This window comes from Mugil cephalus, chromosome 21 (genome assembly GCF_022458985.1).
Source record: "Mugil cephalus isolate CIBA_MC_2020 chromosome 21, CIBA_Mcephalus_1.1, whole genome shotgun sequence".
NCBI classification, from domain to species: domain Eukaryota; kingdom Metazoa; phylum Chordata; class Actinopteri; order Mugiliformes; family Mugilidae; genus Mugil; species Mugil cephalus.
In genome coordinates, this window is record NC_061790.1 from 5,360,549 (window position 1) to 5,482,444 (window position 121,896).

The following is a 121,896-nucleotide window of genomic DNA, read 5'->3' on the forward strand; positions in this document are numbered from 1 at the left end:
TTAAAGATCCCATGTCATACATTTGTTCAACAATTTCATATAGGTGCCAGAGGTCCAACATCATTGTTTTCAAAGTGTATTACCCCAAATTCAGCCTTGGTTCTGAATTTCAGCTAGTCAGAAAGAAAATCTCGTGAGCTCTACTGAGAACAGGCTGTTTCTGTGCCTGTACCTTTAAATGCTAATGAGCTGTGTCTGTCCACGCCTACTCCACACCCCTCTCAGGGAGAGGATGTGGCTTTCGCTAGCGTTACCGCTAATGCGCTAATGTTTACGGTGGATTTATGACTGTGGCTGGTAGAGACGCTGCAGTTCAACCAGTTTGAACCAGAATCTGACCCAGAAGGAGAGGTTCCTGAAGAAGTTCAGACTCTGCGGCTGCAGCAGGGCGTTTCTGAATGGTTTGTTATAAATACTGTGTGCCTGAATATGTTGCTTAGTTTGTTCATTACAGTTACTAACATGTAGCTACGGCTGTCTTCTGCTAACTGTTAGAGTTCGTTGATGCAGCCAACAATACAGAAAACGGACGTGCTTTGCTCGTACCTTTGCCATGTGTCTTTGTGAGGATTTGCGAGGAGAAAAAATGGCCCCCCGCTCGGTAATGGCGGAGGGCGGGCTCATCTATCCGGCCCTTTATGAAGGGCATTTGGCATAATATGGGACCTTTAAGTGTTTTAATGTTTTAACTGTAGAGTTTCTGAAGTTTTGTGAGTCATATGCTACCTTCAAAAGTTTTGCTATATCCACATTGTCGTATTCATGACGTCATAATGTTTTTGGCAGCTGACCAGTGACATGTTTTCTTTCTAATTGAAAACTAAATGATACTCCTCACAGGCTCATCTTTCAAAGATGCCTTTGCATCTTCTACATTAAGTTACCTGGTCGTTAGCTTACAAAAGTGTTAGCCTTGGTGGCGGTAACACTTGCTAGCAGTGGTGCTCTCACGACTTATGGCTTATGTTACCTCTTCAACGTTGGGCATTTTTCACTTTCCATGCTGTAATTAACAAGCTCACAGCTTCCCTTTGAAGGCAGAAATATTCTTGCAAATGTTTTGCTGCCCTGCACCAGTCTGTGGACTGGTAATAGGTACACAAGCTTTTAGAATATTAGCTGTGAATGTGTTTGCAAACTTTGTGCAGAGTCCAAGATATATGGCATAAGACAGAATAAAATAAAGTTTCTTGCCATGCCTCATTTGCATTTAAAAATGAAATGTTGTTTTTCCCCCCCACACTGATTGATGAATATGTAACATCTCCTAGCCTCAATTTCCAGCACAATATGGAGTCAAAGGAACATTTTATCAGCTGTTGTATGCACTGAATCCATCAACTCCCCAAAGCCGTCTCTCTCTCGAAAAAAAAAGGATTTCATTGTGCTCTAATCCATTATTTAGCACAGCGATGTCAACTGAGCTGCAAATGACTCAAAACACAGCTGCTGGGGGAATGGCGGTCTAGGAGCCAAATTCAAGTCAAGCAAAATGGAAAAGAAGGTGGGGTCGAGAAGCTGTTAAAACTATCTGACAGATTCGATACGCTCTTGCAATGTGGAACAGTATTATTAATTTGGGAACTGGGCCTGTTAAATCTATCATTCCATTATTCTAAGAGGAATCCAAAGGACATTTGCAGGATCCAGTTCAGCAGCCAGTGAGCCGGCGACCTGTTGCCTTAACCGTTATAAGTGTGTTTGTCTTCCGTTTTAAAGCTGAAGGAAATGCGTGCAGGGCCACCTCATGGATGCTGGGTACATTCTCAGCTTGGATGTTGTTGCACAGATGAAGATTTATAAGCATCATTATCTTACCGGTGACAGTGCATCAGAGTCACCCATTATTATAATAAAATTATAAATACTTTATTACAGGGGTTTTCAACGTTTTTCAGGACAAGGACCCCCAAACTGATATAGATAATAAGTAGGGACCTCCTACCTACTATATGTGTTCTTTATTAAACTCCTAGTGCTATTTATAAATATACATTATTACTATCACTTTGCATTCAATATTAAGATATTCAAATAATACACAGGCTCAAATATTCATGTGGGGAAAAAAACAAAAAATTATTTAAAAAAAAAATGTCAAATCTAATCAAAGATTTTGTGACCACTATGCAGTACATCTCCGGACCCACCACAGACCTGTGCTCTATTTTTTAAACGGGTGTTTTAACTGTGACAGATGCACAGCTAGATTGAGCCACGTACGGAAGTGAGAGGTAAATGTGCTTTTATATTTGAGCTTTAAGTGCATTTACTTTCATTTAATTTTCCTCCGTGGTATTTTCATCTGGCTGTGAACCTGCCGCTGTTAAACCACTTGTTTGAAGAATAGACCCGACAGTAGAGGATGATGTTGACTTCATCTCTGTGACTTTTTCCAAGTTCCATGACTCAGTAGATTAGACGTATATGAGGTTTAAAGAGAATAGATCCCTTCGCAGCTTGTAAACAATGTTACGTATTTTGAGGGGCGGGGCTTAGCTGGAGGCAAACAATCTCAAACAGTGTAGCTTGTAAAGGCCAGTTAATATATTTCAATAGATTGTTTTGGCTCTAATGGATGAGGAAAACACATATTTTAGAGAAAATATTAATATATTCACTCCCTGAGACCATGAGTGTTATTTTAAAAAGTTGACTGATGAGACTATGTTCACTGACCCCTACACAGATGGATGATTTAACTAAAGGAGGACACAGAAGTGATGAAGTCTGGTCTGTATTTAACAAGTGAAGCCTCTCCAACAAAGATATTACAAGAAGTAAGTGGAACCACTGTGGAGGGTAACGTAGCAAATGCAACTTCTGCTTGGACACCCTGAAAGCCTGAAACCTAGCAGTTAGCATTAGCATGTACCTGTAACAAGAATCTCCCAAATAATGATTAACTTAGCATAATTTCAGTTGCAATTTAGTCTAACCCGTAACATTATCTAGGTTAAAACAGTCAATGCATTACATATGAGTATTAAACGATAGTGTGCGTTGCAAGTGTTGTTGATGATCGTCTCACTCCAACCCTTTCACTCCAAAAGTCGTCTATGACCAGCAGTGGCTGGTATCAGATAAAACTTAAAGTTAGTGTTTTTTCTTTTTTGGTTTTGACCCCCCCAAAAAACAGTAAGACAACATTTTGTCTGTCGGTTCACAGTGACAGTGTCCTCCTCAAGCTTCCCTGTTTTGCCTCCAGCTAACATTGTGACATCACAATGACCTCGGCCATGAAGCGGTCTGTACTTGTTTTTGTGTTTACTTTCCACATTCGCCATGTTCAAGTCCCTAGGACATACTGTAGCCACGACTTACTCGTATAGAAAAAAAGATTCTATGGAATATTTCAACCCATGTCTTAAAAGTCTTTGCCAACACATTTGTTAACTTTTATTTATTGTATTTAATTTTTAATTTTTTATTTTTTTTTTAAATCCTGGCATTTAGGCCCCTTTTTTTTGTGGGTAGGAGTATTGGGTATGACATCCCTGGAAGTTTTATGCTTTTCATCGTAACCACTAAATCTGCGGACCGCTCCTTTGCCAACAACATTTAATAACATCTGAGAATGAGCAGACAATTTTATTCCATGCAGATAGAAACGGTAATAAATCTCAGAAGAGGGTGTCTGTAAAACTCTTTAAAAAACCGATGTTGGAGACAGCACAGCCCCTGCCAGCCTAAGCTCCCGTAGCTAAAGTCTTCCAGGCAGCGTTGGCTCTTGATGGTGTTCACCTTCAGTCTAGACTTTAAAAAAAAAAAAAAAAAAAAGAGCCCGGTGTGTCTTGCTCCGTGTGTTGTGGTTGAGACCCAGAAGTTGTGGGGTCTCGCAGCAGTGCCAGCGGGAACTGCAGGGGGCACAGAAGCCTTGGAGGTCCCGGTTTTACTGCGCAGCAGTTCACAGCGTACACACCGGCCCCCGCTCTGCTGCAACTGGAGTTTGTCACTTGGAGATTTATATTCCTCTCTATTAAAGCTCCTTTACAAGCCCACCGAGGATCCTGGAGATGGAGAGAGGGAAACACATGAGGAGAGCCATGAAATGAAAGAATAATGCACGTGAGGAACAAATACTTTAATGGCTCTGAGAGTGGGGAGGGAAAGTGCGTGTCACTGCTCGTTCAACATAACGTCCAGCCTGATCCTTACAGATCCACTCAGTGGCAGTCCTATTAGTGTGGAACTAAATCATGCATGCTCAAAAAAAAAAAAGAATATAATACTGTGGAGGTGAAGGACACAACGAGACGAATATATGACTTCAGGAGGACGAGTCTGGATCTTTGAATCACTAAATAACAGGAATAAGATTATAAAGCTGAGACGCTGTCACATTTAAGCAGTTGTAACACAAAAACTGGACAAAGAAGCTGCTACTGCACAGTTTTTCAAATTGTGTACCTGTCTTTTGTGGTTAGAGAACCTTTTACATTTAAATATCCTTAAACAAAAATACATTATCGAACGGAAAAAAGCTTCAAATCCCCAAAATTCACATATGATAAGCAGGAGATGTTACATGTTGCATCTGTAAAACAAAAATGTGCCCATGTGCATGCTAAGACAAGAAAAATAATAAATGAAAAAAAAATAATAAACTGCACTAGTGGATGAAAAACAGAATTATTAACGGACTTTTTTTTTTTTTTTTTCAAGTTTTTTCAAGTAAAAAGTTTCATGTTCCTTGCAGACACTTTTTCAAAAACGTCTTCCTTGGGACACTTCTATCGTTACGCATGTTGTCTCTTTAATGCACCAAATCAGAGTCATTTAGGATCCAGAGGCTCAGCCACCATCTGCAGTGCCTGAGGACATTCAGTATTCAAGTTTCAGCCCCTAAACTCTCCTCTTACAGTTTCACAGGAGTCCTCTCCTCTCTGGACGTGTTGAACGTCCGTGTGCTCCGACGCACAAATGAAGTTTAATTTATGTTGTCTTCTGTGGTAGCAGAAAGCCAGAAGTATCCACATCCTCATAAAATCACCATGGGAGCTTTCAAAATCCTGTTTTCCATCCTGTCCAGTTATTTCTCAGAGGCCTCGTACGTCTCTGTCATTGGAGACCGAAGAGGAGCGAAGGAGAGAGAACCGAAGCTCAGATTTACGGAGAAACATTAACAGTTTTTTTTTTTTTTTTTTTTTTGCTTTCGGAAAAAACAAAATAAATAAATAAATACTTGTATATTTTCCAGATACGATATAGAGAAATATAATGAGATATTATGAGAGAACACCAGATGACATCAGAATGTGAGACACTGTGATTCTAACTGGCAACGATGTTCAAATCTAGGCAACAAATTACCAAGATGATGGGGGGGGGGAGTGAAATGATGTTGATGCATATACACAGATAGAGAGCTCCAACCCAGCATTTTATTCTGACAAAGCAACTTTAACAACTCTCTCGGTCCCATTCATCCCCACTGAAGATGTAAATCTTTAAGAAAAAAAAAATATTCACGTCTCTAAAAAGCTAAATAACTGTAGTGTATGCTCAACAAACTGGGAAATATGTTGCATTTGCTACAACTAGGAGCAGAAAAAATTTAGAGCAACGGGAAGAAGTAAGTACACCGATCCGCCACAACATTAAAACCACTGAGAGGAGAAGTAAATAACATCTTGTGACAACACAATTCTGCTGGGAAACTTTTGGACCTGGTCAAACCGGCACACCTTAACCCCCCCTGTTAGCGATGACACTCCTTGATAGCAGCAGCCATCCCCAGCACGATGCAACCTGACACAGACACACACACACACACAAAAAGTTTAGGAACAACTCAAAAAAACACAAAGAACAGCAGAAGATATTGACCTGGCCTGATCCCAAACTGATCAAGTATCCAAAGAGGCCCCTCCCCTCAATCCGTAAGGCTCCCTCTAGCCTTCTAGACACCACAGGACACTCTCAGTAGGCCCATGTCCATTCTCGGATGAATCCCACTTGATTTGCAGGCATAAGGGAGATGTGCGCAGTCTTAGGAATGTGGTCATAATGTTGTGACCGATTTTGCCAAGGTGTGCAATACTTCCTTCGTGCACCAGAGGGCGTTGTGTCCCTTTCTAAACTAACCGTTGGCCTTTTGTTGCCTTCAGGAGATTAATGAGAGGCGTATAAATTCACAATGCATCACTGCTGCCTATCTGAAGGGACAGACATGAGCTGCATGCATATGGACACGAGGCCTATTGAGCAAATCGAGGGGAGGCGTCTCCCCACCTCTTCCTCGTGCACACTCTTTGCTCCCCCTGTCCTTTCCTTTTCTTGAAGCCAGCCACCTGCATTATGACAAAAATCCGCAACTCGCGTCCAAAGGGCCAGGCGAGCTGCGGCTCCGGGGAGACGGACCTCTGTCAGCGGCGTTACGCAAAGACGAGCGGGTTTCACAAAGCTCCCGCCGTCGCCTGTGTCACATCAGGCACATTTCCCCAAATTCCTGCAGACTCTCAGCCTCCATCCTGTCGCGGCGTGAGCCTGCGCGCTGAATCACCGCGTCTAAAGATAGTCCCTCATTTGCAGCAACAGCATGGGTCAAGCGGTTCGAGAGAAAGGTGAATCACGAGTCACGGCGGCGGAGTCAGAAAGTTCAACGGTCTGTTTTTTACGAAAGCGAAGCAGGCACAAGGCGGCCTTGTGCTCGCGGGCCTCAGCCCTCCTGAAAAATGGTGTTTGTCAGAGTAATAAAGCTGTCCCATAACCCCATAACCCCTGCAATATTCATGATCCAAAGTTTGTGTCTCGCCAGACAGCTTGATAAGTGTTAGAGCCGAGTGTGTTCCCAAGCTCAACCATAACAAGCACACTGTCTACCTGGGTTACCATGGGCCGAGCTAGTCCAGACTCCCGGCAACCCACGACGGCTTGTTAAAAACACACTCCTCATTGGTTCGGCCCGGGCGCTCCGAGAGAGCTGTCCCGCTCTGTTTACTGATGTCACGGGCTGGACGCAGCCCATAATAGGCGATGGCTCATCTCAACATTACGACCTGTTTATGAACCAGGTGAAAAATGACACTTTTATTGCCCAGTGCAGCATCCCTCTGTCCCGCCGTGCCCCGGCCTGCTCTGCCTTGTCCTGTCATGTCGGTGGAGCACTTGTGGGAGAAAATAAGTCAACAAGGAGACAGAGAGAGGAACATATACACACATGAGAGAGGGGAGAGAAGTGTGTGTGGAGGGGGGAGGAGGGGGGTGTATCTGGGCAATGGCAGCTTTAATGCAGTATCTCGTAAACATGCATTAATCAGAGCGGGGGGCTGGTGGACGGTGTGGCATGCAAATCAAGATGTAGGGACGGAGAAACGATGATTCACCCTCTGTGCTCTGGTCAAGTTGCATCTCCACAGACACGGCCGGCGTGTGTTTGACAACCGCACACACACACACACACGCACACGCACGCATACATAACAGCAACACAATGAACATCACCATGACAGTCATTCAAACAACTTCTGAGAATATACTCTTTAAAAATATCACCGTCGAAAGGGGAAGGGAGTGCTGCACAGGCCTTCTGGTCATGTTGCGCTTCCTCAGCCAGCGTGGTTTTGACAGCCACCGCGACCACACGCGCTACAGACACGAGAACGAGCGTCATCATCAACGTCAACCAAACACTTTCTAAGAAAAATTACATGCTATAAGAGAAATGACCCCTGACTTAAAATATGGCCCTAGCATGAAAACTGAAACATTTAAACCTTTATTTATCCCGGAGGACGTCTTTTATGGGTTTTCTCTATCAGTAATAAATGGAAATCAGAGAGAGAGACTACTCAGTCTTCATACTTAGAATACACTCACTTGCCACTTCATTAGGTACACCTGTTCAATTGCTTGTTAACACAAATAGCTAATCAGCCAATCACATGGCTGCAATTCAACGCATTTAATCATGTAGTGGTGATCAAGACAACTTGCTGAAGTTCAAACCGAGCATCAGAATGGGGAAGAAAGGAGATTTAAAGGACTTTGAACGTGGTATGGTTGTTGGACCAAGTATTTCAGAAACTGCGGACCTACTGGGATTTTCACGCACAACCATCTCTAAGGTTTTACAGAGAATGGTCCAAAAAAGCGAAAATATCCAGTGAGCGGCAGTTGTGTGGACGATAATGCCTTGTTGATGTCAGAGGTCAGAGGAGAATGGGTAGATTGGTTGGATATGATAGAAAGGCAACAGTAACTCAAATAACCACTAGTTACAACCAAGGAATACCATCTCTGAACACACAACGGACTACAGCAGCAGAAGACCACACCGGGTGCCACTCCTGTCAGCTAAGAACCAGAAACTGAGACCTCAGACAAAATTGAACAACATAAGATTGGACAAACATTGCCTGGTCTCAATTCGAGGCTCGATTTCAGCTGAGACATTCGGATGTCAGGGTTAGAATTTGGCATAAGCATGGATCCATCCTGCCTTGTATCAATGGTTCAGGCTGGTGGTGGTGGTGTAATGGTGTGGGGGATATTTTCTTGGCACACTTTGGGCCCCCTAGTACAAACTGAGCGTGGTTTAAATGCCACAGTCTACCTGAGTATTGTTGCTGACCATGTCCATCCCTTTATGACCACAGTGGACCATCTTCTGACGGCTACTTCCAGCAGGATAATGCACCATGTCACAAAGCTCATATCATCTCAAACTGGTTTCTGGAACGAGACAATGAGTTCACTGTACTCCAATGGCCTCCACACCAGATCTTAGTCAAATAGATAGAGCACCTTTGGAATGTGGTGGAACGGGAGATTGTCATGATAAATGTGCAACCAACAAATCTGATGCAACTGTGTGATGCTATCACGTCAATATGGATCAAAATCTCTGAGGAATGTTTCCAAAATGGGGTCCAACCTTTTACTAAAAAGGTGTACAAAATAAAGTGGCCGGTGAGTGTACATAGATAGAAAATACTAGAAGAGCAAGAAAAATTGGTCAAAATTTAGCTTTGGACGTTACGTTAAGAAGACACTAAACACAAAGACACGTAGACACCACAAATGCACCATCTCCACTGTGAAGCATGGTGGTGGCTGCATCATGCTGCTGCCCTGGAATATAAAGACAACTTGGAGGACAATCTGATACAGCGTGCGAGAGAACCACAACATACGGGATCTATTTTCTATTTTGCAATAAGGCGATGACCTGTGGCGTAACGTGAATTCGACACAGACACGGTTTAAAGACAACAAGGTGAATGGTGCTGAGAGCTTCTGAGTCAAAGCCCAGATTTCGGTCCAAGAGAGAATTTGCTGCTGGGTGTGAAAAGTGCCGTTCACGCCCGACCTCTGTGCAAACAAGACACTTTTGCAAAGAAGAATGGAGTGAAGTGTGCAGGCTGTGAGACCTATCCACGCAGGCTCAACGTTGAGATCACGGCCAAAGGTGAATCTACTAAAAACATACTTAAAGGAAGTGAAAGTTTATTCGTTTACGAAACCAATGAAAAGGGGAAACATCGTAAAGAGGTCAATACTTTCTATATCCACTGTACAGTACTGTAACTGGAACTGCACCGGTGACTCACTCTTTGTCCTCAAGTTAAGTTGTGTTTTCTTTGCAGTCAGGCAACGTGGTTTGGAAACTACATACAAAACAGCAGCAACAACAACAAGCTGCGTCAGCAACAACGTCAATCAGACAAATCTGATTAAACTGTCTTTCATTGATTGTATGGCTACAAAGGAGACAGAGCTTCATTAATCCCAGAAGTGGAAGTGTTTCTGGCAATCTCTGTATTTACCGTAAATGAGCGTGTTCACCTATTTATGACCACCTTGCTAATATTGTGCAGGTTTAACACAGATGATCAGTTCTGGATCTACTGAATTTGGAGGAAGAGGAAGAAGCGGCTTCACGGGTGTTCTGCCCAAGTTGTGTTTTCTCCAAAGTCAGCCAGCGTGGTTTTCACAGCCAATTCAACCACACAGATAAAAACAGCCGCAGCAAGCGTCACCATCAACGCCGATCAAGCATTTTCTGAGATGAATGACCAACTCCAAAGAAATCTTTCTGTTTCCACTTTCCTCCTCCCTGCGATTTCCAGCGACTGTGGCTCAATTTCTCCAAACTCTAAGCACAAACTAAAAAAACGCGAAACCTTGTTCTCTTTTCTGGAAACGTCCCCCCCACCAAAACAATACACACATCTGTTTTTATTTGCAGAGCGTCAAATAAACAATTACACACCACCGAGAAATATTTTTATTGTTTTCACCGAACCACATATAGTGTACACTCGCTTTCCAGTATGTTAGTGAAAGCAAATGTATTTTAATCAAACAGTCCCAGAGCTGCACTGAATCTTGTCTTTATGAAGGTTGTGGTATTTAACTGTGTTTTCATTTATGAGGGTGTAGTACTGTTGGATTGTTTTGTGCTGTGCTTTCATGCGTTTTTATTATTTTGACTTTTTTATTATTTAGTCAGTGGGCTAGGCTAAATAACATAAACACTTTAGCTTTACAAACTACCTCCTTTCAAATGACCATGCAGCTCAATTATGACATCTCTGGCATTGTTTTAATAAAAACTGAACATTACATAAAGATACAGAAAGTGCATTTAGCACAAGACTGTTTAAACACATTTGTTTCCACTGGTGTACCTAATTTTTTGGGAAGTGAGTCTAATCCCAGACTGTGCGTACTAAAGGTTGCACATGAATTAGTTATTTTCACATAATTCTGTACATTTACACTCCACTTCACGCTAAACCTAAAACTAAAAAGGTTATCAAACGAACCAGGAAGTAAATCTTCAGAGGAATCTGCGCTCCCACGGAACAACCGACTGAGCTTGTCATACTACCAGGGAATGATGATGAGTCAGATCACGGCGCTTAAACTGGAATTTCTAGATCAGATCAGGGAATGTGACCCTGAAACTTTCTATCCCGTCCTCATGAGGAAACGACTGAACTCTTCTGTCCTTCCTCTGTCCAGCAGAGGGCAGCAGCGTCCTCCCACGTGTCTCCACGGTCTGAGCGTCTGCAGGGAGCTTCAGCAACCCTGCTGAGAAGCTCTGTTGTGTTATCACGGCCTGTGCTATTTATAAAAGTCCTGATTCAGCTCCACTGATGTTTCCATTGTGAAAAAAGAAAAAAGAAAAAGGAACAAAGGCAGCTGGATGAGAGAGTAGGTACCACTTAAAGATTAGCTAATGCAGACTTCATGCTATTTAGATGGGGGGAGTTCTGTCACTGCAGTGGCAGTCATGACATGAGCAATATGCAGTTTATGTGCCTTGGTGCTGTTTGAGTTTCAGCTGTGCAGGAGTCACAGGGAGGTGAAAATGGTTCTGGGTCATGAAGCGAAATGCCCTCTGTTGTTCATTTTGTTATTTTGCTGCTGCTGCCCCTTCCAGTTTTTCTTTCTTATCCCATTTTGTTCCTGAAGATCAAGCTTTTTTTTTTTTCAACACTGTGTGCTTACATCACTTAATGTTCAACGCCAGACAAATCTGGATCAGGGCGGTATTGCGTTGTAGTTACATGTCAGTGGCACCGTGCCTCCTTTACCCTATAATTACAACTATCTAGACAAGTAACCAACATCAGATGGCTACCAATCGCTCCACGTCACACCTGTATCCGAAGCAAAAAGTTGCACTTGAACACACCGCAAAGATTAGAGCCAACTCGCCAGCTGACACACACGCTGACCTCGGTTAGTTTGTCTACAGTTAATTTCATGCTGTTCCGAAAATAGCTGCGTATTTAAATGTTCAGATTAGATGAACGTGTAAACAGTGTGAACTCTCTTCCACTTGTCGATGTCAGACACAGGGATGCTAGTAGCATTGCTAGCACCAGCAAACTGGAATCAAATGCCATGTGTGAGACCTCTCCCTACATGTTTGATATACAATAATCAGGCAAAACATTATGACCACCTTCCTAATGTTTGCGTAGGTCCCATCTCCCAGTAGAACGTCGTATTGCCACATGTTGGTCAATGTCATTCACTTCTCCCGTCGGTGGTCATAATGTTGAGGCCGATCGGTGTACATACTTCTTCCTGCTGCACTAAATGTTTTCTGCTCCAGCATTATTTGTAGCAAACGCAACACGTTTCCCCGGCTCGCTGAGCATAAACCACAGTTATTTAGCTTCTTAGAGACGTGAAAGTATGTATTTTTCAAGATTTACACCCTCATTGGGGATGAATGGGCTTGGGAGCGGGAGCTGTTAGGGTTGTTAAAGTTAGAAGGAGCTGCTTTGTCAGAATAAAATGTTGGGTCGGAGCTCACTACCCATGTAGTATTTATCGCAGCCACCTTCACTAAGGGTGCGGTTTTTACCAAAGAGCCTCGAAGGAGGAGAAGAAGAAATGAAAAAAATGTGTGACATGATCATCACTTCTTAATGCTCATTTGACAGTGACAGGATATTAAAGAATACTAAATATTTTATCAAAGAAGTAAGGAAGGAAGGATGGAATCTCAGTCCTTCATGTTTTAGTAGACAGAAACCTTTCAGAATAAAAGCATGTGATGCTGTATATAATAGAACTGTGTATGTTTAGATACACTTGATTAGTTTTCTACTGAATGTTTCATTTATTTTTTATTTCTATGTGGTTCCACTAAATCTAGAAGATTATATTATGTTCAGATTTATTACAGCTTGACATATTTATTTGGTTATGGAAACTGATCAAACTAGACCTGTCCAACACTTTTAAATGAGTACTTTTTTTTATGACAGGCCCATTACTTTTAGCCTTTTTGGGGAATTTCTTGAAATATCTTCTTTGATCCTGTTGCTACTCTCACTTTTCTTTTCATAGAATCGCTACTGGCTCTATTTTTTCTTAAAGAGGCCACAGTGTTTTAAGCTGAAGACGAACCTCACCTCTCCAAAATCAACATACATGACACTTTCATACAGTGGCTGAACAGGTGTGGCGCACGTAAGGATGAATTTCTTGTCGGAGCGTTTCTTTTCCATGAAATTAATTAATTTTGTGTGGTAAAAAAAATCCTTCAGAACGTCTGGCCCCCTGCTTTCAGCTGATCGTATCTGTATTTCTGTGTGGTTGTTGGTTTTGTCGTGTACAGTGTTATTATAGTGCAGTGACAGGTTTGTCAGGTTGATCGCGGAGGCAGGAAACTTGGCAGACTTGATGTCTCCCACGCTGTCGATGGGGCCGGCCCGTTTCATTTTGTGTGACATGATCTGATATTGTGCAATGTGGTCATGGTCACTTTCCTTTCATATGCTTGTACACGTTTCTTTATATATTTAATGGACTCTGGACTCACCATGTGCAATAATTTCCTGCTGTACGATGCCCCTATATTCAGTGTTATTATACACTGGGAACACATGTTCACTTATATATTATATAAATATATTATATGTTTTATATTTTTCTCCTTATTCTTACTTATTGCCTACATTTTTCTGATTTCCGTTGGATTTCTTGAATGTATTTGCAGTTTCTTCTTGCTATTCTCACTTTTATTTCCATTAAATTGTTGTACTTTTTAAAGAGGCCTCAGCTTTTTAGCTGAACATAAACCTCATCTTTCCAAAGCTGCCGCTCTGTCTTACCAAAATCAACATTTGTACCACTTTTATTCAAGGACTGGTGAACAGGTGTGTGGTTTAAGGAAGCTCTAATTTCTTGTTCAGGCTCTTCCAAGTCATTTTCTAGAGTTATATCAATGAAACTACATCTTGTGTTCCTGATTTCTCTGGGATGGTTTTAACATCATCCCAATTATGGATAATTATGGATCTACTCTTTAAATAAACATACATCTTTAAGGTTAAATAGGTTCAGAGGGTGCAGTAGATGTAAGTCTAAATCCAATCTACTATATCCCTGTCTTCTAAGTTTAGATGTACAGTATGTCTGGAGGTGTTTCTTATCTCCTCGTCATCATGCACCATCCTCACCTCCCTCTTTTGCGTCCATGTGTTCACATGCTGGAATATATTCAGTCGTATTTTTATCATTAAGTCACTATTTAACTAGATCTCTGCTGTCTTAATGCTGTGAAATCAACTGTTCTGCTGTTTCTCTTTTTCTTTTAATCTTTTCTTATACAGCCTTTTTTTTTTTTATCTGCGCAGATACAAAAAAAATAAAAAATAAAAAAATAAAAATAAAGAGCACAGCGGGCACACGTGTGTGTGTGTGAAGCAGTGACTCAAATTCAATCTAAAAGAAGAGACTCGCTCTCATATCTATTCAAGGACAGTGGTTTGAATGAGGTTCCTGTTACCATGGAAAAAATGTACCTCTGTCCCACAACCAAAAATGAAGCCTGCGGCAACTTAATACGGCGCCGTGTCACGCAAAAGCAGCATGACATTTTTTTTTTTTTTTTTGAAAACCGACGAAACGCATCCAAATGAATGAATTATGAATTTCTCCGCGTGTGCTGAAAACGTTTGACGTCCCGGACGGGCGGGCGGACGGACGGACGGAGATAAAAAATGAAGCGGTGACAACGAGAGAAGCCTGCTTCCATCATCCCCGCCGGTTTTCAGGCTTCTTGATATTTTAGCCCGTGTGATTGAATTGCACGGCCGGTTTATTAAACTCTGCAGCTGTTGTTTGTGAAGGCACCTAGGAAACAGAGGTAATTGATGGACTTATTGAGTTACACCCGCCGCACATGAAACCTCCGCGGCTGAGAAAGTCAAGGGTACTAATACGAGCTCCACTCTGCGGCTCACTGTCTACAAACAGATTCAGCTGAGTTACTACGAGTTGTCATGAGTTATTGAGTGTGCGTATGCGTGTGAGCTGCGGGTGTGCACGCCCGCCTGAAAGGTCACACTCTATTAATACTCTTGAACTTAGTGTTTTCAGTTGCTCCACGAACGCTGGGCTCTGAGCATGCTTTTACTCCCACATGGGAAAATTGTGATGAACTGTTATTTAACTGTTGAACACCAAAAGGCTGTGCTGATTTGTTTTTTATAATTTTTTTTATATTTTTTTTTTGAAAAATCACACCTGATCGTGTTAAAATGGAAGCCAAAGGTCACGCACATTCATTTTAAAGGTCTTTCATTAGCATTTCTACCCACTCAGAAGTCATTTTTGAAAATCTTGCCTAATAGTATGCAGTTTGTGGTGCAGACCTATCCACCACTACGTTCATATTAATCTTTATCAAAGAAATGTCACTATGCTGTCTCATTTTTCATTAACCTCAGAAGTCTGGAATGATATCAAACCTGAGTCGACCGTCGTCAGCGCTGCCTTCACATGAAACTAATGAGCGTTGTTACATACATACATGGTTAGAGGGTCGTAACAGCGTGTTGTTATGTCGTGGGAAGACATGCAATCAAAATGCTTGACATTTGAGTGGTAACATCAGATTAAAGTTGTGAAAACACGGCTGTTAGGCAGCTATCGGAATCTGGAAGCTACTGAAGCTATCAGCTAGCAAGCTAACATCTTAGTGTAGGAAATATAAAGACTCAGTTATAAGAGGATGAGGCTGCTGGAAATATCAACACTTTCTTCAGACATATATATAACTAATAGTTCATAATCTGTAGGCAGGGGATGTAGTTCAGATTTCGTTTTCGTTGAATGTATTAAACCATGAGAAGACGGCGAGTTGGAAAACCAAGTTATCCGGAAAACATTTCTTCTCTTCTTTCTTCTTTTAATCGTAACAGCTGTTTTACAGAGAGCTCAATGAAAACATTTCTTAAAGCAACGGCTTGATTCGGAAAGTTTGTGTTTTGCTATTGTCTCATCTCATCTTCTTCTACCACTTATCCTCACTAGGGTCGTGGGGGTCGCTGGAGCTTATCCCAGCTGTGAGGGCGAGAGGCGGGGTACTCCCTGGACAGGTCACCAATCTACCACAGGGCTAGCGCAGAAACAAACAACCATTCACACTTAGTCACAATTAGGCTAGGAATTAGGCTAATTCACACCCAATTAGCCTAACGAGCTCGTCTTTGGAGGTGGGAGGAAACATGAGTACCCATGGATCAGTGCCAACCACCATCAGTCGCTGTTTGCTATTGTGTTAGCCTTATAGTAGCAGGTCTTCAAGCTTTTCCAGCAGTTCTTCATGCTTCCGTCTATCCTGGCTTCAATAAATGTTTGATGGACCTTTTTAAACAGTTTGATATTTCTATTTTTTTCTGCCGTCTAAGCGTGCGATAATGTCGAGTTCTTTCGGAGTTGTTATTTGAAGCAAGCTCTCTGCGTCACTCGAACGTCCCTGCGCATTTGCGTCAAGAAAGAGTGTACGCTAAACCCGAATTCATTCAGATTCGCCGTTTACGTGACTTTCAATTGGTTTGAGAAAAGGAATGAAATTTCATTTGGTTTGGGCTTCTAAACCCAGCAAGCGTGTCGCTACAGCTTTCATTACCACTGATACACAAAGCAGCCATCTTAGACTTTGAGGGGTTGGTGAGATTTTGTTTGATTTTTCAGTTTTGGTCCAGTTGAAATTTAAAACCTTTATAAAGTTAGCTTAGCATCCTATGTTCGCTGATGTTCTTGTGGACTTGTGAATTGTCATCACTTGCTGCCCTGACCTAGTACGATCCAAATGGCCATGAGGAGTTCTAGCCACACACGTTTTTATCTCTGGACACCTCAGGATGTAAATCGCGTGGACTTGGTACAGCCAGATATCACAGAATCCATTTTTGTGGGTGTCACCAAGAATGGCGTCATCCCAAGTTAAATAAGCCTCCAGAGTTTGTACTTTAGAGTCAAACTTGTCAAACCAAGTGCATGCGAGTCCAAAGATTACTTACTTGGTATTGATAAATGCTCATGGAGGAATGACTAGCTATCCCTAACCCCAGCTGAACCTGCGCAAAGTCAAAATAGAGGCTGTAAAAGTCTTTTAATGTCCATGGTGAATAAGTTGGGATCATCCCCATGTTCCCCGCTTTGTGTGTGACCGGGGAACATAGGACCCTTTTTTTAAGAAAGGGTTAGGGACCCAGGGAACATAAAGGTCTAGATTTCAAAAAAGATTTGACTCTATCTCAAGAAAAATTGTGACGTATTCTTATGTATCTTTCACACTAAAAGGTTGTGTTACACTATAACTCACCCGACCTCTCAACACATTCATTCTCTTGACAACTGTTTAAGCACTTTTGTGTAAAAATCTCTTTCAGTAGCAGAAGTCAAATACGAGACCGGGTCATCCATCACAATTCGTCAACATCGCAGCAGTGTGTGGCTGCGTCTTCTTGTGCGAGCACTTAGCAGATAAGTGCTCCAGTAAAATGAGGTCCAAATTACTGTTTTGGCTCGCCGGGCCCCCCCACGGTGCAACATAATAGGTGGGTTGAATGTGTTATGAAGACTGTGGCAGGGGGGTTTCCCAGGGTTAAGAAAAGTAGATGGAAAGATGAGGAGGAAGGAGGAAGGGGGGCTGCTCGCTGGCTCACTTCTGTGGTGGGGGGGGCAGACGGCTTTCATCACAACTACAGTACAGACTTCCACCGGGTTGGGTTACAGCAGCACAGGAAGTTACCTGAGCCCACTGGATCCTGACATCAGGGTTTAAGAATTTATATTTACATGTAGGAATATTTGTGTAAAATACGCGTTTTTTTTTTAGATTTGTCGGAAGCTGGCGTGGAAGTGTACACATTTGGGTGAATCTGGCAAAACAAGGCCAGCAATTAAAATATCTGGTGCAGACAAGCTCAGCTACAAACATCTCCCAGAGTCACTGGTGTGTGTGGCTTCACACTTCGGGTGACGTTCTGCTTTTTTGCTGCAGCAACCTTGATATTATCAACGCATTATTTCAAACACAAACACAACTCTCGCCTTTGAGCTCGCGTTACAAAAGACGTCAAAACAAGCCACAGCTGCGCAGAGCTGCAGCCGTGACGTACCGTAGCATGAGATCATGTCCTTTGTCCTAACGTGGGGGAATTGTGATCCTTTAACGATCAATAGATTCACAGTTGCAGTCGTGATAGATAAGGGAAATTTTAAAAAAAAAAACAACGAAATGTTCTGTTTCAAACTCTGCGCTCCAGTTTCATTTTCGCCACAGCAGACATTTCAACTTGTCACGGTACAGAAAACACAGATGTATTAATGATGCCTGCATTCCTCTGAGGGGTGGTGGTCCAGCTTTTTGCTCTCACTGTTTCACTATGATGCTTCACTGCAACACTTAATTTCACTTCCTCGCTTTCACTGCTGTGACAAATCAAATTGCCACCCGTGGAAAAAGGTCTGCACAAAAAAGGGATGCGTACAGATTGTGTATTTAAAACTGACAAATTTAAGCTTGAAACCGTCTACAGTGGTCTAATAGTTATTTATAGATGACTGTTGGTGTGACCGTGTACTTGAAAATAGGAATATTGTGGATGCCACAAACCAGACATAGGTTCCAAGCATTTAAGCGACATGTAGCCTGTATGTAATTGACATTTAGAGCATTGGAGATGGATCAGAGGAGCTGTGACATGTAATCCGTTTCAAGCATATATCATATTAATCATGATAACTTCATGTTTCTATCAGGTTTGTGTTGCTTACTGTTCGTCTGCTGCGCTCTGCCATCAACAACAAATCACATACCAACTTCTCCATCCAACAGCTAGAAGTTTCCAAGTCTGAACCTAAATTTTCTGATTATTCCCACATCACATGAACTTACAACACAGGGTGTCCGTGGATATCTAAAATCTAATAATTTGAATTTAAGGCCTTAAAATGCCTAAAATTCTCGTAAAATCTCCTAAAATGTCTTAAATACGGTTTTGAAAGGTCTTAAAAATGTAGTGACGTTACTTTTATTTAAAACAAATGTATAAACTTCAGTCTCGCGTTTAAATGTTTCGATTTTTGAGGACATAGCTACAAAACGGACCTAAAATACCTGTGCAGCTCGGTCTGAATTTATCGAGCACAACCAGCTAGCTAGTAGCTAGCATGCTGTGCGCATACCGCAGCATGTTAGAGTCTGAACATAGCAGTGGAGAAAAGTTGACGAAACCCCACAGCATCACTTGAGTTTTGTTTCGCCAAGTTGTGCTAATACAACACTTACTAACGAGTAAGTTACTAACGAGCAAACAGGCTAATATTATCCTCAACATTATAAGCTGTTGCGTACAGTAACGCTAGTTATACCTTTAAAGCCGTGGTTGCTAGCTGCGCCGTGACTGAGCAGCACCTAATCAGTTAACGCTGAGTTCTGAACAAATATTAGTTCACAATAGAGAGGTTTCTTTTGTTTTTAAGTTAGGTTAAGCATTTTGTATTCCAATGTGAAAGAACGGTGAATAAATTCATATATTTGGCAAGTAATTCTGGACCCCTTTTTGCCAGTATGGATGTGATATAGGTCTTAAATTGCAAGAACTGCTGAAGAGTGATGTTTTTTGAGGGGCGGGGCTTAGCTGGAGGCAAAAGATCTCAATCACTTTAGCCTGTTAACGGCAGTTAACATATTTACCTCATACTTCATATTATTTTTTAGCATGTTTCGGCAAGAATGGATGAGGGAAACGCATATTTTAGAAAATATACTGATAGACTCACTCCCAGAGACCGTGAGTGTCATTTTAAAACGTTGACTGATGAGACTATATTCACTGACCGCTACACACTCACTCATTGGATAGAGAATTTAAAGGAGGACACAGAGGGAAAGAAGTCTGGTCTGTCTCTATCAAGTGAAGCCTCTCCAACAAAGATATTACACGAAGTAAGTGGAACCACTGTGGAGGGTAACGTAGTAAATGCAACTTCTGCTTGGACACCCCTGAAACACACAACCAACGTTGCGTTACCTTGTGGTTATTAATCTTATCTGATATCAAATGCGTCTCACTCAAATCTTTTCTTTTAATCACATTCAACCAAAGTCATCTACGACTGGCAGTGGTTGATTTGTGGTAAAATTTCAAGTTTTTGCTTTTTGGTTATGGCCCCCAAAAATACAACAAGACAACATTTTCCAGGTTGACAGTGACAGTGTTCGCCTCAAGCTACTGCCGTGACGTCGCTGTGACCTAGGCCATGAAAGGGTCTACACATCCAAGAAAAGCCGCTGTTTATGAAGTCATTACCTACAAGGGACCAACGCTCTGTCCGTTTAAACACTAACTAGTGAAACTATCACGTGTGATTAGTTGTAACTGCTTTGTCAAAAAAAGATGAAGACAGTTCATCTCGCCAGACACTTTGACTCATAGACCACTGCGCTTTACTGTAAATGTCGATGTGTCAATGTGTCAGTTTGACACTTCATATCAGTGGTTTCTATTGAAAGAATAGTTGCTTCATGAATAGTTGCCCTCTTATTGGTTGTTCCTGGTCTGCAGTGGTCCAAGTAAGGAAAAGCAGTGAACCAGCAACAACCAGGTTGTTGATGTGTGAAGGGAGTGAAGGCTGGCCCTGTGTGGTCTGTCCCAGCAGAAAAACAGAAAACTCCTGAAAAGGTTAATGTTGGTTCTGATAGAAAGGTCTCCGATGACCCGACCACCCTTTTAAGTTTCCATGTGCTTGATCTGCAGGAATGTTCAGGTGGTGGTACATATCAAAGTATCATCCACATACAAATACCAGAAGAACATTACATCCTAATGAGATCAACAATATTATTCATCTCACCTGGTTGTAATGCTGTGGCTGATTGATGCACAGCATGTAAGATGGGAAAAGAAGAACATGACTGAAGCCTGTTAGGTCATCAGTCTGATAAAAAAATGTCTCATCACAGTCACTTGTATTAGTCATATTTGAATACATCTGACCTGTAATTTTTTTTTTTTGTCCCGTGACAAATCCATATGGTCAAGGCTTACAGTACAGTGTGATCTGCTGCCTTCAGCGTCAGAGAGCACATGGCAGCACCACTGCACATGAGTCACGAGACAAATAAGAGCTGATACAGCGCCGTGAATAAACATGATGCGTCACTACTATATGATAAAGTGTCAGTGGAAAGGAACCCCCCGGCCTCCAAAATAAGAGACAGTACAACATATGGTTTGGTTTGGAGTCAGCACACCTTGTTCGGTGGTGAGTGTGCGGCTAATACGTAACAACACACCTCAAGAGTACAACATGTACCACAGGCGAACTTGAGGACTCAGCAGCTCCATTCTTTATTTATTTTTTTATCTCTTTATCTGCATGGAGCCGCTGTTTCTTATCATTTTAATCTTGCAGATTAACGTTTTTTTTTTTTTTTCTTGGTTTGTGTTCTCCCTCCGAGCTCCTTGTCCTCTCCCGTCCCCGGCTCCACAGCAGGTGGCAAATTTGCATCCGTTTATATTCAGAGACGTCACAGAGGCACCTGCGTCTTGCCAGGTGACCTCCTCTAATCTCCTTGGGGCGTTGCGTGGAATGGGCCGCAACCTCATCTACTCTTTTCTTTCTCCCTGTGTTTCACTCACAGCTCTGATTGGTTCCCCACCTCCCGTCTCTGTCAGTGATGCAGGAGGATAAATAACCCGCTAAGAGCTGACTGCAGAGAATCACAGGCCAGAAGTCGTTTGCAGTGAGTGGGACGTCTCATCCAGTCTGATCTGCATCATAGGTACACAATGTTTGGCCAAAAGTATTCAGACAACTGAACATCACACCGTCCCTTATGAACCTGGTCTGACTGATGATGTCGACACACAGTTTCTAAAATGTTTGCCTTCACTTTATTCGTCGGGGAAAGTGTATATCATCTTAGGCACAGCAAGAGAAAAGAAATACTAAGAAAAATGTTAACAGGCCTTAGAAGGGGACGTTTTTTGGGGGGAAATTTATCTGAAAAGCTTGATCCTTCGCTCACGTCTGGAAGATAAATATGAAGCTGCAGGTAGCCAACTTAGCTTAGCATCAGCAGTATAAATGATGTGACTTTGTTCAAAGATTAAAAAAAATAATAATAATTGGGAAGCATTGGAAGTGGTTTGAAAGTATTGTGCAGCACATTCAACAAGTATGTTTGACTATAGATGATAGAAAAGGTAACGGATTAATGTTGCCTTTTTGAACATTAAATCAATCACACGACTTCAGACGGCACAAATTGAATGTGTCAGACTTTTACCCCGAACCAGCAAAAGGGATCATATCAGTCTGGTTTTGACAGGTCTCCACTGGATCCCAGTATCATTTTTTAAAGGTTGTTTTTAAAGGTTTTACTGGCCGTGCCCCCTGGATAGATCGCTGACCTTATAGCACCACACAGGCAACTACCTTTAGATCCTTGGACCGAGGGGCCTGACTAAAAAAAACACTCAGAGCCTGAGGAAAAACACGTCAGCTGTGATCATCTTTAAATCTCTACCGGATTTTAATAGTTTATATTACATGTGCTTGTTTTAAAAATGCGGATTTTTATGTCTTTGTTGAGCACTTAGTAATCTTGATCTCTACAAATATAGATTATTATTGTTCCTGTGTAATGTATATATATATGGTTAGGTCACATGCTTTCACGCACTGTACGATCGGGGCTTTTTCTGTTCGGCATGTGAAACTTCCATCATACTGTTCTCATGATGGCAGGTGTTAAAATGAGGTCAAAATCAAGAATGTCTTCCAGACAAAAGCGAGTGTTCAGCCACACTTTGAATATTGTCGATAGCGCAAACCATTGTGAGTCACGACAATTCAAAAAGCATCTGCTTTAACAGATCGCCAGTAATACTTTTGGTTTCAAAGGGTTAAGGCCGATTTAGGGACACAGGCGGCGTAACCTGTGTAAAAACACCACCCAAACACTAGTCGGCGCTGTGTCTTTTGTGCCAGTCGGGTTAATTTCTGCTTCACTTTCAACAATGGCAATGGACGAGTCAAACAAATGTTTGTATCTCCAAACTTCCTCAGTCAAAATTTCCTCGACACGTCCCACCTGCATCGAGCCAAAACAATCAATTAAAAAAAAATTTGTGGAGAAGCAGATGGAAATACTAAAGCGGAAACATTCTTGCACTCTGCGTCACCGTGGCGCGTAGTTACATTTTTTCGGAGGCGCATGTCAGGCCACGACGTCAGGGTCCGCTCTGTCAAAGTGACGCCGAAGCCTAAACCGTCCGTCAGTTATATGTTGTGTAACAGTAGTTGTGAGTTATCGTGAGCAACTGAGCCAAGAATTTACTTTCTTGTCCTTTCAGTCATTTTCCTCGGTGGTGCTCACTGGAGATTTAGAGTCGCTGACCTAGAAAACGTACCGCTAGCAAATCTTATGCTAACACGTTACGAGAGGATCAGCATAGAGAACATAGAGTGAAATCAACACATCAATTAGTGCGATCAATCATCCTCAAGAGCCTTCTGTCATGTTCTTATTTGTGTACCCTTTCGTCTCGGCAGCCAAAATACAAGTTGTACTTCTAGCACAGTTTGTTATCGCGTTAGCTAAACACGGGAGCCATTATTTTACTCATGTGTTGTGCAGTAAGTGCTGCTGTATGTGCATTAAGTTGTGTTGGGATGTCGTGCAAGTGACTCCTGCAGTGACAAAGGGAAGAGACTTGATGGTAACCAGTGCAGCCGACCTCAGGCTCAGAGATCCTCTCTGCTTTATTTCACCGCCTCCTCTGACTGGGAAGCTTGCGCACACTTAATTATATGTGAGAGTGTGTGAGTGTGAGAGTGTGTGCGCACCTGTTTGTGTTTGTGTGTAGGAAAGGTAGGTCCTCCTCTCAGGCCCTCTTTACCTAATACGTCCATGCGGGGCTCGCTGGAGAGCGGCGTGCAGCAGCACAAAGATCAGGGCTATTCTGGTGCTGCCAGGCTGCCCAGTGCTGATAGGAAAGGATTAATGAGGCGGGGCGCTCATCGCTCGTAATTAGAAACAACGCTTAAAACTATTTTTGTGTTTGTTCCTATGGAGTGATCTTGACCCTCAGGCCACCCACCCATCCCCCCCTCCCCTCCCCTCCCCTCCCCAACAAACACCCATTCCCCGTTAGCCGTGAGGCAGTAGACGCCTGCAAAGTCAGAGTAAATATAGGCTCATAACTCCTGTAGCTATGTGACACATGGTTCAATGAAGGGGAGCGCAGATAATTCACAACTCTCGCTGTGTGCTCCTCTGCGAGATCAAAAATCGAGAGGCTGGCGCTTTCTCTTGAAGTACGTACAACTGAAGGGCCCCTCAGTCTGCCTTTATCCTTTAAATATCAGAATATTTTCACAGGTTTGCTTAAGGAATACGAGACTCTGATAAAGATTTTTGAATCAGTGAGTATGTGTATCTTTGGTCACTTGCTTTATTTCTTTTGCACTTTTGCCCATGTACTTTAGCCACCATTATATTTCAATGACAAAATAAGGGAGAGGTCACTCAGCAATGACAATAAATCAGAATATTTGGCCACTTGGGTGCAGTTAAAATGAGCTGCAAACGCAAGACTGAAAACATCTAGCAATCACTTTGTGTTTATAAAGTTGTTCTCCTTTAAGATCTTTCTTATTTACTCCTGACATTGTTGGTTATTTGGCACTGGGTTGGTACAGTACAGTGCCTGATGTGGATGCAAATACCACTGAGGATAGAAAGCATAAACCAGAACACCAAAACAATGAGCTGAAAGTCACTAAAATGCAATAAAGTTCTTGTTCTTCTGGATTGATCTTTTCTTGAAGAAATATATTAATAATTGCTGTTTTAAATGTTTGAATGTGACATGAAACATCGGCCAGAGTGTGAGGGCAGTGGAGCTATTTCTATTTCTCTTTATAAAAGTAAAAAACCTCCAGGACGGCAAACAAAACTTTGAAGCCTCCCTGTTTATTTCAAAGCTCACAAGTAGGGATTTACAAAATTACAGTGCTTCAATTGCAACAGTAGTAGAAGAAGAGTCGGAGAGATGACAGACCAGTAGAGGAATTTTGAGCAAGTCATGCAAAAAAAGGTGTGGGAGAAGGCCTCCGTTATAATAGCACCCTTTTGTGGAAAAAAAATAAATCCATCTGTCCGTAGGTCAGTGCAAAAATAGTAATGAATATATATATATATATGCATACAAAGAAAATAGATATATATTTTTATACTGTATATACTTGACCGTTGACTACAGACACAAAGAAAGATACTTGTAGAGCGACGTCCGCCGGAGCCTCCGAGCCCAAAGCAGAGACTCTCCAACAAGTCTAGTCGTAAAGAGTGCTCGTCACACGCGTCACAATGTTCCGAGTCCAAATGACGGGGGAACGAGCCCAGGTGTCTTTTTGCAGCTGTCAGTCAGGCTATGACCTCTACACGAGGAGCAGTGTGGCAAAAAACAGACAGACAGACAGACAGACAGCACCATAATGTCTGCGAGAGCCCCTCACGGGAGCCAGGAGCACACAGCATGCTTCGTTTCCAACCAGAGACTAACGTACAGTACGACGGTTACATTATTCAGTCAGATAGATCGGTACATACAAAAGCCATGTGCTGCTGTGGTTGTAGGTAGGAACCAGCAGGTGGGATGAAAAGGTGCATTTTTTCTAATATAACCTTGGCTCAGATGATAAGCTCCCTCCATTTTTTCTTTTTTTTTGTTTTGCAAAATGTTAACCACTGAATATAAGCTACAAACGTGGGCTAAATGGTTATTAAACGCCTTCTGTGTCAAACGTGTCTCAAAGCACCAGGTAGACACCATTTCTTTTAACCTGTCTCTCTCTGTAAATCTCTGCAAACTTCTCATTCATGCTTGGCAGAGAGCTCTTTCCCCCGACAGCCTGGAACGCGACCTGTAACGGTTTCATTTTGCATAGCATGAATTTTTTTCACATGAGGGATTCTTCAAGCTCATTGTCGTGAGTGTGTCGTAAAGCCGTACCGAGTCAGAGACAGAGGCAGATGATCAATTTTTCGAACATATTGGGTTCAGTCTTAAAGATTTAACGGTTTGTATTTTTTACTTCTTTCTTTCTTTATTTTTTTTTGGTGCTTTGGCAATGATATTGTTAGCCCTGTGCTTCATTTTCTGCCTTTTATTTTCATGCAGACGATGAACAGAAACCAGAAGAACATTACGAACATAAACAGGACTGGGATCATAATTTACTTAGCTGACTTACTTGGAGTAAGCCAACTATAAAATACTGGGTTTAAACTCCGCGTGTGTTTATGCTCGTTTATGTGTTGGAAAAACATCGTCGGCCCTTGGATTTATCAAATCAAAGCCAATCGGATCATGAGACGCGTGATTTGGCTGCTTTTAAATGAGTTTTTTTTATAATCCGTACACTAACGACTGAAAAAGGAATAAGAGAAGTTAAAAAAAAAAGCATATATTTGTTGAAAAATGCTTCACATGTGAGCATATTTAAACACACCTGCTGTGTTCATATACTCGCCACTACAGTACTGTTAGATTGACTTACAATTCACGGTGGTTTCGTCTTTCGCAAAAACTAAATCCCATGACATTTTATTTTTACCTCTTATTTGAATGCAGTTTTCCCAGTATCTGCATACTGATCAGGAACGGCAGAATTTTACATGTTACAGGAAGAGGAGTGGGTCGACTTCCGTCCGCAAGCTAGAAAGTTCAGCCTTGGCGTGTTCTGCATTCACATGACACATGAATTAAGGCATTGATAGAGGCACTAGAGCAGCACGTGACGGCGGCGCTTGCCTATTCAGGGGAGGAGAGCTCACTTAGCTGTAGCTTCAGAGTCAGCGGCCGGGGGAGTTGGTTAAGATTAGACGAGGGGGTCACGCTGCTCTGCTGTGCAACCACAGGAAGTGCGTGGTTGTTTGAGGCCTGCACCTCAACTCTGCTACTTCAGGAAGGGTTAAACCATAGCTCACAATGTAGGGCATGGACAGGAGCATAAGATGTAGCTACATTACAACAGGGCTGGATGAACCAAAGCTAAAAAAAAAAAAAAAATAAACAAACAGAGGAGACAGAAGCAGGCAGTGAAATTCACCAGTAGCCCTGTTTTACAATATTCACTGATTATTCTTTCCTCTGCCAGCAGCCATGCATCAAAAAAAAAAAAAAAGCTCTTATGGCTGTCTGGTAATATGTGTATTGCTAAAATATATGCATATGTGGATGCAGGAATGCTGAAACGAAGAAGCAAGGACAAAAAAAAAAAGATTTTGTGGTTCAACTGACAAAAAAAACAAAAAACGATATAGTAAAGCCCCATTTTTTTCCTTTCTCTTAAACACGTTTGCGCCTAAATTTTACAGCCTATCTGTATGCACCATAGAAATGAACAACAGCAGTTATATTAACATTAAAATGGTTCATCAGCAAAGAGCTGGAAATGTTTCGTAATCATCACCGATATATACACATAAGATCGAAGGTTGCATTCCACTCTGAAATTATTGCACAGTAAGCCGCTATGGGCTCGTCATGGTCACCCCCGTAAATCCCTGTATAAAAATAGAACAACAACATTAACACACCAAACAAGTCGTCATCTTTTTTTTGTTGTTTTTTTTTCTTTTTTGTTTTTATTGACAGGCACTGCCGTGGCCAACACCGCCTGAGTCTGCAAACATAAACTTGAGCTTCAAGAGTTTCTGTTGACAGTAACTGCCCCTAAAGCACAAAAGAATATCTTTTCCATACCGATTCTCTTCTACCCTCGTGTGCACTCCTCTGCAGTCACAAAAGGAAAGCTTCCCACTGACCTCTTCCTCTATCTCTCACTCTCTAACGCATCTTTTCCTCCGGGACTTCGGCCAGGTCCAAACAGTAGGGATTTTTGGCATTTCTCTTCACCACTGACCCAGAGCTTTGGCACTCTAGAGAGTCCAAGATGAGCATGAGGAGATTCATAAAAGAATACAGCGTCTCTGTCACGCGCTCCACGGCGGGCTCGACGAGCAACCAGTCTCTCCTGAAGCGAGTACGAGCGTCGAGGGTCGAGGGGTCTGCTTAGACGACGGTTTCCACGCCAATCAGCTTTGGCGTGAGGATTCGTGGCGTTATTCCGTTGTTGAGGTCCTCCTCGAACTCCAGCAGCTGGCCCATGAAGTTGAGGTTCGGGGAGATGATGGGCCTCCTGGTTTTGACGAACTTGTAGGCGTCGGTCATGGTCATCCAGGTGTGCTTCATCAGGTAGGCGATCACGATGGTGGCTGATCGAGACACGCCGGCCTGGCAGTGGATCAGTAGGCCCATACCAGCTTGTTGTGCTTCCTCTGCAGAAAGGAAGATAAGATGAGATAAGATAAGATAAGATATGATTCGGTATGGTACGATAAGATAAGAAATGATACGATAAGCTAAGAAAATGATACGATACGGTACGATACGGTGCGATACGGTGCGATACGATACGGTACGATAAAATAAGAAACGATACGATACGCTAAGAAATGATATGATACGATCGTTATGATACGATTGCGATACAGTATGGTACGGTATGATAAGATAAGAAATTATTCGATACGATATGGTACAGTACGATAAGATAAGAAATGATACGATACAATACGATAATCTTTGTCCCCCCATGAAGAAGTTCAGTCATGATAAAATATTAAAGCTTCCTGTGTCATCAGGCATCTACGTAGACAAGCATGAATCTGGAAACTGTTATGAAAAGACCCAAATACCTGCTCGATTCGATACCTACATGAAGTATCCAAGCACTTCTATATAATTTGAAAGTTTTACATCAACTAAAGACACCTTGACAAACTAAGGGTGAGGAGTTAAGGCCGGGACACAACAATACGATGTCAAAGAGATACCGCCAATGAAAGCTGATTGTGGCCTCATGTCACTGGTGTCTGCACCAGAAAAGTAGCACTCAAGCAAGTGGCTAGTTGGCGTGTACTTTCTCCCCTTGCCTGAAAGGAAATGAGCAGTACTAATAAGCAATAGCAGTACTCAGTATTTGTCATTTAAAAACTGAAAACCTCAACATGTGCTATTAACTTGAATGCTAGCAAGCTAGGAAGACGTACAAACCATCGTACAGAGCTGGTCTCCTCTGATTCATTCGTGCTGTTTGGTTTGTCTAAAGTTCACTCATTCTAGAGGATCGGGTCAATGTGAAAATATCTCTGTCACAAAATCTCTGAAGAAAAGGGTCCAACCAAAAGAGACAGTGTTGGACACAACACAAAAGATTGCTGCCACACACCCTAACCCTGGACCGATACCTGCAGTCTCCCAACCGTCAGCTCTGTGCGTCACTGAGGGCTGGTAATAGTGATAATTCAGCCGTTAGTCTGCTTTAAAAACACTTTTCTTAACACTGATATAAAAGAATCTGAATTGGGCGAGTAACAGGTGGATCTGTGTGTGTCCAAACCTCTGTCCTCTAAATTTGCCTCACAAATTAAGAAATAATCTCAATCTCCAAATTTGTCACTAATGTAAATCAACTGTTTAGAGAATATGTAAAGCGTGAGCTACTCTGAACGCTAATTATTTAATCGTTACAGAGATCATTCTTGCTTCTCTGTAACCTTTCTTTTTAACCTTGTGCTTCCTGAACAAGACAAAAAAACAAGCATGACTCACAAGATGGCGAACAGAAGGAAATTATTGCATTTCTGTGTATTCTAGTTCACAGAATTACTTTTGCTTGCATTTTGCTTTTAGCCCTATGAAATGATGGATGCTTTTACCTCATCTGCTCTTAAACAAATTGTCACACCAAAACAATCTGAATAAGTGATAGTCTTTTTACAGCCCTGTGCAGCCTGCAGTGAGACACTTCACATACACATTGCCTCGTCTTAAAGGTCACAAGACAGAAAGTTGTCTCAGCTGAGTGGAGGTTTTCATACCGATGAATTCAAACGCCTCCTCAAAGTACTGGCGCAGGTTCTGCTTGTTGCTGTCAGTGGCGGGCAGGCGCTTGTAGACGAAGAGACCCGTGTCGTAGTGGTAGAGCGGCAGGTGGGTGGTCACGTTCAGGATGTAGCCGATGTTCAAGCGCTGCAGCAGGTTGGCGTCCTGAGCGTCCTGCTCGTTCCCCAGGTAAAGGAAGGGCAGGATTGGCGTCAGCTCTGCATTCTCTATGTCCGGGGTGGAGGGCAGGGAGTGAGGTAGAGCCCCCGTCAGGCCGGCGGCTGCGCCCGTGTCCAAGCCCTCGTGAAGGTGCAGCGAGTGCTCACACAGGTTTTCGTGGCTCTGCCTGAAGCAGCTAAGGCCTCCTGTGAATCAGAGAAAGACGCCGACGTGAGCTCAAAGTAGATACAGTGATTCACTTGTGTTGGGTCAGCAAACTATTTAATGTATTTTCACTTTTCCACCTTCATAATATTGTGTAGGTCTTCATTGTGTCTCCAGACCAGATGTGACTCATCAGAGAATGGACCGTTGGTCTTCTCGATGTTGTTAGTGGGGGGACCTTTGGATCCTATGGGTTGAGGGGAGGTGCCTCACAGATACTTAACCTCCTGAGACCCTGCGTCCTCATATGGGGACAGGTTTTAGGTTTGTGGTAGCTTCTTATTGTGCTTCATTTGGACCTGTTGTCCTCATAAGTGGACGCCTTTATCTGCCTTTATCTGGTAGCAAAGGATCAATACACTAGCCGGTGTAAAAACATGATAGCATGCTAGCGGGCATTTCAGCAAAACCTTTTATTTTTATGGTTGAAACTTGTCTATTTATGCTTCTGCAGTTTAATATGACACGCAAATGTAACAAATTCTATCAGTAGTAAAAAGCTGCAGCGAGTACCCGTTTGAGGACGTTGGGATTACACATCCTGCTAAAAGATGATGTTTAGTTTTTATACTTATTAGCTCCTTGGAGGAATCAACAGCTCATAACAAAGCTCGGAGATCTAATGCACAAATTTGTGCTTTACTTGAGTTGTTCCTTGAGTGTTTTTGTTCCTGCTGCCATCAAAGAGTGTCATTGCTATAGGGTGGGGCCTGGTCTGGTTGAGTAGGTGGGTGCTAAATGTCTGAGTAACATCCACATGAATGCCAAGTCCAAAAGTTTCCCAGCAGAACACTGTATTGTCACAAGACGGTGGTTTTAATACAAATGGGACCTCTTTGGTTTCAGTGGCTTGAGTGTGGGTTAAAGGTTCAGTTCCCACTAGAGACCTCTGTGCTAAAAATACATGTACTCATGCCTCTGACCACCACATGGCACATGTTACGACAACTAAGGGACAGCTAAGCGCACACATCCTATACAAGCAACAACAACGGGCTACAAAGTTGCACAAAATAAATTTGGTTCTGATTTGAATGACGAACGATTACAGAGGGATGTTCTAATCAATCCGTTGTGAGAAGCAGCCAAAGCAGCTCACGTGACAGTTTCCACTCGCTCACGTACGCACTGTTTACCTGTTAATCTACAGGCAAACAGTCTCAGCGAGCGTTAAACACACTTCTCGCTGGACAACTGCACTTCTCCAAATAACCAGTTTGCACCTGTTCATGGTGCCACTGGCCAAAGTTTCCCTCGAGCACTGGAGCCGCCAGGGAGGGGTCCAAGTATCAGTTCATGTATTGTTCACAATGCAAGAGCTGACATCATACCATGTGAGCTCATCCCACACCCTCACAACTTCCCCTCGGTGGGAAGCAGGTGGGAATGTCCTGTCAACCGTCGGACAGTGTTTTCATCACGAAACGGCTCGTTTGGTAACCATAAACCTAAACGCAGGATTGTGACAGTGGTCACGCACTCGCTTTAATGTCATTATGGTAATTATTACACAAAAGAAAGGGAACTTCTTTTGTTTTGTTTTGTTTTTTTTACAGGGGCTGTTCTATCAGACTTTAAAAGGCACTAGGGGGGATTTCCACTTTATTATCTTTCTTTCATTTCCACATTTTGAGCCGTATTTTAATATATTTCCTGAAACAAATTAGAAAAACAACGGCAGCCACGGTGTGTTTTTATAATCCAATATGTCATAACGCATATACTTTTATGAGGATGTACGACTGTCCTATAATTTATTGCCCTTGGAAGCAACAGAAACGAGCTGTACACACAATGCTAACATCAACTTGTAGAGTAGTAGTTCAGTTGCTGAATAGTTGTTAATTTACTAAAGTTGTGTTTATGGAAACTCTGTCGAAAATTTAACGACTGGTGGAGACCAAAAAGAGATCAAAAATATGATTCACTGAATTTGTACTTGTGATGCACTGTTAACACTGTTGATATGCCACTTTAGTCATTGTAGCTTAAAAATGTAAAAACTGAGAAATCATTGCGCGTCATGCAACTCCACGAAGCATTTTAGTATCTTCTGGTCTTAGTTTGAGGTTTTCCAGTTATATCAACCTTGTTCCCAGCTATTTAAAAACTCACATAAACGGTACACGGTACCTGTGCTACATGTCCACATCGCAGGACGACAAAAGTCAGCAGCTAGCTTCTAAAACAGTGGAGTGTTAAGCAGTTAAAGACAAAGATCATCCACCAGGAGTTGGTGGAGACCAAAAAAGAGCTACAAGGAAAGAACTTTTACACATGTTAATCACAAAATGTTTGCAAACATGTAACAACTTCATAAGATAACAATATCATATAACATTTTGTTTTAAGGCCTTGGACCCCAAACTGATGGAGAGATTAAGTAGCGACCCCCTACCAACTATATGTGTTCTATATTAAAACGAAACTTAAAAAAATCAGCCTAGTGCTATTTATAAATATACATTATTATTATCATTTTGCATTCAATCTTAAGCTATTCCTTATCCTTCTCCTAAAAAATTATGGACTCGTGTTAATGTGTATTTAAAGATTTGTGGGGGAAATTAAAAAAAAATATCTGTATATATAAAAATGTCTAATCAACCAAAGATTTTGGACCCCCCCATCCTCCCCTGCAGCACCTCTGTGGACCCCCTAGGGTTCGCAGACCCCCTGTTGAAGACCTATGTCTTAGAGTTGTGTTTACAGCTTTGAACCAAAAAAGAACCTATTGATGTAGATTTTAAAAATACATTTTGAGTAATACACTTGTATGTCTTGAGCAGGTCTGTTGAACAGTAAACCTCGTGTCTCTATGGAGACACTGTTGTTGTATCTTCGTCTCGCTCTATCTCTCTGTGTTCTGGAAATCCTTGTTATAAACCAACGTATGCTGATAATAACACACTGTCACTTAGTTAATAGCTTTCTACTTTATATTTAGAACCGAGCATCATTTGTTTAGGACACGGAAACAGTGTCAGGTCGAAGCAAGCCAGCGCTGTATAAACATATTTTGTCCCAAACTGCACGAGGATCTTTTTTATTCTGGTCAAACTCGGCCGATAAACAACCATTTTCATAGCAAACTGAGAACAACAGAATCTCCCGGAGCAGCTCAGAGCTGCGAGATGAAACCTGTCGAGCGTGACCGTCTGTCATGATCTCTGACTGAACTCGCGAAGGCAAACACGAGAAGTGCCTCTGTCACTTTCACAAAGCCACTGGCTCAGTTCCTGTTCAGAAACTACCGCTCCTGCCTCGCGAGGCCTCTGGGCGCTCGCCCCTAAACTTTCCGATGCCGGTGACATGTTGTTTATGGCAATTCTGACGGATTAAACGTAACCCAGTACTGCAGAGACGGAAGAATTTGTGTTTTCCAGCGGAGTAGAGTATCAACACCACGGTTATATTTACAATAAATCATGACTAAGGCATGATAGTAACTGAGAAGTTACAGTGAAGTATGACTAAATTATTCACGTTCTATTATCTCACTATTACTTCTGCTTGTGTAAAATAATAAATGAAACTGAAAGCTCTCGAAGAGTTTAAAGAATGAATTTAAAAAGAGGATTAAAAGAATTAATAAGTGAGATCAAGGCCCTTCTAGCACTAAATGTTCATTTGCTCATCAATATTGGGTGGAATGTAATCAAAGTAGTAAATGTCGGAGGGGATATCTCGCATTTTGTAAGAATTAAACCGTTGGTGGAGGTGGTGCCTGTTCCTCCCACCGTGTTACGCTTCAGACAGAAACCAACGCGGGACGACAGACTGGAGAGAAGTCCATCAAAGCGCACGGGAGCACCGGAGGAAGGAGACAACAGACGAGGACGGATCAAGGTGCTGTGATCTTACGGCTAGACGGCGGCTGGGAGGCATTCAGAAACCCCCCTCCCCTCCTGTCCTCTACACTCCCCTCCCCTCCCCTCCCCTCCTCTCCATCCCCCAACGCAGCCACGACAAGCTGCTCCAGCTTCAAACACACAAACCAAAGATAGAAAACGTGGCAGCGACCCAGGGACCGCTATCTCAACAGGCTGCCTTATTTACTAACAGCTGCCTCTCACTCCCTGCAGAGAACGTGTGTCATATAGAAAGCCGCTAAAGAGGGCGTGCATATGTTTATGCGTGAGGAGGGATGCACGGCTTTGATTATAGGTGTTGGGTTTCACATAATAACGCCCGTAGAGCCCCTCTGCACGGACCTCACAAGATGATAAAAATACGAGCGCGCTTGACCAGAACAGTAAAAAGATCAAAGTTTAACAGGCTTTACGCACGCGCTATACACACTATTATTCCGCAGCACTAGTTTCATATTATATCGCCACTAAGCTTCTGCCACGGCCAAATCGCACATTGCTTTCAGATGTCTGAAGTGATTTAGTCCCTCCGGAGTCAAACTAAAGCCTGTGAAATTGCGGTTTCTGCCCTGTTTTTTTATAAAAGGGATGCCCGCTTAAGTGGTACCTTTGAGGACGATGGGGTCCTTGCCCTCCCTCCGCAGCGATTCCAGGACCACGTGTAGAGGCTGGGAGGACGTCAGCCGGTTGGGGTCCGCCGTGCTCTCGTCGTAAACCACAATCTCTTTGGAGAAGATGCCCTTAAAGGAGTCCTTGCCCTCGCGGCAGGAGATGAGGTCCAGCACGGTGATCTTGCCCTGCTGCAGCCGCCGCCTACTGATCTTGTCGGAGCAGTTGATGTGCACCGCCCCCCGGATGTGGCTCTTGTTGTACTCCATGAAGGGCCGGCAGTCGATGATGACCGGCACGGGCCCTATGGGGTGGCCCATGGGGCAGCAGGTCATCCTCTTGGCCAGCTCATTGGGGTGGATGACCCTCAGGGTGGACAGGGCCTTCGGCGTGCCCGGGGCGAGGCTGGGGGCGCTCAGTGCTTCATGGTTGCTGACCATAGGCGTGGGCGGCGCAGCATAGCTGAGGTTGGGGCTGCTGGCGCTCACCTGGCTGTGGCTGAGGCTCTGGCTGTCCTTCTCATAGGTAGTCACAGAGCAACAGCTGGCACTGCTGCATCCACACGACAACGAGCGCGTGGAGCCCTTGGATGAGGGCATATACGTTACAAGATTGGCCGTCGCCCGGATCTTCACCACGGTGGTGCTGATGACGGTCTTGCTGCTGCTGCTGGTGCTGATGGAGTCCAGGTAGCTGGTGTCCAGGCGCAGTTGGAGTTCCTGAGGTCGGATAGGCCTTGGCAGCGCCACCACAATTCTGTCGTCGAGAGGAGATGGAGGCATGGGGAGGCCGAGGGCTGGACGTCTACGGAGAACTCAACAAGCCGCTCTGTAGGGGACAGTCCACATGAGAACATGAAGATACTCGATACAATTCTGCTTCCACTTCTCACTCAGATCGAGGCTGAGCAGCGCGCACGGAGCCTGACCTCCCGTCTGTTAGATCAACACAAACTAGAAAACGGCTGCTCAAGCCAAATATTAGTAGTGTCAACACCTGCAGGGCAACACCCAACTTAGTGGGAAAAAAAAAATAGGTGTGACAAGACCAGCCACTAATAATAAACGATGAAATCATCAGAGAGCGTCTTGCAACTGAATCACCGAGGGAGTAATTGATATGAATCATGCTCCAGATACTGTACATGTGTGTGATGTTAAATGTTTCATCCCAACTCTGCATGGTGTGTCTGAGAGATGGAGGAAAAGAGATAAAACACTGCACCAACGCTGCAGTTTTGTCTCTGCTGAAAAGTAGGGGCACAAAAAAAGAGGGGTGGCAATTCATCTTTTTTTTTTTTTTTTTTTTCTTTCTACAAAAGCATGTCATCTTGGCATGTTATGTAAAGGCGCCCGCTGAGCTCTGCCTATCCCGGCCATTGTCGTCCTTTCAGCGCGGTGCAGGTTCAGCAAAAGCAGAAATCATTCATGGCCAAATTCATTGAAGAAACCGGCATGAGAACGTGCCGTGAATGTGATATGGCTTTCAGGAGGAGACGGAGTGATCAGATGAGCTGCAGACTGAAGGAAATCCAATTTCACACCAGCATGGATTACAAAAATTCAAATAAATAAATGCGGCTTTTTAAACGCGAGGGTTGTAACTTTACCGCAATGACTGGGATGATATAACCCGGTAATATACATTGGGAAAAAAATATATATATATAAAAAAATAAAGAAATAATAAAACACTCAAAATGGTTGCAGCAATTTGCTATTCCTCTTCATTAATTATAGAATCGCGTGAAATCTCTATGACTGGGCATTTCAACAATAACTTGTGCCACAAATTCACACAAACTTGCCTCGTATTTCTTCTTACCGGTGAGTGTCGCGGTTGACTCTAGACGGATTTATTAACTCCGCTCCCCGGCAGCGTTGCCTCCATTCAGTCCGTCCCGGTGTTGTGGATCGGCAACATTTTTTGGTACTTTTACCCTGCTCCCCCAGAAATAATATTGAAGGAAGTGTGCCAGCCTACAGAAGTCGCGCTGCGGGATTGACGCGCGTCTGAGCCAATGCGCGCACTCATTAATATTAAACGGGAACCTTCCGCGCACACTGAGGTCCGGCCCTGCGAGGGGAGGGCCGTTTTAAGGCCGGGGCCGCCTCCCTCCCTCCCGTGTGTGCCTAGATGGGAGGGAAGGGGAGGAGGTCGCCTTCATGTTCACGTATGAGGCCTGGATGATGTCACTGGCAGCCAATCAGAAGTCTCTCCAGGAGGCTTGAGGAAGAAGACGCGGTGCCTTCAGGGGCAGCTCGTAAAACGCGCTCACCGCTTTAATAGGCGCACTAATCACTTATTAGGTGGGCTAAATCTAATCTTAATGAAGGTTATAGTGTTCAGCATTTATTTAGAATAACTGAGGGAGCTTTTAGAGGCTGTGGTTGGTACTACTACTGAGTACATAGACACGTTTTAGTGTTTAATTCAATACAGTTTAAAAGCAAAACAACAAATTACATCCTCCATAATGATATTAACAGTTGAATTAATACTTTTCTGACACCGTTTCAACAGAAACTCAAAATTAGAACAGTCATGAAGGAGGAATTAGTTCATGACACTCATTTTCACTAGTGTACTTAATGAATTGACAAGTGTCGACATGACAGAAGAAAGACAGAAGAAAGGAAAGTGAAACCCACTAAAATAATGGCCCGCCCATCATTTATACATAAATATGACACTATAAACAATAGAAGGCTTGTATTGTTGTACCAGTATTCTTTATTAAAGACACTGACTTCAGTCTTCACTGTGTTGATACGCAGGTTACATTACACATGGATAGTATTTCTCAACCTCAAGTGAAATAACTTTGTGAATAAATAAATAAATAACTTTATTGACATTAGTGTTCATTGGAAGAAGACGACCCAAGACAAACCCACATTTTTAGCCGTTCTGTCCACACAGATTCCACCTCATTGGTTTTCCACCTGTGTTTTTTTTTTTTTTTTTTTTTTTTTTTTTGTTTTGTTTTTTACTCTGTTCCACTTGAAATGTTGTCCCATCACACAATGTTTACCACGTGCAGGCCAAACACGTGCACGAAGAATGTATTTGTTATGGTTATCAGGGAACAAGATCTTCCCAGTGGGCAGATCGTCAAAGGTTTACGCCATCTCTTCCTTCTCACCACACGATTATTCGCATTATTACAGTTATTTATAAAAATGATTATTACTACTGTTTATGTAGTAAGTCTTCTTCTTTAGATCAGATATCTTCAGAAACCTCCTCCCTCAACACATTTCCAATGTCTGTTGAGCTTTTCCGTTTCCACTGTTTTGTTTATCTTTCCAAAACGAACAAATTGACTGTGGGCGTGATCATTTTTATTTTCCATTCTGAACTTTTTCTTTCCTACGCACAATGTACTAAATATATTTTGTTTAAATTCCATTTTCCTGGAAGACGTGGTGATACTCTAAGGAATCCATTTTCCCTTCAATGCAGAAAATAAGCTCAAAGCAGCATGATGCTGCCTCCACCGTGCTTCACCTCTGGAGTCATGATTTATACCAATTGTAGTCCTATGAGTTCTCCCCAAACAATTCTACCTTGCTCAAAACATTTTCCCAGTAGTGTAAAGGCACTCTTTGGTAAAACTCGGACATACGTTGATGTTTTTTCTTTTTAGACGCATTGACTCTTGAGCGGAGACGTTAGCCATCTCCAGTGACTGTGTTCTTTCTTTCACCATAGCTGTGAACCTATGTACCTATGAACTGATCAATAGCTAAAGTCAAGGGTTTGTGTGGGACCTTATCCACCTTTATTCATGTGGTACCTCTTCCAAAATCTCTTTTTAAATATCTGACCTTATGTTTCATTGATTTGACTCAAGGTTTGCCTCTGGGTTTACTATACCATGAATGTTTGAATGACATCTTTAATGTGAACAACACAAATCATCACTTAAATGAAGATTTAAGTTTTTAATTTAAGACCTTTCCTTCAATACGCCTGGAAAAAGACGTGCGTCCTTACACTGACGTACTTCCATGTTTTTTATCTTTTTTTTTGTCTTCGTCATCTTGGCTAACATTTTCTCTCAAAGACGGCTTGTTGGTCAGCTTTTTCCCCACATGAATCACCTAAAGACCCGCTGACGTGATGTTCTCGTCTCCCTGCATGAGTTCATAGATCAGAGGTCTTTCCACAATATTTTCCATAGCACCTGGAGGAAGAATCGGTAACTTAAACGTCCTTCAAACCAGTCTGACAAAACCGCGAAACAGAAACTGTTAAAGGGCACCAGACCTGTGAGGCAGCTGTGTTATTTTAGCTGAATATGTCCTTTTATTCTGGTTGGTGAATGTCCTACTTTTGTATTTTCTGGTCTGAGTCACTCTTCTTCTTCTCTTTGTGGTCTAACAGACCACAAAAGTTAGTCGCTCCATTTCCTACATTACTCATTTATCAGTGTATAAATATCAAGTGACCTTTTTTTCGGAGTAAAGTGACTTTAGCATTAGATGTGACAGAATAAGCATCTTGCTTTGTGTAAGACGACCCGTGTGACCTGCATGCGGGGCGGCGAGGTGACAGTGCTGGTGGTAATAAGTGGGTGTCTTTGGCAGGAGTCCCGCGGAGCGAGTGCCAAGTTGGCCGGCCCCATATGACGGGACCCGTGTCGTAGCGGTTGAGAGGGTCTCGCTGGCTTCAAACCCCAAATATAATCTGAGCTCTCTATTTATCCTCACTGGCAACCTGACACAATGCAGGGCATGTATTATTGTGGCTATTATTAGCCCCTGTGCTGTTATTTTTAAATGGACACAGCTGATCAAAGATGATTGCACCGCGTGTTAAAGGGTAAGTGAACACGGCACCGCATGCCATCGCGAGAATCTCAGGAGTCAGTTTTATTTATGCTACGGTTTTAATATTGTGTTATTATGAGGCCTCGGTTTATCAGCAGGGGGCTGTTTGCAAGATGACGTCTTCTGCCTCATGTTAATGTGTATTTAAAGAAATTTAAATATGTGGGGGAAAATTTTAAAAAAATGTATATAAAAAAACATAATCAACCAAAGATTTTGCGACCCCTCTTGCAGTACCTCTGCGGACCCTCTAGGGATTGCGTGCGTGGACATTAATCCATCCATAAGTGGACCCACAGAGGACAAAAATAATAATAATAATAATAATAAAGGAGAATATCACAATAGCTTTGATTAGTCCTTGAAATGTGCCTAATAAATCTGCTTTAAATTGCATTATACTGGTTTATAAACCATATTAAAGTCATATTTATGAATGCTAAATAGGGGACGAATGAAGTGAGTGCTGTTTTATCTAAGCTGCTTTATAATAATATATAAATGTTGGTTTGTTTGTGTCCTGTTAGCAAGAGCAGACACACAAAGTGAATAAAGAATCCAACATTTTCTGAAGTAAAAATAAGCTAAAAATAAATGCAAACGGATATTTAGGAGAATACAAATGAGCTCATTGTGTCTGCCAGGTGAAAAACCTAATGCTTCTGAAGTAAATAGTACTAAATGTAAATATATGCCCTCATTTTCTGGAATCGGACTGGAGCCTATCCCAGCTGTCATTGGGTGAGAGGCGGGGTACACCCTGGACATCCACCGCAGGGCTAAAGCTAATTTATTTTTATTTTTGGATTAGAGAAAATGCACTATTCCCAAAAAGAAAACAGAGCAGGACTAGGTAATTGTGTAAAACGTAGGGAACTTAAACTGCAATAGTGTCTGGAATTAGAAGAGCGACATAAAATGTAAATGCTTTTAGGTAACTGGTTTTATTTCTTTTCCTTCATTTTACAAAGAAGCCCTCATGCTATAGCAGATCTAACAGATATGTGGGGGAATATAAAGATCAGATGTTGTCACACAGGTGGAAACAGGAACTTGGAGCAACATTTAAAGCCAGATCTGCTGGGAATTCAAACACTGCGTGACCCGAGCAGTTATGTAAATTCAACCAGTTCTGCCTGTGTGTCAGGTTTCATGAAGCCAAATGTTTGTCGAGCTGACACCATAATGTTGGCTCTGACGCTGATGTCACAGAGGTTTTTAATGACAAGTAATACAGGGCTTCATTTTCTTCTTTCTTTCTTTTTTTTTTTTTTTTTTTTCCAGACTAAGATGGAGGAGTTAACTTACCGAGAACCAAGAGTACACCATTAAAAACAAATGAGTTGTTGAGAGACCGAGTGACCGGGAGCTTTTCATGATGACATGTTTGTGATGCTGAGGCAGATTTCAAGTTGTGTGGAAAGCTGGTTCCTAGAAGCACTCGATGATTATTCAGCGGTAGATGAAAGATTTCTGAACCAAGGCAGCCTTTTGTTAACTTCTGTTTACTCTCCACTAATTTGATTTTTGAGAAGCAAAACATTACTTTGTGTCATTGGTAAAGTGCATTTGGACACAGTTGATCTGAGTAAGCAAAGCTTATGGGAATGTCTTTAGTTTTGAAAGTGTAGATCATTTTAATCTGTTACATTATCAAATGGGTTCACCCTCTATAGCCAGCCAGATTGTCTACGCAGTTTTATTACTGTAAGCACACGTATGAGGCTGCAGATTACTGAATATGTACACTGATCATGCATAACATTATGACCACCTCCCTAATATTGTGTAGGTCTCCCTTGTGCCTCCAAATCAGTTGTGACTCATCAGAGAATGGACATCGGTCTTGTGAGGGTGTCCTGTGGTGTCTGGAAACACAATAGTGGGGGTTCTTTAGGTGCTATTGGTGGAGGGGAGGGTCCTCTGTGGACTAGATCAGTTTGGGATCTAATGAATTTGGAGGCCACTTCAACACTTTGTGTTGTTTTTTGACTGAGGCGTTTTGATGTGTGTCGGGCTGGAGATGTGTCATTGCTATGGGGTGGGGGGTGTCTGGTCTGGTCTAGCTGGGTGCTACATGTCTAAGTAACATCCACATGAATGCTAAAAGTTTCCCAGCAGAACATTGAATTGTCACAAGATGGTCAATTATTTCTCCTGTCGGTGGTCATAATGTTGTGGCCGATTTGAGTATATAAACACAACTTATCTTAAAACATATGGCAAGTTGTCATCTTCATTACCAAAATGAAATTAACATCAGTAGTCGCTCAGGGCAGCAGGTGGATGCTACAGTCAGTTTTTCATCCCTTCGGCGAGGTCTTGAAGTGCATCGAGGACGAGCGCCTCCCTTTTATAAATGTCACACCATGGAAAACATGACACGAGTGTGGTTTAGTGTATCTGTTATAAGATAATGTCAACCTTTGATGTAGAACACAGCCAAGTTTTTTTTTCTTTCTTTCTTTTTTTTATGTTGCACGGAAAATGTGACTGATGGCGCTGCGGTATTTCGATGGCCCAGATGAAAGACGCAAACCACTTCCTGTCTTCACGCAAGGTGCAGACTCAGTGTCACAGCTAAAGCGGCACAGGAAGATCTCAACCTTGTGTAACCTTGGAAACCGGTCGTCATACATACATTCATTTGGCGAGGCCCAGGAGAGAGCGCTTGAATCGCAAATTAGCCCATTTGCTAATTGCTGTTTTGAGTCTTTAATATTCAAGCGACTGCCCTCTCCCTCTTATTTTCGTCCCATCTGGCTCTTAACTTCATTCCTCTTTCAACATTGAGGATTTAATAAATTGGAGGGAGGGAGGAAAAAAAAAATGTTGCTGCTGATGGTTTCTGAGAGGGAATGGCACAGATGGGCGTACTGCAGACTCAACAGCTTGAAAAGCAACATGTCCAGCGATGGCGAGGGAGGGACGCTGCCAAAGATTCAACAGCCCGTCAACCTTTGTCTCCTCACTCTGAGCGTGTTTATCAGCTTCTACTCTCGTTAATCCGTGACACAGAAACAACTTCAAACACGTCTAACCTCTTCGAACTCGACGAGCTGGTTGCCGCCCTCGTTGTCATTTCAGATCTATTCCATTAGTTTCATTATAGGTGGTTTGATTGATTGAGAGAGATAAGACACGACGTTCATTAGAGCTGTGTGACGGACTATCGACGGACCAACGGTCTGAGTTTTGAGAGCCGGAGAAAAAGATATAAATAAAAAAAGAGAAAACTGTCAGCCCAGTCTGTCGATGCATTATGGTGCCTCCCTCTGAAATACTGTCACACCACGACTGCCTTTGTTTATTTTCTGATTCTCTGGATGGAAACTTGGCTTCCTGTCCAAACTTTCGGACGAACTGACAGCATGTGTCAAACATGAGTCTCTCAGGGTTTGAAAAAAGCGAAACCACACGCTGAGGAAACCCTAAAATACCCAGTCAATATCTACTAAGGTCAACGACCCAATATAGCACCTGGCTTTAGATTTAACCTCAAAGCAGTAAAGTCTTTATCAGTCATCATTACACCAGCATCTATAGTAACATCAAGTCTTAAAAAAGTTGTAATGTGTCATAAATTCATACATGAACTGAAATAAATAAACCAGCATGAGTCATTTTATATGGCGGAATTCTGTAGTACAGTACTAATGAACGATTTCAGAGTTATTTGACAGTAGAAAAGGAATTTAGAAATAAAATTAAGCCTTTATTTGACAAGAAAAGCCTTATTAGTATGAAATATTTAATTTGGGGCAAAGATAGACGCCAAAATGTGAGTTAAAACAAACCAAAGGCTCATTTGTGGACATAGACGCCGTAACCTACACATGTAGCCAATGCCATATAACCCTATATTAGATCAAGAGAATCTGGCCAACTAGGGAATGGACCGTCTTAATTATCCCGATATTGCTGATTGGTTCTGAGCTGGTCACGTGTTTCATGGGTGCCATGTTGGATACATCGAACCAATATTCATCCATAGAAAAATGGCAATAATGTAGAACATATTAATATAGAATGAAGTTGGATTAAAAGTTAAAATATGCCACTGTGTTCTGTCTACGGGTGTAGCACAGGATCAGGAAAACATGGGGGAAACTCCACCGTTTCCTCAGTGAACGAAAACGGAGACAGGATTAAAAAGAAGAACTGGATTTCAACTGATTCCCCCCTGTTATGTGAGGTAAATTTCTGTCTTTGACGTTTAAGATTTTATACAGGAAAAATAAAGTCATACCATCATTCGTGTGAACCTTGATCTCAGAAACGCCGCTTTACAAATGAACGACGTTTGAAGTTAACCTAGCCTTAAGCTAGCCTTATGCTAGCTAGTTATCTAGGCTAAAGGCTTAGAAAAAATAGCAGCCACTGTCATGTACACTGTGAAACCCATGTGTGCATGTAATTTATGTCCATGTAGATAGACAAATTTAATTGGCATGCAACTTTGCCTCAGTTACTACTAAGTTCTTATGGCTAGCATGCTAATGCTATAATGATAATACTAATGATAACACTAGTTTAATTTTCACTATTTCTGAGTATTTATAATTTTTCTGAGTAATTTCAAACTTTTAACAGTGATGGATGACTACGGGAGACTGATGACTATTCATGACTGATGAGGCTATTGGGCTACAGAGCATTTTACAAGCTCATTTAAGATATTTAAAGTAAGTAGACGCTGGGATATTTAAGTGAGGGTCTTCTACACATTGACAGATGTCGGCAATAACATATATATGCCCGTTAATGGCGAAAATAAGATATTTATTTCAATATAGCACATCCGCCCCATTGTGTAACACTTTAGAATCTTCCTTTCGAGGTATCAAACATGGCGCCCATGATTTGAGTTGGCCAGACTGTCTCTGATATACGGCTCTGGCCAAAGCGAGTGTGAGTCATTTATGCTTGTGTCTTGTCAGTCTGGCTCTCTCTCTGTAAAAACATCTGACTTCAGTTCTGTCCTCAGTTCTGTCAGTATTTCAAGTACTTTAAACTAAATGTATCAAGCTGTCTTCTCAACAAACTTCTGTCTTATGTGAATTCATGAACTTGTGACCGAGCTTCACTTCCACACTTTATATTCCTGGTCAAATGCCACGTGTAGTACCTCCACGTTCCCCCTAAAGGTCGTGGACCCCCTGTTGAAGACCTATGTCTTAGATCATAGTCGTAAAATCTTATACATTCTTAGACATTTTATATATATATATATATATATGAATCCAACATATTTTAGCAAAGGGATAGCTTAATATTGAATGCAAAATGGTAATAATAGTGTATATTTATAAACAGCACTAGGCTGAGTTTAGTATAGAACACATATTGTAAGTAGGGTGTCCCTTCTTAATCTCTCCATCAGTTTGGGGTCCTTGACCTTAAAAACACTGACGACCCCTGTCTTGGATAGTTGGTCTTAACTGTATAATGATGATACTGATGTTTACATTCCACACTGATGGTTTTATTTCCAAACTATCTTTCAGAAGACATCTGTAAATACAGTCTGACTTATTAAGATTTATCCAACACCCAGGCCATGACATCTGTTTATCTTTATCTTTGGGTTCAATGTCAGACTGCTGGATGGATTTGGGACTGATCACATTATGCTACATGATGAACAAATATCTAATCACCTCAAACGTTGACATTAGACACGTATGACATTAGAAGACTGTCTCCTTGTGTTGAAGGTGGAAAGTTTAACAGATCTGACGTAAAACATTGCAGATAAAAGTTAACTAGTCAGTCCCCTCAGCCCATGAGAACGATTACACAAAACACTGTTGACACGTAGGTATGACGCATGCCTAAAATCTACCATCACTTCTCTTTTTCAGCAATCTCCAAATGAGAAGAACTTTTTTTTTTCCAGACTGTAATGCTTCCCCTGAATGGAGAGTTTCTATGTTTATCTACAGCTTCATGAACTTCCTTTGGGCACTCCCTAGATCTGCAGAGGTCAGAATTCATAGAACCTTGGTTACATTTATATCCTTGTTTTTTTCTTGTCCTCCTGGTCCTGGAAATTGTGGACAACTCTGTCTCTGTTGCTACTGCTGCTTCTGTCCCTTCAGCTTTAGAAAACAGTCATCGCTGATTAGAATGACACAAATCTCTACCGTCGCCGTGGACATCAGATCTAAAAGCATTAAATTAACTTGAAGTTCGGCTGATACTCCAACTTCATTTATTTCACTAAAAACGACTTCCTGGGGAAAATACCTCATTTTAGTGTGATCTAGATAATGTGTATAACATCACACGCCTAAATATCACCATAATACCACCAACAATAACAACATAAAAACAGTTCAGTTCAATTCCTGAATTTCAGCTGATATTTCAACGTCATTTACTCACTCCACACAAGCCATTTTCCTCCTTATTGTCAGTTTCGCTTCTCAAATACAGAGTTTAAACTATTTTAAATACTTACTAACAATAGCACTTTGGTAAAACACCTCTTTAAGAAAAACCCTTTGACCCAAGAGCTGAGTAAAATCATAAAAATATATTATCATGTCAGTATGTTAGAAAGGATCCATTATTATTAGAACTGCATTTATAACCCATTTCATAAGTCATCTTGTGATCACCCACCTCCTCTTAAACTGTCTCTCAGCCTTGAGGGGAGTTCCAGCTGAAGGCTGAGAGCTGCTGAAACGAGCTGCCAGGTGCAGGCCGTGAAAATAAAATCTCCCCTTTAAGTGCCGCGGCTGTGCAAGGAGGCCTCCGCTACTGTGACAGAGTACCGGGAGAGGTGTAGTTTACCCCTAACAATAACAGCTCCATCACCGAACTCATAACAACGTTATTTTCTCTGAGTCGGGCCAGTCTGCTCAGTATTATTCATTCAAGTCGGCATGTCCCTTGGCCTGAGGAGGGGTGACTCATCCTCACGGTCACTTAGCAACTACCAAATATTGTTTCATTTACGGTCAAAAAATTTAAACATTCGCTTTCACGTTTATAATGCGTAAGGTCTTGATGTTCTGCTGCGCTGCTCGCTTCGTGGCGCGCAGTTCCGGTTTGATGAAATGTGACATAATGAGCTCACGGAGAGCAAAATATTCTCATTGTGCCTGCAGTGAGGGTCCCAACGTGACCCCAACCCAGACTGGGAACGTATCACACACATGGATGGATTTGCACTACTTGGGGTATTAGATGATGTCCCCTGATATTTATACCCATCACCCACAGCGAGTGTCTGTTTATTAAATGTCTTCTCAGCGGTTATAATCCAAACTTCTCAGCCTTGACCCTTGAGTGGAGCAACTTATCAGATGTGTTCGCTCCGCTTAGCCGCTGAAACTAACAAAAGGATAACGCTATATAAATAACAATGACTCTCTCCGCACCCGCTCGCTGCTGATCATGTCTAAATAGCAACTGTTTCCAGGACAGGGGGGGTCACCTGCTGCATGGCTGCATGGAAGCCAGGCCCTTTTAGCTCCAAATGGTCGTCCCATAAGGGGACGAGCTTTAGCCTGTGTTGGCAGCTGTCTCCCCGCTCTGGAAGAGAACTACTCTGGGATATTGCTGCAATTATAAAAAAAATAATGAAACACAACATACAGCGAGGCAGAGATTACGGGGCTAATGCGGAAGTGTGTTTGCTGAAGTTACGTGATGGATGTTTTTTATTGTTATTTACAGCCTCGCTTGTTAATGCTTCTCATGCTAACTCCTCCCTATAGCTGCCTTTCTCTATATTGCGCTACACAAGCTGGTGGGGCTGTCAGAAATGTAAAACGCTTCACTTCCTGTGTGACAGTGGATGATTTTGCAGGGAAAAAGTTATCAGACACCAGGTGGACAGAATAGCAAATGTAAAACCTTTCATGAGTAGGCTATTGAGTAGCAGATGGTGAGTAGAGAACGAACATCCAGCTACTCCAAACACTCAAAAAACATATTTTGGACCTGATTCATTCTCTTAGATCAGACGTTTTTTCAGTCCTAGGACTCTAAACTGATGGAGAGTTTAAGTAGGGACCCCCTACATATTGTGTATACAGTGGAGGAAATAATTATTTGATCCCTTGCTGATTTTGTAATTTCGCCCACTGACAAAGAAACAGTCTATAATTTTAATGGTAGGTTTATTCAAATGGTAAGAGATAGAATATCAAAAAGAAAATCCAGGAAATCACTTTAAATAAAAGACATAAACAAACTTGCATTTTATCGAGTGAAATAAGTATTTGATCCCCTGGCAAAACATGGCTTAGTACTTGGTGGCAAACCCCTTGTTGGCAAGCACAGAGGTCAGACGCTTCTTGTAGTTAATTACCAGTTTTGTGCACATATCAGGAGGAATCTTGGTCCACTCCTCTTTGCAAATCATCTCCAAATCCTTAAGGCTTCGACGCTGCCGCTTCGCAACTCGAAGCTTCAGCTCCCTCCACAGATTTTCTATGGGATTAAGGTCCAGAGACTGACTTGGCCACTCCATGACCTTAATGTGCTTCTCTTTGAGCCACTCCTTTGTTGTCTTGGTTGTATGTTTTGGGTCATTGTCATGCTGGAAGACTCACCCACGACCCATTTTCAGTGCCCTGGCGGAGGGAAGAAGGTTGTCACTCAGGATTTTCCAGTACATGACCATCTTTCCACCAATGGGTCATAGTCAGTATTTTTCTTCCTCCAAACATGGCGAGTCAAGTTGATGCCAAAGAGCTCAATTTTGGTTTCATCTGACCACAGCACTTTCTCCCAAGACTCTTCTGAATCATTCAGGTGATCATTGGCAAACTTAAGACGGGCCTGTACATATGCCTTCTGTGTGCGGGCACTACATGATTATAATCCATTGCGCGAAGTGTGTTACCAATGGTTTTCTTGGTGACTGTGGCCCCAGCCGCCTTGAGATCATTGGCAAACTCCTCCCGTGTAGTTCTTGGCTGATTTCTTACCTTCCTCATCATCAGTGATACCCCACGAGGTGTGATCTTGTGTGGAGCCCCATAACGATTGTCATCGATGATGGTCATTTTGTGTTTCCTCCATTTTCGAATGATGGCACCAACAGTTGTCTCTTTCTCACCCAGCTTCTTGCCTATGGTCTTGTAGCCCAATCCAGCCTTGTGCAGGTCTACAATCTTGTCCCTGATGTCCTTAGATAGCTCTTTGGTCTTGCCCATGGTGGAGAGGTTGGAGTCTGATTGATTGCATGGACAGGTGTCTTTGCTGCAGGTGACATGTTTTTTTTCAGTGTGTCTAAGGAGTAGGAGTATTTACCCGGTCTGTGGGAGCCAGAATTGTTAATGGTTGGCAGGGGATCAAATACTTATTTCACTTAATGAAATGCAAATCAATTTATATCTTTTATATAATGTGGTTTTGTGAATTTTCTTTTTGATATTCTGTCTCTCATTGTTAAAAGGAACCTACCTTTAAAATTACAGACTGTTCGCTTCTATGTCAGTGGGCGAACTTACAAAATCAGCGAGGGATCAAATAATTATTTCCTCCACTATGTGTTCTATATTAAACTCAGCCTGGTGCTATTTATAAATATACATTATTATTATCATTTATCTAACTCCACACCCAGGCCATGACATCTGTTTATCTTAATTTAAGTTAATTTAAGTTATCTAATCACCTTAAACTTCAAAAACTGTCCACTGGGAGTATGACATTAGAAGATTGTCTGCTTGTGTTGAAGGTGGAAAGTTTAACAGATCTGACGTAAAACTTAACAGATAAAAGTTAACTAGTCAGTCCCCTCAGCCCATGAGAACGATTACACAAAACACTGTTGACACGTAAGTATGACGCATGCCTAAAATCTACCATCACTTCTCTTTTTCAGCAATCTCCAAATGAGAAGAACTTTTTTTTTCCAGACTGTAATGCTTCCTCTGAATGGAGAGTTTCTATGTTTATCTACAGCTTCATGAACTTCCTTTGGGCACTCCCTAGATCTGCAGAGGTCAGAATTCATAGAACCTTGGTTACATTTATAACCTTGTTTTTTTCTTCTCCTCCTGCTCCTGGACGTTGTGGACAACTCTGTCTCCATTGCTACTGCTACTTCCGTCCCTTCAGCTTTAGAAAACAGTCATCGCTGGTTAGAATGAAACGAATCTCTACCGTCACCGTGGACATCAGATCTAAAAGCATTAAATTAACTTGAAGTTCGGCTGATACTCCAACTTCATTTATTTCACTAAAAACGACTTCCTGGGGAAAATACCTCATTTTAGTGTGATCTAGATAATGTGTATAACATCACACGCCTAAATATCACCATAATACCACCAACAATAACAACATAAAAACAGTTCAGGAAATTCAGTTTAGGAATTTCTAAAGAGGTAACTGAACCAAAACACAGATTTGTTAAGAATGGGCCATTAAAAGTTTGATTAACTGAATGTTTACGAGTTGTAAAACTGCACCAACTATATCTGGATCGCATCCCAATGCTTTGGTTCATGTAACACTCCTCTACTGAAAGGAGATGTCCTCCTTTATCAACACCTTGTGGAACAGCCCATCAGTCTCATACCATTACAGCTGCTTTGCACATACACCGAGCGGTGCCACAAATAAGTCCTCTGGTAAAGATGCATGGAAAGAATGAACTTATTTACATACGTTAAATTCTGGTGTCGGGTAAGAGGAAGCAAAGATCTGGAAAGATATAAAACTGCTCCAGTTACGGTGTCAGTGTTACAGGGCAAAGCAAATTTACATAATTCATCAATCCTTCTTATATCAATGTCCTTATTGTCCAGTGATGGTGGTGCTGAAATCAATCTATTTTTCCTACTATTCTTCAAATTCTATTTCCCGTAGTCTTAATTTGTGCGTGAGTTCTTCCAGTACAAATATTTCTTCAACTATTTTATACCACAATCTGGTAATTTTACTTTTTTTAGCAGCAGTATCTTAACCAAGTTTCCCAAATACAACGTCTTATGTGTTTTGGTTATAGAATATCCCATTTAGTTTTTGCAAACTCTGCCATATTTGATCCTGATACCCTTATCTTTGGACCGTTATGGTTTGTTTTTGTTGGTATATCGGCTGAGTTGGTAAAAAAAAAAGATGTTTACAACCAGCTGACGATCAAAGTACCGCAGTCAGAACATGTGGCGACTGCTTATCAAACGCTTTCCACTGATAAAGACGCCGCTGTTGAATACGATTCTTTGTTGTTTACTTCAAAGATTTTTTTTTTGGTTTGTGCTTCATTTATCACAAAAATAGGAAACATTTCCCAGGTCATAACAGAAGTTGCAGCGTGAGACTCTCTGCCAACTACTTGTAAAAAGATCCCCCTGAAATGTCAGCCATCTTTTTCTTTTTTTTTTTCTTTTTCCTCCCTTTTGTCTGCGTCTCCCTGGGAAACTAATGACGCTCCTCTCCTCCTTGCTCGCGGCCTGACGAAGTGGAAGCCGACAACGCAGGAAAGCTGTCGAGTATGCAAATTTGCCCTGAGAGACAAAGGGAGAAGAAATAAAAGCAGTAGGGAGACAGTAGTAGTAGAGAGTGATATGTGTCATTTGGTGATGTCATGCAGCCGAGCGTCCAGGGTGACAGCGGCGGCGGTAACGGCCTGAGTCAGAGGGGTGACATCAACGCTACAAGCTGTCAGACAGGTTGTGAAAGGGCTTTAGTCCCACGCTCCCATTGTCCCCCGGTTAATGCTGTTATTCAGGCTGCCACCGGCCTTACCATTTGTTAATCTGACCTAACACACAGTTAAACACAGGACAAAGACACACAAACAAGCAAATTTAAAGGCCAGCAGAGAATTGTCAGCCTGAAGTACAGCATCACGGCTTTTTTTTTTTTTGTGTGTGTGTGTGAGGTCAGGCAATGAAAATCTAGGAGTGGACAGAATCGAACACATAATTGATTACCTCGCTGTTTGATTTTTATGTGTGTGTCAACAAACACGGGGCAAAAGACCAAATCCAGCATTGTCCAACAACTGTACAGCACAGAGTTCCACCGTTGTCCAGAACAATGATTAAAATCCTCATTAATCAGCCACACTGGGGCACGTTCACTTAGCTTAACTCCTTACTTTACCCTGAATCTAAACCACACACACTGCTCTAGTTTCTTAAATGCATTTGTAAAATATTTCAGGAACTAGATACATTTGTAAATACAGTCAAGCTATTTTTTTTTTTTTAGCTGTCTCCAGATTAAAATTCAGGCTCTCAGTTTTAATTTGAGGGTATTTACATCCAAATTGGGGGAAATATGTTGGAATTATACCTGATTCCAGAGGCTCAGAAGTGATTACATATTCACTGGTCTAATATTGTGTGTGTCCCCTTGTTGGATCAGACCTCATGGGTCAGACTTCTCTCCCTATATGCATCAGTGAGCCTTGGCCAGCCAGGATCTTGGTCCTTCCTCGGACCAAGTTTTTTTGGTTTATGCTGCTCTTTTTAAATGCTTTGTCTTTATGTTAAGCACATTGAGTTGCCTCTTTGTATGAAATGCACTATATAAATAAAAATTGCCTTGCCTTGCCTAGACGAGGACACATTTGCTGCAGATGTTGAAAGACCGCAGTCTCCTTAGGAAGTACAACATACTTTGTGTCTTCCTGTACACAAAGTGGTTGTTGTGTGTTGTCCAGAGAGACCAGGAATAACCAATTTTCTCATTTTTCCTGCTTCCTAACATCAACTTTGAGGAAAATACTGACTTTGTGCCTAACACACCGCTCAAAATTGGATCTCAATGGGATTTTTAATTCTGTTGAAGTGTCTATTCTGATGTGGACTGGGTAACATGTTAGGAATGAGTGGATGTCACATCGTTTGACGGAAATGAAAAATGATGAACCCACAGAGGGTTGAATTCAAAGACACCTAAAACGGGGGCATCACTGAGCTCCTGGACAGTCTGAGGTGCAACCTGGAGGTGTTCTGTTGGATTTAGACCATGTTTTAGGGCTCTGGCAGTGCTCAACCTCAACCTGTTCCTCCTTGCACAAAGAAGCACATACCTGGTCCTGCTGATGGCTTGAGGACCTTCTAACTGCCTGTCTTCAGACAGCCAGAAAAGAAGAGGAGGGGAAAAATGTCAGCAGCCGCCACCTATCAATCCATAAATCACCTCATTTCATTGACACCAAAGCAGATGACCAGATCAATGTCCCAAAGGTTTAACTGATTTGATGCTTCATATTGTTATGGCTGATCGGTGTATATTTATGAATATATTTGTTGCTATGTGTTTTGGTTATATGGTATATATGGTATATGTACACTGTATGTCACCAGAGTGAGGCTAATGCGGTGTCGGCCATCTTTATTTTCTCATTTTTCTAAGAAAGACCTGTCCACGTTTAATCACCACTGTTTGCTGACAAAACAGTAGAAGGGTTCCTCCCTGATGATTTTAAAAACGCTGTAAATATCTGAATTACACATTTGAACTGGTCGCGTTAGCTCTGTGAACAGCCACCCAGACGTACGGGGAGTGAGAGGAAGTGCTGACTGAGATAAGGATGAGTAAAGACGGAAGTGTAGAGGCAGACAGACAGACAGACAGACAGACAGATGGGGAGGGAGGAAGGCCTCGCTCTGTAGCTCTCACATTCATTCAAAATGCACCGGCCTTTGTTGTATTTTCCAACCACACAATCCCCCTCTATGACAGACAAACCCGGCTTTCTTTGGGTCAGGTTGTGCTTCGTCGTTCGTTGTACCTACTCAGAAATACAGATGAGACTCTGTGAATCAGTGGGCACACAGGCTCTTACCTACGTGACTCAGTAGTGTGACGAGCGCAGCTAACAGGCTGGTTTCAGTAGCGTAATTTCAAAGAATTCTTTTGAACCACCTCGTATTCGGCTTGTAGAGCTTGGTAGGATTGTGCTGAGTGTGAAACCAGCCTCATTTGCTGAGCGTAAGCCCGATAAATGAGCGTGTGGGTGGATGATATCACCTTGATGATATCACCTCCAGATTATAGCATAAATATCCATTATGTTTTCTTCACAGTTGAGAAGAAGAAAAACAGAATGAGAAGCGTTTACTGAAAAACAGAGTTATTATCCTTCTCAGTATTGTCACAACACTCGTCAGTGGGACAAAAAAAAAGGCCTCAAATTAAAAGATTACATCATGTGAATCCTCACAAAGAGGCCCACGTGTTGAATAAAAGTTTATCTGATCTTCCAGATCCAATCAACGCATATTCAGACTCCTCAATGAAGACTGCTTCAAGTGAAAACAGTTTAAGCCAAAGAAAAAGTTTAAAAGGACATTATTTGTGTATATATACACACATCAGATTGGAATCTAGTGAATTTGGAGGCTAGGTCAACACCTTGTGCAGTTTTTCATGTTTTCTTTAGTTGTCGCTAAACTGTTTTTGTGTGTGTGTGTCTGCACGATGACTACTGTCATCAAGTAGCATCATTGCTATGGGGTTGGGGTGCCTGGTCGGGTCTAGGTGGGTGCTACGTGTCTAAGTAACGTCCACATGAATGAATGCCAGGTCCAAAAGTTCCTCAGTAGAACACTGAATTGTCACAAGATGGTCAATGTTAGATACTTCTCCTGTCAGTGGTTTTAATGTTGTGGCTGATCGGTGTAAGTAAGACATGCAGTGTGTTGAAGGTAGCTGGAGTGCCCCCTGCAGGGTAGAGCTATAGTGACTCAAAAAAGAAGTCTTTATTTAAAATACAGAGGACTTAAATGAATAATAAATAGGTCACAGTTGTGACAATGAAAACAGCATAAAAATAATTACGATGTCTTTATTTGCATTAACAGCATTAAAAGTGTCCCAGTAAACCATGCACGATACCTGTGAAATAAACCATATGTGCACACACACATATCAATTGTTATTGATACACTTGCAAATAGTGCAGGATTGTAGTCAGGTGTATGATCAACCAATTATACCAAACAAGTGTCAACGTTCATCAGTGTCACATGTAGGTTGCAACACAGACGTGAACTGAAGCAGAAACAGCCGTGTAGGACGCTTAAAACTGGCTGAGGAACAGCAACGCCGCTACCAAGGTGATGTTGTGGAAGACATGTCACAGGTAAATACAGTATGGCAAGACCCAGCACAGCAACAAGACACAAAGTAGTTGTGCTGCATCAGCAAGGCCTCTGCCAGACTACAGCAGACCGGTGTTCAAACTCCTTTTGAAAAAGCACAAAAAAACGGGCAGCGTTGGTGGTTTGCAGACGCGGCGGTCGGCCAAGGAAACTCCAGCTCAGAACTGGGGTGCAGAAAAATGGCAGCAGGTGCTCTGGACTGATGAGTCCAAATTTGAAATATTTGAAATATTCGTCTGTAGCAGAAGGCAGTTTGTTAACCGAAGGGCTGGAGAGCGCTACACTAATGAGTGTCTGCAGGCAACAGCGAAGCATGGTGGAGGCTCCTCGTAAGTTTGGGGCCTCATGTCTGCAAATGGAGTCGGGGACTTGGTCAGGATTAATGGTTTCCTCAATGCTGAGAGTACAATACAGGCAGATACTTATCCATCAGGCAGGAGTATGATTTATTTCTATTTAAATCTCTATCTATCTTCAGCATTATGAAGAACAATAAGTCCTGATGGCAAGGCCTCCCTTCGAAAACTGTGTTCAGGTAGCAGAACCGGAGGCAAAGGGTGGTCACACCAAATATTGATTTGATGTAAATTTTTCTTCTGTTCATTCAGTGCATTTTGTTAACTGATGAAAATAAATGTGTGTTTTTTGTTTCTCTAATATGTCCAAGTACTGCTGTCTTGAGAAAAATTCATATTGTGACAAGGTAAAGTTCAGATTCCTATAATAGTTATCTTTCTTGGCTCAGAGGAGACCTTCCTTTATTTTTAAAAACACCTTACCCTTTGTACCGACTTCCTATGTTACTGTTGCCAGGTTGGACAAACAACAGCAATGCAGGGGCTCAGTCCTTTAGAAAAATGTTGAAAAACCGTAATAATTGCGTCTAGCTAGAGGTAACATTATACATGAGCAATCATGCTAACATTGGCACACACTGGAAAAAATAACTATCCTTTCCACCAGTTTTTTTGTTTGGTTATTTCATCCGCTGTAGCCACACTGGCAACCGAAAACTTTTAATGCTTTCAAATAGATACACGTTCCAGTGCTAACTGTGTCTACGTGTGATTTATCTGTATTTTTTGTCCCACCTAGCAACAGTAACATAGTAGGTGAGCCCTCTGGTTGGTTGTCAGCAGACGAGTCAACAAAATCGTTTTCATCTCGATCCTTTGACTTTTCTTCTGGCACCATCATCTAATGGGAAAGTTTAAAGTTCTCTCTTTCAAAGTTAACGACGTTCAGTCGTACTTTGTGTTTAATGCCATCAGGATTTAGCTTGAATCGCCGCGGCCTTCCACAAGGAGATTGCGTGGCCATAGCCTGTGTTTCAAACCACAGGAGTTTGGATGACGTCTCTTGTGACGGATTTACAGAAACCCCCGAAATCAAATCGCTTGAGTAGGCCCCCTGAAAAACACACAACTCCTTTTCGTTTAGATTCGTGATAGATTCACAGTGGCGCGTCACTTTCCTTCGCTAAAATATTCTAGATGCACAGTCGTGGCTGTCTCCCGCGTCTTAATAATTGATGTCTGTCTGGGATTCGGCTTCCTCCTTTACGTTTCTAATCACTCAGCAGTTTTTATTATTATTATTATTATTATTAATATTTATTTATTTTGTTCCATTTCAACCAACCGACCTCATCAGAGCTTGAAGGAAAGTCACAAGATTTGCCACTTATCACACGGAGGCACATGAGAAATTAAGCCTCCTCCTCCTCCTCCTCCTCCACCTCCTCCGCCTCAGGTGAATGCTCTGCTGGTCAAAGTGCTTTGCATTTCAGAGTCATCACATTGCCTTTCTGCTCAGATGGAAAAGCGCAGCGATTGTCCGGGGCGGCCGTGCGCCTGCTCAAAATATTTATTCAGCTTCAGTTAATTGTCCGGAGAAGACACGAGATCAGGCGTCGATATATGTAGAGGAATATGCTAAAAAAGTAGAGCAGTCTTAGAAGTCAAGTGGATCAGTTTGTGTTCCCCAGCCAGAAAGAAAGAAAGAAGGAAAGAAAGAAAGAAAGCTCCTGGTCTTGGCGCATACGCAGAGCCGAGCGCCGTCTCCCCAGAAATCAGCTCCCAGTCTTTATTCTCCTAATACATTATTGAAAGCTATTTTTGCAGCTGCACTCCGAGAACAAAGGTATTGCAGTTGTCACTTTCAACTTCATAGTCAGAACAGGGAGGATATTTTGGGATTTTTTTTTTCTCTCTCTCTGTCTCCCTCGACTCCCCTCAAGCGCTTTTTAGCATCTGCCAGTGTTGTCGACGGCCTTTTGTTATGGCGCTGTTCAAACAGGCCATCATAGGTTTGGAATACACCCATTATTATTATTATTATTATTATTATTATTATTATTATTACACGCCGGCCTTTCTGCACCACAAACCTATATAATTATGATAAGACTTAAATCCGACATGTGTGGGGTTTTCCTCCACCGGTTGGTTTCTTTCTTTCTTAGTTTGATGTTAAGTCGCGTTTTGAACTGCGGCTCTGACTCCAGCCTCGTGTTTTGTCCTGTTTTTTTTATTTTTTTTATTTTATCTCCTCCCGGGCTCGTGGCACGCAGCACTGGTGAACACATCAGTATGTTAAGTCCAAATTGCATGGTCGAATTATCACGCTCTTCTCTCTCCGTCCCCCCTCTGCGCCTCGACTCCCGAACCCTAGCAGACTTCAAATGCCTCGCAGAGTTACTGAGATGTTACACTGTCACTGTGCAAGTCTGGATTTGAGGTTACAAATCCTCAGAGCCCGGCAGACCAGCCGAGCGAGACCCTGAGTCACCATCTGCAGTGTTTGTGTCGATGTGTGTGTGCGTGCGTTTGTGTATGTGTGTGTGTGTGTGTGTGATGAGAGCTGGGAGCGAGGCTCCAAGAGAAAACTCAATTAATGTCACACGAAACAACGCAACATTCGAGGCCTTTTACGGGCCGGGCATTAAAAATGAAAACGTCTCCCTCCACGCCGTTTGACTGCTTTTGTTTCCGTCTGCGACCTAACGTGCATGATTAATCGCGCAAACAATTATTATGCCTGCCGGTTCACGGTGGGGTTACGCTGAATACATCAGTAAACGTCTCCCCGGGCTAGACGAGGGTTTTTTAAAGGGCCTGTTAGAGTCGTCAGATGAGCCGCCGACAGGGACGGAGGGATGATAGGTTTTACAGTACAGTCTCAACAACCTTGAGGGATGAACATAGATCATGGCTTCACCCGGGTCAAGACCTGGTGGAGCTGGTGGAACCTGCGAAGCAGCTCGGGCTGCCAGTCGCGGCGGTGGATGCACTCCCTCCACCTGCTATTATTCCCCAGGGCTGTGGCCGCGAGCATGTGTTTTAGTCATCAGGATGTGTAAAATGAAAGTCACATCAACCTCCTGAGACCTGAGCTTTAGTTTGGTGTGCGTTTTTAAGTTCTTCAACGTTTTTGGGATCAGTAGGACCTAAGAAGAGGGGCTTTGATAAAAAACAGTGTCCTCATTTGTGGACTCTGGGATTATTTCATTATTTATATTATAATAAAGTCACCAATGTGCGACAACATATAAAACTGTTTAATACCTGTACAAGCTTAAGCAAAACCAGAATTGCGAACAAGGAAGTCCCAAAGTCCTCAAACGAGTACTTGCTGTTGATAAAATTTGTTACATTTGCGGGTCACGTCAAACTAGAAACGTTAATAAGCATAAATAAATAAGTTTTTGTCCCTTGATCATCTGTAGAATGATTCCGATGAAACGCCCACTATCATGTTTTAACCGACTAGTGTATTGACCCTTTCTACCACTAGATGACAGACTTAAGCGTCCACTAATGAGGACAACGAGTTTAAATGAAGCAAAATAAGCTAAAATAAAACTTAACGTCCCCATATGTGGACGCAGGGTCTCAGGAGGTTAAATGAGACAATGTGTGCTGAAATATGTTTACAGTATGTAACACTAATCTGCCTGAGTCAACAGTTGAATAGGAAGAAACCTTGACCACAACCCAGCTCGTACGTACTCATACATAGAAATAAAGAAGGAAACGAGCAGACATAACACCTACAGCCACAACATTACCAGACCACACCCCATAGCAATGACGCTGCTTGGTGGCAGCAGCCATCCCCAGTACTGGTAGGTGTTACTGGGAATTTTGATATCGATTCGATACCAAGTAAAAACAGGGTTATTATTGCTGATACCGATACGATAACGATTTTTCTGTTGAAATGTCACGATCATTATCATAATAATCATAATTTTGTATTTTTGCCTTTAGTTAGTTTATATGGCTATGATAAAACACAGGACGAATATGTTAGGCAAATAAACCTGTTTTTTTTTTTTTTATTAATTCATTACAATATAAAGCAAGTTAACAGTATAAAAATTAAATAATTACCATTGTACTTTTTTTTATGCAATCTTGCTCAGACATGCAAATATTGGCTTATTCATTTCCCACCAATGAAGTAGGTCTGCATCCAGTGGAATTATCTTCTCTTACGAGTACCAACGCGTTTCAATAGCGGCATCAGTGCCAGCTGTACGATGCTGCTATCATGCTATGATTTGAGTGTCAAACTCTGTCCATATCCCACCTTCTGCTACAGGTGGGGATTAACGCGTTAACTCCTTGGTATCGATATTTAGATCAATATGCCCCCACCGAACCACCAGCAGGATGCAGCCTGACACAAAAACATGAAGAACAGCAGGAGGTGTTGACCTGGCCTCAAAATCCACTAGAAACTGATCAAGTACTTGTAGGATGATCCACAAGGAGGAGGATCCAAAGCCCCCACTAACAAGATCCTGTTACCAGACACCATGAGGAGGCTGATATCTATTCTCTAATGAGTCCCAACAGTTTTGGAGGCCCAAGAGAAACCTACACAATAATAGGATCATAATCTTATGCCTGATCGATGTATGTACATGATGCTAAGTGATGGTACATGATACATGGGAGGTAATGGATAAAGCCTGAATCTAAATTCCCTTTTGTAGAAAAAGCGCAAGTTCTGAGATTGCGAGAAGGCACAGAGTTAATGCGTCTAGCGCCTGAACACATGGATAATGAGACGGAGGAGAGGATAGACGCTCATTACGAGTCCCCTAAGAGTGAGTCCTATGGCAGCGTAACCAAGGCCGTAACAATGAGCTTCATCAAAAGGAAGGTTTTAAGCCTAACCTGAGTCAAACCGGCAACATTGTAACACCAGAACAGCTAGGACACCTCGCCCCAGACCCCTGCCGACTGCTTCACGAGGCAACAAAGGACAGAGGGACGCTCTGTCCTGTTTGTCTCCTGATGATCCGTAATACCCGGTTACATCTGCCTCTATCTTGACCGGTCAGGAAAAGCCAAACTACAACGGACTTCAAAGCCTCCTCTGTGACCTTGGAAAGTTCAAGAGCCCGCGTGAGTCTACGCCTGGACGAAAAATCACCTCTTCACTGTCAACCGAACTCCCAACAGGGCCGCTACACGACAGTGCAACGCCTGGCTCGACTGTGAACATCTGTGTAGGTGATTAAAAAATTCAAAAGCCTGAGATACAAAAAAAAAAAAAAAAAAGGGTCACAACCAGGACGGTGTCGAGAAGCAGTGACCGGCTTCGATCCCCTTCGCCGCTCCCCATGTTTTGAATTTTCAAACAACATGTGTTATGTATTCCCAGATCCCTTCTGCAGCTGCTGCTGCGGTCGGGCAAGTGCTTTGGGCTTTGGTTTATGTAATGCCTGCAAAGCAACACACACACGCACATAGAGCATGGCTGACTGAGCTGCTGCATGGCCAACACTGTGGCAAGCCCAAACACAATCATTACCAACACTTTAAAGCCCTTAAAATGGGCGAGCTGCTGTATGCAAGCATTTATTCCAAGGTTTATTCCAAGGTTTGGTGTCAAGAATATAAAAATGTTAGGCTAATAGATACATTCTTAAGTACAGAACATCTCTTTATACAAACAATAATAATAAATGGTGTCAAAATTATGAATAAAATAGAGGATTATCTGTATCTGTGCAAAAAGAATAAGATCTACTATGATATAATACTGAAGCTGTTAGCAGCAACCACCAACTAATCTCGTTTGTCTCTTGAACTTCAGCACAACACGCAGCTCAGAGGTCTGTGATGAGTCTTCGGACATGACAACAGAGTCGACGGAGAGAAAATCCCTCAGGCTCTGCGCGGCACACACTCAGTCAAAGGTCAGCCCTCATTAAAATGCTTCGAGAAACCATGAAACCAACGTGAGCGCTGACATTCAGATCTGCACTCTGCAGCTTCTGCGTAACGCGAGCCACGGCCGTGCCCTCCGGATACGCGCTGCCAACGCGCAGAACAAGAGCGCCACACAGTGGACGAACAGAGCGCGAGGCGAGACAGTTTGATTCATTCATCAAGACTCGCTGCCTGAAGGTTTCAGTCGTCCTGGACGGCATGTCAACTTTCTCCTTGACCGTTTGAAGGCAGTTGTGCGGTGTATCTGAGCGGGAGATCTGTGGAAAAAAGAAAAAAACAAATTAGACAATAAATAATATTTGAACCTTTGAATTATCTGAATAACTCATTAATATAGAACACATATAGTAGGTAGAGGGTCCCTACTTAATCTCTCCTCAGTTTGGGTTTACTTGGCCTGAAAAATGTTGAAGACCCTTGATCTAGTTCTAAGAAGCATTATTTTTTTATTTACTTTATTAATGTCCAGTAATTATAGTTACATGTATGTATATAACATTTATAATAAGGCCCAGCAGAGGTTGTATTTTCCTGCGTCAGCTCAGGAAGTTCAACCTGCCTCCAGGAGCTGCTGATCATTTTCTCATTTTCTGCACTGCAATAATCCCGTCTGTCCCGACCACGTCCATCACGGTCTGGTTTGGATCAGCCGCCAGACACGACAGGGACAGACTGCAGATGACAACGAGGTCTGCCCAGAAGATTATTGGCACTGACCTTCCCTCCATCCAGGACCTGTACCGGTCCAGGGTCAGGAAGCGGGCCAGTAAAATTTCCAAGGATGTACTCATACTGAACTAATAAAGCTGATTCTGATATTATAAAGAACTGTACGTTTATCTATATGTCTATATACTCTTTATGCATCCTAAACAGGGAGAATTAAGTAGGAAGCATTGGCAGATTTACTTACACAATAAAACAGCCACATTCCATCTGAAATCCTAAAGCCTAGTTCAGCTTGGTTAATAAATGTACTATTACATCAGTTCCTTCTTTTTAAATGATCTAAATGCTTCTTATACCACCATGTAGTGGTCAGTCTGTCAATTTTAAACACAATACAGCTTTAATAAAATGCATTTCTGCACCAGAGTCTGTAATAATAATAGAAAGAAATCTGCTTTTAGGCGCCGTATAGAGAAGGGTTAGTCTCCCAAAACTAATACTATTCACAAGTCATTCAGTTTAAATGGGTTGTTTCCACTGACTGATCATTTCCTTTCCTCTCCCGGGAGTTAAACACCTACTCACCTGGACAAAGGATACTTGTGAGCGATGACTTCACTTCCAGGAGCTCGGGGTTCTCCTCAGAGTCTTTTTTAGCATGGAAGCTGGTGAAGTGCAGCGCAGGCCACCAGTCTTTTCTTGCGGCCATATTTTCAGAGACGACGACCTTCCAGTCTTTCCTGTTTTAAACGTTAATATCAAACAATTACCAACACACAAAAAAAAAAAAACACAAAAGAACAACTTAGACTCACAATTTTCAAAGCATCTTTTACATACTCAGTCTGGAGTTTCTGAATGACGGCCTTTAAACGCCTCCACACGTCCAGGTTGCTCCTCCAGCAGGCGTAGTCCAGCATTTCAAGAAGAACTCCTAAAGCTTTCTGGTTGTCACTTTTCTTCTCTTAAATAAATATGAGATGACAAAGAGTTACTAGGAGACGTAGCTAAAACATTTTTTTTTAATGACAACCAATTGAAATGAGATAATCTTTCACGTTATTAAAAATATTAAAAGAGGGAAGTCACTTAATTGATGTTTAAATCTGCATTTACCTGACTGAAGCAGCAGAGAGCTGTACTCCAACATCAGCTCATGGCTTGGGACTAAAAAACGGAGGACCTACAGCATGATGCGAAAAGTGAAGTGTAAATAATTAGATTATTATCATTCATAATATCCAAGTAACCCAACTAAAATAAAATGTTCAATGCAATTTAAAGTATCGGTTAGGACACTTAAACGCACTGTAGCTGGTACAGTATGGAGTTATACCTTCATTGTTTTCATTAGTTTCTTGTCTGGGGCATCGTGCCGCTTTAGGTACTGGTACAAATACAGATGAGCGTTGGGATTGGGCGGGAAGTTTTTGTCGTACGCGTAGTTGTTCAGGACTTTCAGAGCCTCCTCGTGGTCCTCGTAGAACTCCAGCATCTGTCAAAATAAAGGTAGAGGGCTGCATTAAAAAAAAAAAAAAAAAAAAAAAAAGCGCACAAATAAGAGACGGCAGCGATGCCAAAGCATATGGCTAGTTAGCATTTTCAAAAAGTTTGCAGATTCCTTTCTTTCTTAATTAATCATTTAGTTCTTTGGACTTCTTTTTGAACGTCAGTAACAAGCAGAGAAGCACAGTTAAAGCACAAGGACTTATAATTGAACAACTGCAGCTCTAGTCCATCCTGTTAAATCATCACAGAATTAGTCCTTACCTCAACATAACTCAGTATGAATGGATCCCAGACGCCTGGATTTTCAACAATCTCCCGTAGATTCACAGAAGCTTGTCTGAAGTAGTTATGCATGGTTTGGTCGTCATTAGAGTCCAAAACACCTGAAAAGAAGCGACGGCCGAACGTGACTTCATAGAAAGTGGTTTACATTTGACTGACGACAAATAACGCAGAGAATTTGAAGAGCGTTGCGGCTGCACGCGTCAACATTTCTCACAACGTTGTCAGCCCTCAACTTGCTTTATTACACGTGCAGTTACTCTGTTGGACCTGAAGGTGTCAGTGTCACATCACTTATTAAGCTTCTTGTATAACCAACGTGTTTAAACATGGATGCTTTTGGGTGATAAGGCTGTATCGTCTTACTGTCTTTGGAGTAGGCGAACTTTTTGTCACACCAGATGATGTAATCCAGAAAGCTCCTGTAGGCCTGGATCAGTTTGGCCCTTTGGAGCTGAGCTGCTGACTCCTTCCCATACCTCCAGCTTTCAGCTCCAGACAGCTGCCGCTTTGCATCTTCAGTCTGACCGTGGAGCAGTAGGTGAAAGCCGTGTTCAAGACAGATCTAAGGGGAGGTAAAAAAAAAAAAAAAAGGACAAATGGCCTCATGAAAACATGAATAAACTAAAAGATCTTTACCGTGCGATCAGGTTCACTAGCTGACATACCAACAGGTAATGTTTAACTCCTGAATGTTTCATTCGTTCGTAGATGTTGTTGTAGTCTTCCATTGTTGAGTTGGGATGATGGTGAAGGATCTCAGTGCTCATTCTCCAAATAAGCTGGAGTGAAAGCAATAAAGGCAATGTTAAGTGTACACGCACCATCTGATTGTTAACTTTTAATGTCTTAAGAAGAGGATTTAGATCTACGCTGTATCCATGGTAGCTGTGCACCCTGCACCCTAGCCTGACATTCCCCTCACTAGATTTGAAACCACATCTGGTGGCATGTATCTCAGGGATCAATCAAGCCTATCTACTCAGATATCTTAGCAGTAAAAGTAACAGTTGTTAAACACTCAAATACATTTATTTTTACGTAGATGATTGTAAAAAACAATTAAGATGTATTTTGGGTCTGTTATGTTATTCTTGCTGTGGTGTATAACGATGTATGTCAGTTTAAAATAAACTGTGTCTTACACATCTATCTAGATGATTGCAAAATAAGGCAACATAAACCTACTTCTTTAATCGGCAGTGATTGGTGTTTGTCCAAGTTTTCTAAAATTTGGGGTAAGCATGCCATGTTTTCTGCTGCCTCCTGCCATTTGTGATGCAGCATGTCTTCTCTGACCTGCTCCACGCACATGCGGGTGCTGTAGTGGAACCCATTTTTATTCCGTGCCCCTAAAGATAAAAGTTAATAACATGAATGAATTTGTCAAAAAAAAACAAAAAACATTTTTTAATATTATAGCATATATAGCTGGACAGATACTAAAGGCCCATGACAACATTTGATTGTTAAGAATTTTGTCTAATCTAAACTATATTCTATTGAGTTCAATATTTCTATTTCTACTCTTTAGTCAATAACCATGATAGCTCATCAACCAACACAAAGACCATAGATCTATAAGAAGTTCATATGTGAGTCCAGACAGTTTATCGGTGGAACTTTTAAATTAAAAAGGGTTTTATGTACAACTCACCTATAGGGGCCACAGTAACCAGAGGAAGCGCTAATGTTTTCTCCTCTTTGTTAGGGGTGGACTGTATGGAGTCATTGTCATCTTCTAAGTCTGCATGACACCCCAGCTCTATATCCAAGTCATCCATGATCAACACAGCAGTTAGACTCAGGAAAAATAACTTCCTTTTATCACTTCATAGGGCACCTGCAGGAAAGAAATGTTTGTGTTCATTAAGTCATGGTTGAAGGACCAACATCAAATATTTTATTTCCACATAAATGAAGACTGCCACAGGCAGAAATTATTTTATGCATGTACACAAATAAATACACAGGTAACTGATCTTTCATACATGTCACAATGCAAGCTCACGCCTTAGCTTTCCTACCAGAAGTAAACTTACTCAGATGTTTCTGATTGTAACCGACGAACCGATGCTAAACTAGGAGCTAACGAGCATCCGTAGGCTAGAGTCCAGGTCCTGCAGTCGTGGGGTTTTAGAAACTCATATTTTACAACGTATTTGTTGATTAATATGACTCCCATGTGTTGTTGTTAGCTTCCTTGCTCTCGGTGGCTAAGGAAGTAGTGGGGGCGTTACATTGTGATTGGCTACTGTAGCCGGAAGAGGCGGGGCTAAAAGCGGTGCTGGTTTTCTTCTTCGTTTTTTTTTAAAGGGGAATTACTTATTAACGATTAACTGTACGACTGAAACTGCCTTGTGTTTACATGTATTCGAGCTTTTCTATTGTGTGTTGTGTTCAAACTGGCTAGATATGACAGTATTATTCATTGTGTTTGGATATGCTCACATACATTATATACATCCATATTTGTACTACCAAGGATTTGGTTATGGATTTTATTTTGTGTTCTTCAGTTTTATTCATTAGCTGTGTACTTCTGCTTTTTTCTTCTAATTTATGATTTTATTAATATAAATATATGAGTTTATTTGTAAAGGACAATACGGAAAAAACATTAAGAGTTGCAGAAGTGGTGGATGCTGTTGTTTAACTGTTGTAGAGAAAAATTACTAAATCCTAAATGTGCTTCAAGCTAGTTAAAGGACATTTATGTGTGGATTGACTGGTGTAACTCTAGCATTGATACTCTAGCCTGTTATTAAATGTTAAATGGATTGCACATATGTTAATGATATGACCGCAGAAATCACAGGTGTATTATTAATGGATGTGTTACACTTCCTGCTTTTACCTTTGCTTTAATTTACACTGCATTTACAAACAATAAGGCAAATTAACCACGGTATTACCTAGTCTATGCATACAACTGAGTAAAATAAGAACACAATAACAAGACAAAAGGAATACCTTATATATATATGTTAAAAAAAATATGTAAAAATAAATAGTAAGTGGTTGATCTTAAGTAATGCAAAGACACTTCAATTATGTACATTGATAGTCCATAACATGTAAACTTGTGCACAGGTTAGTAGTGGAGTGGTGTTCCCAGTTTTTGTGCATGCTGTTTCATTCTTAATGCAACAACTAAATATCCAAAACATAGGTTACAAAAGCTTCATTGTCTTTCTTTCACCATTTTCTGGCTGCGTGGGTGTTTTCTTGGAAACTGTCCACCGTGTCTTTGTTTACAGATGGTCATGAGGAGGTAGATAAGCAGATATTAGCAAAACACCTACGTGAATAATGAGTTATACTTTATATGTAATACCTGCTTTTTTAGTCTCTAACCAGAGGAAATACTGTGTGTTACACTAGATGACCGTGCACATACAGATAAGTCCTATCTTTGCACACACTTGACTATTTCCCACGGTGTCCTGAAGCGGCCACATCCATCCGTGTCCCTGGTAGAAGTGAAAAGCTATCCGTGCCTACACACACCCAGCCGGATCTGATGTGCTGACGTGTCGGCTCTCTGCAGGCTGCAGCCCCAGTGCTCATGCTCCAGCAGCGGAGTCAAGCCAGTCAACAAAACTGCCAGCATGGCAGCAAAACACTTCTACCGACAAGGCTTGCTATTACTTTTATTCAACTTTATTTGCACCGCAGCTTTGGAGAAGAGGTTCTCCGACTTTAAGAGATGCGCCGACGAGGAGTGCAGCAGTAAGTTGTTGTGTGTTTTTTTTTTTTTCTTGCTCGTCCTGCAGGAAGAGGAGGTCGGGGGGGAATATTTCAGGGATGCGTCTTCTCCTTCACATCCCGATCCTAACAGCTAGCCATAAACTGCGCCTTATCTCCTGACCTGTTGCCAGTCGATATTTGCGACCTTGTAGCTCTTCTGGTGCTGTTTACACGAGTGATGCTCAGTGTAAAACAAAAAAAAGGGGGAAGCTGATGTTAGTCGCTTATCTTGGGGAGGGGGGTCTTTGGTTCAGACCGGGCTGAGTTGGCCTCCCTTCTTGGGATAGTGGAGGCTAATGTTAGCAGCTAATTAGCCACCGGCCGGCGTGCCACGCTAAAGTAAACGCATCGACAATAGCAACGAAGCTAACAACAATTAACGCTAGCTCCATTGTTAAAACACATTAGCTCAAGATGTAACATATACCCCACCCTCCTAGTTTCCCACATCCCATCCACTAACCTCGCTAGCTTAGCATATTTTAATGACAATGTTGATCTTTAAATCTTTAAGTCCTGGTTGGTAGCTAGATTTAAGCAAACACATGTTAGTGCTGACTCCTCGGGTTGTGTTTCTAGTTGTCCACCTCACGTTAACCACGTCTCAAAAGTCTGCTCTGGGCTAAAAGGAGTCACTTTTACTGGTGACATGTCATAAGTGAAAGCTGCTTTTGACTCGTGTTATGGCAACGACTGGACACATTAACTCACACCAGACACGCAGACCGTGATAAAAGACACAAGGACACCAGAAACGCAGACAATGATAAAAGACACGAGTAGATTTTTGTTCCTTATTTCCTAATATTTACAAATAAAACCCAATCTGAGACTAGAGAGGGGACTATAACCATGCTATTGTGGTTTTAGTCAACAGTGATAAGCAGTGCAAACCATTGGTTTTGGGCTTATTTGGTTTAAAGAGAAATATACTCACTTGCCAAAACATTAGGAAACAGTCCTGTGTTGAATCCTCCTTCGTGAACATTAAAAAAAAGGTGATAATTCAACTGTATGATCATTCTGGGGGATGTGGTTTGTAGTGCTCTTAAACCAGATTGAATGAATCACTCGAGTGTTTCTGTTATTTAGCTAAAATGGGGTTGACAAACTAATAAAAACAAAAAGTAGCCCGTATAATACAAGTCAAACCACATCATTTAAATTGAAAACACACTAGAATCAACAGCTCTGTTATTTTAAACAAATGCTTAAGACTGTAACCTTCGTGAAGATAATATATCATATTAGAATGCATTGGTTTTCACTAGTGTACCTAATGAAGTGGCAGAAGAATACATGCATTTTGTTTTTTGACTGCATGCATTTTGGAAATGCTACGATGTGGACACAGCCCAATAATCACTACCAGTTGGAGGATACTGTTCAGATTGGCCTGCTATTTTTTGGATACATCAACGACTGAGTATCTTCACAGGCAACATTAAGAACTCCTACAGTAAATCTTCATCTTTTTCTTCTTTTTTTAGTGCTGTTATGTCGGGGAAAAGCTGTGAAAGATTTCGTGGGACCCGACTGTCGGTTCCTTTCGTTCCAGGCGTCTGAAACTATCTACGTTTACTACAAATTGGCAGGAAGACGGTCTGATTTGTGGGCTGGAAGTGTAAGTCTGTTATAATCAGTACAGAACTGTATGTGTAGATTGGTCAAAATCCTAAACATGTGCTCTTGTCAATAGGTTGGAAGTCACTTTGGCTATTTCCCAAAGGACCTTCTTGCATTAAATCACCTGTATACTGACAAAGAAATTGAAGTTCCAGCTGAGGTATGAATATGTTATATTTATATATAATAATGAATTTATTTTAAATTCTTTACCTATAATATAAATGTAAATGCTCTATATGGTACTATAATTTCAATTATTTTGTCTTCTTTTCAGGAAACAGACTTCGTCTGTTTTGACACTGGATTTGACAAGTTTGACAATTACAATGTAGATTTACTGTTAGGCTTGTCAGAGGAGGAGAACGATGATGAAAATAAGGAAATATCTGATCCAGTGGCAGAAGAAATGCAGAAAGAAACACAGCCATCAAAGGAAGAAGAAGTGAATGAGAGTGAAAAACAAGCTGAGCACCATGATAACCCGGAGGATGCTTATCAAGACCATGACGATCAAAGTGCCTCTTTACCTGACGTTGACATATCAACCCACTCACCTCCAGTAAACGTGGTAGAGTCCCATACAGCAGCTAATCCTGATGCTACTGAAGGGCCTGATGTTACTGGAGCTATGCCTGATGCTAATGAAGGAGCTGCTGCTCCTACAGCTATGCCTGATGTTATTTCATCTACACCTGATGCTAATGAAGGCCCTGATGCTACAGAAGAAGCAGAAGAAGTAGAAGAAGTAGAGGAAACACATGAACCAATGCCGTTTGTTAAAAAGCTTCCAGATGTGAGTGAAACCAAAGAAACGCCTGTAGAGCCTGAAGTGGAATCTGTGCCCAAGGATGAAAATGTTTCAGAGTTCGACAAAGTCTCTGTTTCTGAAGGAGTGCAAATCCCAGAGTTGAAAACTACCCTAGGTACTACTTATGACGCTGTCACCACTGATGAAGAAATCACCAAGAAAGTTACCCCGTACGAAGAGGAGGAAAGCGATGAAGTGGGAGATCTTCCTGAAGAACACATAGATGAGAAAGAAGAAACACCGCTGCTGACTTTCTCTGAAGAACCTGTGACCACTCCGCCATCTGATTTCCTGAAAACGCTGGTTAGTCCACCAACAACCCAGGGCGATGAACCAAAGGCAGCAGAGGAGCAGGAGGAGAAGAACATGTGGACATCAATCGGTGATGCTGTGTTTTCAGTGGTCACTGGGGGAGAGCGGACACAGGACGTGAGTTTAGAGGAAGAGGATGAGGATCAAGAAGACGAACAAGTTGCGACAAAACCCCCTCAGGGTTTTGAGGAAGCAAAAAAAGACCCGTTATCGGTAGAACCTCCAAAAGACTCTGAGAACCTAATGAGAGACACTCAGGATCCTGCTAACTCCAGCTCTGTACAGTCAGATAGTGACTCCGAGAAACTTTTGTTTGAGGATGAGAGTGTTGAAGAAGTCACCAAACCCAAGGAAGATTGGGATGAAGCATTAAAACCAAATGGTGAACCAATCAATCAAACAGAAGAGACGACAGTATCAGAAGATCCAGTATCACCAGATAGTGTGGGAAACCCAGAGGATGAAAAGTCAGATATTATAATAGCACATGAACCCACTGTGGACAAAGAGGAGGAAAAGGTGACCGAGGACTCTGGAGTTAATGGGGATAAGATAAATGAAAAGAACACTAGTGTCGAAATAGAGCAGGACAACTTGGACAATTCACCGGACGAAAACCAAACGGTGACCGATCAAGAAAATGATCAGAGCCTTTTCATCGAAGAGACAAATTCAAATGATTCAGATGTCAAAGATGACAAAGATACAATAGTTGACAGTATTCCTAATACCAGAAGCGAACATTTGGTGACAGATTTAGAAAGCAATAACAGTCGAGCAGAATCTTTTGCAGAGGAACCAGAGAATCACGAGGAACCACATTCAGAGGAAATAGACAGTGGGATAGAAGATGACTTGGGTAGCGAGGGAGAAGATGAGAAATACGCACAAGCAGAGGAGAGGGAAGATGACATTAATGCACAGATGGAGGATGGGAGTGATGATGAGAAGTATGAGGAGAAGGAAGAATTACTTGAAGATGAAAACGCTCTTTCTTCCTCACAATCAGACACTAACAACCCTTCACCTGAAATGGCTCAGTCCACTGTGTCAACTCCAGAGCCGGAATACAGTGAAAGCGTTCTGAGACTGACTCTTCTGAGAGAACATTTCTCAGCGGAGAGCATGGAGCGGGTTCAGAGGTTTCTGGGTCTACAGAACCTCTTCAGAGTGGAGGCCATGTTCTCTGATCTGGACACGGAGCTGCAGGCAACCCGTCTGTCGAGCACGGGCAGCACGCAGGACATCGAAAACGCACTCGAGGCTATCCTGGAAGCCTCTGAGAACACTATCCTGGACGAGATCGAGAAGATGCTCGATAGCCGGGAGACGAAACAAGACTACGACCACCACAAGGACGCGAGCAGTTTGGATGAGGAAACTGAAATACTGGACGACTTCCAGGAGCTGGCATTCAGCCTGCGACAAAAGTATTCGACAGTCAGTGACAGTACGCCTGTGGCACCAGAGAAACCATCAGATCAAGGCAGGTTTGATTTTTACTGTGGTCGTTTGACTATCTTGTACAGATGAACACCAGTACAGGATTGTCTCCTCCGTTAATGGCAGAGTCGGATGGCATTTCATATTCTGCTTAATCCCCCTGTTATTGCATCAGCCGGCAAACCACAAAGTGAATACAGAATTTGATACTGTAGCACACCAGATATGCAGCATTCCTTTTACCTTTTCAGGCCAGCATCTTGTTTACAGATGAATCCAGATTACGTCGTCACTGAATTCAAAAGTTTTCCAGTTCATGTCTGGCAGCTGGGTCATTTCTAGTGAAAGCATTGCATATTGCTGCCTCAAAAGATAATCCTAGTGTAAATTCCCCTTCACATTTAACCTATGAAACATTTTGTAGTTGTTAGGTATTGTAAAACTAGATGTACAAGTGTTTAGGTGTCTTGTTTTTCTCCTGGGTTCATACTAAAAAGTTCGTAGGATGAGTCCATATAAGGTTAAAATATAGTGGGAAAGTGGGTCAGCCCCATGGCCAAGTGGCAAGGACACATGCCTCGTGGGTTGCCGACTGGGTCGATTTGCTGCGTGTCATTCCCGCACGTCCTGCCTTCCTCTTCACTGTCTCTGTCAAAATAAAGGCGTAATGATCAAAAATATATGGTATAAAAAGAGAGACAAGTGGGAGAATGTCCATCCCTGTTTTACAGTCAGCAACTAAACTTCACCTGAAAATGGTTTAATGCTTAATTTTCCATAAAAAGATTTTTTTTTTTATGAATTTTGAGTCAACTGACCAATAAGTTGGTCCCACTGTATTCTCAGTGTGCTATGGTTGACATCATACCTTCATTTGTACCTGCAGATGCATTCAGTAGACTGAATTGTGAACAGGGCTTTAATTTACTTAATCCAATTCCCTTTGGCTATAATTAGCACAACGAAGGTCTTTCCATTACACTATTGCTTTGCCAGATGTCATGTAGTGTGAGATTTAGATTGAAACCCAAGCTGCTAACAAATGCACACCTCAGAAAATACTTTGAATATAGGCCTTTCTAACGAGACCTGTGTGGCAACCTCCTTGACTAATCGCTAACTCAGCCCGTCTTTGTGTTTTGTTTGCACAGCAGTTGAACATGAACTGAACGTTCAAGCAGACACACCCCACGTCGAGGAAGAAAAGCTTGACCATGTCCCCGAGAGCGACGACAACCTCACGGTTGCGGATGGTGGAGAAAAGCCGGACGACATTGTGGAGGAGACAACGGTTTTGGATGAGGTGCCCGCCGGACCGGACGTCAGCGTGGAAGAGGATGGCGGACACTTCAACAAAAACAAAGACGATCAGCCGAGCTTCAGTGCATCTGACGAGATGCCGAAGGTCCCTCAAGCCACCCTGGAAAATCCCTTAGACATGGGCCTTGGTGAAGTTGAGCACTTGCCTTCAGGTTAGTGATTGTTTTTGTCAAAACCTTAAATTGGATTTTTCTTTTAAAAAGTTCTCACAGTTTCAGGCATTATCAGAAAATCTAAATTTTGGATTAATATAGCACTGTTGGGTTCATTCTGCATCGGTATCTGTACATATTTTAAGTTCCAATGGTTTTGATATGTTGAATATCTTCATTTCATCCATCCACAACAAACACAATCTGACTAATTTTGTTCCATTAGGATCTATGGACACTATGGAGCAAGTGTCTGAAATGCATGAAGAAAAAGAGGAGGAAGAACAAGAAGAAGTAGAAGAAGAAGTGGGATTATTCTCAACGGGAATCGTTTACACAGGCTGCATCGTTTCAATGATCAAGAATAAAACTGCAGAATGGACCACTGTGGTAAGTCTGGCTTATTTTAGAGACGGTTGCGAAGATAAAAAGTTTTAATATATCCATTGTAATACCACTTTTTAATTGGATCGTGAATCTGTTAGGGCTGCCAAACTTAATGCAATAATAATTTATTCTAACACAACGTATTATATTGGCAGATCTGTGATTAATGGCCCATCCCATAGTTTGGGAAGCAGTGCAGTAGTTACGTCGTGAATGGCAAGGAGAAAACCCTTGTTTTCTTTTTTTTTTTTTTTGCATCTTCACCTTCACAGTCGGTCAGATGGTTCTCTTGACATAAACAAAGTTCAGTTGAATTGAGTTACCACACGAGTATGTGAAGCCTCAAATACCACTTGCTGGCCAAGAACACAGCTGATACAGTGAGCTCACCACTCAGTGAAGGGCAGACCACGCTAGATAGTTTGCAACACAGATGAAGCATAAATTTGGAGCATGCAACACCTTCGATGTAATGTAATATTCTGGACAGTATTTAGGGATTAATAGTGACATACATAGTGTTCACTGTTGCAGCATCAGTGCAGATGCATTCAGCATACGGTAGATAATCTTATAAAGATAGATATATAATAGTTTTTTCGCTACTAATTAGAGTTTATTTCGAACAAGTTTAAATAACGAAATGGCAAAGTAATGAAACATCTAACAAAACGACAAATGACAAAACAGCAAGTTTTCTGCTGGCTTTATAGGTTTTTTGTTTTGTTTGAAAAGAGAGTAGGATGCAGTCAGTGACTTTTCTAGTCCCATCCCTTATCTTCAAACTCTTAATCAGTTCATCATTACACGTTAAGAGAAAAAAAATGAGAGGAATAAAAAAAATAAGAAACAAGTACAAAAGGAAACATGATAAATTATGGATGTAACTTGATAAAAAAAAAACACAGAAAAAATATAAGATAGAAATATAAAAATATTTACAAAAATAAAATGAATGATTATTATATTTTTTTATTTATAATAAAATACACTACTGTCAAAATCTACCTTGTGCACAGTTGTAAACACACTATAGTTGTCCGATACCAGATGATACCAAGGCTAATATCCCGATACCAATATCGATACTTTAAGATGTCTACTTGTGTAGATATGAAAAGTATGACTTTTTACCATGAATATTTGTGGATGTCAGTAGAGTTTACACAATGCATTATCCAAATTTTGATTAAAAAAATTGACACTAAATTGTGTTAAGATGATGACAAGAATAGAAGTTAAATTTACCACATATTGTTATCGAAGGAAACATATTTTTCAACTAAACACTAAAATAGTAATTAAAATGCAAAATTGACAACAATACGTTATTGTTTTGTTGTGTAGGGCACTGTGATGCATTTTCACTGTAGACTTGGATGTTGCCTGCCTCTCTGAATTTAAGGGCTTCCATCATAGAGTTCTGTCTCAGGTGTTTGGTGTATTAACCTACGCTCTCTCCCATCTCTTTCACGCATTTTACTTTTTTAGAATTGATTACAGATTCGGTGTAATTATTATAGTCGTTTGTGAAAGCGGACTTGGTATCGATATGTTGATATTTGAGGATCGATCTGAAAAAACAACCGACGTGTAGATGTGAAGTATCGATGCATGTGGATCGATACGCACATCCCTCGGTGGAGGCTGAAGTTCAACAGCCGGTGCTGACTGAGCTGGCTACTACTCACAGCGACTCGTACAACCCGGGGGCCTTGTTGTAACACGTATGGACAGATAATTACCACAACACGGGGCGACGTTTTGCTATCAAAGTATTGTAGCTTTTTTTTTTTTTTTTTTTTTGAATCGCCTTTTGTATTAGAAGTATTATCCGACCCCTTCTGGCTCAGCTAACGTCGTCTGTGAATGGGACTCGACGGCTTGTCTTGTAATTGTCGTGAAGAAGCTGGTGCTAACAAGTCCACCTGCGTTGTGTGTTGATTGTTAAACATTGTCAGCGTTAGTTAACATTTTTTTTTTTAATTATTATTATTATTTTTAACGCTAGCAGCCACCAAACGTTATCGTAGTTGGGAGCTAGCCAGCTAGCCTGCTAGCTGATATCTGTCAAAGCAACGTTTTGCTTATTTCCGCTCCTGCTTTTTTTTTTTTTTTATCATGGAGACTGACACATTATCTCGACCCGTAATGGAGCCCGAGCACGTCTACATGTTTTTTCTAAAGGAGCTGCAGCATGTAAGTGATACACCTGTTTTGGTTTACTACCAGTGAGGGAAGTATTATTGATGCTACCGTGGCCTGCTGACGTGTTAACAAGCATATGTCTGGTGGAAGTGGACGTTTATACTCATCAAATTTGTCACAAACAATATGAATTCGCTTTTTAAAATCATTTGGTGGAAGCTAATTCATTGTAATATGACCTGTGTGAAACCCTTCTGGTGTAATGTTGATGCATTTAAACTGTGTTGAATTTAATATAGAAGTATTTCTTGTTGTGGGGATGCAAAATTTTAGCATGTTTTTAAAATAAGTGAGACAGCTTTTGACTCTAACTGTGTGTTACACGTTTCTAACCTTAATAAAGTAGAAGATTTATCGCAGATTTTCACTTGTACCTAGTGATATGGCCTCCTTCCACTTTCCTGTTCCTCTTTCGCGAGAATTGCTGCTTGATTATATGCAATGTGGTCTTATGAAATGCAGCAGGCCAAAGACCGGATGTTAATCCTTGCAGGCAGTGTGTGTGTTTAGGTTAATTTCACTGTAATTCTCGCATCTCATCAGGACTGTGGAGCGTGTGTTTGTCCCTGCCTGTTGAGGTCAAAGGTTTCTTTGTGGTTGGGCCAATATGCACAGCTCCAAATTCATCGTAGGGATCTGAATCTAAAACTTACTGATATGTAAATAAAATCTCTCCCTGGATTGAAGCTTTTGTTTTGATCATGTTGGTGGCAGGAAACTTCTTTCCTTTCTGTGTGTCTCTAGGTCTGCTGTGGTTTTGTGCAGTGCTTAGTGGCACAGCACTTTGTTTCATAGTTGTTGTATGTTAATGCTCTTAGTTGCGTGTTAATCCTTCCTTGCAATGATGCGAACAGAGTCACTCGTCGTCCTTTGTTGTTTATCAGATTTTAGTAAATTAACACACAGTATCTTAGTCTAAAGGTACGTGTGCAGACTGGAAGCTGATTTAAGTTGAACCTAATGTTGAACTTATTGTATGTTTACTTTCCTGCCGTGTCCTCTTAATGTTTGTTACAGTGTCATTTAGACGAGAGATATTTGTCCCACCCCAACATTTGACACGCATTACCTGTCCTTTTTCACCTTATTTATGTTTCGACATTCTCTTCCAGCTTCAGCTCTTTCGTCACCGTGAACTCTGTGGTTGTGTTTTTGTGTTTTCAGATGATTTCATTACTGCCAGAGGAGTGGAGGCCCGGGGAGACGTTGTTTGGCTGTCCTTGGCAGGCCGTTATCTTCACGGCTTTGGTTGGAGTGGTGACGTTCACTCTCTTCTTCTGGAGGACTATTTTAGCTGTGAGTGTTGCGATGTTGTCGCTCTCATCTCCTCTTCAAATTGCGTGTTATTATTTGGCAGCGAAAAAGAAAAAAAAAAAATGTTATGAACTTAAATTTGCCTTGGCGCTTAAAACTCCCCCTGGACTCAGCTGCTTTCTGAGTTTGACGTAATGTCGTATTTTCTTTCACTGGATCATTGTCAGACACTAATGTTTCTGGTGCTTAAACTGCAAACAAGCATGACGTGACAATGATTTAAAAATATTTGTGCTTTTTAGGTGAAGAAGAGGGAATACCTTGGTGAGTTTTTGATTATTTTCACATTAAATCACATAATCCAGATGTATAAAGCCTGTCTGATTGTTCGCTTTGTGTTGTGGAAAAAGTGGATTCAAAAAGACTCACAGAGCAAATCCAGGCGCTCAAAAAAGAGAAGAACGATGTCCTCGCCAAAATGTCTGAACTCCAGAAGCAGGTGAGCTATAATAATAATAATTTTTTTTTTAAAAATGCAGTCATATATCTATAATTTACTTTAAAAAAACATTTTTTTCTTTTTTTTTTCTAAGACTGAACAACTGAAAGAAAATCAAAAACAGTCGAAGGAGACAGTGAGTTGTACAGTGAAAAAGTTACAGAACCTGGAGGTAAGAGACATTTTAAAAAGCTTTCAAGAACGGGGACTAATCTGCTGTTAGACCAGCATTGTTAATAATTGTTAATTGTATAAATAACATCTATATGTTGTGTGTCATCTGTGCAGCACCTAAAATAACTTCACTAATTCAAACTTCTCTTGTCGCCTTTTGCAGAGTAAAGTGTTGGAGGCAGAAACACTTAATGAGCAGATTGCTCAAGAAAAGAATAAATATGCAAAACTACTTGAAGAAGAGCAGGCAAACTCTCTTCAAAATGAAACCAGGGTAAATTATTATTTCTCCTTCTCCCCCGCTCCTTTTATTATTTTCACCCTCTCAGATTCAGATTCATGACGCTAAGTGTTTCTCTGACAGATTGAAAAATTAGAGAAGTCAAACGAGAAGCTGCAGCTGAGCAGGAAGAAGATTCAGGACGCGCTCGCTAAGGTACAAACCTTAACACTGTAACGTGTAGTTTTACTGTAACCTTTTTATTTCAGTGCACCTAATAGTTGCATGTTTTTTTTGGGGTTTTTTTTTACCACAGACAACTGTTCTCCTGGATGAGGCTAAGATTCGTGAAGATGCACGAACCGTTCAGCACAAATGTCTCGAGAAAGAGTTTGCAGCATTAAAAGAAGAGAACAAAACAGTAAGAAAATATTTCCGTGTGGAAGATTAAAACTGTATTTAAGAACAGTCTTCTGACGCTGCCAACTCTTGCAGCTAAAGGCTACTATAAAAGACTGGGAGGGCAAACACAAGGAGCTCAACGAGAAGATTAAAGTCTACCAGAAGGCCCAGAAAGAGCTGGAGGACTCTGTGGTGCTCAAAGATCACAACGTGGAGGTCAGACTTTTTTTATTTTTAGCTGTTGTCATAGCATATCTTTGTGTCTTGTGTCAAATTATTGGCTCACCACACACACACAAAAAAAAAAAAAAATGTCTGCTGGCAGGTGTTGTCTGAACTTCTGGCAGACCTGGACGCTTGCGATTTGCAAAAAGGCGACGCCAGAGTTTTGGCCAATGGTGAAGTGGCGCCTGGTAGGTCTGCCTTTAATGTAAATATATTCACTCCAGTTGTGTGTCTGAGTGTCTAATGGTTTGTCTCTGTCATTAACAGATAAGAAGACGGCCATAAAGAACAGAATCAAACAGATGATGGATGTTTCCAGGGTAATAAAGCAGTAAACGTCTTAAAGCTCGCTATAATTTTTCCAATTGTTAACAGTATAAATATTAATTTGCCCCTCTTGTAATGTATTATTCTCCAAACTGTTGTTGTGTTTTCACAGGTCCAGACCACTCTCTCTGTAGTTGAAGAAGAGCGTGATCGCTTTATGACCAAACTACTGAATGAAGAAAAGTCCAGAAAGGAACTGGAAGGTATAGTTTTGTTGTGAAAATGTATAATTGAGTCTTATTTTCTTTTTTTTACCTTGTACAAACGCATTTTTTTTATATTTGTTTTGATTTTGTTACAGAGCAACACCGAGAGCTGGAACTTGCGATCGCAACTCTAAAAAGTGACAAGAGCCACGTTGAAAACCAGTTCAAGATCCTCCAGCAGAAAAACGAAATCATGGTTGAAATGTACCAGCAGAAGGAAAACGCTCTGCAGCAGTGAGTGAAGTCTGCCGCTGTTGAGTGGTGAAAGAGTATTAAAAATAGTTTCATGATTGTGAACTTGACTTAAAGGCCCCATATTAAGCAAAATTCACTTTATAAAGGTTTTCTAACAGTAATATGTGTCCATTTAGCCTGTGTATGAGGCCCCAGAAGTGAAAAAAAATCTGTCACTTCCCTCACTTTCTACTTTCTACATGCTTTCCCCGATCAGTGCAATTTCCCGAACATGATGTAGGGATACCTATGTGCTTCCATTAAGGATCGTGTAACATTTTTTGATTTGTTTGCTTGACAAAAGTCTCTGCCCTTCAGAGATCGGTCTCTTATGGAAATAGACCAAAACTTTGCCCTGTTTTTGAGCTGCTCGCAGCCCTGGAGCTTCTACAATGGCACAGTCTGACAGGCCGTCCTGTGACAAAATCAGAATGTGACAGGCAGGTAAAGCAACGTCGTCCTGTGAATTAGTGGGTCGACACAGCATTCCTGTTCACATCGAAGCCGAGCCAAAAAAATCCCGGGTCGATTGCCGGGTCATTTGACCGGGGTCAAAAACCCCAGGACGACCCTTTTCACATCGCAAGAAAATTGTTTGATGTGAAAGGGTCTTGAGATTTTTCCATTCTTCACCTCATGTGGGAAAATAACCACTCTCTCTCCGAGCAGTGGATATTGCCTTTGACCTGAACCGGTGCCATTTTTTTCTCCTCGCAAACCCTCACAAACACACACGACAAAGGCACGAGCAAAGTACGGCCATTAATCCGTTGTCAGCTGCAACAATGAACCGCAACAATTGCCCTTACAGTTAGTGGAAGCTACATGGTAGCAACTGTAACAACACACACGAACAAACGAAGTTCTGCTGTAACATTTGAATTTCCCCAATGGGGATCAATAAAGTATTATCTTATTATATTTTTAACTAACCATTCAGAAACGTCCTGCTGCAGAATGACAGTGTCTCTACCAGCCATGGTCATAAATCCACCGTAAACATTAGCGCATGCTAACACCGGCACATCCTCTCCCTGAAAGGGGCGTGGCCAGACACAGCTCATTAGCATTTAAAGGTACAGACACAGAAGACTAGAGCGACGTTTAGACTGGCTGAAATTCAGGACCAAGGCTGAATTTCGGGGTAATACGCTTTGAAAACAATGATGTTGGACCTCTGACACTTATATGAAAATGTAGAAAAAATGTCTAATATGGGACCTTTAATGTCATGTTTCACCATGATTATGCTGATAAATACTGTTTCAGCAGAATCCAGTCAAGCCTCTCATTAATAAAAGCGTGTGTTTTTTTTTTTTTTTTGAAGTGGAAATGAGCGGAAAGGACTTGTTATCTTAAGGAGTCTGTCTCCGTCTCTTCTGTCTCTTCACAGGAAATTAACAAAGGAGGAGCTGGAGCGACGCAGCAAAGAGAGTCTTCTGTCCGAGGTGGGAGGAAAAGCTCTCGAGGCCGAGGAGCAGGTGAAAGTCTTAAGGCAGCGCATAAATGAGATGGAGGAGCAGATGAAGAAGACGGAGGAAGTCTACAAGGAGCAGGTAGCTTGTCCTTAAGAATAATATTTCAAAATGTGCAAAACAGACAAATACTACTGAGACCTGAACCCTGACTCTGTCTTTTATTCCATTTTAGATAAAAGAACAAGAAAACAAAACTCACTCAAACTGGGTATGTTGCACAGAATTTGTTCTCGTGTAACATTGAATATGAATATTTTTTTTAGCCAACTTAGCTGATTCTAGTTACTTATTGTCTTGTATTGTTGTCTTCCAGGTGAACGCTCGTAATGCAGAGCGAGCCCTGAATCAAGAGAAGCTTGAAGCATCAAAGCTCCGGGAAAAGTGAGTCGTTGTGAAGATTTTAGATGTTTAATTGTGTTGCAAAATGTCTGAATTTCGAATTTATTGCGGACTATTTAGTATTTTCTAATTCCACTGTTTAATATCACTATAATCTGAACATCTTTGAACTTTTCCCTCTATTTGCAGCACATTAATAATGAATCTAGTAATAATAATTTGCATCATAACCTGTTGCACTTAACTTTTTATTGTACAAAAAAAAGCCCTCGACAAAATGCACATATTTACACATAAACACCCCGGATATAAAATATACACATGGATAATTTCCATACATTCATATAAAAGTGCACAAGAGAATTAAAAGAGTTAAGACACAGTGAGTGACGAACACAAACAACATTAACAACATCACACCAGTGAGTACATTTGCTTTATATATTTAAAACACCACGTCTGCATCTCCTCATGTGTTGTCTCTGTGAACAGACTGGCTGTTCTTACCTCCCAACTCAACGAGCGCCGTGCCCCCCTGTTCAGACCCAACTCCGGGCAACCTGCAGGCCCTCGCCAAGGTAAAAAAACAAAAAAAACGTGGCGTTGCTTTTCTTTTCAGCGGGACGGTTCTCACCGTCTCTGAATAACACACAGAAGTCTGTCTACCTGTGTTTTCTTATAATGAGCTGACGTTCTCGCCTGGAATGAGGACGTCTTCGTTCCATTTTATTATCATCAGCTGTTTCCTTTTTTCTTAAATCGACGGTTTGATCATCGTAACAGGTGACTCGTACGGACCCTCTCCGGTGAGTGGGGGTGCACCTTCCCCACCGTTAATGATCGAGGGTCCCAGGCGCCCTCCTTCCGCCCCAGTCGGGCGAAGAATTGATCCGTATGGTGAGTCCAAGTGGATTACTTCACCTCCTCCTTCCATCCCTCCGCTCCGCGCTCACATCCTTCAAGCCTCTCTCTTCCCTCACTTGGACTTGACTTTATTTTTTGTCTTTTCAGCTCTTTCACCTCACGTTTCTTCTTATTTCCTCCTAGTGTTTCCTGCCTCTTCCTGGTTCCTGCCCTTGTTTTCTTCCTTGGTTTCTTATGTCGCTGTTGAAATCATGCTCCCCTTTTGTGTCTTAAAAAGCCTTGAAATGTGTTTGTTTTTTTTTCCCATTTTAACCATGAGGCTATTCAGTCTTGATGAAGCAAATTAGCTACTCTTTTTTTCCATTCACATTGTTCCCAATCTTGATTATAACTCCCTTTCCTTGTGAAGGTGTGATAAAAGTCCAGAGGGTTTTGATTTTATTCAGCGTCTTGTTTTGTTCCTCCCTCAGGTCCTCGGCCTCCGTCGGATCCACACGGCCGTTACCCCGACAACAAACACATCTCTGGGATGGGTACGTCTTCTCTCGTTTTGTGTTCGTGCTGCAGATAAATCACGTCTGCTAACAAACATGCTAGTAACACAGCGCCTCTTCTCCTCTTTCAGACATGATGGGCCCACGTAGTTCGTCTCCGGCCAACTTGGACGGATCTGTAAGTTATTTTCCAATCAGATTTAAATTCTGATGCCATCCCTCCTTTCCATCTGTACACGTAGAGTTCCTACCTACATTTTTCCGCTGTATGTCCTGTTTGCTCTAAAACAGACACAGGATGTAGATCCACAGATTAAAGCCGAGGCTCAGGCTGAGGCCTCCACAGAGAATCCAGAGCCAGTGAGTATAGAGGATGTCCAGTCCAGGTGCTTGGTGTGAAGGCGTATGCAAGCACCCCAACCCCCCCTCCCTGTCTCCTTCCTAAAGCTTGGAAAGGAATTGGATATGGGAAGAGATAAAAAAAAAAGGCTTTTGTGCTTATCTGGGGCTGACTTAACATGTTTTATTTAAGGCTGAGTGTGGTTTCACCTGTTCTCACAGCACCTTGCACCAAGTCTGAATTCAGCAACAATGTGAGATGTTTGGGTTGAAAATGATGTGTGTGAGAGGTCAAGTGTTTCTAACAATGGTTTGATTTATTTATCCCCCCCCCCCCCCCCCCCCCCAAATAATCATGGTGTTTGGTTCCTGGTCATGTGATTGAGCTCTGGCTAAATGCACGTCTTGTTTGGGAGTAAATCGTGTGGTTTGTGGAGCGTTTTATGTAGTAATCTGTCTACAGGGAAAAAAAACTAAACATCAATCTCAATCTGTCTTTGTCAGGGTCCTGGATCCTTCCTAGCGTCACCGATCAGGGACTCACCCGGACCCCACGACCCACTGCTCCCTCCCGGACCCCACGGCCGCCTGCCCCCACCCGGCCCTTACAGAGCGCCGCGACCCGGCCCTTACCACCACCTCCCGCCCGGCCCTCCTCCTCCAAACGTCCCTCCTCCTTTGCACGGGCCTCCGCTACCAGCCAACGGACACCCAGGTATGCCCCTTCCCGGACCCATGGTGGGAGAGTTTGGACCTCGACCTGCCAATGGACTCGCGTTCCACCCCAGGCCTGGGCCCGGACATGTCATTGATCCTCGGGGTCCACCGCCGCCACATTTCCGTCCTCCTCCACCACATCCCTACGGGCCGCTCCCTCCTCCGCACGGTATGTTCAGGCTTTTGCTTCTCTGTGTAATTTGGTCCGAAGCAGCTCGTGTGATTACAAGATACATGATATAACAATCATGTGAGTTTAAGGACATTCGTTTTATGTTTGCTAACATTATCCTGCAGAAGGAAACGGAAACATAAGACTAAAGCTAAAACGTTTATTTAATTTTTATGAAGTATGGAGTGCTTCTGTCTTCTTGTATTTTATATTTGCTGAATGAAATGAAGGATTCCAGTTTTTTGTTTTCATTTTCGAGGTTGTATTTGTTCTTTTTTTAGTTTGTTATAACATTGGCAGTGTTCTCATCATTTCCCCCCTGAATGGTTGTGTTCAGGCGTCCGAGGGCCCATGGGACCACGTCCACCCCTCCCTCCTGACATGCGCTTCCCAGGACCGCGCAGTTACCCCGGCCCACCAATGGACCTGCCCCCGGGTGTCCCACCCCACCCCTCGCACCCCGGTGAGGCCTACGGCCGGCCTGCGCCCCCCAGCGCCCTCCAGAACTCGACGGGACCTCACAGCGGCCCCGGGCAGGACCTGCAGGAGAAGCAGGAGGCCCCTCAGGACTCAGCGAGGCCAGAAATGGTCAAGCCTTAAAAAAAAAAAAACGCCACCAGCTACGGTAGAGGACTTGAACACATCTCCCGTTCCTAAAAACCTTCACAATAACAACCAAGATCCAGTCCACACCAAGGGCATGATTATTTTCATATTTCTGTCATAAGTAATGCAAAGATGTTTATTAAAAACATGGTCCTTAGATTAAACAATCATTCATAATTATGTGTCTGAAATCGATATAAATTCAGAGGGATGCCACTTTTCTAAACAGCTTATTGTGCAATAACACTTTATTATACGCCATTTCATTTTGTGTTGATCTTTAAAGAAAAAAAAAATCTATATATAGCAATGATTTTTAAGGGGCAAAGGTTTTTAAGTCATTTCCTGTGGAAATTATTTTAAAATGAGAAAGAAGAGGAGGGAGGTTTAGCTTCTAGCATTTCAGGAATACCACCATAATTTTCCCAAAGCTGTTGCTTTAGTACGAACTGTAAAGCAAATGTGTAATTTGATGGCCAGATATAACTTATTTTACAATGTTGGTAGAACTTTTAATAATAAAGAATGTATAAAAAAAAAAAAACAAAACAAAACTGCCAGTGTTATGTTGTAAGCTGGAGATGTATTTATGCAAATCTGTGCTGTGGAGTAAAACCAATGAGGCAAACATCTGTACACCCAAACCTGCATGCGTCATTTAATGTGCTGTTGGTTTTCACTCAACACGAGACGGCTTTAGTTTTCTGATTCTGGCTCAACTTTGAATTTTTTTTTAACCTGCTCCAGCCTCACTGAGCAATCCAGGTAGTTTGGGTTTTATTTCTCCAGATTTTAATAAAACTGAGATTACTTGCTTCCACCATATGAACTTTTACATGAATATGAATTTATCTATGTCATATTCACAGGTTTAAAATAATATATATATATAAAAAACTCAACAACAGTAGCTACACACCTTGATAAAAGCAGATTTAATTAAACCCACGATTCAATTAATGAAAACCGAAGATGATCAACAACCTGCAACATCTAGGAAACAAATGGCACAAATGAATGGATATTTTAGCTTATTTTATTTCTTGTCTTCAAGTGAGTGATTAAGATTGAGTTAATAAATGAAATAGTTTGCATGGACAGATCCTGTGAGGTGGAGGTCAGTAAAATATTTTTTTTTTTTCTTCCCTGTAATTAAAGTGAACTAACCTCTTAAAACTAAACTACTGTCAAGGGAATCTGTGTGATCTGCTAAGGAAACATAGATTGTTAATGTTGGAGCGAACGACAGGACAAGTTTATAATCCTCCGGTTTAAATCATCCACCACACCGTCTTATTTATAGTTTATTAGAAATTAAAAGCATTGTAAATGTTCGATACAACTCCCCTCAGTCTGTCAACACACATAAAACACTTCTCAGTCCGGTCACGTCGTAGTGCTTCACACACACAGACACACACACACACACAGTTACTGTTTGTTAGTGTTTCTTCGTTCATTTACAATCCTGACTTCCTCTTTTTTTTTTCTTCTTCTTTTTTCTCCTGGGACGTTACAAAAATAAAATCTAAAATCAAATATTATAATGTTTTAGTGAAGAAGAACATCTGCAGAGTTGGAACGGGGGGAAATTACATGATGTGAAAATTCAAAAATAAAAATAGGAGCATTGGTCTTTAAAAAGTCAGTCAGAGAGCACAGTTAATGTGCAAAATAACACTGGATTAAAAATCTCTGTCTGGCAGGTGGTAAAACATCCGCAAGATACACAACACTGCATTTCTGCTGGTAAGAAAAAACAAAAAATCTGGCTCACACAGAAGTCACAGCATGCTGCATCTGTATTATTAACCCTTATGCAACAATATTTAAATATGATCCATACTGAAGCATTAACACTGGGGAGGTTAAAATCTTTCAATTCAGTCATTTTCAATTAAAACAATACTTGTGTTTAAAAATCTGCTTTGTAAAGCAACGTAAAATGTAGCTACAACAGTTTATTTAACAAACATGAGCCCAATTTAAACCATAAATCCAACTGATGAACCAACCAGCAACAAAACCCTAAACCTCTACGGAGTCCAAAGCATACCGCTAAAATGACCGGATTTCTTTAGCGCTAAAAAAAAATAATCTGTTTTTTTTTTTCTTTTCAACCTGTTTTCACACCAGGTCTGAATTCAGCAAAAATGTGAAATATTTGGGTTGAAAATTAACTGTGTGAGAAGTCAAGTATTTCTGACAGTTTTTTCATTTTTTTTTCATGTGATTGAGCTCTGGCTAAATGCACGTCTTGTTTGGAAGTGAATTCTGAATTCAGCAAAAATACAGTTTAACAAACAAACATGAGCCAAATTTAAACCATAAATGCCACTGATGAACCAAACAGCAACAAAACCCTAAACATCTACGGAGTCCAAAGCGTACCGCTAAAACGTCTGGATTTCTTTAGCGTTAAAAGAATTCATAATCTTTTTTTTTTTTCTGTGATCGTTTATAAAAGATAAGCACTTTTACATCATAATCACAATGATTACAGTTTTTACAGGAATATACTTTGAGAAAAAAAAAATATATAAAAAATTGGCTTAATTACAACATTTTTAAACTAAGCTGCTGCTGCTGCTGATGGCTCCGTATTTATGATACAGACACGAGTGGTATCGATCTGTTCGGTTATTTCCCAAAGTGTGGACCTACTCTGTTAAATAAAAGCTGAGCACGTTTCAGAAAGAAATGGTGACATGAAAAACGAATTTATTTTATTTCCACACATGATTAATCCACTATTTAAAGGCTAAAAACAAACAAACAAAAAGAAAGCGGGCTAGTGTAATGATCGTTTTAGTTAACTTTAAACTTAGAAATGATGGCACACTCCAGACTCCATAGACAACCCCGCAGAATTCACGTTTTTTTTTCATTCAATACCCTTTCATTTATTCAGCAAACAGCGTAGTTCTGCCTTAATTCCTCAACTCAAATCAGCCTGACTGAAAGGGGGCGGGGCTACAATTCTGCTGCTGCATTAATCAAACATCATTAACAAAAAGCCTCAGGATTCAGTCTTAACAAGAGCAAACGCAGCAAAACAGTAGTTTCTGACTTGTCTGTCATCCATCAGGGCCTCTACTTACTGAATCACATCCCGCTGCACACATTATTCCCCCAAAAACAACAACATCCACATATTTTAGTTTGGTAAAAAAAAATTGAAAAAAAGAAGAAGTTTGGGGTGGTTACTGTTAAGAGACTTTAAATGTTAATGTTTTGCTGATTTTTTTACCTTTTGTCCAAAGTCCAGCGGCACAAACACAACGAGTCAAACTATAAAGACTTCAAGTTAAAGCACCTGCAGTGACCGAGGTTGTGTCCCTGTTTCCCAGAATCAGTGAGCGAAGGAAGACCGATGATGAGGTGTTTTTTAGTTTTTTTTGTTTTTTAATGCTACTGCTGGATTACAGAAAACCCTCCAAAAAACAGTAAAAACACTGCTGTTTGACTATAAAAATGAGAGCGTGAGCTGATGTGAGGAACATGTGGCTCAGTTCACTTTTACTTTCTTCATATACTTGGAACAAAAACAAACAAATAAACACCACAGCCTTGTTTTTTGTTTTTTTTTTTTAGTATTGCTGGATGTGATGAGAGGGACGACACCACGTTTTGTTGGACGTTAGAGATTAGAGGAGGTGGGTTCGCTCTGATTTAGCTGTCCTTGTGTAACGTCTGATGGAGGTGGAGATAAAGTGGTTTCTTTGTGAGAAGCTGCAGTTTCTTCCTCTTAAAGTCTGTGGGCTTCTTGTACCTGAAAGCCAAGAAGATGAAGAAGAAGAAAAAAGGAGAAGAAGAGGGAGGGGTTTTACTTCCCTGAAACAAGAAGAATCTCGTAAAAATGTTAAATCAGGTCTTCAACAGTACCTCCGCAAACCCCCCTAGAGGGTTTGCGGAGGTACTGCAGGAGGGTCGTAAAATCTTTGGTTGATTATACATTTTTTTATATATTTGTTTTTAATTTTCCCCCACAAATTTAAATTTCATTAAATACACATTCATTATATTTTAGTATGTTAATATTTAGCTACATTTAAAATGAAAACTTAAAATAATTTTATATATAAAATTGACAGATTGACAGTTTTAACTTTAAATGTGTGGCACTGATTGAAATAAAAATATGTGTATTATTTGAAAAAGCTTACTATTGAATGCAAAATGATAATAATAATGTATATTTATGAAAAGCCCTAGTTTAATATAGAACACATATAGTTGGTTGGCTTGTCCTTGGCCTGAAAACCGTTGAAGACCCTTGTGTTAAAAACATTCGACTCACAGCTCGATGACGATCGGACCCGGTTTGATCTCGTCCATTTCGAGGAAGCCAAAACATTTTGTGCTGGTGAACCTCTTTTTGGGTTTGTAGTGCTTGAATTCAAAGAAGATAGCTGCTCCTAAAAAAATAAAAATAAAATAAAAATAACATCGATATCATATAGAAATATGAGAGAACTGAGCTCCGCACACAGATATGATAAAGTGTACTTGTGTCATTTTGATGCATCATATATTTATGTTTATATACATATACACACACGCATACTGTATTTACATATTTATATATACACACATATGTATATATATAAAATAATATAGAATATCGGTGCAGCTTCGATCAGGCTCGTTTCTTAAGAAAGAACCTGGTCCTTCTCCAGATTAGGAAACAAATTTCATCTGTCCTTCAAACTCATGTCTTCACCTACAAAAACCTCTGGTTTTATATTAAATGGTTCTTCCTGGTTTCTTTTTTTCCACCTTTGTCCTGAAAATTAGTAAAAAATTAAGTCCCTAAACGATATCAAACGCACATTGAACCTGGTGCTTTATATTCCTGTCATTCATTTTTACCTTTTGGTAGTTTCTCCACATGTCTCTGGATCTCCACGTCCACGCTGAAGTGTATGTAGGTGTCCTCCTTCCTGGTGGCCACCGGGGTGTCCTGCACTGGGTTCAGATCGAGACCATTTAAATCTGCAGCCGGAGGGAGAGACAACAACGAAGAACAGTTTATTATAGTACAGTTTATGCTGAAACCTTACGGCATGAGGCTCTCTTCTGTGGGATCTCTACCTTTGACACTAACGGTCATGTAAGGATCAATGCACTGCCCGGCGTCCTTCAACCCAATTTTTTCAATCTTTATTGTAAGTAGCGTCATCCCGGGCTCTGAAGGTAACCGTGGCAACAAGGTACCTGCAGAAGGACAAAGGTCATTAGCAGACATTAGCACTGGAGACTAAACCAGCGTTTTCATCAGCTTCGATGTTAAGTTACAGTTTAAACAGTGATTAAGACACACAACACTATTTGACTAAGAATGTTTCCATAGAGGACGTCCTTTATTTATCTTTCTGAAACGAGATCACGACCAAATATCGAGGCGGCGCTGATTTATCTGTTGACTCTGGCCACTTTACAAACCGTTTAAAGTCATGTCTGTGGCCACTCAAAGGATTTAAGTCGAATCTTTGCTCTTCTTTTATCTCTGTTTTGGTCCCTACCAACCCCTGAGGGATGTATTTAACTCCAATACATTCACCAGCTACTTGCTAACTTTGCTAACAATGTTTAGCATTGGTATTCTACATATAGTATATATACAACATTTCATCGTAAACATATGTCTGCTCAGACCTAAAATACAAGACTTATTTAGAGCAATTAAAATAAACCAAAGTATGTAAATCTTGTGACTCGTTTTACAATGTTCACGTCTGTTTAACCTCCTGAGACCTAAGCATGTGTCTGGAATGCATCTTTATTTCTTTAAGATAAGATTTATGTCTTAAGGCTTCAACTTTTTTCAGGCCAAGGGCCCAAAAACTCATGGAGATTAAATCGGGAAAAAAATTAGGTGAACACAGGGATTATTTCATTATATATTACCAACGCGTGCCAAAATATAATACTGTTTATTTTAATGCAAAAGCAGAATTGGAAACGAAATCCCAACGTCCTCAAACGAGTACTTGTGAATTTGTCAAATTTGCATGTCATTATCAAACTAGTTAATGAGCATATATAAATTGTATATGGCAGACAAAAGTGTCCCAAGATGAGGACAGCAGGTCTAAATGAAGCAGAATAAGCTGCCTCAAACCTAAAATCTTATGTCCCCATATGAGGACGCTGGGTCTCAGGAGGTTAATATTTTTTTAAATATATGATTATTTAAATAAATAAATAAAAATACCCTACAACTTAAGGCGTTAAGTAAATCTCCATCTTCTACTGGGCTCTACAACTTGAAATTTTTATTTTATTTAAACTTAAATCCTATAAAAATCATGGAATTCAATGCTCACAGAATAATGCTTTCAACTTAAATGTTAAACATCGACCAAAAAAATAAAGACCATATGCAAGTGTTTTGATAAAGAACAATCCAGTCTAAGTTGGTGAGTGGAAAGCTAGTTGTTGTTGAAAGAGTAAATTATTAACTTTACCCTGGAGTCAAAAAGAAGCATCTAATTCTTAAATCAACTCTACGAGAGTCAGGAGATGTGTTGAAACACCATGCAGTAGAGAATGAAATCAGATGCCGTTATAAAGCCGTTACCTTGTGAAGCTGCGTATGAAGCAGGCGGAGATGAGCGATGAAGCCATGCACAGCACCGACAGAGAGAACAGAGAGACACAAACAGGGCCGTCAGCACCGGGACAAAATGACACGTGAAGTAAAGCAAACAGCGTTTGATCGTCAGGTGCGAAGTACCGGGAGCTCGAGGAGGAAAAGCTTCCGTTGAACCGGCTCCTGCTGCGGCATCCTCTTCCTCCTCCAGCTCAAGGTTCTCCTCTTCACCGGGAGCGAGGATTTTCCTGACGGATAAGAACCGAGAACATCATTTAAAATTAGATTAGAAGTTGACAGATCCCTGAGAGGAAATTTAACCACGATGATCACCTCCCTCATTACAGATAGTGACCAGTTTAACCAAAGTGAATGTTTTTTGTCTTATTTTAATGTTCTTAGAGATCAAAGGGTTAAATTTAGCAACAGTGATTGAAATAGATAATTTAATAAGAAAAAATATTAAATACACGGGAACATACAAGGACATGTAGACAAGTAAAAACAGATATTCACAGAATAAAATACAAGATCTCCAAGTTCCTTCTCTTTTATCTTTGACTTACCAACTCATAATTAGGAGAGAAAAATGTCTTTTCAAATAATATACATGTGCAGATTTTTATTTATTTATTTATTTTTACCTCAATGGCACTGGCTGAACATCGAAAGGAAACTCTTTGTTGTAGGTGAGTATATTTTTAATTACTGTTGAAAAAAAGGGAAAGAAGTTGATTTCATTATTATGGACTGAAGTCAGGATACACGATGATCTTCATCATTAGTTATCAGTCATACACTTACTGCTTTCCAGTTTCTTCAGGTCTTCTAATTTGAAGTCTTCCTTTGACTGAGTGCACTGAGGAAGCAAGAAGGACTCATTTAGTACTCTACATATCTGTAATCTATAACAAAGTCTCCTGAAATATAGATTTTTTTTTTTTTTAACAAAAATCTCTACAGTTTTAGGCATTTTTTGGACTCCATATATCAAGAACGTTTCTCTTTCTTGTCCACCAGAATAATATTAGTAATTATGTCAACCAGCACCACCCTAAACATCCTGTATCAGCCGGCATCTTACGGTGGCCCTGAAGGTCAAAACACAACGACATTACAGAAAACACACGTCGTGTTTTCTTTTCTAAAATGTTGTTGTGTTTTCTGTAATGTCGCGTTTTGTAACAAGTCCTCGTATTTTGTGAAACGTTATTATGTTTTGTGAAATGTTGTGTTGTGTTTTGACCTTCAGGGCCACCGTACCATCTACTAATAATAATAATCTGATTTCAATTAAATGAAAGGAATTCGTTTTTGAGCATTTGAATGAGAATAAAAGATCTGATTTATGATGTAATTTACATCATAAGTGAGCTTCAATATTCGTCCATCGAATAAAAACATATTATCACGAATGCAAATGTGGCTGATGGTGGAAGAATAAAGCAGCTATACAGTGAGGTTTTTTGTTGTTGGTGGTGGGTTTGTTTTTTTAATCAGTTCACATGTTGTAGAAATGCATGACGAGACCACAACATCCATCCAGCATCCAACACAAACAACAACACAAACCTGCAAACTGGCACTTCTCATCTCCAGGCATGTTGCGATCTTCCCTAAAGTTTTCTTTAAAAAAAAAAAAAAAAAGGAAAATAACGAAAAACAAACATTCGTTAACTTCAGAGATCTCGCTGGACTCCTCACATTTCAGACCGACTTAACGATTACCTTCTGCTCCTCTGTGAAGTCGGGCGAATTTGTTGACTGCACCTCTTTCTGCAGTTGTCTTGCCAGACTAAACGAACACACACAAGAAGCCAGTTAAGATGCATGAACGATTCACTGCAACACCCTCGACGTTTGCGTTGATATTCGTCGCTGCCGTGCATCTTTGCGCCACCTTGTGGCTAAGAATTGTGTTAAAATGATCTTAAATCATCAGTGATTTATTATTATTATTTTTTAAAATAAAACGTTAATGAGCTTATAAAGTAGATCTGGTGCAGAGGAAATCACAGAGAGCCTGATCTGATCTGGGGGAGAGAAAAAAAAAGGCAGAGAGCATTCCTCAGTGAACAGATGAAACCCACCCATAACAATGAGAGGGTGTGGCTGACTATTTCTCAATACTCTTGAGGAATATTGGCCCATTTCTGCAGAGCATGACACATAATGAAGCGCGCTGCACGCAGCTCTGGGTGGGTTTTCCACGGCGGGCTCACGCACGGAGTCTCCTCCAACTCAAAGCGCCGCTGGGATGCAACATGCACACACACTCCGCTCCCCCTGCAACCACTGCCACATCACGTCATGGATGGGGATTCATTTACAGCCGCGAGGGCTGACTGACAGCTCCGAGGCTAAAACTTCTCATGAAGCACCATGCACACACATACACACACACTGTCTCCTACATCTCATCTGCACATTTAAGGGCAGAGGGGAAAAAAAAAAATAATAAATAACATAAAGGAGAGGAAAAGAAGCGCACCGCCCGCGCTGCGTTCAGGGAAAACCAGCTGAGTGGAGAGACAAGGACACACATGTTGAATGCAACTTACATTTGGTACTCATCTATAGCCTCCACTAATTGTCCCCACGAGTCAAAGTCTGTGCCTTTCTTAAAACTGGCGTGCCATTTCTGAATAGTCTTGTTGACATCAGACATGTTGGCGGGGCGGATACTCGCGGCGCTCTCAGGGAAGCATAGCCGGGGACGAGGCTCATCCACGGGGCTTCGGCGGCGGCAGCGTCGTCAGCCAGGTTGTCTGCCCCGTCCAGAGGCGCACGGATAGACCGGTGACACCCCGATGGACCAAGCCCTTTCTGCCTGCTGCTGTGTTCACGCCAAACGCATCCGCAAGAGAAAGGAAGTCCCGCCCGGAGCTCGGGGTGCGCGCGTTTCGGAACACGGGGTCGCCCGAGTGAAGCCGCCCGGTGTGTGTGTGTGTGTGTGTGTGTGTGTGTGTGTGTGTGTGTGTGAGTGTGTGTTTGTGTGTGTGTGTGTGTGTGTGTGTGTGTGTGTGGGTGTGTGTGTGGCGGTGACAATACACAGCTGTGGGACTGGGGGGGGGGGGAGTTAAAGCTCTAGTCATTTTCAATAAAGTGCAAATTAGCTGCAGTTTACGCACATAAAAACACGTATATAAAAACTGCTAAAATACAAATTACATGATCCTTTAATCATCCACAAGGGAAATGAATGGGTCACAGTAGCTTGGTTGCACATAACAGAAACACTCCTGAATACCACAAGTAAAAAGTGGGATTAAAATAAAATATAGGTACAATCAAGTAGAACAGTGTAATCGAAACATTTATAGAATTAGCATATATATATATTATGTCTAATAGTATAATTGAAAAAAGCCAAAAATGTCATTTTTTGACTTAGTGTTACAATATTAATAGAAATACCAATGTGCTTGCTAAAAATGCGCCTTAGGTAATTATGCTATTAGACCAACGATGTGAACAAATGCACAAGAAATAGAGACGGAATGATATATATTATGTAGAAATTATAATAAGGTGCATTAACATGAATAACATGGAAGTATCTGTTACAGAAAGGCGAGTTATTGTAAAGTTGGATAGAGTAGGGCCTCAGAGAAATCCTGGTGTAGTGAGATAAGATAGATTGTCTAGGATGGAGAGCAGATGGTAGAAAGACTCTAGTAACTCGCTGCACACATTAAAAGACTTGAGCTTCCTCAGGAAGCAGAGTCTACTCAGGCCTTTCTTGTCCACAGCATCACTCTTGTCCCTCCAGTCCAGCCTGTTGCTCATGTGGACTCCCAGGTACTTGTAGCGGTCCACCGGTTCCACCTCCAGTCTCTGGATGGTGATGGGCTCCACTGCTCTTCCTCTTAAAGTCAATGACCAGCTCCTTCGTCTTCATCACATTCGAGAGTAGGCGGTTTGCCTGGGACCCCTCCACAAACTCAGCGATCAGTGTCCTGTAGTAAACCTCCCAACCCCTACAGAGTCATCAGACAACTTCTGCAGGTGGCAGGGCCAAGAGCTGGATCGGAAATCAGGGGTGTAAAGAGTGAACAGAAATGGAGACAGGGCAGTCAACGGTGGTGCCCCCACATTATTGACAACAGTTTTGAACAGGAAGGCCCCACAAGCCTCACAAACTGGGGCCTGTCAGACAAGTAATCAGTCTGTGTAAGAGGAATTAAATCCCGGTTTATTTCCTACTTCTTACAAATGATCAGCAGTAAAAAGGTCCTCCCCGTCAGTTCGAAGTCCACTCTAGCCAAAGTTAACAGTTTCTCATTAAACATTAATAACGCCACTGTACTTCCCTCCACCTCCGCAACATTAATCAACTACTGCAACTCTGTTCTTTTTAGTTTACCGTCTACAAACTTGTACTGGTCCAAAACACTGTAGCCCATATCACCACCTGAACTCCCTGAACAGACCACATCAGCCCAGTTCTTCAGCAGCTCCACTGGCTTCCAATAAAATCCCACTCTGAATACTAAGATCCTGCTACTTGCCTGCAGTGCCCTTCACAACTTCTCCAATTATACAGACTCCCAGATCCTTCTCAACTTATTACACCTATTGCCCAGTTGTCTCCCATGGGTTTTAGACCATTTATCAGTCGATCAGCTCCACATCTTTGGAACATTCTCCCACCTAACAGTCAAAACATAGACTCTCTGACATGTTACAAATCCAGATAAATACAAAAATAGCTTACTCAAATGAACCCACTCATTGTTATGTACTTTAATTTGAATTAAAGATCTTGCATTGTATGTTTTATTCTTACAATGTTCCATGTGTTGTTGTTTTATGTAAGGTGACCTTGAGTGTTTGAAAGGCTCCCGGAAATAAAATGTATTATTATTATTATCCTGAGCAGCTTCTCACTCATCATAAAGGCCTGAAAGGTGTTACTGAAGTACTGAAGAAGTCAAAGAACATCATCCTCAGTGTTTTTATATTTTATAAGTGTTTCACTACTATTAACCCTTTATAAGGCAAGGAACCATATTTGGTAACTTTGGCCGGCACACATGTTAAATTGCATCCCCGTGCCTCTTAGCGAGGTTTAGAAGCACATGGTTTTCATTCAGCCAATCAGATCAAGGAAACATTCTCAGGTCAAATGTGGTCTTCAAGTTTAACTTCTGGATTGACCACTGAGCATAACTGCTTCATTAGGTACCACGAAGATGTGGCCTAATGTTGGCTAATGTGATACTGTGTATGTTGGCAAGTGTCTGAATCAGCACTGTTTACCACTTAAGGGGAAGGAACTATATGTGGTAAACTCACTAATTTTATTTTCTCCATGAAAAATTTTGAAAGGTAAAAATGTAAAAATTCCCTATAATAACACTCTGGGTTGAAATTTATAATTTCCAAGTATTTCACAAGTGTCATATAAAGGGTTAAATCTAAAGCAAGATTTTAAAAAAAAAAAAAAAAGATGTTAGTTATATATTTTGTGACGTTAAACATTGAATGGGATCAGATTGGCCCCACAGATAGTACAAGGGTTAAAATGCTCCAAACAGTGGGCAGCTTTGATATGAAAGGCCAGGCTGCCCCGGAGTAAATTGTTGATGTGACGGTGCGACACTTTTAACGCATTTACGTTAAAAACAAAACCAAACGATTTCCGGCTCCTCTTGCTCTGTTGCCCCAGCGACGACGGGACGAAGGCTCTGGAGTGTTTTAGGCATAGGTCCAATTAGCCGTCGACACAATGAGATAAGATGGACATAGCAACGACGGACTCCGGCGCCGCCGAAGAGGATGAATGTTCAGACTCGGAGGTTTTATGTTTGATGAGAGTCGGAAGAAACTCAGACTGGCTTCACTTGTTCGAAAACACCGAGGTGCTGTTAGGCTAATGCTAACTAGCTGCATTTACGACACCAGGCTAAAAGCTCTTTCACGCTAAAGTTCACGCTAGAAGCAGGTTTCCACGTGAAACGACTTTCTCATTTGTGATTTGTGGTTTTGTTTATGCCCAAAGTGACGTCACTGAAGAGTGTCTATGAGTTTTAAAGAGCTAACGAGCTACCTGCTATGTTTGTTTCTGACTGTCCAGATCACTGTTGGACGTGGTGCAGATGTTACCTACCAGCTCATGTCTCCAAGTTGTCCCCTGATGATCTCCAGACTGCACTGTACTTTCAAGCAGAGGGACGATGGACAGTGGACAGTGACAGACAAGAAGGTGGACAAGAATATTGCATCATTCTTTTCTTAATTTGCTTTGTAAAAGACATGTCTTTTGTACATCTTTCTGTGTTGTCCCAAAGAGACGTCCCCTCCCCAACCCCATATACTTTTAACATTCTGCAGGTCACTGTCAAAAAATGTCTGACAATAGATAGACTGGTCAGCCATAACATTATGACTGACTGCTTGAGTGAATAACACTTGACATTAGAAGTTGAAGAATTTGTGTGGATTTGACAAAGATTGTGTTGGAGTAAAAACGAAACAGCAGATTTTTGCAGGTTGTTTCTTGACTGTAGTTGTCTGTCAAAAGTGGTCCAAGGAAGCTAAGCTCCCCAGGGTTGTCTGATCTGAAAGACAAGCGACTGTGGCTCAAATTGCTGAAAAGTTATGTGAATGGAAGCATCTAATTTCCGTCAAATATGAACGGCATAGAGCTGAAGAGTGGAATCCGTCTGCTGCCTCTATCGACCCCTACCAAGACGCCGGTGCAACTTACAATGCAGATCAAATAAAATATAGTACACATACCAAAATATTTACTCTCCTGCTTTACATAGATTACTGTTTCCTTCTCAATATACTGATCTGGATCACACCAGACGCTACTAAGTCCACTAAAATCACATTGTCACACATTTATTAGAGGACTTTATCTAATTTGAACTAGATGAGTTCATGAAGCGTTTACAGACATGTTTATTCACATCCATCACGTTTCCAGTAATCTGCATTGTATCTAAGCTTAAAGACCAAGTTTGTGACTTTTTATAACCTAGTGTGTGAATAGCTGCCCTGCTACAGGATTACATTGCTGCACGTGGGTTAGGAGAAGGGACTCTAGGAATACATCATATCAGCAGTGTTTGTGTATTTGTAGAAGGAGACGCAACATTTCTGAAGCTTATAATTAAAGCTGAATGAATATTAGGAGTTGCAGTTGATAAAAAAAGTGTTGCTTTCTTCCCCAGAGTCTCAACGGCGTGTGGGTGAATGGAAATCGCATTCCTGCCGATGAAGCCCATCAGCTCCGGCTCGGAGACTCCATACAGCTCGGAGTTCCCGTCACCGGAGCCAAAGTGGAATTCGACTACATCCTGGTCCAGCGGCCTCTCAAAGACATTAAACTCTGCCTGGCGAAGAGACAGAGGGAAGGTGCCAAAGCTGCTCACATAACCAAGAAGCCTAAGAGGAAGTTGACCATGGATGAAGTGGAGCCATCTACCTCAAAGCCCAAGCTTTACCGCTGCTCCTCCGCGGACAAGTGCTTCGCGAAGCCCTGCCCTCTGTCCCCGAAGAAACAGCGGCTCAGCCACACGCAGCCGGAGGAAACTGGACCCAGCAGACGGGCCCGAGACGTGGAGCGTCCCTCCGACAGCTCCAGCGCTCCTTGCGATCTGGACAACTTGCAGATGTAACTTCCCGTTTCATCGTCAAACCCAAGCTGTCTTCGTTTATGTTAACACTGTTTTACGGCTGCTTCAAAATTATAGTGACCTCATCAAAGATGTTAAATTAACTCTTATACATAACCAACAGTTGTAAATAATAATGACAAGTGTAACATATGAATGATTGAATCAGATTACTTGATACATCCTTCAGCTTGAGTTTTTTTTTTTTTTTCAAGACTTGCAGCTGTGGAAATATTCGCCTAATTCTCTAAACTCGTTTGTCCATCTGGATCATATTGGTGACATAGTCTGGTTGCACAGGATCGTAATCTGTCTCTAGAGGAAGCCGTGGCAAAGGCTAAGGAATACCCATGCTCAAAGGCATGTCGGGCTGTAATGCTTTGGCTTAACTGTTTTACCAAAATAGGATCTGTGTCTGCGTCATTGTTTCCGAAAGTGTTAAACTGGCTCCAGACTAAAAAAACGCAACCCCCGAGCTTTCAGACTATGTTGGTGTCAGTATCATTTACAGAAGTGTTTATCGCAGACGTCCTAAAATCCACTGGATTAAAATGGAGGCCAGATGTAGCGAAAATGATCTTAAAAGAAAGTGTGTTTGTGTGGACGTAGCCTCAATTTGACAACTACTTAAATTTTCCTTGTATATGTTGAAAATGCCGTTATTACAGACGTGTCACATATTCTGATTTCTTGCGATATGAGTCTGAAGTTATTTCTGAATGATTTTCGTCCGCAGGTACAGCCAGAACATCCTGCTGCTGAGGGAGCAGGTGGACGACACCCAGAGGCAGGTAGCGTCTCTGGAGGGGGAACCCCGGCAGGCCGACCCGCACCGAGAGGTGCAGGTGAAGGAGCTGCAGACTCAGCTGGAGACGCTCCGAGCCAAGATGCACAGGATGGAGACGTTAGAGAAGTCCTTCAGTGAAACTAAGAGGCAGCTAGAGGTGAGAGTTTTCACCTGTGGTGTCTTTAACGCAAAACATATGTGTCTTTTAATTAACAAGAGATCAGCCTTTATTTCAGGGGTGGGAAAAATTATCGATATGTCAGTGTATGGCAACACAATTTCTTCTGACACAATATCGATTTTGAATGTCTTCATGTCAGTTTTAAAAGAAACAGAAAAAGTACCACCACTTTTTCTGTACAATAAATGCAATAAATTGGATGAATCATTTGCATTAATATTGTTTGACTCAGTTTGTCCAGTGAATTATCTCTGTCATCTCATGTACATATATACAGCTTGTATTTTAAGCTGCATTTAAACTTTTTCAGTGAACTATGTAGAATATTTCAGTACATCACAACATCATAATATTGCAATGTTACATCACTTACGAAAACTCTGGTGATTTCAGTTCTTGACCTTTTAGTGTTTTTCCACACAATGAGGCATAAAAAAGTTTAGAGTTGCTTTTTTTTCCACTAATTCATCATGTGGTAACAGTTCGCATTATTGTCACCGTGCAACATTTTTACAGAAAAGCGTTTTTTGACACAAATACCCAGAAGACCACTTCTCTGTATCCTACTTCCTTTAGCAGAATTGTTGTGCAACGTTTGCGTGTGTTCACACAAACGGTCCTATTCTCCTCATATTACACAAACGTTTTCTTTGTGTTTATGCAATCAGCCAAGAGTAAAAATTTAAAATTCTGGCACCGCAGCGTGTTATGATACAGAATATTGTCTGTAATTAAAATGTGATCTTTCATGTGTTTAGGAGCAGAAAACACAGCAGCAAGAGGAGCTTTTGAAAAAGCAGCTGGAAGGCGCTTTGCAAGAGGTGAGAAGCATGAAACCAGCTCTTTATGATTGAGGCAACCAGACACGCGTTCGACTATCTCACCACGTTATCGTTTTAGAGAGATAACATTTAAAGCCTCCATTTGTTGAAACGTGTGAACCTGTTTTCTACATCCTCAGCAAAAGAAGGTGATAGATGAACTTGCCCTCTCTCGACAAGGTTTTGAAGAGGTTCTTCTGGCCAAAAACAAAGAGTTGGAAGTTACGAAGGTATTTAAGCTTGTTTCATGGTTGTTGTTTTTTTTCCCTCCCTTTTATTATCATTTCTGGGTGATTAGTCTTCTTTATTTTTTTATGTATTTCTTTTTTTACAGGAGGAAAAAGAAAAGGCAAAAGCCCAAAAAGAGGAGGTTGTTACACAAGTGACTGAAGTTCTGGAGAACGAGCTTCAATGCATCATCTGCTCTGAGCTCTTCATCGAGGTGGAGTTGATATTTTATTTTATTTTACTTTATTGTATTTCCTGGTTCCATAGCAACTACACTGGGAGCCCAACGTAGAATAAAAACTGAATAACATCATTATAAAAGTACAAAGCCTTCAAACAAACAACCTTGGATTTTGTCTTTATGCTGCTTTGTGAGCGAAAAACGACAAAAAAGAGAACAACTGTAAACGATTCGTCGTCGTGCGTTTTGCTCTCCCCTCTCCAGGCGGTCATCCTGAACTGCGCTCACAGCTTCTGCTGCCACTGCATCAAGCAGTGGCGCAAGAAGAAAGACGAGTGTCCCATCTGCAGACAGCCCATCCAGTCCCAGACCCGCTGCCTGGCGCTGGACAACTGCATCGACAGCATGGTGGAGAACCTGAGCCTGGACATGAAGGCGAGGCGGCAGACCCTCATCTCTGAGAGGAAAGGTGAGAGGTGCGTTGCCCCTAAAATAAATTCAGACTGCACCATTGTAGCCAAGATGATAGTCACGATTATTTTAGTCAGTGTTGTGATCACGATTAGAATTTTTTTTTTTGCCCTTTTTTGTCATTATATGAGATATGTATGAGATTGGAGAGCTTTTCAGTGCAAAATAGTGCAAAGGAGTTATTATTTACAAAGGTTTACAAACTAAAGTTAAAATACTAATACTGAAAAAATATTGAAAATATACAAAAATTGTGGCAAAAGTGTAAACATGTACATCAGTCGTGATTATTCGTCATGTTAGAGAAAACATCTGCATTTTTATTGCACTACTTTTAATCAAACAATTCAAAATTAAACCTTGAAGTAGAACAAATGCTTAGTAATGAAAAATAAAATGTACACAAATGGTTGCCTGGGTTGCTGATGGACACGGACGTACGTGCGTTCCTCGTACTTTGTGGTGATTAGTTGCGTTGCCTTGCGGGACAGACACAACTCTGCTGCAGTCTTTGCATGTAACTTCATTCTCGTTTCACGTCACTCGCCCTAAATCCAAAACGAGTCCATGATCACATGCTCTTGTTAGTCCACTGGGTAACTTGAGGCTCCGGTGTGAACTCGCTTGTTCTGTGGGCGGCTTAATGAAGCCTGAACCATGCGCTCGCCCCCTGGTGGTCGGCTGACTACAGGTTGTGAATTAGGTTCTGCAGCAGAGTCCGCATTTTAAATAGAAATGTTTGCCGACGATGTGATCAATTTAATCAGACATCAGGTCAGTGGAAGTGGCTGTAAGTTGCGTCTGGGTTGTTTATTACAGTAACAGGCAGGTTCGGACAGTGAGAACGTTTGGTGACATGTCGTCCTCTTGTATTAGCAGTGTCTGTTGCTCTGAAGTTGTCTTCATCTTTGGGATTACAAATAACCTCCCTGTGTTTGGTGCATTCACACGGGATCGGTGAACTCTGTTTTCAGTCCTCCTGACATCATCCCAGATATGATGTCAAGTCTCTGCATCGTGATTTCACAGCTGCCATGGCTGTATTTAACTTGGATCAGCTCCACCTTTACTTGATGGAAGCGTGAATGCATTAATAAATAAAATGCGTCTAAATGTTCCTTACCACACGCTGCCACACATGTCATCCGCCTCACCGTACATCATACCGAGATTTGTTCCTCTGATGGTTTATGATCCCCTCGTATCTGCTCCCAAACTACCTACCTTTGTACCTTCTAACTCTAGGCTGATAATACTATGTGCAGTTTTCCTTTAAATATTTAACGGCAGTTTGCTTCTAATAGATGGCAGAATTTAGTTAAATTCAGATACATTTTGTTAAAGAGGGTTTGCATTGACGTCACTGCTGCCTTGAGCCATGCCCCCTACACTACACTACACTACACCTCACCAGGTTTCTATTTCTGGATTCCAGTTGTTTCTTCTACTGCAGCGATCCATTCACTTCTCTTTTCATTGGGAGTCGGAGGTATCTGTAAAAATACATCTCTGACTGCTTTTCAGATCTGTTGGTTCAGTCAGTTTAAATTAATTTTACAACTTAGATGCTATTAAAGCCTATGATTCAAACTAAAGCTGCTAATCTTCACGTTCAACTGTCACTTTTTGCCACTCAGTGGCCGTAACCATGGAGACTTCGCTTGCTGTGATGTCACGTTCATACCCTCTAAACTTTCAGTTTGATTATTTAACCTACGACTTACGTACACGCTTCTTTTTACTGTCCTGGCTTCTGGTCGTTCCATTCTCACTCACTAATCCACGTCACACGAACGACCCACGAGGCTTTAATGTCTTGACTGACACTTTACTTACCATCAACGGTGTGCGCTGCCCCATTCATCACACGCAGCGACTGCCGAGCCTCGACACATGTGTGTGACACGCGGGTGACCGATGATCTTTTTTGCTCTCGGCGCCGCCCGCTGAAGTGTCCTTGAGCAAAGTGCTCAACCCTCAGGGCCGGTGATTCAGGTGAAGCTGCTGGAGGAACACGGCTTAAAGGGCGATTACTCTCACTGCTGCACCTGTCGTGGCTTCTGAAATATGGCTGTAGGGGGAATGAGAGGGGAGGAGGGGAGGAGGACGTTTCAGACACACGGTGGCAGCACAGTGAAGCGCTTTCATCTCCGTACAGAATGTCCTTTTGTTTTTAGAAATGCTGACGTGACAGTAAAACGCGAACCGTTGATGAGATATAACATTACAGCCACCTTCCTAATATTGTGTAGGTCTCCCCCTCGTGCCTCTAAAACAGTTGTGACTCATCAGAGAATGGACATGAACCTGGATCAGTTTGGGATCTAGTGTGACATCTAAAAGTGTTACGGGGTCGGGGTGCCTGGTCTGGTCTAGGTAACGTCCACATGAAAACGGTCAATGTTATTCAGTCAGTGGTCATAATGCTGTGGCTGATCTGGGTACATACAGGGGTTGCTGATCGCACCTTTCACAAATGTAGTTTGCAAAATGCAAAAAGAAAAATCACCACGAGGTCACACACTTTTAAATCACAGGCCGTGGACGTGTCTCAGAGGGACGCCGCAGACATTTCCAAAGACAGACTCACAGAGCCTTTCTTTCTGTCCTCTCCAGCAGCTGACTCTGCCGAGGTGATGGTGATCCACGACGACGACAGCAGCGGCGGCGGCGGCAGCAGCAGCAGCAGCAGCAGCAGCGACAGCGACGGTAGCGGTAGCATGGTGTCCATATATAGCAGCGTCAGCTCTGTGGTCTCCTTGGACACAGACAGTAGCATCCATCTGGAGTCCAGCTCCCCCTTCAGCGGATTCTCGGACGAGAGTTTCGACGAGTTTGAGGATTAGCCGCCGCCCCCACACACACACACACACACACACACACACTTTCACGGTCTCCGCGCTGCAATGTGAATCTGACTGTTTCAGTTTTTTCCCCCCGGATTATTTACCGGGGGGGGGGGGTCCTTTAAGGGTGTCCTACAGGACGAGGTCTGCTCTCATCATGAGTCCAGTCACCAGAGCGAGATGAGGTTTATGTTTGTTTTTTTTGTAAAAGGATCGGCGGTGTTCTTGTGTTTGTTTTCAATGAAAGGAATAAAGTTTCTTCCTATGCATTTTCACACTCACTCCCGTCTGTATGTTGTGACTTTGAGACAATCTGAAGTCTCCTCCGCTGCAGATGGTAAAGGCTCGTCTTTGATGACGCTGCACTTCATACGCTGCCATGTGGAAGATTGACCTTTTATTGAGGAGACATGAAAGGGCAGGGACACAAAGGGACTGCTTTATACTGTTTTTTGTTTATTTGTTTGTTTGTTTTCAGCCGTGCCGCTAATGTCGCTCTATGGATACGTGTCAGCCAGTCCCAACATTTTGCATTTTAGATGATATTTGTATGTTCGTACGTGGTGTCCAGAGAATGAATCCCAACAACGCACTTGAAGTTTTTATCTTTTTTTTTTTGTCTTTTGCTGCGGTTCCCAGTGGACGAAGCTTGAAACCTTTATTTATCCTCTGACACCATCGTCGGATCAGCTTCGCATCCAAAAAGAAAAAAACCCAAAACATTTCATCATCGGGTGCATTTTGTATTTAGCAATAATTAAGTGGGGCCGTTCTGAATCACATTTGATGATCTAAGCGTCATTCGGAAGCACAAAAGCCTCGGGATTTAGGCAATATGGACTCTTTAAGGATGTGCTCTCCTACCTGTCCAAACTAGCTAAATCTATTGTAGCTTAGAATCTAAGCCTTAGATAGAGGGGTGGCCTTACGGGGGTTTTTTTTGTGGAGTGTCATGTTAGGTTTAAGGGGGCTACATTTTCACACAGTTGCTTGGTTTCCCCTCTGACAATGTGCCCCTGTCTTTAATCACCGTGTGCTGCAACGTGCTTCCAAACTCCTGGTTGAAGCGGAGTGACTAACACGTTAGCATTTAGCATCACTGCACCAAAGTACAGTGCGGCCTCTCAGAGCTGCCGGAAATATAATCTAGTCTCGTGTAACTAATGAGCTCTCACGCCACTGGAAACCCTTTCCCATGGCTTTTTAATGTGTTATCTCTGCTCTCAGTCGGTGATTAGTATCATTTCTTTTTCTGTAGAATGAATTCAGAGGCTGAAAAACATGTCTGGGATGCTAATCTGCCCAGTACAGGATCAAATGTCTCCAAAAAACTGAACTGCATATTTTTGTTTTTTGGGTTTGGATGGAGGTTTCTGGAGCCTACCAAACTATGTGTTACAAAAAAAAATAAATAAATAAATAAAAATAAAGTATTTGTAATGTCACAATACTATAATTACTGGGATTGCTAAAGAGAAAACAAGAAGGGAAGCTTTCAGCGTTGCTCAATGACTCCCTGCTCGCCATTCATCCCCTGACTCACCTGGGAGTTGCCTCGCCTGGCCCACGAGCTGTGGCGATTTGCAGAAAAGCTGCTGGGATGCAGAGAAGGAAGAGCATTAATCACTCCCGCTGGCGACGCTCCAGAGTTTACCTCACCGCTCCGTCCTCATATAAACAAACAACTGAAGGGTCTGTTAGATAATAGCGTGGAGAAATGTCTCGTTGTGCTCACTAGTCGGTTTTTATCTCTTTTTTTTTTACTAAATTCGACTCCTGAAGCGACCAAGAAGACGTTTAAATTGTGCTTTATTGTCATTCCTTCCTGCACCATTTGCACAAAAGCAGTTCGAAAAAATGCACGAATGTATTACACGTCCAAATCTGTGAGCCTGTGACTGCTGAAGTGGGTGTCGCATTTAAATATAGCTTTTCATCTCACACGGAAACTTCATTTTCCCTAAATCCTTCCATCCTTTAGTAATTGCACGCCGCGTTGCCTAGCAACTAATGCAACAGCTCCTTGGGCTCTGAAAGAAAAAAAACCTTAAGTGCGGTGGCACCGGCTGCAGGGCCGGGGTGGATGGTGGATGGTGGCGCTCGTCGTCCTCACACGGTGAACCACGCAGCAGTTGTGTGTTAAACTCCTGTTGTTGGAGGCTTAATTGAACTATAAATAGCCGCTGTGCAATTTCAGTACTCGGGCACCAAACCTCCCCACTCCACATGAAACACTACATTCTAAGCTCATACGAAAGTAATGATGACGCATTTATCTGCTTCAGCTTCATGCTGTCACATAGCTTGCTTTGAGCGAAGAGTATGTTCTTTTAGCTTATTAATAATTACTTCCTTAGTCTTTATTATAGATGAAACGTTGATTTCGATGAGTTGAATAGATTTGATTGTTGAAATACAGTTTTTCTTGATGTTATTGGACATACTTATTTGAATTAGTTCCACTTTAGCACTAAGAGAGTGTAGGTTATGTATAAAAGATTAACCAACATTAATATATTTTAAATGTACGATGACATTTAGGGATTTTTTTTTTGTAATAACTTTTTAATTTTAGTTTTGTTTAGTACTGGCATATGCATTACATTCAGTTTTGACTAAATAAATGCCACATGCCATCGTGAGCACCAAACCCACCCACTGCCTCAGTCCAATCCCAATAACCACCCTTGGAATAAACAGAGAAAAATCTATATATAAATAATAAATGCATTCAATTAAGAGGAAAAAAAATAAAATTACACGTGTAAAACTTGCTTACAGGCATGTGCAACACACACACCCACTCACGCAAGTAAACATAAACACATATATGGGCCTCTTCTATCTCATCTATAAACAAGGAAGTGTACAAGTTAAAAAGTCTCAACATAGTCTAAAATATCATTCCAACAGGCTGTTGTCTGACATTTAGCCCCGTTTAGTTTCACAGTGGAAAGTTCCAGTAATAGAATATCTACAAGAAGTTTTTTTTTTTTAACTATTTGGCATCCCAACACGCTTTTTCAGCACTGTATTATAAACATCTGGGAGAAAAATACTTGAACTTATGATGTCCCTATTTATATAAATAGAATTTCCTAGGAATCCTACCATTAATTTACAGTTAACAAACTTATCAGTTACATTCCTGGGAATATTAATTATCTATGTGTCCTGTAAAGACGTGCAAATTCTTATTTTATTGCATGTTTCTTTCACTTAGTCCTGAACTATGTTTGACGGCCACATCCTTCTGCCACACGATGTCTGATCGGTGAACCTGTGCAGCTCTCGTGCGACGCAGAGATCCATCCACCCCGGAGTGACTTTACCCAGAGTGCACTGAGAGACAGCAGCTCACAGAGTGAGTGTGACTCCTGTGCTGTGGACGCCCGATGTCACGGCAGTCCATTAAAGCCGGAGTACGAGGGAAGCGTGTGTCTGTCAGGACGTATTACGCGGGGACGGCGGTGATGGGAGGCCTCAGGGCTACAGTCGGAGCCTCTCATCCCTCTGTGTGACCCTACATGCGACTTGGAGGAACCTCATGATGCACTGTCATCACTCTCTCTCTCTCTCTCTATCTCTGGCAGGCTTTCTGTTCTCAAGCATATGGGAAACAGTCAGAATTTCTGCACCACGTACCTGCCTTCATCCATGTGTGATTAACGAAATGTTACCCTGATTATTACACACAACAGATAAAAGCAGAAACTATTAGCTGATTGACTCGAGATTAACCATCTACTACTGACTTCTACTTCACTGTTTCATCTTTCGTGGAAAAGTTCACTTTCCATTTTCTGAAATGAACAGATGCAGTGCTTTTTTTTTGGGTCATATATCTTAATAAACTCTGGTTTTAAAGAGTCATTTTCACCTTTTTTTCACATGCTAAATCAAAACAAATGCACTCTTGATTTCTTTGATAATAATTGTTAGCTGCAGCTTATCTTTCACTGTCACTGGATTCTGTAATCCTGCAGTAAAACTGTACCCTTTAAGAGAGTTTTTGCACAGTATCAAGGCAAAAGTGCAGAGTGCATGTTCTTCCTGTTTTTGTGAATATAAATCATGTAGACTGTGTGGTTTTGACCCTATGTGATGACAGAGAAGTCACATTCAAACGTCAACTCTTCCGAGTACCATTAATGTTTAAAGCTGACGCCATGTTTTACTTAACATTAATCTTGACTTCACTGATTTATACACTGCCACATTGTAGCTTTTCACCTGTTTCATATTGTTGTTGTAAGAAGAACAGATGGATCCACTCCAGTGCGCTCATTTCCTAAAGGCCTATGGTCCATCTGGACATTTTGGGGAATCTGTTTCACAGCGTGAGCCGTGCTCCCTCCGTCACAATGCCGAATGCATACCCAAAAAAAGGTACTCTGCTCTCATTTTAGTGTTGTCATTTCATGTCCAGCTGGTGGAATATTCCCACAATTGAATCTTTGATATGTCGTCTTCCCTAGACAGCTTTATATCCCTTGTAAAATAACAAAGTATTTCATAGATAATAATGCATTCAATGTCATTTTTTAGATCGTTGTAATGTTGCAGTACAGTAAAACAATATTACCATCATTATTATTTATTAGTAGTAGTAGTAGCAGCAGTGCTGCAGGACGTTAATTCATGTTGTTTACATTCCTTTTCACTGAGTGAAACTGATGCATTACATAACCCCGGAAAAACGGGTACTACCAAACATTCAGTTGACTCGCAATTGAGGAAATTCGCGGTTTCTTCTCCATCTGCTTTCTCGAGATTGCTTATCTTACGTGTTGTAAACACTGCAGTGAACAATGTAAATGCTGAGGACACTAGTTGAGTATAACTTGTTTAACCCTTTTCTCACAGGATTAAAGGTCAAATTTCCGTGTTTCCCTAAACTAAACTGATAGCGTTCTGTTGCCACGGAGACAGAGCCACCCCAGACCGTAGGTATGCTGCTGCTATGCTAACGTCTGTATTGAGTGAAGTTAAATAAATTATTTAAAACAAGCATTAAGTGACTCTTAGTAAACTTTTACGCGTTTATGAATATTTTTTTTTATCGATACTTTTAATTTGATACTACTGATAATAAATAGCTGTCATAGTAAGATAGCCGCAGATTAGTTAGCATTAGCTTAAGTGTGATTAGATGTTTCTTGTTTGGGTTGATTAACGCTGCAGGTTGTGTTCACACAGTGCAATAAACCTCCAACTTCACAAATATGAGAAGGATCATCGCTGAAGATCCAAACTGGTCCCTGGATATCGTGCCCAGTTTGTCAAACCTCTGTCTGCAATGCCTGGTGAACAAGTTTGAAGGTATGCTTCTGTTTTTTTGTTTTTGTGCCATTATCAAACACTGTAATATTTAATGTAACGGGGGTTTGATTGCAAAGTGTATAATTGTTGCAGAAAAGCCCATATTTGAAGAACTTACACCCACCCAGAAAGACTACATCCAGGAGAGACTATCCACTTCCCTGCCTCTGCATGTGACAGCCAACCTGGTCAGCGATGGCGTCTACTGGAAGCGGTGCTGCCAGCAGAGGTGGGACCTTTGCGACGTCTCTCATTACGACCACAGCTGGAAACGGATGTTCTTTGAGCGGCACTTGGAGAACATCATTGAGCTCTTCATCCCAGACGTAACAGAGTCAAGCACGGTTGTGAAAATGGTACCGCTTTGCAAGAAGTATGTCAAGAGGCTTGACATCTCCCAGCTGCTGCCGCCTATTAAGGAGCCCCAGAGGGGAGGCGGGGAAGATGAGGATGAAGAAGAAGGGTCAGACTTGGTTATAGACGATGAGTACGATATACCCCGCGTGGATCACTTTGACTTTGGCATCCTGCTCGACAAGCTGACAAACCTGGAAGAGCTGCATTTGGTGTATAGGGTCAAGCAGTGTGGCATGAACTTCGAATGGGAGATGTTTGAGATGACCGACCGAGACTGTGAGTCCCTCGGGAAGGCCCTCAAGTCCTGCAAGACTTTGAAGGTGAATATTGATTCCTCCTCTGGGTTCATGGCACACTGCCTTTTCAACCACTTGACGTTTGTTTGTTACATTTCATAATATTTAGCGCTTTTCTTGGTATTTTGGAACCACTATTTGCATAAGTGTTCCAGATGTGATGGAACGGGAAAATTGCTGTTGGCGCCGACTAAGAATTGAATGACTTCTTTATTTAGATTTTTAGAAAACATTGAAAGCCCTGTGGCTACAACCCAAATAAGTCACTGTTTGTCCCATTCATTTATTGCTGTACGAGAATGCTGCATTTATGTGCTCTATTTGCTGTTACTTGTACATGGTATGGAAAGTGTACATGAAATTATTGGATTCATTTAATGATTTGATACAGAATCGTTTAGAATAAATCCAAATCACAGGGAAAGTCCAACCAACCGACTGTCCAAGATATAATGAGATGTTTGATTTACAAAGTCATGCAACAGAGGAAAAAATATTTTCATTGTTGGCATTTCTGCCGAATGAAACACTTGGTATTAATCATTTATTTTCTGTTGATTGATTAACTGCACCACCGTATGTTCTTTTAATTCCCCTGCTGTATTTATACAAAACACACTGTTGATTTGAGTTGTAAAACATATTTAAAAAAAAACTCACTGTAGACTCTTGCTAACTGACACAACTCACTGTTTCTACAGCTTTTCAGGCTCCACCAAAGCCACGTTAACGATAAAAAGTGCCGGCTCCTGGTGAAGTACCTCTTGGACCATCCCTCCCTCACTGAGCTCGACTTCTCTCACAACGTGATCTCAGACGCCGGAGCCAGAGGCCTTGGCAAACTGCTCAACAGGACCAAACTGGAGACGCTTAACGTGTGCGACAACAACATCAGTGGCCCCGGAGCCAAAGCCGTAGCTCATGCTTTGTCCAAGAACTCCAGTCTTTTGTCGCTCAACTTCCACCTCAACCGTCTGAAGGATGAAGGGGGTCAGGCCATTTGCAAGGCCTTGCTGAAAAATACAACCCTACGTCACCTGCACCTGGGAGGCAGTGAGGTGACCTGGCATACTGCTGTCGCCCTGTCTAAAGTGCTTGTGGTGAATAATACCCTGAAGAGCATCAATCTCTCCTGCAACACACTGGGCGAGGTGAGTGTAACATTCATAATTGCTATTGTCTTCTGCAATGCCAATTATCTGCTAGTACTTTAATTGCTATAGAGTCGGGTTTAACCTGAGGGAGGTGCCAGAGGAAAGGTTTTCATCTTTATCCGAAAGCTTTAAACTTGATCAACAGGAATTTAATTCAAATATCAGCCTCAACTTGTCGAGCTTGATGTGACACAACTTTTGTGTCGTAACGTCTGCTTTGCTCGGGCTTAGATCTGCTTTGAGATAAAGGCAAAACATTCAGATGCCGGCACGCTAAGTGAACTGAACTGAACTATAGGAAAATTTGACAAGATATGTATAAAAATATATAAATATATGAGAAACCATGTTTCACCACAGTTATTTAATAATCAGTGGGGGCAGATATACCTGAACAATTATAATCAGTAATCATTTTAAACCTAATGTTTTTGCAGTTTTGGACTATTGATCAAATAAAAGAAGAAATTTAAATATGTTGGGAAAAAATGAACAAAATGACCTAATGCTTTTTCTTCCAGCTTTCTTACATTTTATGAAAAAAAAAAAACATATAATACATTAAATGGATAAGACTGTTAACAGAATCCATAGAAACTAAAAGGAAAATAATCATTAGTTGCATATTAGTTATTGATATAATATATTTCACTCTGATTCATCTTAGAACAACGTCCCTTGCATGGATTACAAATGTCTGTCTTTATGTATTTATTTTTAATAAAAATGAAAAAAAATTATTATTTTTTTTCATTTTACCATGTCATTTTTGTGTGTGTTCATTTGATGAGCTGTAGCACATTTATTGCCAAACACCAGGTTTTTGTTCACTCCCAAATCACCCTGGTTCCTGTGCAGACATAATACAGTGAAGTGCGGTGATTTTTAGTCACTAATAGATACTGTATGTCTGGAAACAAAATGTAATAATGGAAAGCTGGTCGAGTTATTTTTTTTATCCTCCCATGAGAGTTACATCTGAACTGTCCACTTTTCTTTACAGTATATTCTGTTTCTGACCACAGTCTGCTGCGGGAGGATTAAAAAACACCCACATAGCAGAAATGCAACATGCAGCACAATCAATATCTCTGACCTTGGTCGACTCTTCACAGAAATAGAAATGACTGCGGCCGACAAAACAACAAAAACGCCGGTGACACCAACGATAACAGTTTAGAGAGCGGGGACTGTGTCAGACAGCAAGAGTTGCCGAGGGGAGATTTTTTTTTCAAGGACGTCACGGCCGTCCTCAGACCTGCGATGTGTTCAGCATTAACAGCCGTCACTGTCAAATTATCTCGTGTCCTCTTTATGTGTGTGTGTGTGTGTAGGTTGGAGGCAAAGCTTTGGAGGAAGCCATGTGTCACAACTCCAGCGTTACAGAGTGCGACATCCGCCTGACAGATGCTGATGAGCAGAGTGTTTCCTCCATTAACCAGGTGGTTTGGACCAACCAGAGTTTAGAACACAAGAAAAAAGCCCAAGAGAAGTAACCACAAACATCAACGGCTCCTTTTTTCCTTTTGTTTTTTTCTTTTTTTCGCGTAATATAAACCCATCTCTGTATTGATCTTTGCCCCCGTGAATTCATCTGAAACCACAATGTGCCGGCAACTGCATCTCAAACCAAAGTGAAATTTGAAGCAAATTGAATCTAAAACATTAAAGTTATCGATTAGCAATGCACCATTTCTAAGTCGGGAAATATATAACGTTAAAACCACCAACCGCTGAAGTGAATAACACTGACGATATCATTAGGACATGATGTTCTTCTGGGAAACATGACATTTGCACATGTACCACCACATGAACATTTCTGGAGAATAGGAATACTAGGAATACTGCGTCCATGATGTAAAAGAAAATGTGATCAGTATGGACACCCTGACTGGTCGGCAGCCACACATCCCCAAACTGTGTGGAACAAACATTAATTTATACAGTAATATGAGCTGCAGTGGTTTGTCGTTTGGATCGGATCACACAGGCCAGACTTCAATCCACATGAACCCCCCTTTTTCCCCCTAGACTCACATTTGCTATGTACTGACCACAAGCTGAGACCACAGGTTTAACGATTCCCCCGACCCGGTTCCTTAGCTAAGAATTGTCCCTTGTCAAAGTCGCTCAACTCCTACCACTTGTCAACGCGTCAACTTTAAGGGACAAATGTTCACTTGCTGCTTAATATATCCCATCCACTGACAGGTGTCATGACAACAAGATAATCAGTGTTATTCACTTGACAGGTCATTATGACCAGTCAGCCGTGATGTAGTGGCTGATCCGTGTTTGTACTCGCTTCAATCTGGTATCTACCTACGTCTCTTGGTGGCATCAAAACAATAGTGTGTTGCGCATTAAAACACAGGCCAGATATCTTAGTGAGCATTTCAGTTTATTGAGCCTTTTTTTCCACTTAGATACACGTATTTGGTATTTAGTCCTTATGTAACATGAAGGCAACGTTGTGGTGGTGTCGTGAATACATACAGACTTGTGTTGTTGTTGTTGTAGTTATACCTATATCTACTGGTTAATAGTGTACTTTGCTAGGGAGCAGATCATCTTAAGATTTAATTCCCAGATTATAACTTTGCAATATTACACTCTCAGTATAGGAAGAGAGGACAAATTGGAGTAACTCAAACAAAAATACATAAAATTTAGCGTAGAATACTGACGTAATTAAGATGGGAAGTCTGTCGACTTCTCTTCAAAACATGTGTACTTATGTTACATCAGTAAAATCCAAGACAGATGTTTGTAGCTTATTAAGTTAATTTTAAAAAAATGCTTAAAGGGGAACAAACATCATTCATAGTAGTGAATGAAAAAGCAGCACAAAGATGCTGTGGCTCGGCCGCGTTTACAAGCGATTGTACGTCTTTGCACAATATCAAACTCACCATTTAACATCCGCACGTCGCAAATGTCTCCGCTCTGGTTACCTCTGTGTGTGTGTGTGTGTGTGTGTGTGTGTGTGAGCTCTTGTTTTTTACTTTATTTACAGTACAAACCCTTTCCGCCCTTTACAGTCTTGACAAATGCACAAATCTGTTCAAATATAAAAAAGTCCCAAAGCATATTGGAGTGAAAAATAAATAACCTAACCTCTACTCCACTGACATGATAAAGGGTTTAGTGCTTTTATTCTAACAGTCATTTACTACTCAGGAAAAAAAAAAAAAACATCTTAACCTTTCGGTCAGATTCTATTATTATTATTTTTTTACCATTTTCAAAAACCCAAACTCTTTTATTGTCACTTGTTGTTGCGTAAACATTGCACTGGTAAACACATTTCTCTACTCTTACACATGACTATGTATGAATATCACAGTGAAGCCACCTGAGAGGCTCGTTGGCTAATCATGAATAAGAGGATGTGATGACGTCAGAGTGGCACAGCGACTGATACCTATCATTTGTTCATACGGCACGTCCTCCTACGATTTCAGTACGTCTTTAATCCTTAGTGGAGATTACATGCTTTTATTTGTGGTGTCCTCTGAGACGTGCGTGTCCATGTTACTCTCTGACCTAAAATCCAATCCATGGATCCAGCACTTAACCATGGAAATACCTGACGAAAGGAACTGAATGAATAAATAAATTAGCTATTTCAGCAACAGATTGCTCTCATGTATTTTTGCTAAAGACAACAGCTACCCTCACTACGTGAACCAACAGCATCTCTAAGAGTCACTACCAAGTTGTAATCTGCCTAAAACCATAACCTGTCATTTTTACACTTCAGCTCTCATAAAAACAAACGAATGAGATTAAAACTATTTCAGCTTTAAGAAGAGATCTCGATTAATAATTTTAATGAATAAATTACAACTAATTACACCATTTAAAGTCAAGATTAGTTGCTAGTGCTAGTGCTCGTAGCTAGTTTTAAATATCTGTTTACTAGGAAATCAAGTGTTATATAAGTTTTTACTTGCTGAGATATTTCTGTGTTAAATGGTGCAGACTGAGTTGGAAACAAAAATAGTTACGAAGAAGTTAAAGTGGAGTTTTCTCACGAACATATTGACGCATTGTTTTCGATGATCTGACACCTTTCTGCCTCTGAGCCTTTCACATTCTTACCTGAATGGGAATGTTGGTAAAGTTTTGATCATCTGATTCCTGCAAACCCCTCGTTTAAAAACGATGATGCGGCTGAACGCGTCTGAAAAAAAGCAGATGTCTTCAAACGCGTTCAATCTGAGATTCAAAATATGAACCGTTGCCCTGATTACTATCCTGAGTTTGGGAGGCATGCATAGACGACTTAGAGGTGTGAAAACAGATTAATGAAATGTGAAGTTTGATATGACCTGGGCTTTTCTTCTTTGTTTTGTTTCTTCATCACTCACTTGGACTATTTTCTGTAGTATTGCTATTAATAACAGTCCACAACTCCAGACTTGAGACACCGCACATGGAATGTAATGAGTATGAATAAGTGGCCACAATGAACTGTACAAGCCCGTTATCGTAAAGAGACGTGTGAGTGAAGAAAAGTTTCATTCTGATGGTTCAAATGGTAGAAACCAATCATCTTTACACTCATGGACGACAGCTGGTCCATAAATAAATATAACCATCTCCTTGAAAGAGGCCCACGCTTAACTTCAAAATCTTAGTTGCTCTCAGTTTTACACTCAAAATTAGCTGAAAACGTTTTCATTTCAGAAGCTAATCCCTTCACGACATCCGTCTTAAAACGTAGAATCAGTCGGTGTGCGTGTCTTGGCTGAATTTCACCATAAGACGCTGCGCGCTGTCAGTTGAGGGGAATCATTCAGTTCTTTGGACTAATCCTGTCGTATTAAATGTGACACTATCAGTAGTGAATCCAGACCTCTGTCTGTTCCTAGTGTCTTTGATGGCCGGCTCTCTGATATGCATCAGCAGGCTGTACAGACCTGTGTAATATTATCAAAGAAAATCACATAAAAAAAAATAAAAAAAACACATTTAGGGCCTGGTTTCTTCAGCTTATACACCATATACCATGCGCTGGATGAGATGACTTCACTCGTTCCACTCGTGATAGTTTACGCTTGTTTCTAACAGCTGATGCTAGGCACTTAAATAAAGAGGTAGGCTGAATAAAAATATTGCCGGATGTGAAATGAAAAGGATCCTTTTTAGATTTAAAAAATCGGCTAAGTCGACACATCTGTCAGTATCGTTGAGAGGCTTATTACTACGCGGTAAATGTACAATTTAGTTTGACGGTTCAGTTTTAAGTTCCTGTGTCACTTTAGCCCTCCTGTACTAAATTATTCACGTCGCTTCCTGTGCTATATTTGGCGAGCCAGGGAGTATAATGTCATCGCCAACCGAATGCCATTTCAGCCGACTGGATATTTTATCTGCACCAGGCGTTTATTTTTATTCTATATTTTTTTTTTTCCGAGCTTTGACTTTGAGTGAATGTGTTTCAAAATCACCCTCTGTCAAGAGGTTTGACATGCGAGATGTTCAGATTTTACTGACACTGTTCAGCCACGCTCATCACACTTTTACGAGGAGCTCTTTTTGCATGATTCAGCCCACGTCACATGACTCACGTGATGTTTGCGTTTCTCACCCGGGGCGTCCATTAATCGCCGTATCCCTTTTGTTTCTCAGCAGTTTCCTTTCTGTGGCCGCTGAGTCAAAGCCCATTCCAGACTTCAAATACTGGGAAGTGCTACTCATGTCCTTGCAAATAGTTTATGACTAACCTCTGTAAATATTGCATTTCTGGCAGGATGTGACTCCCCGTGGTATTCCTTGGTTGTTTGACTTTTTGTAGGTGTTTTTTGTGTTACTTTGGCAAAATGGCCCTTTAAAACCACATTGTATTTCAATGAAGTCTGTTTTCCCTGACTTACTGACAGTACAGTGACAGATCCTCCTGACAAGTCTTTCTTTGAGGCCTTAGTGTCTTTAGAAGTTTGAACAAATCATTGGTTGCAGTATGTTGTTGGTGGATATTTTTTTTTTTTTTTTTTAGAGAGCCCGGTTTAAGAGGTTGCTCAGCCTTAGCTTGTGGCACCGTTTTCCTTATTTGAGAGCGGCGGCCGTGGGTCATAGAGACGTTTCGACACAGGAGCCGTTTCTGTGCAGGGAGCGGTGGTCGTGGTTGAGGCAGCCTTCGTTGCGGTGCACGATGAGCACCGGGAAGTAGGCGGCGTCCTGATAGTCCGGGGGGTTCTCCTCGCCGGCCTGCTGGCCCGACAGGCAGCGCGTGCTCTCCGTCGGGCAGGACGGCTCGTTCAGGCTCCCGCTGCTCCTCCACAGGCAGCTCCGCCTGGAGCCGTACAGCCGGCTCAGCGAGAAGCGGCTGGCGCTGAACGGGATGCGGGGGCTCCCCGTGTTGCAGATGCTGAGGGCGCTGCGGGAGAAGATGGAGGAGCTGCTGATGGCGCGGTGGCAGCGCTCGCAGTTCTGCCTGTAGCTGCCGTAGCCTCCGCACATGGAGTAGCTGTTGCTGCTCCCCGAGAGCTGGGTCAGGTCCATGAGGACGGCCTCCGAGTAGCTGGGCACCAGCTGCTGGTTGGAGCGGATGTGCCACTCCAGCTCTGTGCTGTCGATGGTGTTGACCCGCGGGATGTGTCGGCAATACGGCCGCTCCTCGGACGGCGTCGCCGGCACGTAGTCGAAGCCGAACAGTTTCTCCACGTGGTAGTGGACGCAGGCGGTGCGGTACTCCGTCAGCGCCCTCAGAGGCCAGGAGAGGGTGAAGGCAGCCGCTGCCCAGAAAGTGGAGTTGGAAGCGTACCAGGGAAGGTGATCGGGGTCAGAGAAGGCAATCATGTACTCCTTAAAGTCTACATTCTTCAGGTGCATCCCCTCGCGGGCCTCCATGTAGTCGTCCAGGCCCTCGTTTTCTGTGAAGAACCTGGCGCGCTGGGTCAGGTAGGTGTTCTCTGACTCCACGTTGGCGAAGCTAAAGCACTTGGTGAACCTCAGCTTGGTGATGGGGAAGCCCTCCAGGCCGAGCAGGTGCTTCGAGATGTCCTTCACCCCGCAGTTCCCGTAGTCGAACTCCGCCTCGGCGACGTGGGTGTTGACCCTCTCGTGGTAGACCTGCGTAGTGGTGTAGGCGTCGCCGTTACGGTAGCGCGTCACCTGCCGCGTCCTCCTGACGTAATGGTAGCTGATGGCCTTCCACCAGATGCAGGGCGTGGCCTGCTGCATGCGCTGTATGCGCTCGGTCACGCTGTCCACGTCCACCTTGTACTGCAGCTCGTTTCTGGTGTAGCAGTGCCAGCACTCCACCAGGTAGACCACGTAGAGCATGACCAGGAAGGCCAGGGGGATGTAGATGTAGCCGTTGGAGCAGGGGCTGTCGTGGTACATCATGGACTTCCCCTTGTAAGCGCTGTCGAAGGAGAGGCGCGTGACCTTGGTCACCTGGCACCAGGCCATCACGCCGACGCAGCCGTACATCAGCAGGGACAGCAGCAGGCATTTCCAGTGGGTTTCCTGACACAAGGATTTAGTCAGGGACTGTTTCTGCGGCCGCTGCTGCACAGAAGATAAAAAGAAGTTAATTTAAGACGGAAGTCAAACTGTTGAACATGACCTAAATATCTGGAAGGCATGAAGTAAAAAAAAAAGCAGAGGCACATGCATATGAAATATTTATAGAAATATTCTGCGTTGTAAGTGCTTTTGCATAGTTTATGCATGAGCCGTGAGCCAATTTCTCACGAGTTGGTTTGTGCACACTGCGATCAGAATATTCTCCTAGATTTAAAGCCCACATTTAAATGTCAGATTAGTGTAAAAAAAAGTATAAAGCACCTCGTCAGTAAGGAGCTAGACTAATGTGTTCGGTGCACATGGTCTTGATACATGCTTTTAAATAATTCTGAGACGGTCTGAGGGGCAGACCCCGCATTTTAATGACGAGCCTGGCATGAAAAAAAAAAAAAAAAAAAAAGCAGTCATTTGACTCTGGCAGCATAAAGCTGGTTTATCACCTTGGGGCACAGCAGGCCCCAGTGGCTGCTTCAAGAGATGAAGAGGCAGTCACGCCCTGTAGAAAACACAGCCACACTAACTTGGCAGACGTCCAGAAGCCCCAGGAAGGACAGATTAAAGCAGAATTCATTCACTAGCATTACAGGCATTAGGCGGCGTCTTATTTCGCATTGTAAATATTACATCCATCATCTAACACATGACAGTCCACAGCCAGCGTCACCTCTTTGAACCCGACATCCCGTTTCTGTGACCTTCAAGTGACAGACAAGCATAAATAATAGATGTTCTTTCTCCATAATTATCCTCCCCACCTTGGTCACATGGTCCCCAACCACCTAGCCAAACCCCACGGGGCAAAAGGGATTAACAGCGAAATTCCCCATTGAGGAAAACCCACCACAGGCAGGAGGCGTATTTACTCACTAGCATCCTGTACATGCTCGACAACTATAATCAACGCAGCACGCCGTAGTTTGTGGCTCATGTTACAGTTTACAGGCTCGGTTTGAGCAGTGGTAATAATACAGCTCTCGTCCTGAATATGAAATACTGTTTATTCACGAAATCGAAAACAAATACACTTGCATTTGGCTTCGACTGATCAAAAACGTACGAAGAAATTAAATAAAAACAACACTAACACATTAGATTTTGTCTCTATAACTCGACTAAAACAAAATCCCAGCTTCAGATTTTAGCCGTTGAGTAGACTTGTGGATAGCAGAAAGGAAGGAAATGACTCACCACCAGGACATTCTTGATACATGACACAAAAGAAAATTACCCTGATTTGCTTGAGTAGCAAGAAATACCTGTAAAGGGGGGTGAAATACTGCACACGTGCCATGTTGTGTGTAGATTTAGAGACATTGTCTGGGACATTTTGTGTTTTGTGGCTCGAAATTCCGCTTTCTTAGTGTGATTTGTGTTTTATTTTAATTAATTTTGACATTTGGTTGCAATTCTGTTGCGTTTATTGTTTAGTCCCCTCATGTGAGAACACGAATAAACCGCGTACAAACCATAAAATGTCAAAGGAATAGAAAAAGAAGTAACTTTTTATAGCCTGCAATCCAAGCAGTCAATCGAATGAGGTCGTTTAAATGTGAAAATATCTGACATAAAAAAATAAATAAAAAGGATTTCGGGTTAAAATCCAGACAGTATCCATGATTCATGAGACCTCTGTGGTGCCTTCAACTTAGAGTCTCTCACACTCATGGACACTTTCTCTTGACATAATAAGACCAGCTAGGTTATATAAAAAGGCTCTTGTGTAATGGATATGTAACTTATCCAGTATCTGTGGCTGTGGTCTAAGTCTAGGCAGGGTCAGTGAAGAGGAGGGGAAATTACACCTCATCAGAGGGTTTCATTTGTACTTCAATGTACGAGACTCGCCACTAATCAGTTTATTTCGTATGCCAGAAAGAATATGTGTTTCCAAATGATTCTGGGGATGTAGAAAGCTGTTCAATTAATATTCTATATCTATTCTCGCAGAGAAGTTAAAAAAAAATAATAAATAAATAAATCTGAACTGTGTTCTCGTGGAGTCTTTCTCACCCTTTAAATCCTCCCCAGGACCCATTTTGCAAACTACTGTCTGAAGAGGAGACAAAACGGGAGCGCATCCATCCACGTTCACACTCTCGGGTGCGCACTGGGACGCACAGGTTCACACATATTGCTGCATGTTAAGCCACTGAAACAGTAGTAAACACGCACTGGTGCCAATTAACCCCTAATCCCCGAAATCAGGTTATTAGAGTGAGGTTATGTCACATTATTAAACAGAACACAGATAAACCAATTAAACCTCGCGTGTCTTTGTGTTAGAAAAACATAAACATGTTGAAAATAATCGGTAGCTTACCTCTTCCCTGGGGCTGTCTGACTCCTCTTCGGGTCCGGCGGTGGTGGTGGTGGTGGTGGTGGTGCTGCTGCTGCTTTCACTGGCCGTTGCAGCCGATGCTGGGGACATGGTGAAGAGGGTGCAAAAACCGGTGCATGGATCTCCTCTTGGGATGGGGGGTTTCCAAGGCAGGGTGAGACAAAAACACGCCGAGGACACGCCGTGCGCATCATCCAAAAGAAACCAGCTCAGAGGGAGCCCGAACAGAAACGCTGCTGAGAGGATGCATCACTTTCAGGTTGAGAGGAGGGGGGGGGGGACACAATAATTGTCACGCTTTAGCCCGAGGGAGTCATGGTGGTTCCGAAGACACACAAAAAACACAAAAAAAAAAAACTGAGCTGAGACTCCTCCCGCGATGCAACGAGACGATGGTGACGACTGCTGCAAGGGATGCGGTGTGAGGAAATGGCCAAGGAGGCAGTCAGCTCCTCTCCCTGCAGACAACTGTGCCCATGGCAGCCAGTGGAGCTGTGAAGCGAGACAAAGGCGACAGGAGGAGGCACGTGTGAGCAGCCAGCCCGACACCACCAATGTAAATAACACACACACACACACACACGCACACACGCACAGAGAGAGATAGGGAGAGAAACGTGTTCACATACATCACAACACAACAACAGTGCTGCTGCACGGTGGGAACCACCCCCCTGCATCCCATCAGCAGCACGACCTTGTCTGAATTAAAACCTTAAAAAAACAAACAAAAGAATTGCAAATATGCACCTAAACAAAGTCATGATGAATTCAATGCTTTTGGTTTTGTCAGAGGCTTTAGTTTCAAGTTTTTTTTTTATTATTTTACACAATTTTTAAAAATACACGTAAAATATGACAAATAATAATGGAACAGTGCAGGGAGAGGCACAATAACAAACACGCTGGGCTTATTTAAAGCCGTGACCTTATAATAATAGTTCATTCCTGAATTATGAGAACTTGGTTTTTATTCCTCTTTAGCCGTATAGAAAAATTTTGCAATTGGATTTTTTTTCCAGGAACCCATTTCTCATGAAGTTGCAAAATGGTCCAGATGATTCATTACAAATTCCTCAAATTTCTCCTACTATAAAATACATATCTAGAAACTTTTACTATATATATATATAACGTTTTTATTTCTTCAGTCTCTGGTGTTTGACAGTATCTTATGCACATTACATGTAGCGTCACAAGAGAAAATAGATAAATAAAAGTACCGTATAAATGATGTGATAAGATAATAGGGGACCTGTTGATGCATTAACATAACTGGGGCACCATCGAGCCTCTATATTTTATAAAAACAACAAATCAACTGCTCATTGACGGCTGTCGGAGCCTGAAAACAATAC

At 41.7% G+C, this 121,896-nt stretch overlaps 7 protein-coding genes across 15 annotated transcripts; 3 read left to right on the forward strand and 4 right to left on the reverse strand.

The window, feature by feature from the left end:
• Positions 1–24,733: 24,733 nt before the first annotated feature.
• Positions 24,734–36,661, reverse strand: dusp10 (dual specificity phosphatase 10). Of its 2 annotated transcripts, none has more exons than XM_047573917.1 (4): positions 36,408–36,661; positions 34,599–35,428; positions 29,732–30,100; positions 24,734–28,126 (listed from the first exon to the last, which is right to left on the reverse strand). In XM_047573917.1, the coding sequence occupies exons 2-4, from the start codon at positions 35,380–35,382 to the stop codon at positions 27,861–27,863; spliced, it is 1,419 nt and encodes a 472-aa protein (XP_047429873.1). In that variant the 5' UTR covers positions 35,383–35,428; positions 36,408–36,661; the 3' UTR covers positions 24,734–27,860. The 2 variants fall into 2 exon arrangements, with proteins under 2 accessions (XP_047429873.1, XP_047429872.1); XM_047573916.1 differs by having other exon boundaries at positions 36,425–36,660.
• Positions 36,662–58,834: 22,173 nt separating this feature from the next.
• taf1a (TATA box binding protein (TBP)-associated factor, RNA polymerase I, A) lies at positions 58,835–65,439 on the reverse strand. Its single transcript, XM_047573104.1, has 11 exons — positions 65,275–65,439; positions 64,890–65,075; positions 64,421–64,584; positions 63,901–64,014; positions 63,599–63,797; positions 63,212–63,333; positions 62,778–62,936; positions 62,558–62,624; positions 62,282–62,405; positions 62,027–62,181; positions 58,835–61,029 (listed from the first exon to the last, which is right to left on the reverse strand). The coding sequence occupies exons 2-11, from the start codon at positions 65,014–65,016 to the stop codon at positions 60,974–60,976; spliced, it is 1,287 nt and encodes a 428-aa protein (XP_047429060.1). The 5' UTR covers positions 65,017–65,075; positions 65,275–65,439; the 3' UTR covers positions 58,835–60,973.
• Positions 65,440–66,706: 1,267 nt separating this feature from the next.
• On the forward strand, positions 66,707–84,340 carry mia3 (MIA SH3 domain ER export factor 3). 3 transcript variants are annotated; one of them, XM_047573248.1, is made up of 28 exons: positions 66,707–66,964; positions 68,473–68,606; positions 68,682–68,768; positions 68,886–71,217; positions 72,329–72,646; positions 72,873–73,036; positions 76,406–76,537; positions 76,798–76,819; positions 76,906–76,994; positions 77,089–77,166; positions 77,332–77,442; positions 77,533–77,604; positions 77,705–77,809; positions 77,884–78,006; positions 78,116–78,203; positions 78,283–78,335; positions 78,455–78,545; positions 78,644–78,782; positions 80,176–80,338; positions 80,433–80,468; positions 80,574–80,641; positions 81,092–81,177; positions 81,383–81,496; positions 81,934–81,996; positions 82,089–82,135; positions 82,249–82,317; positions 82,801–83,182; positions 83,523–84,340. In XM_047573248.1, exons 1-28 carry the CDS (start codon positions 66,844–66,846, stop codon positions 83,783–83,785), a joined length of 5,550 nt encoding a protein of 1,849 aa, XP_047429204.1. In that variant the 5' UTR covers positions 66,707–66,843; the 3' UTR covers positions 83,786–84,340. The 3 variants fall into 3 exon arrangements, with proteins under 3 accessions (XP_047429204.1, XP_047429203.1, XP_047429205.1); XM_047573247.1 differs by having other exon boundaries at positions 66,708–66,964; positions 72,326–72,646; XM_047573249.1 differs by lacking the exon at positions 82,249–82,317 and having other exon boundaries at positions 66,709–66,964; positions 72,326–72,646.
• A 742-nt stretch (positions 84,341–85,082) lies between these two features.
• aida (axin interactor, dorsalization associated) lies at positions 85,083–93,269 on the reverse strand. Of its 2 annotated transcripts, XM_047573250.1 has the most exons (11): positions 92,948–93,269; positions 92,115–92,181; positions 91,959–92,012; positions 91,191–91,245; positions 91,031–91,094; positions 90,531–90,634; positions 90,375–90,383; positions 88,886–89,008; positions 88,664–88,786; positions 88,092–88,209; positions 85,083–87,563 (listed from the first exon to the last, which is right to left on the reverse strand). In XM_047573250.1, the coding sequence occupies exons 1-11, from the start codon at positions 93,052–93,054 to the stop codon at positions 87,464–87,466; spliced, it is 924 nt and encodes a 307-aa protein (XP_047429206.1). In that variant the 5' UTR covers positions 93,055–93,269; the 3' UTR covers positions 85,083–87,463. The 2 variants fall into 2 exon arrangements, with proteins under 2 accessions (XP_047429206.1, XP_047429207.1); XM_047573251.1 differs by lacking the exon at positions 90,375–90,383.
• Positions 93,270–96,023: 2,754 nt separating this feature from the next.
• On the forward strand, positions 96,024–103,810 carry rnf8 (ring finger protein 8, E3 ubiquitin protein ligase). Of its 4 annotated transcripts, none has more exons than XM_047574327.1 (9): positions 96,024–96,250; positions 96,466–96,594; positions 97,571–98,013; positions 98,751–98,958; positions 99,741–99,803; positions 99,944–100,033; positions 100,138–100,245; positions 100,477–100,681; positions 103,303–103,810. In XM_047574327.1, the coding sequence occupies exons 1-9, from the start codon at positions 96,128–96,130 to the stop codon at positions 103,527–103,529; spliced, it is 1,596 nt and encodes a 531-aa protein (XP_047430283.1). In that variant the 5' UTR covers positions 96,024–96,127; the 3' UTR covers positions 103,530–103,810. The 4 variants fall into 4 exon arrangements, with proteins under 4 accessions (XP_047430283.1, XP_047430282.1, XP_047430284.1 ...); XM_047574326.1 differs by having other exon boundaries at positions 96,025–96,250; positions 103,300–103,810; XM_047574328.1 differs by having other exon boundaries at positions 96,025–96,250; positions 100,477–100,688; positions 103,300–103,447.
• A 4,559-nt stretch (positions 103,811–108,369) lies between these two features.
• Positions 108,370–112,233, forward strand: tcte1 (t-complex-associated-testis-expressed 1). 2 transcript variants are annotated; one of them, XM_047574566.1, is made up of 5 exons: positions 108,370–108,479; positions 108,729–108,851; positions 108,945–109,528; positions 110,206–110,655; positions 111,993–112,233. In XM_047574566.1, the coding sequence occupies exons 2-5, from the start codon at positions 108,755–108,757 to the stop codon at positions 112,152–112,154; spliced, it is 1,293 nt and encodes a 430-aa protein (XP_047430522.1). In that variant the 5' UTR covers positions 108,370–108,479; positions 108,729–108,754; the 3' UTR covers positions 112,155–112,233. The 2 variants fall into 2 exon arrangements, with proteins under 2 accessions (XP_047430522.1, XP_047430523.1); XM_047574567.1 differs by having other exon boundaries at positions 108,468–108,500.
• Positions 112,234–113,045: 812 nt separating this feature from the next.
• On the reverse strand, positions 113,046–121,222 carry tmem151ba (transmembrane protein 151Ba). The gene is made up of 2 exons (XM_047574565.1): positions 120,521–121,222; positions 113,046–118,182 (listed from the first exon to the last, which is right to left on the reverse strand). The coding sequence occupies exons 1-2, from the start codon at positions 120,626–120,628 to the stop codon at positions 116,740–116,742; spliced, it is 1,551 nt and encodes a 516-aa protein (XP_047430521.1). The 5' UTR covers positions 120,629–121,222; the 3' UTR covers positions 113,046–116,739.
• Between the last annotated feature and the right edge of the window lie 674 nt (positions 121,223–121,896).

Coding starts and splice junctions, on each gene's coding strand:
- tcte1 (XM_047574566.1), top strand. CDS start 108,755: ATGAGAAGGATCATCGCTGAAGATCCAAACTGGTCCCTGGATATCGTG. Junction 109,529..110,205: donor AGTCCTGCAAGACTTTGAAG/GTGAATATTGAT, acceptor CTGTTTCTACAG/CTTTTCAGGCTCCACCAAAG. Junction 110,656..111,992: donor CCTGCAACACACTGGGCGAG/GTGAGTGTAACA, acceptor GTGTGTGTGTAG/GTTGGAGGCAAAGCTTTGGA.
- mia3 (XM_047573247.1), top strand. CDS start 66,844: ATGGCAGCAAAACACTTCTACCGACAAGGCTTGCTATTACTTTTATTC. Junction 68,607..68,681: donor CTGATTTGTGGGCTGGAAGT/GTAAGTCTGTTA, acceptor TCTTGTCAATAG/GTTGGAAGTCACTTTGGCTA. Junction 76,820..76,905: donor GAAGAAGAGGGAATACCTTG/GTGAGTTTTTGA, acceptor TTGTGGAAAAAG/TGGATTCAAAAAGACTCACA.
- rnf8 (XM_047574326.1), top strand. CDS start 96,128: ATGGACATAGCAACGACGGACTCCGGCGCCGCCGAAGAGGATGAATGT. Junction 99,804..99,943: donor TGGAAGGCGCTTTGCAAGAG/GTGAGAAGCATG, acceptor CTACATCCTCAG/CAAAAGAAGGTGATAGATGA. Junction 100,034..100,137: donor AAGAGTTGGAAGTTACGAAG/GTATTTAAGCTT, acceptor CTTTTTTTACAG/GAGGAAAAAGAAAAGGCAAA.
- dusp10 (XM_047573917.1), bottom strand. CDS start 35,382: ATGCCTCCATCTCCTCTCGACGACAGAATTGTGGTGGCGCTGCCAAGG. Junction 30,101..34,598: donor GGACCCCATCGTCCTCAAAG/GTACCACTTAAG, acceptor TCTGATTCACAG/GAGGCCTTAGCTGCTTCAGG. Junction 28,127..29,731: donor GGAGGCGTTTGAATTCATCG/GTATGAAAACCT, acceptor TCCTTTCTGCAG/AGGAAGCACAACAAGCTGGT.
- taf1a (XM_047573104.1), bottom strand. CDS start 65,016: ATGGATGACTTGGATATAGAGCTGGGGTGTCATGCAGACTTAGAAGAT. Junction 64,015..64,420: donor AATCACTGCCGATTAAAGAA/GTAGGTTTATGT, acceptor CTTTCACTCCAG/CTTATTTGGAGAATGAGCAC. Junction 62,625..62,777: donor AACTAATGAAAACAATGAAG/GTATAACTCCAT, acceptor ATCATGCTGTAG/GTCCTCCGTTTTTTAGTCCC.
- tmem151ba (XM_047574565.1), bottom strand. CDS start 120,628: ATGTCCCCAGCATCGGCTGCAACGGCCAGTGAAAGCAGCAGCAGCACC. Junction 118,183..120,520: donor CAGACAGCCCCAGGGAAGAG/GTAAGCTACCGA, acceptor TCTTCTGTGCAG/CAGCGGCCGCAGAAACAGTC.
- aida (XM_047573250.1), bottom strand. CDS start 93,054: ATGTCTGATGTCAACAAGACTATTCAGAAATGGCACGCCAGTTTTAAG. Junction 91,095..91,190: donor CCTGAAGAAACTGGAAAGCA/GTAAGTGTATGA, acceptor TTTTTTCAACAG/TAATTAAAAATATACTCACC. Junction 87,564..88,091: donor GGTCCGATCGTCATCGAGCT/GTGAGTCGAATG, acceptor CTTGGCTTTCAG/GTACAAGAAGCCCACAGACT.